This window comes from Hypanus sabinus, chromosome 20 (assembly GCF_030144855.1).
Source record: "Hypanus sabinus isolate sHypSab1 chromosome 20, sHypSab1.hap1, whole genome shotgun sequence".
Classification (NCBI taxonomy): Eukaryota; Metazoa; Chordata; class Chondrichthyes; order Myliobatiformes; family Dasyatidae; genus Hypanus; species Hypanus sabinus.
This window is the reverse complement of record NC_082725.1, coordinates 35,652,501-35,796,679: the sequence shown is the minus strand read 5'-3', so window position 1 is coordinate 35,796,679 and position 144,179 is coordinate 35,652,501.

The window sequence follows — 144,179 nt, the reverse complement described above, 5'->3', positions numbered from 1 at the left end:
TAACCCCAACCTAATCATGGTACAGTGACTAGTTAATCTACATTGTACTGTGGGAGGAAACTAGAGTGCCCAGGGAAAAGCCACACATCCAACGGGGAAGACATATAGAGGCACCTTATTCAGGGTGTGCTGGGATTTACTTCTGAACTCCAAAGCCCCGAGCAGTAATAGCATCTCATTTAGCATTGCACTACCATGGTGCCCATAGTGTCTGCAAAATGTCAGAGTTTTGTGTTTAAAACTGGAGTGGAAGGAACTGTGAAACCATCCTCTTACCTTATTTGTATTGAATTTAGAACAGGAATCGTTCTCAATGAATGAAACCTCAGAGATCCTGAAGTGAGGAAAAAGATCTCCAACTAACCATTAGCAAGGTTGAGATTCATTGTTCTAATCCCATTTTGGTTCCACTATAATGGATATGAGAATATTCAGCTCCAGTCATCACAATACCAATGAACAAGAAATTCTGAGGATGATTGAAGTTCAAAGCAGCACACACAAGATGCTGGAGGAACTCAGCAGGTAAGGCAGCATCAATGAAGATGAAGAAACAGTTGTCATTTTGGGCTGAGATCCTTCATCAGGACTATGTCAAATGTTGAAGCAAATAATAATGGTAAAGGGACTGATCTCATTAATAGTAACTGCGTAGATACATGGGTGTTTATATGTCTATATATGTGATGATATATGTATGTCAAGAGCAGGTAAAATGAGAGAAAAAGACAGATATCAGTACTGATGCTTTCTATAATCAAATAATCTGTCAAAGTTGCCTAACTGTCTGGAGCCGTATAGAATGAGCAGAATCACTATCTAGGAAAACAATTTAATATATCATTAAAAGAGAGGGGAATAGGGAAGAGAAAAGTCAAAGCAAAGATAAGTGGATATTCAAAGCAAGACAAAAAAATTTCTTCTGAAGATCTATTTGTCTAATTAACTTATTCTGACATCCTAGAGAACCTATATAAAATTTTGATCAATAGAATTTAGACCTCTTGGAAACCACTGATACTGAGCTGTTCATTCTGCAGTATTGGATATCAATATCCCCATGTTAATTAGAAACTATTTTGTGTCTTCACAGCTTTATCTGACAGAAGTTGTTGCTGATGAGATACGTCAGGGAGATGACCCCGAAGTGGGACCCAGGAACATATTAGAGGCCTTAATCAAATTCACAAATTACATTCTCTGACTTGGAAGGTGCTGCACTGACCTTCTCTCATGCTTCTTGATCTCTGTGCAATCTTTGACATGATTGTTCACACCAATCCCTTCCATTATCCAGCTCTGCGTTCATCTGATTCTCAAAGAATGCAGCATCTCCATAAACACCACTAAGGAAAAGATCTTCCTTTTTAGGAAAATATTAATTGAGACAGCTTAGCATCGCTACAGACAATTAGGTAGTCGGGTTGGTGATTATAATGCACAGCCATCAACCCTATCTGTTCTTATTTCTTACTTCATACAAAAGTGATCTGCCTATCAATGTTTAATATCGCTAATCCACATTACGGCGAGTGGAGGTATATCACCCATTGGGTCACCCATCTCAGTCATGACAACACGGCCAAAAGGGCCCAACTTAAACCCACCGTCACTGCTGAATGCATGAAAATGAGCCCAAAAGTTACTATCAAATCAAAGCTCCATCTACAAACATGGTCACATTGCATACCATCACCTCCATACACACACACACATCTATAATCTGCAGGGCTGTGAATCAAAGACTGGAAGGTGCAATTAAACTATCACTCATCTGTGACCATCATGGATCCAATAATCGGATACCTTTCCACAATAGAGTTCATTTCTCTGATTTGATGACCCATGTTTGAAATCAGAGTCAGATTTATTATCACTGACACAAGTCATGAATTTTGTTGTTGAAATAGGCTGAAGATTCATCTACCAAACACAAGGAAATCTGCAGATGCTGGAAATTCAAGCAACACTCAAAAATGCTGGTGGAACTAACTGAAAGGAAAGATAGTAAGAGATTTGAAAGAAGGAAAGGGAGGGGGAAATGCAAAATGATAGGAGAAGACCGGAGTGGTTGGGGTGAGGGGGAGAGCTGGAGACGGGAAAGGATCATGGGACAGGAGGCCTAGGGAAAAAGGATCTCCCAGTGGCCACACATTTTAATTCTATGTCCCATTGCCATTCTGATATGTCTATCCAAGGCCTCCTCTACTGTAAAGATGAAGCCACACTCAGGTTGGAGGAACAACATCTTATATACCAGCTAGGTAGCCTCCAACCTGATGGTATGAACATTGACTTCTCTAACTTCCGTTAATGCCCCTCCTCCCCTTCTTACCCCATCCCTGATATATTTAGTATTTCCCCCCTCTTTTTTTTTCTCTCTCTGTCCATCACTCTGCCTGTTCTCCATCTCCCTCTGGTGCTCCCCTCCCCCTTTCTTTCTCCCTAGGCTTCCTGTCCCATGATCCTTTTCCTTCTCCAGCTCTGTATCCCTTTTGCCAATCACCTTTCCAGCTCTCAGCTTCAACCCACCCCCTCTAGTCTTCTCCTATCATTTCACATTTCCCCCTCCCCTCCTACTTTCAAATCTCTTACTATCTTTCCTTTCAGTTAGTCCTGACAAGGGGTCTCGGCCCGAAATGTCAACAGTGCTTCTTCCTGTCGATGCTGCCTGGCCTGCTGTGTTCCACCAGGATTTTGTGTGTGTTGAAGATTCATTTCCCAGTTTTTGATAGTAAATAGTCTATGCAGGTGTGTTATTCAAGTTCTGAAATTCTAACTTTGATATCAATGGATTGAACTTCGGAGGGGAGTATGCATTTAAGGGCACATTTCAAGTTACACATTTCGGGGGGGGGGGGGGTTTCTTGTACCATCCCAGTTTTCAAAATTCTCAAACTTTGATTTCATAATTCAAACAAGAGAAGCTGTAACACTAAGTTCAATAAATCTAGCTGGGTTTGTAGCACAGCCAGTGGGAAATGACCAATGTGTAATCCGGTTAAAGTTGCAAATAGTTCATTAATGCCTTTAAAGAAGGGCAACTTGTCATCTTTAGCTAATCAGAAAGTCATCTAGTTGTAAAAGATAAACTACATGGTAAAACATCCCAAGTAGCTTTATAGGCCTATTAGAATAAAAATATTATAAGGATATTATCAAAATAATAAGATGAAACCAAATAAGAAAGGATGAGCTCTTGATACAAGTCTATGGATGGAATTAAAGGAGAGCAAAGCTATGAAGAGCTCTGTTAGAGTTAAAATCAACAAACAATATTGTAGATTATTCTAAAATTATTCCATCTGTATGGACTGTATACAAGGCAAGTTTTGACTGAACATTGGTATATGTGACAATGATACACCAATTTACTATTCATGTTTTCATGATTACAGGAACCAGTAACATTTCATTTGGAGCTTCTGATGAAATACAAAGCCCTGTTGATAAAGGATTGTGCAAATATAGGATTAACAGACATAGGTTTAATATTTTTTCCTTTATCGGACATTTGGCAATGGAAGTGCAAGAATCATGAAATAGCTGATGGAACTGAAAATTTGGAAGACTGGTTCTTGGCCTTGCTTTAATTTTAAAAACCTGCCAAGGCATAAAATTAACTCACCTATCTACAATTATTGCACACAAGCAATTATAACTTGGCTTTATTTTCATTTAGCTAATCTAATCAAAACTGCTACAGTGAGGCTGCCAAGTAATAATTCAAAAAAAGTTGGTATTTTCCATTTTCCTAACAAACCTGACAGCTTCCCTTGATGCATTGTTTCCATCAATTGCTATTTGCTCAATATGTTGTTCCATCACAGAAAGCAACTCCCATTGATGTTTTCCTTGATTCATTGTGGAGCTGCAGCTTGTTTACATCTAGTGGCTGTCCTTATCAGTCCATTGATTTTATGTTTCTTTTCCAGCATCCTTTAAAATCAGCTTCTCACTTATTTTCAGAATGAAGTGCTTACAATAAAGTTCCAATAAAGTTATGAACTAAGCCTCAAGGGGTGGCTGGTATGGAGAGGGTATGGATCAATTCCTGGAGTTGTCTGCAGTATCAATATCTCACAACGTTTACAGGTGGTGCTGCACTGGGGTCCGAGCTCTGACTGTTGTTCTTGACAGTAATGATCCTGAGTTGGTGTGTCAACTGAGGTTAATTGGGCAGTCATATCGCACTCTGCAGTTTCTAGCTAATATCTCTCTCCCCCTCTCCCCAAATGAATTATGTAAGGACATCAAAAATGTAACCTCCTTAGACTTCTTAATTAATACTTGATATGTAGAAAAGGAAGGATTATTGTATTCTCAAGACAAAATACCATGAATTTATGTAAGATAGAAAATAATATTATTCTCTCATCAAATTATCTATTCAGAAAGGTCATCTGTTAGCAATAAAGAAAGCCAATGAGGTCCAAATGGACTCTATGATTTTACTGTATTCATTTTGAAGCATTTTCTTCATATTATGCACACTGCAATTTTGCAGAGATCTACTTGATTTCAGCCCAAATTAACAGAGATTTTAACAAGGTTAAACACATGCAGTCTTACCACAAGCAATTTTAGTTTGAATGAAAATTTCAATTTACCTTTGCTATTCTATATATCAGCCTGCCAGTCAATGTGTTGATTTCCTTGCATTAAACTATATTAAGCATAGTTGCCAAGAATATTGTCAATAATTAACCAAACCTGTGAAACAGTTTATGAAAAATGCACAATCTTTGAATACTGTAATTACATAATAAGATCTCTCTGTGTGTTGACATGGATGCCAAACACATAATATATTGTAAAGAATATCACAGGACATTTTGGTTGTGATTGTTTAAACTTTTCAAAATTACAATGGTTAGAGAGACCTCACCCCATGTGAAATCGTAAACTTTTCCAAAAATCTCCCCATAGTTTACTTGAAAGATTTTCTGACACTTTTCACAATGCATAAATATTTGTGTTTTAAATGTTCAGAGAACTGATCAACTTCCACAGAATGTCGATTGACTGTGATCAGGTTGACTGAAACATTTATATATGCAATTTGAAACTCAGTGATAAATGTCACCATGCTTCACCCAGTTTTTGATTTCTGAAGTAGCAAAGCTGGCTCTAGCCATTTAAATAATTCTACTTTAATACTTTTTAAATGAGAAGAAATCAGTGAATTTTAAACTAATTGAAGAAGCACTGGTAGCTTGATCTTATTTCAAAATGCTCTGAGTTCCCCTTGTCGCAGTTATATGAAATGTTGTTCAGCAGCCTAGCATTAAAGATGCACAACTATGCATTATTAATTGTTAGATATGTCACACAAATAAGCAGGTTCCAAGTTTGTAATGATATAAGGTTAGAAAGTTCGAAGTAAATTTACCAAATTACATTCAACCCTGAGATTCATTTTCTTGCAGGCATACTCAATAAAGCACTGGAGCATCACATGTCTGCATGCTTAACCCCTTGCTTGACTCTCTTTACATTTATATCTGAGTGGCTAAGCAAAGCTTTAATGCCATATTCAACTTTGCTGACAACACCACTGCCGCAGGCCAAATCAGCATATCAGAGAATGACTGCAAATTTGGCTGAGTGACGCCATAACAACAAACTCTTAATCAATGTCAACAAGACCAAGGAACTGATTGTTGACTTCAGAAGGAGGGAACCAGAAGTCCATGAGCCAGACCTCATAGGAAAGTCAGAGGGGGAAACTTCAAATTCCATGTGTTATTACTGCTCCTAAACCTGGTGGTGTAGGTCCTGAGGCTCCTGTACCTTCTTCCTGATAGCAGCAGTGAGAAGATGGTATGCCCAGGGCGGTGGGGTCCTTGATGATGGATGCTGCTTTCCTGTGACGATGTTTCTTATAGATGTGCTTCATGGTAGGGTGGGTTTTACTCGTGATGCACTCTGCCATACCACTACATTTGTTGGATTTTCCATTCAGGAGCACTGGTGTTTCCAAACCAGGCTGCAATGCAGCCAGTCAATAAACTCTCCACTACAAAGCTATCGAAGTTTTTCAAAGTTTTAGATCTCATGCCGGATTTTCACAATCTCCAAAGAAAGTAAAGGTGCTGCTGTCGCGGTGTTGTCCTTTCATGCTGGGCCCAGGACAGAAGCTCCAAAATGATAACATGGTGAAATTTAAAGTTGCTGAACTTCTCCACCTCTGATCCTCTGTAGAGGACAGGCTCATTTCCTGCTCTTGAAGTCAATAATCAGCTCCTTGGTCCCGCTGACATTGAGTAAGAGGTTGTTGTCATGTGATTTTCGATCTCTCTCCTATTTGCCGACTCGTCACCATCTTTGACTCGGCTGGCAACAGTAGTGTTCTCAACAAACCTGAATATGGCATTGGAGCTGTGCTTAGCCACACAATCATAAATGTAAAGCCAGTAGAGCACAGGCTAATTTATCATTAATTACAATTAGTGATTAATATGAAAAGAAAAAAGTTTGCAATTACTTTATAGGTCAGATTATCCTGAAGTACATTACCACCATTAAAGTACTGCTGAAGTGTGATCTCCGCTATGGTGTAGGAAATTTACCAGCCAATTCATTACAGCATAGTCTCACAAGTTTAAGTGGAGTGGTGACTCATTAATCTGTATCAGTGAGTTGATCGAGGGAGAAGTACTGGCAGGACATTGGGGAGATTATCTTTCCTCTTTATCCTTTACATAAACCTGAGAGTACAGTTGGTGCCTCAGTTTAACATTCCTACTTGAAGGATGGCACTGTAGACTGTGCAGTGCCCCCAAAACATTTGTGCTGGAGTCCTGATGTACTGTAAATTATGTTATCAAGTCTCAAACTGAGATTTGAACTCTCAACCTTCTGACAACTCTAATCAATAGAGTCTCCAAATAATGGATAGTTACAAACAAAAGATTTTTAAAAAGATAATTTACAAATAAAGGTATTAAATAAATCACTTTTTATGTGACAACTTAAAGTTACAGAAGAATTCATAGTATTAGACACGGGAGAGACTCACGTGCTGAAAAACTTGAGCAATGCACAGTCAGGAACTAACCAGACGGGCAGTATCTATGCAGTGAAATAAGCAGTCAACATCTTCAAAGTTCAAAGTAACTTCATTATCAAACTAATATATGTCACCATATACACCCCTGAGATTCGTTTTCTTGAAGGCATTCACTGTGAGTACAAAGAAACACCATAGAATCAATGAAAAACCACACACAAGACAAACAACTAATGTGCAAAGGGCAACAAAATGAGAACGCATAGAAAACAGAATAATAAATAAACAAACAAACAAACAAATAAGTAATAAATATTGTGAACATGAGATGAAGATTCCTTGAAATTGAGTCCATAGGTTGTGCGGAGGTGAGTGAAGTTATCCCCTCTGGTTCAACAGCATGATGGTTGAGGAGCAATAACGATTCCTGAACCTAGTATTATGAGTCATGAGGCTCCTGTACCTCCACCCTGATGGCAGCAGTGAGAGGAGAGTATGGCCTGGATGGTGGGGATCCTTAATGATGGATGCTGATTCCTGAGATAGAGGTGCTCAATGGTGGGGAGAGAATTACCCATGATGGACTGGGCTGTCTCCATTACTTTTTGTAGACTTGTCCAGTCAAAGGCTCTGGTCTTTCCATACCAGGCTGAGGTGCAACCAGTTAATAAGCTCTCCACTTCATATCCAGAGAAGTTTATCAAAGTTTTAGATGACATGACAAACCTTCGCAAACTCTAAATAAGTAGATGTGCTGCCAAGCTTTCTTCATAAAGGCCCAGGCCAGATCCTCTGAAGTGATAACACCAAGAAATTTAAAGTTTCTGACCCATTTCATCTCTGATCCCCGTTGGGGACTGACTCATGGACCTCTGGTTCCCTCCTCCTGTAGTTAATAATCCGCTTTTTTGTCTTGCTAACAATGAGTGGAAGGAAGTTGTTGTGGCACCACTCAGCCACATTTTCAATCAGCCTCCTATAAGCTAATTCCTCACCACCTTTACAATGGCACTGGTGTCGTCAGCAAGCTTAACTTTGGCATTGGAGCTGTACTTAGCAAGTAGAGCAGCTTTGGGCTGAGACGCTTCAACAGAACTGTCTATTTCCCTCCATTGATGCTGCCTGATCTGCTGAGCTCCAGCAGCATTCTATGTGTTTACTTCACAGCGTTAGAGATAATGAAGATGTCAACCAGACTGAAGACCCCAGAATTAAAAGAGATCAGAAACTTGAAAAGAAAATTGGGTATGTACTAGGAAAGAAAGTAGTTAAATATTTTTATTGGATGGAAGTGAAGTGTACAGTGGAATTCCTCAGAGGGGAAAAAGCAGGATCATTATATTTTTAAAAATAAGTTAATGATTTGGACGTGTATACTGGGCACCATTTCTGAATTTGAGGAAGACACAATAATGAGACAAAGTGAATGGTGAGAAAATACTAATAGGCTTCGAGGGGATTTGGATTGATAAAAATTAATGCTGAGAGTGTAAACTGTTAAACCAGGTAGGAAGAACAACAAGAAAAAAACATAAGCAAGAAGGCTTAATTCTACAAGAGGATCAAAAACAATGGTATACAGCATAGGTCATTGGCATGATAGCAGGTAACAAATGAACACATATGGGAATTGACAAGGTGATTTTGAGGAGAGGCTTTCTCCAGCCATTGTATCAAGAACTAGTTATGGAGTAAGGGGTTACCCACTTAAGATGGAAATGAGAAGGAATTTCCTCTCAGAGGATTGTGGCTCTGGATTTTTCTACTGCAGAGAGCTGAGGAGGAAGAAACACCAACTGCATTAAAGGCAGTGAGTCAAGCAGCATGGGGAACAGCAGGATTGAGGCATTGAACCCAAGGTTGGATCATCAATCTCACTGAGTAGCAGGGAAGGCTGAAGGATATGATTGGTCTCTTGTTTCTTCAGATGTCAGAGGTAAGTGTATTATTATACGATCAAGTTCATGTATGCACAGGTGCAGTGAAAAACCAGCTTGTAGCAGCATCACAGGCACACTAAATTCACAAGAAAGACATAAATTAACACATTAAACTATACAAAATTACGCAAGCAAAAAACACAAAAGAACTATAAACTTCTTTTGTTCTGGTGACAGACGATGTGAATAAATTGGCTATATTGTTTATCTATATGGTAATTACTTGAGAAGCTAAAATATTCCTGAAAAATGTAAATTTTAATTCTCTTGTACTGTCAGTGTGAGCTAAAATATAATGGTTTCTAAAGCTGTTTGGCTGTGGTAAGAGGTAACTCATTTTCAGATTTCCATATTGTCTTGCCATGACCCTAATATATGTGAGATATGGCATGGTATGCTTTCCACTGGTGTGTAGGTGTAGGTCTGACAGCATTGAACTCCAACTGGGATTGAGCAGACTAATTTCCCCATCACTCTGAAGGCTGTAGTGGTTGAAAACAGCCTTATTAAGAATAACCAGAGACGAAAGTGACGATAGCCTTGCGAGTGATATTCACACACTTGTACTTAATCCAAAAGTTTCCCAAACTCTTTGAATGACTGAGACTAATTAAATTCAAGTTCTCCCTTTCTTATCTGTGGTGAATGGCAAATCTAAGAAAATTACTACTATTTCCTGTCTTCCAATCCAAACCTTTGTCATAATATATATTACAGATACAAAATCAAACATGTTTATGCCAATTATTACATTAATGAAAAATATTTTCTAGCTCTTGCCATTCTCTTTCCATAATTAAATGTAAATACCTGCCGCTTTCTATGAGTGAGCTCAACTTCCCAGAAATTCAACAGCACATCAATCCAGGAAGCAGATCGATAATTTTGTAGTTGTTTGATTAAAAACAAAATAGTAATCAGAAGAAAGCTTGGACATGAGGAAATCTGCAGATGCTGGAAGTTCAAGCAACACACACAAAATGCTGGTGGAATGCAGCAGGCCGGGCAGCATCTATAGGAAGAAGTACAGACAACGTTTTGGGCCGAGACCCTTCGTCAGGCATGGCTGGGTTTATTGTTGTGTACCCAGGAAAAGTAAAAAAATATTTTGCATCTCATTCATTTCATTCCAATAGTAACTTAAGAGAGTTCAAGGGAAAACAGTAACAGAATGCAGAATAAACTGTTACTGTTACAGAGAAAATGCATTGCAGGAAGACAATAAGGTGGTAGATTATAAGGTGTCAGTGAGACCTCTGTCTTTTTCTTCAATCAATTGAAAAGGTCTTTTAACAACAAGAGCTGTCGAAAAAAGGTAATTAGTGCAGTCCAGGTGGGGACCACTGGTCTCACTACATGAAGCTTGAACACACCTTGTGAACAGTACAATTTTACAAAATCTCCAGCTCAATTGGATCTATCCAGCTGAAAGATATGAGGCGAGATATGAGCATAGAAGTCTAAAGGCCAGGGAACGGCCAAGACCTTCCACCCAGCCCATTGTCTTTTTCTCACTGTGAATTGTGTTCTAAAATCCATGGCTTAATGCTGCACTAAATGTGATTCAAAAATATTTGTAATAAGTAAGTGAAAGAAGACACAAATTCTTACTGTGAGAGAAAGAGCAGGGTAGTAAGGGTAATTAGACTGCACTTTCAAAGAGCTGACACATAAATGTTCAGCAGAATGGATCTTTGTACATAAGGACAAGTTGACAAATTCAGTGCAAAACCAGTTTGCCTAAAGATTATTTTTGTATTATTTTATATTTTCTATCAAATAACTTATAAAATCGCATGGTTTCAAAACAGCCGAAAGACTGCTTAAATTAAGTGAATTCTGAAACAGTATTTTGATAATTTAATGTGCAAATTTAATATATTTTTATTATCTTAAGCAATAACTCCTAAGGTTGCTAAAACTGATTTTTTTTATGATGGAAGTATTGAAAAGTATTTCTTTCAATTTTTCATTGATATTTGGATATTATTCTGACACACCAGATTTGGTCAGAGATGTTAACCAAATTAATTATAAAGGGATAATATGTCAATAAAAAAGCTAAAGGCAGGATTTTAAGAGTGTATTAAATATCAACAACTAGATAATTTACATACAATATTTTTGCATCTATTCCTTCTATATTTGAACAATAAGTAAGGATTATCTTCTCGGGTGAATTGTAACTGCTTTAAATGATCTTCATGAGCTATAATTCACAAGTTTAGATTCCTCAGAGAGTTGTACATTAGAAGGAAAACTCTATTTAGGTTATCATAATTAGTATAACTTATCATACAAGGCAAAGCAAATTTACTACATGGAGGCATTTTGTTTAACAAGATTAGAGCTGAAGACTAAATCTATCTCCATGATTAATAACATCACTTTGTTCAAATTATCTTTTTATTAATTACAAGGATTGTATTGACAAATTAGATTAGTCATAATACACAGCCAAACTTACTTCCTGCTGTTGACATTTCAAGGAGAATTCATTGATTCCATGCTGCTCACAGAGGTCAAAGGGGATAGATTTAACATAATATGATTTGAATGGCATGGGAGTGAAAGAAATTGATGAAACATAACATCTAGCTGAGTGCAAAGATGTTTTTCCCATCTTGCCATTTAGGTTAAAATTCCCCCTGTCATCTATGGGCCTGGCTGGTGACCATTCTGAAGAGATGCTTGATTTCACCGCAACTGTGTGCTCAGAAATGTACTGTGTAGTTAGCAGTCTTGAATCAGATCGTGTGCTACTGTTAAATGTGCCATGTGCAATCATAGTAATTTATAATAAATAGAATAGTCAATGTAATATAGAGTGCACTCAAATCAGCGTGAGTCAATCAGTCAAATGGCCTGGTGGAAGAAGCTGTCCTGGAGCCTGTTGGTCCTGGTTTTTGTGCTGCGGTACCGCTTCCCAGAGAGTAGCAACTGGAATAGATTGTGGTTGGGGTGACTTGGGTCCCCAATGATCCTGCGGTCCTTTTTTACACACCTGTCCTTGTAAATGTCCTGAATCATGGGAAGTTCACAACTACAGATGCACTGGGCTGTCCGCACCACTCTCTGCAGAGCCCTGTGATTAAGGGAGGTACAGTTCCCATACCAGGCAGTGATGCAGCCAGTCAGGATGCTCTCAGTTGTGTTCCTGTAGAAAGTTCTCAGGATTTGGGGGCCCACACCAAACTTCCTCAAACATTCTGAGATGAAAGAGATGCTGTTATGCCTTTTCCACCACACTGCTGGTGTGTACAGTCCACGTGAGGTCCTCAGTGATGAGGATGCCAAGGAACTTGAAGCTGTTCACCCTCTCAACCCCAGATCCATTGATGTCAATAGGGGTTAGCCCTTCTCCATTCCTCCTGTAGTCCACAACCAGCTCTTTTGTTTCTGCAACATTGAGGAAGAGGTGTTTCTTTACACCACTGTGTCAGAGAGATGATTTCTTCCTTGTAGGCCACCTTGTTATTGTTTGAGATTAGGTCAATCAATGTAGTGTCGTCAACAAATTTAATTAGCAGATTAGAGCTGTGGGTGGTGACACAGTCATGGGCATACAGGGAGTAAAGGAGGGGACTCAGTATGCAGCCCTGAGGGGCTCCTGTGTTGAGAGTCAGAGGGGCGGAGGTGAGGGAGTCCACTCTTACCACCTGCCGGTGATTTGACAGTACGTCCAGGATCCAGCTGCACAAGGCAGGGTCAAGGCCAAGGTCTCTGAGCTTCCTGTCGAGCCTGGATGGAATTTTGGTGTTGAATGCTGTACTGTTGTCTAAGAACAGCATTCTCACTTCTGTTACGAAGGATGAACAACTCTGATGGGCAGAAGGGTACAGAGTTGCCCATGTCCCCCTCCCCTGGGAGAATCACAAACTGTTACTGTTACCACACTGCTCATGAGAGAGAATGAGAGAGAGACACAGATAAGAGGAAAGCAAGTTGGAATATCTGCTGCTGATAACACCAGGAGAGAGAGACCATATTATGACTCCTGTAAGACTCACGGCTCCGGAGAGGGCTGTTTACTTGGTACTATTCTGTTCATTAAAATTCCTCAGAGTGGGCTTGTTTGATGGGTTAAGTCATTCAAACCTGATTGACACCTGAGTGGGGATAAAAGTGAAGTCTAGGCTGACACCCCTCAGACACACCAGGAGACACACTAGTGAGCATCAGATACCCACGAGAAAGTGTGGGGCATCAGAGACCGAATGAAGGATCGGTCGATTTTAACTCACAGTGTTTATAGCCAGGCCGGTGGGGGCCGGGGGGTGTGTGTTCACCCTTGCCTGGGTGACAAGTCCACCACGGAAGAACAGTCTAGTTAAAGGACAGAGGGGTCATGCTTGAATGGCCACAACAACACATCGACGGATCAAGATCGTAAAGGGTTTGCAAGACAATAGCTGTCACTGTTTGATCGTCCTCTCTCTGTCTCGCTCTCTCTCCAACAATTAGAACACATTGACCAACAACTACCTCAGCCTGCATGAACTGAACTTTATATTTCCATGTGACAATTCATTATCCCCTAGACAACGATAGAGTTTGTTTATCATTGATTATTATTATACCCACACTTTTAGGTTTAGTATTGCTAACGTGTATTATCTGTATATTTGCATTGATATTGATTTGTATATTTTACTAATAAACACTGTTGAAAATAGTACCACCAGACTCCAACGGATACTTCTGTCTTTGCTGGTAAGACACCCAGTTACGGGGTACGCAACACTTCTAAAGTTCAACAATAAAAATGTGAATGGGAAAAAAGTGAACAATCCTTGCAATAATGTTTTTTTTAAAAAGAGCATGCCGGAGATACTCAGCAAGTCAGGCAGCAGTTGTAGGGAGAGAAAAAACAAATAAAAAACTCAGTTCCAAGATCTTTTTCAGATATTCAGTTGAATGGATCTGAAATGATAACTTTGTTTATCTTGTGAAAGATAATACACAATCTGCTTAATATTCACCAGCAGCTTCTATTTTAATTTCAGAGAGCAACACATCAATACTCATGACCTTCTATAAATGTGCAGTGAAGAATATCCAAACATACTGCATCACTGCATGCTATGGAAAGCGCACTGCAGCGAACAATACAGCTTTACAACGGGTAGTCAAAACTGCCCAACGCATCACTGGCACCAGCCTGTCCAACATCAAGGACACATACACAGATTGGTGGCAGAAAAAGGACAGCAAAATCATGAAGGATCCCACCCACCCTTCTTATGGACTATTCGTCCCAATCCCATCAGGAAGGAGGTTACCTAGTATTCACGCTAGGGCCATCAGGCTCAAAAACATAAACACAAGAAATTTTGCAGGTGCTGGAAATCCAAAGCAGCAGACACAAAATGCTGGAGGAACTCAGCAGGTCTGGGATCATCCATGGAAATGAACGAACAGTCAATGTTTTGGATCACCCTTCTTCAGGACTGATCTTGAGTAGAAGTGGGCAGTGCTGAGTTAGGGAACTATGAGTTTGGTGGCAGTGGATAGGAGCTCTCCAGAGTTGATGAGGTCCGTGATGGTGTTAGAGCCAGTTTTCTGATGGTCCAGAGGGTAGTCCTTTTCATGGGGTAGGTATGAAATGATGTCTGAGAGTTGCCACCTGTCCTCAGCAAGGTAGAGGCCAGTCTGCCACATTACAACAGCTGCCCCTTTGTCTGTAGGTTTGATAGTAAGGTTGGGATTGGTGCAGAGAGAGTGGAGGGCGGTGCATCAGTAAGGTTCAAGGAGATTGAGAGGATTGTTGAAGTTGAGCCAGTAGATGTCTTGTTGGCCATTTGAGATGAAAAGATCCAGGGCAGGCAGAGAACCAGCATGGGTATCTAAGAAGGGGAGGAGGGTTGGCTCTGGGAGAAGGGATCTTTTGTGCAGGATGTGGAATTAATGCCAAAAAAGGTGGGCTTGAAGATGGAGGCAATGGAAGTAGTGCTTGGCATTGTGGTGGGCAAGGGACTCACTGAGGTGTGGGCAAAGGGGGAGAAAGTTAAGCCCTTGCAGAGAACAGGAAGGAAGGTTGGAAGGAATGGTGAGGAGCTGGGATTGAACTGGGGAGGAGAGCTGGAGCTGTCAGAGGAAGGGGGAGGGCAGGGGTGCTCAAAGAAGGTAGGGTGGGAGGACGATAGATGGTCCAAGGAGCCAATAAATGATGGTGGAGTCTGGGAGATCTGGTGTCGGACTCAACGCATTTACTTTCCTCAAGTTGTAAGGTTGATTTACACATCCACCATTTTCACAGCTTTATCATTTCCTCTTAAAGTCATTTTATGTGCAGACACTCCTATACGTAGTTGCAATTTATGTATTTATAATCAATTTATAAACTATCTTACCTATTTATATTGACTGTGATTTTTATTATTGTTTTATTTCTCTAAGTGTGTTTTTTTTCATTTTTTGTCAGATCTGGAGTACCAATTATTTCATTCTCCTTTACACTTCTGTGCTGGTAATGACATTGAACAAACTTGAATTCTGAGATTTGCAGCATCTGCTGTTTTTTACTAATCCACACTAAAATTGGCCCAACATAACAGTTTTGTCATTGAGGGAAATCTACAAACTTCTCCCTTAGTAACGGGCATAAAGGAAAATACTGGAGGCCTAAATCACCCTCATCTGTGCCTATTGCACAAGTTTCTGAGTCTGAACTATAAATAGGGATAGTTAATGGTCACAGGATTGTACTGCACAGAAACAGGCCTTCAGCCCAATTCACCTCTGTGATCAAGAAGCCTTTCTATGCTAATCCTATTTTTCTCTATTTGGCTCATAACCTTTATTCATTTCCTGTCTTCTAATGTACCCATCATCAGGGACTGCTCAAAGACTTTGCCAACAACTTAATTGGAAGAGTGTCCTGTAGAGTTTGATCATAATATTATGTCTTGGGATGATAACTTGGAAATTAAACTGTAAAATACAGACAGAAACAATACCTTCATAAAACAAAATAAACCAATTTACAAAGTAGCTTGTTTATAATTTATTGCTTTCATCCAGAAGAGCACTACAAAAACACAAGAAGCAGGAATAGGCTGCTAACCCACCACCAAGGACATCTTATCCTCTTCAATACTTTCCGTTTCAGCAGGAATCACTCCCAACTCCCTTGTCCACTTGTCTGTTGGGGTCATCTACAGTATCAGGTGCTCCCCAGTGTGGCCTCCTGTATATTGGTGAGACCCAATGTAGGTTGATAGACCAACTCGCTGAGCATCTATGCACTGTCTGCAAGAAAATGCAGAATCTCCCGGTAGCCACCCATTTCAATTTTCCTTCCCATTCTCATTTTGGCATGTCAATCCATGGCCTCCTCTACTACCACAAAGAGACCACACTCAGGCTGGAGGAGCAACACCTTATATTCTAATTGGGTAGCCTCTGACCTGATGGCATGAACATCGATTTCTAAAACTTCTGGCAATTGCCCCCCCTTCACCATTCGCCATTCCTGTTTCGCCCTCTCATTTTATCTCCTTACCTGTCCATCACCTCCTTCTTGTGGCCGTCCCTATTCCCTTTCTTCCATGGTCTTCTATCCTCTCCTATCATTGCTCACCTCTCCTTCAGTCTTTTATCTCTTTCACCAATCAACTTCCCAGCTCTTAATTTCACCCCTCCCCCTCTCTTGGTTTTACTTACCACCTACCACCTTACACTTCTTACTCCTCTCCCCCCCATCTTCTTACTCTGACTTCTCATCTTTCTTTCCAGTCCTGACAAAAGGTCTCAGCCCAAAATGTCAACTGTACTCTTTTCCATAGATGCTGCCTGCCCTGCTGAGTTCCTCCAGCATTTTGTATGTGTTGCAGAATGCCTAATTCTGTTCCTATGTCTTATAGTCTTATAATGAATAACTGAAGGCAAAGCACAATTTGCAGATACACTTCACTATTCTAAGAAGGACACTTCTATTCCAATTCTTTGTTTCGTCTGTGACCGCCAGTTTTCAATTCATCCTAAAACACTTCCTCCAATATCTTGGGGTCTTAATTTATATGCCTTTGCCATCTTGCTTTCTGGAAATCTAAGTGCACTATACCTGTAAGTGCATCTCCAATAAATTATCCAAGACACATCTCAAAGAATTCAAACAAATTGGTCAACTTGCATTAAACAATTTTGGCTCAGTTCGATTATATTCATCTTTCTTATATGATAAAATATTTCCTCTGTAATTATTGACCATACCATCTTGCCAGTAATAAATGTTAAACTAACTGGCCAATGTTTCCTATTCCTTTATTCCTCCTTTTCTGAATAAGTAAGTTGCACAAGTAATTTTCCAATCTTCTTGTACCCTTTCAGAATTTAGTAAATTTTTTCAACCTATGAGTCTTCTATGTTTACAACCAAGCTTGAAAACTTTTGGTTCAGGCATTGAGTTCTGATGATTTGATAGCCTTTAGCCCAATGTGTTTTTCTAACACTTTATCCCTTGAGATCTGAGTATATATAAGTTCCTCCATGTTATTTGAAATTAACGATACGTTTGCATGGAAACATTTTCCTTGTTCTCCACAATAAAGATGGACGCAAAATATTAATTTAATATATTTAAAAATCCAATATTTCCTGCTATTAACTCATCCGCCTTGTCTGTAGAAATTCAGCATTTTGTAACAGCTCTCATCCAATTTATATTTATTTGCATTAATTTTCCGTGAAATTTATTCTCCCTGAATACCCATTAATTCTACTATGCATGTTCCACTAGAGGCCATGCTTTTAGGATGTAAGAGGGAAGCACTATGATGGCTCTCACACCTTCACAAGGACAGCACTTGAAGTCAAGATTGAATCCTGTCTTCTGGAGTTTCAAAGAAGCAGCTCAACCAGCCTGCCCTTTGGTTGCCAGTTTCAACAAATGAAGCAGTCCACATCAGCATTCAGCAGACAACGATTAGACATGACATGAATAATCATGCCACACAAATGCCAAGCAATTAGCCTTGGCTTTTAGTAGCATTACGATCACTCAATCCTCCACCATGTACACTCCTCTCCTGTAACAATCGTGTGTATGTGACCATTCCAAAAATGCAACAAGAAGATTCATATTAGCACCATGGTCAGAGTTTGTGTATCCTGCAACAACTGACTCACCTCATGGCACCCCAAGGCTTCTTCACCGCACACAAAGCAAAAGTAATTTAGCAATTTAGATTCAATGCTCAAGAAGCTTGACATTATCCAGCGCAACCCTGTCTGCCTGAGTACCCCTGCAATCAGTCTCTGCAATATTGACAGAGGGGGACTACAATGAATATCATTTATGAAATGGATGCAATTACTAGGCTGTTTTCTCTGACATTTTGAGTGTATTTTGAAAAAGATATTTGAACAATTTGTTTTTGTGCATCTGCATATCATATAGGGATTTTCATCTGCAGTGTGTCTTCTTTGAGTATAACTCTCTATTGTGTTGCATTTGCAGTCCAATATAACCAAAAGTACTGTGTAGTTGCACTAAGCAATGTAAATTACATTGTACAGAACTATTTCACTGGAAAGTTTTCTGAGTTTTGAACAACGACCAAAAACACATCTTCAAGTTGTTACCTTCATGCAGTTCAATGTAGACCTTTACCTGCTGACACTGATGGATCTAATTGCTCAATAGCCGGGTATTCCATTTAATAAAATTTACAGGATAGAAGCAAGATATTCAGTCCAGCTAGCCTGTGCCAGAATTGATCCAATCCAACCCTTTGACAACAAAACTTCATCATGATGTCTTTCTATCACTTTGAGGTTGGGTAAAATCCACCTCAACCACTCCATATGGCAGCAAGCCTCACATTCTCATTATTTCTCAAGGAAATTTCTTCTAACCACTTTGTTGTCCTTGGATGAGGGTTTATTGAATGACCTGGGGACTTTGATATCTAAGAATTAGTTCTGTTCTTTATTTTACAGCACCTGAGAGAAGGAAAAATCTAGATATAATCTCATTTGAAAGATGGCACTTCCGATGGTGCTGTCATTCCATGAATTATATGTTCAGATATGCTCAGAGTCCTCAACCATTTACATTAGAACCACAGATGTTATCATTGAATTAAGGCTAATGTTGATCTAAATCTAAAATCAATCCAATCTGAATTACAGCTTTTAGCAAATAAGTATTTACTGGCAGTGCTGGTATCATCATCAAAAATTAGCTAAAGTAAAACATTTACTAAGAGTAAATATTTTAAAATACCTAACAAGCTACCACAGTAAAATAGATGGACATTGTTATGCAACACAGAAAATGAAGAACACTGTACCATGAAGCCGATATAGAGAAATTTCCATTTAATTTTAATGAAGCTTATATTCAAAAATGCTATTCATTGCAGATTTATAAAACCTTCAAAGCAATTACCTTCATATGTAAACAATAATGCTCCATGTCATGCATATCTAATATAATGATTGTTATTATTAGCCTGTCATCAGGAAAACATATTTTAATTGCCAAAAGATGTATTACAGTCTATTTAAATTATTACTGACAGATGCTACATTAACCATCTTCTAAGAGACTGATTTCTAAAAAGGGTCCATTTGTCCAGCTAGAATCGTAAGTGACTAATGAAAAGTCAACATTAGGATTCTGAAGTATTTTTCTGAGGCAATTAACTTTCTATCACAATCTGAGGAGTTGAAAGAGTTCTTTCAGAAAGATCTGTTCTTTACAAAAGAAAGTAGACATCTCACACATGAAAGCTTTAATGATATTCTTTTATGAAACAGTTACAGTGGGATTGTAAGGTAATTGGATTACTTTGAGTAAAGATCATATCCCTCTGTGCACTTCCCAGTTAGTTTTTCCTCATTGTATACATTGCTTTTATAAGGCCTATTTAATAGAACCATTTAAAACCTGAAACATCTTTCACAAGATGGTAATCCTTGTTCTTATCAAAAAGTGCTCAGAAGTATTTTTGGTTCAACTGAGACGTCAGATAGTGAGAGGCATTAACAAACAACAGCATCTCTGATTGTGCACCCTCCTCTGTACTGTAATCGATTTCAGTCTAGCTTATGTGTCCTAGTATCTGAAGGGGGTATTTTTATTAGATTGATTATAAGGTATTTTCCAAGGTCAGGACAAGTACTTTCAGATGGAAAGAAGGATGACGTTAATCAAAGTTGTTTCAGCTGAGTAAGAATTTTCCACTGCTACACTCTATTGACATCATTAATTTCTTCCTAAGGATCACTGCTGGCATTTTCAGAGGAATTACTAACACATTTCTTTAGAAAATTGAATCACTGGAACTACCAAGTAACAGGCAGAGAAAGGTGGTAAATTTTCTGGTTGTGTTCTCTCAGGATAGAGCCCAATCAGCAGGGAGTGCAAATGAAACAACCTCAAGGGCACTGATTGCAAATTTTCATCCAAAGAAATGAATGGACAGAAAATTTATGGCTATACTGGATTGTTTACCTGATATGTGTTCCCTCAAGCAAGGCTCTGCACTCGAAGTTTGCTGCTGAAAAATTACCTCTCAGCCCGTTCTCGCCCTCAAGTGTTTTTTGCCACAGACAATTCTTGTAGTCAATATTGCAGGAAACAAATATAGCAACTGCCATTGGTGACATATATTGCAGATGGAATATCATGTGGCTCTGCTCTTACTGAAGTATCTTGCTGTATGTGAGCATAGATCAGAGAATCACACATGGAGATTAGTTCTTTAACTCACAGTACTCAGACTTTTCCACAAAACTTACCACTGGTTGCCTTTGAAAAAAAAAAATCCTCTGTTAAATGCCCAGGTTTTGAATAAATATTTGTGACTTAATCTTATAACCGAAAGAAACATGGTGCAAAGCACCATCAATGCCCAATGTCCCCAGAAAACGTAACTGAATCAGTCACAAGAGTAAATCACAGAATAGGTTCTCTCAAGTGAGTGTGAACGCTTCGACTCCTGAAGTATGCCACTACCTACAAAACACAAGTTATGCTGGTAATAGAATACTATGCACACCACCAGTTACAGGCTCATCACCAGTCTGGATAACTTCAATCACTACTACTCTGAGTTGATTCAACAACCTATAGACTCATGTTCAAGGATTCTTTACAACTCTTATCCGTATTTTTAAATTTGCATCATTTGTCTTCATTTGCATATTGGTTGTCATCAATCTTTGAACATTTATGTATATGTTTTTGAAAAATTCTATTGTATTTCTTGCTTTCCTGTAAATGCTTGCAAGAAAATGTATCTCAAGGTCATATATGGCAACATTCCCATACTTTGATAATAAGTTTGCTTTAAACTCTGAACTTGGAACTCTCCTTTAGCATGAATAACTGTAGCTTCAAAAACACTCAAGAACACCCATCTACGATAGCTCATTAGCACCTCTTGCAACACATTAGACAATCACTTACCCCACTACCCAGGTAGAATGGCAGCGACCTGTCAACTTTCTTTGACAGGGTTCGCAAACTGGCGGCTTTGTTGCTAGAAGGGCGAGAACATCAGAAGCATGGATAGACTATATCTTATAAGTTCCTCTTCAGGTCAGCTGCCTTCTTGACTTGGCAATGCATCATTTTCCTTTATTTGCTGAACATACATGCCAGTGATTTTCCTTGTACCGTACCTCACCATATTTGTGCTCATGATAGTGAACTTGACTTGAGTTGATACTGTGGCTTGACCAAAATTCTACAAAAAAAGAGGATTAAGCTCATGGGCTTTACAGGTGTGTATACAGTATTTAAACACATTTGGATAGTTATTTTAAAGAAATGCATGCTATACCTATTCAACCATACCAAGAAACTCAGTATGCATATTACTTATGGGGGACTTGTAGTCTAGTATGCTTTACCACTGTATACTTCCTGTATCATCGATTAAAAATATTCGATATAATGGTTCAAGAAGGCAGTTCACTACCCTCTTTCCAAATGTATTTAGAAATAAGCATTAAGATTTGAGATTGTCAGCAACCCTCACATCATAAGAAAGAATGTGCAGTGAGATTCATTGAGATTCTGTCCATCACAATACTCAATAAAGTATTAGCCAAAACCCACTTCCACAATATCAAAGTCAAAGTCAAATGTATTGTTATGTGAACAAGTACGTGTATGCACAGAAGCAATGTAATAGCAGCAACATCATAAGCATGGTACATCATATAAGCAGCCTGGCTTTAGTGATTGGCAAGATGTTAAAGTCCATTAGTAAGGATGAAATTTCGGGGTACAGAGGCAAATGATTAAAATAGGCCGAAGTAAGCATGGTTTCTTTAAGGGAAAATATTACCTGATATATCTGATGGAATTCTTTGAGGAAGTAACAGGCAGGATAGACAAAGGAATGTCAGTAGATGTTGCTTACCTTGATTTTCAGAAGGCCTTTGATGAGGTGTTGCACATGATGGAACTAAAAAAGATAAGAGCCAATGCTACTATAGGTAAAATATTAGCATGGATAGAAAATTGGCTGACTGGCAGGAGGCAAAGAGTGGAAATAAAGGGGGCCTCTTTTGATTGGCTGTTGATGACTAGTGGTTCTGTACAACAGTCAGTTTTGGGAGGGCTACTTTTTTTTCCATTGTATGTTAATGATCTGGATGACAGATTTGATGGTTTTGTGCAAGTTTGTGGATGATAGGAAGATAGTGACAGGCAGTGTTCAGGAAACACTGAGAAGGACTTGGGAGAATGAGCATAGAAGTGGAATATAATGTAGGGAAGTGTATGCTCATTGCTCTTTGGTAGAAGGAATAAAAACATAGACTATTTCCTAAATGTGGAGCAAATTCAGAAATCAGAAGAGCAAAGGGACTTGGGAGTCCTCATACAGAATTTCCTACAGGATAACTTGCAGGTTGAGTCGATGGTAAGGAAAGCAAATTCAAGAAGACTAGAAAATAAAAACAAGGATGTAATGCTGAAGCTTAATGAGGCATTGGTCAGACCACATTTGGAGCATTGAGAGCAGTTTTAGAGCTCTTATCTAAGAAAGGATGTGTTGGCTTTGGAGAGGGTCGAGAGGCAGTTCAGGAGAATGATTCCGAGAATGAAAGGCTTAATGTATGAGAAGTGTTTGATGGCTCTGGACCTGTACTTGCTGGAGTTTAGAAGAATGATGGGGGATCCCATTGAAATCTGTCAAATATTGAAAGGCCTAGATACAGTGGATATTGAGACGATGTTTTCATTAGTGAGGGAGTCTAGACACCTCCAAGCCTCAGTATACATGTGCATCCCTTTAGAATAGAGATGAGGAGGAATTTCTTTAGCCATAGAATGGTGAATCTGTGGAATTCATTGTCAAAAGCTGCAGATTTTGATAGGTTCTTGATTAGTAAGGGCATCAAAGGTTATGGGGAGAAAGCAGGTGATTGGGGTTGAGAGCGATAATAAAACAGTCATGAAAAAATTGTGGAGCTGGCTCAATGGGCTGAAAAACCTAATTCTGCTCTTGTGTCTTATTGTCTGATGCTTTCATCATCTCAAAAAAAACATACATTAAACATCAATGTATACAACTCTTTTTACAGAAAACATAATTAAAACAAAATAGAAACAACGTTCTTTTCAATGTAATCCTCATCATATTGGTAAACTGTAGTGATTAAAGTTTTGCTGGTTGGTTCAAGAACTGAATGGTTGAAGGGAAGTAGCTGGTCTTCAAACTAGCTGTGTAGGACTTTAGACTTCCGTACCTCTTGCCTGATGATAGGTAAAAAAAAGATAGGAAGGCCAGACTTTGGTGATCTCTGATGCTAGATTTTGCCTCCTGGGGGCAGCACCTCCTGGGGATACATCCAGTAGTGGGAAGGGATGTGCCTGTGATGTATTTGGCCGAGTCTAATATTCTGTGTAGTTTATATCTTATCCTGCACATTCGAGTTGCAATATTGCAAGCCATGAAGCAACTGGTCAGGATACATTTAACAGATCACCTGGAGAACTTTGTTAGAGTGTTCGATGATAAACCAAACTTCCTTAATTACCTAAGAAACTAAAACTGCCAGTACACTTTCCTTATGATTGCATCTATGTGCTGGGTCTAGGATAGTCACCTTTCTTAACAAACATCTCCAGCTCAAGCTGATCCCACATGGATTCCAATTGAAATCCTGCCTGAAGGAATAAAATGCAATTTTTTTGTTCTTGCATGGGCTGTGATTCAACTTTTTTTCTTATAACCATGTTTCCTTGCTGTTTCATGAAGAGGTAATGATTACACACAGTACTTGTGAATTTTTTCTTGATTGGTATTGAGAGAAATAAAAAAAACATGCAAGTACGAACTAATATGAGAACCATTGGCTTTTATTAACATGATTAAGTTCCAGAAAAGAAGACCATATTAAAATTACTGTGAGAATTATCTGACTTTATTCTTCGATGAAAAAAACTGCTCATTGAAAACAGAATTAGGCCACTTGGCCAATTAAGTCTGTTCTGTCGTTCGATCAGGGCCGATTTATATTCCCTCTTAATCCTATACCCCTGCATTCTCGCTGTAACCTTTGATGCCCTTAATAATCAAGAATCTATCAGACTTCACTTTAAATATACTCAATGACTTAGCCTCCACGGCCATCTGTGATTAAATGAGCTAGTCATTCATAACTAAGATATGTAACTTTTTTCCTGTGTTCGATGTGAGTGCATATGGAAAGCCTAATTATGATTGCCCATCCTTATTTTCACCTATAAAGATGCATCTCCATCATTATCCTTGAGTTCTTTTCAAAGTGCTGCAAGAAGGTAACATTTCTCTTAGTTTTCTGACGTACTATGAAAATATTGGAAGGGGTTTGTGGAAACAGAAGGTGAATCACTTGTTACAAAATATTTAGCCGCAGACCTGCTTGTACCCTTTGTTTTACGTTAAGGATCTACCTTCTGGTTAGACATGAGCCTCAAGTTATCTGGAACTGAGAAAAAATAATTGGAATGAAGCTAGGGATCTCAGGCTGAGATACATCATTGGCTATAGCCGAGGAATGTTTGCTCTGATGTGGGGTCTTCAATACTGAGTGTATGGACTTTAGTGTAGCCTGATTTCCTTTTGTTCTGTAGTAGATGTGGCAAGACTGTGGAGCTCTGATCTAATCCATTATTTGTGGAAGTGCTTAGCTCTATTTGGAACATGTTGCCTCCTTAGTTCTCAGCACCCATCTGATCCTGTGCCATGTCTCCATTATATTGGTACCAGATGTTCAGCTACACCTGATCTCCTCTTTTACCTTGATGAAACCAGGTTTGGTTTGTTGACCTTACAAAGGGATGTGCCAGGATTGCAACCCATCCTGTTTATTATTGTCCTCGGAACCCTATTGTTTCCTGGTGCTCAGTTGCTAGATTGGTTCTGATGTAGATCCACTCAGTATAACAATAGTGCTGAATAATGTGATGAGCAGAGACCCAGATCTGACAATGTTGACTAAGTGGTTGCCACTCCTGGAAATAATCAACTAGACAGGTATACTGTTGAAGACGAAGTCACGTTGTCCTGGGCAACACCGACAAACACTTGATGATGCTGGTGCATTATACTTGAGTCCTGGGTTTGTGAAATTGACTCTATAGGTTACATTAAGATGCCTGAATTCTTTCAAATTTGTGTTTCATATTCTGTATTTTTCACTCATTTTCTCTTTTTTTGTGTTTGAATGATTTGGGTTCTCTTTTAGCATGTGGGGGTTTGAGTTTTTCTTTGAACAGGTTCTATTTTTTTGTTCAATATCAGTCTCTGGGAAGATAAATCTCAGGGTTGTATAATTCATACATGCTTTAATGATAAATGTACTTTGAAATGTAAGATTCTCAAGCTGTATCTCTCATCATCTCACTTATGTAGTCTAGTATTTCCTTGAGAACATGGCCGGCTTAGTTAATGATGTACTCACTCACCTAAAGTCTGTGCCATCAGTTTTGACTTGCAATTTGTTCAGTAGTGTTGAGAATTAATCTGCTAGCTGAGAGAGAATGTTTTTGATAATCAGCAGTGGTTGCATTTGCTGCCACAAGAGAGATGCGTGGTATTCCCTGCTGACGGCATACTACCATGCCTTACTCCAGTGGGCTTGTTAGTCCTGTGGGACTAAGCATATCTTGGCATCAAGATGGGGAGAATTTAACATCCTCAGTCAACAGTCTATTTCAATATCCCTGGATGAGATAGGAAATACTGAATAGTTAAATGCACAAACTTTCTACTACATTGTAATCTTGGTGAGGGGAAAGAGGAGGGGTCAGAGAGTAGATTAAGAGGCAGACCTTCCTAGTGTTGAGCTAGGCTACAATAGTAGAGTGGTTAAATTATTGGATTAGCACAGACATAATTCAGAGACATGAATTTTATTCACACCACAACAGATGGTGAATGTAGATTCAAGCAATTTAATATATAACTTATTTTTAAATAGCTATTCTCAGTAATGGTAACCATGGAAATGCACGGGTGCACCAAATTGCTTATGATAGGAAATTTACCAACGTAATCCTTAAAATGACTCTACCACCAAAGCATGGAGAATGCAGAAGCATTTGAAGATGGAGAACTTGGAACTCTTGCCTGAGTTTATAGACATCCCAATCAATAAAGTGGACAAAAGAACAGTTCTCGATAGGATGGGGTGGGAGAGAGATTGATGGAGTCTGATGTGGAACCTTTGCAGCAGATGTGACCTTCCCCACAATGTTCCCATCTGCCACTGTGTATATGTGAGATGAGATCCAGAAGATGTGTGTCAGGTCTGCTCCATTCTGCCCAAATTCTTTAACTGGAAGCTGCTACCCACACAAAAGCAAATTGCTGGATGAACTCAATGGGTCAAGCAGCATCTGTGGAGGTGTTCTCCACACTCTGGTTATTCAGGGAAATCTGATGGCTCAGTTTTGCATCTGTTACATATTAGTTCCATAGCAACTTCGGGACAATTGCCCCTCTCAAAATAGAAGATCATCTAGGTTTGAACCCCTGTCACAACACCTATGCTTCATCTTCTTGTAATTTAAACTATTGTTGGTGGGGTATAAGAAAACTATCTATTGGATTTATTGTTTTCACCCATTAATCTTGCAAAAGTGTGACGCATTTTGCAAATAGAAAGAAAATCTTCGGGGTCTTTACAATGCAAATTAGACTCTGCATGCTATATTCAAACGGTTAAGTAGCACAGCTAGTAAACATCTGCTTTGATTACCTTGCCTGGTTTGCATCAACATCAATGAAAGGAAGAAAACATTAAGAGCTGTGCAATGCTGCTTGGAACTAGTAGGTAGTCAAAACATACTTCTGTTTTTAATAATAAGTGAAAGGAAAAATCCAACAGGGATCATTTATAAACTGAATATGATAAATAGCAAACCTTGCATGGTTTAAATCATGTATTTGCTCAAGGGACTGTGGAGGGCAGCATTTATCATTTATCCCTACTTGACCTTGATGAGGTGGTTTCTTGGTTTCCTTGAACTGCTGCAACCTACATGAAATGCACAGACAATACAATGAAAAAGTCTGTTCCAGAATTCCGATCCAGCAACAGAGAAGAAACTATGAGAAATATTTAGACCTGGCTGATTTGTTATGTGGACTAGATAATAGTGATAACAATGTTCGCATGCCCCTGTCAAATCAGTACACCAGTCCTATTAATCTGTGGTTCTTTGTCATCCCTAAGGTATTTGGTATATGCCCAAGGGATCTATGAAAGCTAGCCTTCAAATTAAAATAGGCTTTTTGGATCTTTGACAATAGACAATAGACGATAGACAATCGGTGCAGGAGAATTCAGCCCCTCAAGCCAGCACCGCCATTCACTGTGATCATGGCTGATCATCCACAATCAGTACCCCATATCCCTTGACTCTGCTATCTTTAAGAGCTCTATCTAACTCTTTTGTGAATGCATCCAGAGAATTGGCCTCCACTGCCTTCTGAGGCAGAGCATTCCATAGATCCACAACTCTCTGGGTGAAAAAGTTTTTTCTCAACTCTGTTCTAAATGGCCTACCCCTTATTCTTAAACTGTGGACTCTGGCTCTGGACTCCTCCAACACTGGGAGCATGTTTCCTGCCTTTAGCATGTCCAATCCCTTAATATTCTTATATGTTTCAATCAGATCACCTCTCATTCTTCTAAATTCCAGTGTATACAAGCCCAGTCACTACAATCTTTCAACATATGACAGTCCCGCCATCCCAGGAATTACCTCGTGAACCTATGCTGCACTCCCTCATTAAGTAAGAATGTCCTTCCTCAAATTTGGAGACCAAAACTTCACACAATACTCCAGGTGTGGTCTCACCAGGACCCTGTACAACTGCAGAGGACTTCTGTTCCTATACTCATCTCCCCTTGTTATGAAGGCCAAAATGTCATTAGCTTTCTTCACTGCCTGCTGTACTTGCATGCTTACTTTCAGTGACTGATGAACAAGGACAGCTAGATCTCATTGTACTACCCCTTTGAATGGAGATATGAAGATCAAACTGAAACTGAATATCTCACTTTCTGAAACAATCCAATAATTTACTCAGTTTTGAAACCTTGCATTCTTTGTATGCACTTCTGAACCCTAATGTGACTATCCTTGAAGAGTGAAGAATGAAACTAGGTTTTGCCCTTCACTGAATGAGAAAGAAGCTGAGAGAGCATTTGCTGAGAGCCATACTAGGTGAAAACAGGTCAACTCCCATGAGTCGCCTGGCAACTTAGTCCCATTTACTCACATTTAGACCATAGACCTCTAAATTATTCATGTCCATGAAGTTCTCTTGACAGATTTTAAATTTTGCTAATGCACTTGTTTCAAAAACTATTTCTGATTTATGTCAGTTTATTCTAAATATGCACTGCCCTTGCATGAAGAAGCTGCCCCTGATGTCCCTTTTAAATCTCTCACTTCTGACCTTAAACCAATTTGCTCTCCCTCCCTGGGAAAAAGGCTGTCTTTTTACCTTGTCTATGCTTCTTATGATCTTATATGCCCCTATCAGATCACTTGTTGTTACCCTTCATAACAGAATCAGAACCAGATTTATATCACTGACTTAGGTTATGAGATGTGTTACTTTGCAGCAGCAGTACAGTGCAATACATAAAAATTAATACAAACTGCAATAAAAGATATAAAAAATAAATAAAATATACAAAAAGAGAGCAACCTAGTGAGGTAGTGTTCATGGGTTCACGGACAATTCAGAAATCTTATGGTGGTGATGGTGGAGCGGGAAAAGCTGTTCCTAAAATGCTGAGTGTGTATCTTCAGTTTCCTATATCTCTTGTGGAGTAAGGAGAAGGGAGTATTCTTTCGATGTTGATGGTGATTTATGAGGAATGCTTCCTTCCTGAGGTATTGCTTTTTGAAGATGCCCTCAATGGTGAGGAAATTATTGCCTGTGCTGGAGCTAGCTGAGCTTACAACCCTCTTCAGCTTTTTTCCTATCCTTGGCATTCGCACCTCCAAACCGGATGGTGATGCAACCAGTCAGATGCAATCAGAACCAGGAAATACAATATCACTAGCTGTTAAACCTTTTTTTTATGTGGATGTAGCCCATCAGTAGAGTGAAAGCCTTGCTTGAATGAAGATCTAGATCTGATTCACACCTGAACTACACAAGGTTTTAATGTGCAGAAATAAAATATTGGAGATGTTGGAAGCATTTCTGGAGGTCAGGAAACATCTGAGGAAAGGTCACCAACTGAAATACTGATTTTATTGCCCTGTTCACAGATGCTGCTTGAGGTGCTGTAAGTTCTTTTTAAAGACTTATGACAAATGCTGGAAGTTTCTCTGAGATATGGGCAAAATAAAAACTGTTTACTTCAACAAGAAATCTAATGTTGGCAGAGCAGTCAATAGATTTCCAAAGCAACTGACCTGTCTTTTAGAGATCAGCAAATGGACAGAGATTCAGATGGTAGCTGTGGAGGGTCATTAATATTACACTGAGTTGGCACAAAGGAATAAATGCTCAGCAGTGCTTCTGCAATGCTAATAGTAAATGTAGATGTATGTGTAAGAGGATTGGTTGAACATTAATAATCAATTGGGCACTTTTATGTCATCAGGGTGGAAATTTGTCCTGTGTTGTAGTGTGCTAAATGATACGCAGGCACATCTTCCACACCTGAGTTCAATCTGTAAATGCTACCACATTGTGTGTTTAGCTCACAAAGCAGAAAACTCATTAGCTTCAAGCACTCATTTCAACCCACTGCTTCCCCACTCCAATGCTCCTTTCAGTGGCAGAATAGAAGTAATTGGAACATTTAAATGTTATGTCCTCAGGAGATGCGAAATGCAGAGCAATGGGTTACCTTCCAAGTAGAGTCACTATGGCTGTGTGGGAAGCTCCAGCAGTCAGCTTTCACATGACTGTATCCCTCAAATGACAATGAGATAAGTGGGCAATCCATCTACTTGGCTCATGTTGGGTTGAGAGATAAATGTCAGCATTTGCTGAATCCTGAAAGCATGCTTCCTTGTATTATTAGAACCTTCAGCTTTCCTCACAAAAAAATTATGGCACAGCTGGAAATAATTCAAGAATCTGAAATTTCACGAATATGACTCAGCAGCAAAGAACATAGCTGATAGTAGTAATTTGCTGACTGCGACTTTCACCCTGTGCCATCAAAAAGTACAATTCAAAATCTATGACATCCTTTTGGAAAATTTGAGCAAGCTTCTCTTGATAGGATTTCTCTTCTTTTTCATTCAAATCTCTTTATGGTTGTGAAAGACTAATTAGGTTTACATTTGTGATCAATTCAAACTGGATTATATTTTGGAGTAGGTGATATAACAAGTTGGTAACACTAGGCAGAGGAAGAGGCATCACAATGTTGACCTAGCACATACCTGCTGGGCACTGAGTGACACAATAGTAAAGGCTCTTCTAGGGAATATCAGACTGGAACTAACATTAGAACATGCAAATGCCACCACCAGCCTCTTTGTCAAGCTGGATTGTGGATGATCACTGTATGCATCTGATATGTTGTGGCCAGCTTCTTCAGTGACAAGCTAGTAACACAATAGCTTTATCAATTAAGGACAAAAAGTGCTGGCAGCCCTTGACAGGAGAGACAGCAGCTGTGATGTAGAAGCAGGTTTAGCATTTCAGGTAGGTAGCCTTTTATCATATGTTAATTTATCCGAGCCTTCAGAGGTTTTTGTTTTGTTTACATCACATTTCATCAACTCCTGTTCCTTTGATTTATTTTACTTTACAATCGTTGACAATTATTGGGCTAGATTACAGGGGCCTGGAAGGATGAACTCCAGCTTCATCCAGGCGGCTTGGCAACATCACTCTAAGTCACTATGAAATCTTTGCATAAAGAAAATATGTCCCCTGAATAAGACTGACTCCAACATCACAGGAAAATGATTACCTCTTAACTTCTCCTTGAAATGTTCTAGCCTGCTGGTCAGAGGTGCTGCAGATGCTAGCTACACGCAAGATCCTGGAGGAACTCAGCAGGTCAGACAGTATCTATGGAAGGAAATGGACAGTCAACATTTCATTTCTGTCAACAGGTCAAGACCCTTCATCTGGACTGAATGATAGAGCTAGTGTAAAGAGTTGAAGGGACCGAATGGAGCAAGACCTAGCAAGGGATAGGTGGATCCAAGGGAGAAGGAGTGATAGGCAGAATGAGGAAGGAAGAAGAGATTAGCCACAGAGGCTCGGAGGTGAAAGGAACAAAGGGATGAAGATGATGGAAGCTACTTGGAGAGAAATATGGAGTATGGGGTCAAGTAAGGGAGATGAGGTTAGCAGATAGAGATAGTGAGGGAAGAGAGCCAGTGTTGGGCAGAAGGAATTCTTCGAAGAAGGAATAGAAACAGTTCTTCCTTCAAGCACCCCGACCATTTCTCTCCATAGATCCTGCCTGGCCTGTTTTTTTTTTCATAAGTGTACAAAACTTTCTTCAAATACAAAAGACATACAAAGGATCATCATCATTATTTTGTGCCATGTCATAAGCAATCATCGTCTGCATCTTGATTGTTCTTGGCAAATTTTTCTACAGATGTAGTTTGCATTACCTTCTTCTGGACAGTGTCTTCACAAGACGGGTGGCCCTAGCTTTATCAATAGACTTCAGAGTTTATCTGCCCAGCGTCAGCAGTCACATAACCAGGACTTGTGATATGCACCATCTGCTCATATAACCATACACCACTAGTTCCCATGGTTTCATGTGACCCTGATCAGTGGGCTAAGGAGGTGCTACCCTTTGCCCAAAGATAACCTGTAGGCTAGCAGAGGGAAGAAATGCTTTACTCTTTCTTTGGCAGAGATATACCTCCAATCCGCCACTCAATACAAAAGTCAGGGGTGACAATACAGTTACTGAATTCAAATTAAAATATTGTTATTAGTATCTATAATACACTCAGTTCTCTGGGGTTCATAGAAATTCCCTACTGAACCCATATTGTTTGCATGCTCCCTCTCTCTGGACATCCTGGCCTGAATGTAGCCCCCCAAAAAAGGGCAGAGCTCTCGACAGCCCATTGCCTAGATTACTGTTAGGTCATTTTCGCCAGGCCCAAAGCTATCCTACCAGGGCATCCTCCAAGCGACCTGACCTCAAACCGCCCCCCCCCTCCCTTACTGGGTGCCCATAAACCAAGCATATGGTGCTGAAGTGCAACCAGAACTTGAGTAGCGCCCCCTTCAGCTATCCAAACAGGGGTCTGCAGCCTCTCACATAGACATGGTACATTGACTCATCCTATCCACGGAAAGGACAGGTGAATCACTAAGTTCCTTCAGCATCTTGTCTGTTGCAGCCAGCTGCCCAGATCAGTTGCAATTATGGATCTGCAATAAAATCTGACTGTGTTTAAGTATTCTTGGTCACTGGTACTTAGAACCATAGGGTATTGCTACCCATTGCTCACTACAGAGTTATCGTGTTTACTCATCTTCTGAAATGCCATGCTAGACTCTAACCTACTTGATCTTCCTGGATTCACTTTTCCCACACAGCCAACCATGAGCGCCATGGTAGTGTAGCGGTTAGTACAACGCTATTATAGATCAGGGTGTCAGAATTCGGAGTTCAATTCCAAAGAAATCTTTAAGACGTTTGTATGTTCTTCCTGTGAGCTTGTGTGCTCCGGTTTCCTCCCACAGTCCAAAGACATACCAGTTAGTAGGTTAATGATCACCATAGATTGTCCTCTGAATAGGCTAGGGTTAAAAAGGTGGGTTGATGTGTGGTGTGGCTTGTGGACTGGAAGGGCCTGACCCATGCTGTATCTCCAAGTAAAAAATAAATACGGTAAGTAAGCTACTTCTGCCATTACAACCTGCAGATTGCCAGAAACAAGCACAAGTGGTGAAGAGTGACTGATTTCCACTGCCCTGCTGCTGTGTTTTGTGGGCGCATGAAGCATGGACAGAACAAGGAAGTTGTTCCTCTCCAATTCAACGTGATTTTAATGCCTAAAGATCCAAGTCATTTGCACAATGTTAATAGTATTTCCCATTAAGAGGAATTCAATAACAAAGCTATAACGCTGTAGCAGTGTGCAACAGAAATTTTCTGCTAATTTATGATGCAATGCAAAAAGCTGGTGATGGTATATGCATAATTTTCAATGCGGTTTTATGTTCTTAGCTTTCATGTTACTACAGTACTGAAGTACATCCTTAATATTCCACTTTCAAGTTCTGTTGCACATCTATCACCCAGTTTGTGAGTGCAAGTGAATATATTATTCAAGCTATTTATTTGCACTTAGAGACTGAAAGAAGACATTGGATGTAAATAATCATTCCAAAACTACCGAACAGTGTAATAACTTTCAAAAATTAAAATAACTCACTTTTAAACACATTATGAGCACAATTAAGTTTACCGTTTTGATTCTCACATGCAGTCTTCAGAAAGCTGACAAAATTCACTGAAAGGACAACGCTCGCTTGTTGATTCATTATGTATGCCATTTGCATTTCCATTAACTGGAGTGATTACATTGCTTGTCTTTTTAGAGATCTTGAGCCATAATTTGAAGAACTCAGTTTTTCTACCTGGATACGTCATGTTGCTTTTAATTTGTGCTCCAGAACATCTCACAATCTCCATTCGAAAATGTTGGAAGCAAACTAAAAACAAAGGCAATTACCATCTGCAATCAGTATTTCATCTTCAACTCTTTAAGTGGAATAGATTAACCCATGAAAACCTAGTTCCATTATTGGTATGAATATGATCATATCTTTCTAACTATAAGTGATTTCTTTTTAGCATTGATGATACCTTCACAATATGGGTATCATGGTTTTTATGTTAGCTTGTGTTGGATATACAATATCCAGAGTCATGATGATTGTTGATAAATTCAGTCTTTCAGCATAGCAGGAAAAATGGTCTTAGGTACAAGATGTTTATTGTTAGTCTTAAACTAATGGTCCTTACCAATCTTCCTGAGAAACAATACTGTCCAAGTTCAGGAAGCCTATTGTTGACTTAACTGAGATTGCAATTCGAAGAAACAACATTGTCTATGTTAACCTAAAGCTCCAGCTATCCTACCTGATCAACGCAGTTGTGAAAACATTACATGCAAATAGGACGGCCACTTGATGACTGGTGAAAAAGGATATAAATATTAGAAGGGAGTAAGGGTGGGGCAGAGTTGCAGAGATGAATATATATACATAGAATCCATTCTTCAGTCTCAACCCAGGATGAATCTCCTCACATTCACTGCCTTCAGATTCAGACTCAGATTCAGAATTTTTTGTCACATGTACATCAAAACATATAGTGAAATGCGTTGTTCTGTGTTAACAACCAACAAATCCAAGGACTGTTGAGGGCAGCTCGCAAGTATTGCTAAATATTCTGGCACCAACATAACATGCTTGCAATGTTCAACACAACAATAGAACACACCTTATGGAACACAGTGCACATCACTGAGTTGTAGCTGAAAGAAAATCACAGTTGGGATAAACATTGTATTAAAAAGACAAGCGGGAATGCAAAGGGGGTGGGGTGACTGTGTTAGTAAAAGATTAAATCAAATGTTTAGGAAGAGAAGACATAGAATCGAAAATTGCAGAATCCTTCAGGGTAGAGTTAAGAAACTGCAAGGGGACGATGATGCAACAATGAACAAGAGAAAATCTGCAACTGCTGGAAATCAAAACGACACACACAAAATGCTGGAGGAACTCAGCAGGCCAGGCAACATCAATGGAATAAAGAATAGTTGACGTTTCGGGCTGAGACCCTTCGACAGGACAGTACTTTTTTTCCATAGATGCTGCCTGATCTGCAGAGTTCCTGCAGTATTTTGCATATGATGTACCCACGGCTGACAAGGGAGGTCAAAGACAGCAGAAAAGGAACAGGTAGGACATATACTATTGCAAAAATTAGTGGGACATTAGAGGATTGGGAAGCACTTAACGATGAAGAGAAGACACATAAAAAAGCAATAAAGAGCAAAAAGATGAAATACGAAGGTAAGCTAGCCAATAAAATAAAGAGGATACCAAATGTTTTTTTCAGATATATTGTAGGAAAAATAAAAGAGAGGTGAGAATGGATAGGACTGCTGGTAATGAGGGACAAAGAAATTTCAGACAGATGTAATAAATATTTTGTGTAAGTCTTCACTGTGGAAGGTTCTATCAGCATGCCAGAAATTCGGAAGTGTTAGGTGGCAGAAGTGAGAACAGTTGCTATTACAAAGGAGAAGGTGCTTCGGAAGCTGAAAATTCTGAAAGTAGCTAAGTCAGCTAGATGAGATGGATTCAGGGTTGTGAAAGAGTTAGCTGAACAGACTGTAGGAGCATTGGTAATGATCTTTCAAGAAACACTAAATTCTGGATTGCTTCAGGAGGACTAGAAAATTGTGAATATCACTCTACAGGAGGGAGGCAGAAGACAGGAAATTATAGGCCAATTAGCCTGACTTCACTAGGTGGGAAAATGTTGGAGTCTATTATTAAGGATGAGGGTACAGGGTATTTGAATGCACAAGATGAAAAAGGTCAAAGTTAGCATAATAAATCTTGAAAATAAATCTTGCCCTACACATCTTGGAATTCTTTAAGAAAATGACAAGCAAGGTAGACAAAGAAGAGTCAATCAAAATTGTATGCTTAAATTTCCAGAAGGCCTTTGACAAGACGCTACACTTGAGGCTGCTTAACAAGATATAAGCCCATGGTATTACAGGAAAGATACTAGCATGGATAGAAGATTGGCTCACTGGCAAGAAGCAAAGAGTGGGAATAAAGGGGACATTTTATGCTTGGCTGCCAGTGAATATTGGTGCTCCGTAGGGGTAGGTATTGGGACCATTTCTTTTCACATTGTATGTCAATAATTTGGGTGACAAAATTGATAGCTTTGTGCCCAGGCTTGCAGATGCTTCAGAGGTAGATGGAAAGGCAGGTAGTGTTGATGAAACAAGGTGCATAGAGAAGGATTTAAACAGATTGGGAGAATGGGAAAAGACAGATGGGAATCGTATCATCATGCACTTTCATAGAAAGAATAAAAGTGTAGAGTATTGTATAAACAGCAAGAAAACTTAAAGATCAGAGGTGCAAAGGGACTTGGAAGTCCTTGTGCAGGATTCTCTAAAGGTTAACTTGCAGGATGAATTGGTGGTAAGGAAGGCAAATTCAATGTTAACATTCATTTCCAGAGGACTAGAATAGAAAATCAGGGATGTAATGCTGAGGCTTTATAAGGCATTGGCCAGACAGCACTTGGAGTAACGTGAATACATTTGGGCCCCTTATCTAAGAAAGAACATTTTGGCATTGAAAAGGGTCCAGAGGAAGTTCACTAGAAAGATTGTGGGGATGAAAGGGTTATTGCATGAGGAGTATTTGAGCCTGTACTTGTTGGAATATAGAAGAACTATGATTGAAGGGGGATCCACCATTCAAAATGATGACTTCAGGAAAGAGTAATTTGGTCTTTGCCTGAAAGCTTAAAACAGTATAATCTCCTTAGAGTGAGGGTTCTGATAGACACCTATAAAATTTAGGTCCTGGCTTAAGTTTAGCGATCTGGAATGGGTATACTGAATGCCGTCAAATACTTATTCACCACATGGATGAGGGCTCAGTGGAATTCATCGCCACAGATAGCTCTGGAGGCCAAGTTATTGGGCATATTTAAAGCAGAGTTTGATAGGTTCTTGATAAGTAATGGTGTTAAAGGTTACAGGAAGAAGGCAGGAGAATGGGGTTCAGAGGGATAATAAATCAGACTTGATTGAATGCCAGAGAAGACACAATGGACCATTTGGCCTAGTTTTGCTCCTATATCTTATGGTGTTATTTTTGTTTTATCTGTATACCCTTCAGCCTTGAAACCATGTTAAATTCTCATTGAAAATGTGGACTATGTCTAATTGTCTCACCTGTGGTAGATACACCTCATCTGAAATTCTATTCCCAAGATTCACAGCCCTCCCTTCCTCCCCACCTGTATTTCTGCCAGCTTCTATTTCTACTCATAGCCCTTTACAAACTACCACTTGTGTGGTCATATTACCTCCTTGGGGTTTTTTGTCCATGTTTTCAATGAAGCACTTGGCAGTGCTGTTGTATGTTACTGGTGTTGCATTAAGTCAAATTACTGAGAAATCAAAATCACAGAGCGATATGAAGATTCATAAACATAGGTAAGTAAAGCAAGATCTTGTAAGCATAAAGTGAAGCCACTAGAGAGACTTGCTGGGGAAAAAGGCTAATGGTGAGGCCAGGTTTAAAATGCTAACATAGACAGATGTCTGAAATGCTGAAACAGCTAAAGAGGGCAGGCTGGTGCTGAATACCAACTCCGTAGTTTTCTCCATGGTAACAGATTAGGAATTGGTTTCAGCGATATTGCCAGCATCTGTCAAAAACAGCAATACCAATGAGAACCGGATTGTTGACAATGTGATTAGCATTAATATCATGACTATGAGAGGAAAACATATTGTTCAGTACCTTTGGTTATTTCAGAGCAAAATTTTGGCGTAAACTGAAGTAATCATAGGTTCTTATATTTACGAACTGAAGAGTAATGTGATGCCTTTCTGAGCTATGGGTGCAATCAGCAGTTTAACATTTGTTTGGTCCCACAGTGAGGCTCAACTGGATTGGCTCTGGATAGCTTTTGAGATCTTTTCCTTTATAATACATACTTTCTGCCCAGTAATACGAAGTATGGATTAATGCCTACATCATTATTAGTGACCATTAGGGTGTGTGTTGGCTTCATGTAAACAACTGAACTAATTATTCTTAATCGCTAGCTTGAATCATTGATAAAGGATTATGATTCTGTCCCCACAAACACTCAAGTCTTGCAGAGAATGCAATCACAAAGACGGCAAGCCAGCGGCTATACTTCATCAGGAGCCTGCGGAGATCTGGTATGTCACCAATGACTCTGGTTGCATCACTGCCTGCTGCAAAGGCTCCAATGCACAGAATCGAAAGAAGCAGCAGAGAGTTGTAGACTCAGCTGGCTCCACCATGGACAAAAGCATCATCAAGGACACCTTCGGAAGGTGGTGCCTCAGAAAGCTGACACCCACCATGAAGAACTCTCAACATCCGGGACACGCCCTCTTCTCATTGCTACCGTCAGGGAGGAGGTGCAAGGGTCTGAAGACCCACTCTCAATGCTTTAGGAACAATTCTTCCTGCCTGCCATCTGAACAATCCCTGATGACATGAACACAATCTCACTATTCTTCTTCCACTGATTATGTATTTACTTTTATTGTAACTTGCACTGAATGTTTGTGTCTTACCAGAAAACAACAAATTTTATGACATATGTCAATGATAATAAATCTAATTATGATTCTAGTATGTCATAAAATGCTAAATAAGGGATGTCAAAATTATCAGCATAAATGCTTAGAGTCATTCAATCCAGGTAGGAAGGTGTCATGAATGTTCATGCATAGAAATTCATCTCTAATACATAATAGTGCCATGTATAAGGGCCGTAATTCTACTGATCTCTTGAAATCCATATTGAACTAACTATTAAATGGAAGATAGCAAGTCACCCACCTGATTGTACGCTTTCTCAGAAGCAAAGGAGATCAGATGGTACACAAGAGATCCTGCAGATGTTGGATATCCGAGTAACACACACAAAGTGCTGGAAGAACTCAACAGGTCAGGCAACATCTATGAGGAGGAACAAACAGTCGTTGTTTCAGACCAACACCCTTCAAGTCAAGTCTGTTGTCATTTAATGATATAGATCTATGCTGTCAAATGAGATGTTGTTTCTTTGGACCAGCATGTAAAGCACAGTAGTACACATAACACACATATAAAATAATCAGGAGGAATCAGCACTCAGATCAGAAGATCAAGTAATAGCACAACATGGCTGCTGATTTAGTATTACTCCTACAGACCAATTTATTGCCAAATGGTCTTGAACGTAATGTGGTATAAAATGCCTATGTGTCTGATTCTCTCAACACTACCAATTGAGCTGTTACACCAAACATATAAATACTGAAATCCAGAAATACTGCTGATTAAATTGAGAATCCATGTCATTGTAATGTCAGGGGAAAATGAGAGCAAAATGCTCTGGAAAATTATGTAAATAGTATTCATCTTTCTTTCAATCTCTATGCATAAAACCTACATAGAACATAGAACATAGAATAGTACAGCTCATTATAGGCCCTTCGGCCCACAATGTTGTGCCAACCCTCAAACCCTGCCTCCCTTATAACCACACACCTTAAATTCCTCCATATACCTGTCTAGTAGTCTCTTAAAACTTCTCTAGTGTATCTGCCTCCACCACTGACTCAGTTAGTGCATTCAACGCACCAACCACTCTCTGAGTGGAAAACCTTCCTCTAATATCCCCCTTGAACTTCCCTCCCCTTACCTTAACGCCATGTCCTCTTGTACTGAGCAGTGGTGCCCTGGGGAAGAGGCGCTGGCTGTCCACTCTGTCTATTCCTCTTAATATTTTGTACACCTCTATCATGTCTCCTCTCATCCTCCTTCTCTCCAAAGAGTAAAGCCCTAGCTCCCTTAATCTCTGATCATAATCTCTCATCATTACAAGCAAATTAATCACACAGAACAACACACACAAAATGCTGGTGGAACACAGCAGGCCAAGCAGCATCTATAAGGAGAAGCACTGTCGACGTTTCGGGCCGAGACCTTTCATCAGGACTAACTGAAAGGAAAGATAGTAAGAGATTTGAAAGTAGTGGGGAGAGGGGGAAATGTGAAATGATAGGAGAAGACCGGAGGGGGTGGGATGAAGCTAAGAGCTGGAAAGGTGATTGGCGAAAGTGATACAGAGCTGGAGGAGGGAAAGGATCATGGGACGGGAGGCCTCAGGAGAAAGAAAAGGGGAGGGGGGGAAGCACCAGAGGGAGATGGAGAACAGGCAGAGTGATGCGCAGAGAGAGAGAGAGAGAGAGAGAGAGAGAGAGAAAGAGAGAGAGAAAACAAATAAACAACTAAATATGTCAGGGATGGGGTAAGAAGGAGAGGAGGGGCATTAACGGAAGTTAGAGAAGTCAATGTTCACGCCATCAGGTTGGAGGCTACCCAGCCGGTATATAAGGTGTTGTTCCTCCAACCTGAGTTTAGATTCATTTTGACAGTAGAGGAGGCCATGGATAGACATATCAGAATGGGAATGGGATGTGGAATTAAAATGCGTGGCCACTGGGAGATCCTGCTTTCTCTGGCAGGCCGAGCGTAGGTGTTCAGTGAAACGGTCTCCCAGTCTGCGTCGGGTCTCACCAATATATAAAAGGCCACACCAGGAGAACCGGACGCAGTATACCACACCAGCCGACTCACAGGTGAAGTGTTGCCTCACCTGGAAGGACTGTCTGGGGCCCTGAATGGTGGTGAGGGAGGAAGTGTAAGGGCAGGTGTAGCACTTGTTCCACTTACAAGGATAACTGCCAGGAGGGAGATCGGTGGGAAGGAATGGGGGGGGACGAGTGGACAAGGGAGTCGCATAGGGAGCGATCCCTGTGGAAAGCAGAAAGGAGGGGGGAGAGAAAGATGTGCTGGGTAATGGGATTTCATTAGAGGTGGCAGAAATTACGAAGAATTATATGTTGGACCTGGAGGCTGGTGGGCTGGTAGGTGAGGACAAGGGGAACTCTATCCCAAGTGGGGTGGCAGGCGGATGGGGTAAGGGCAGATGTGCGGGAAATGGGAGAGATGCTTTTGAGAGCAAAGTTATGGTGGAAGAAGGGAAGCCCCTTTGTTTAAAAAAGGAAGACATTTCCTTTGTCATGGAATGAAAACCCTCATCCTGAGAGTAGATGCGGCAGAGATGAAGGAATTGTGAGAAGGGGATAGCATTTTTGCAAGACACAGTGTGGGAAGAGGAATAGTCCAGGTAGCTGTGAGAGTCTGTAGGCTTATAGCAGATATCAGTAGATAATCCGGCTCCAGAGATGGAGACAGAAAGATCAAGAAAGGAGAGGGATGTGTCGGAAATGGATCAGGTAAATTTGAGGGCAGGGTGAAAGTTGGAGGCAAAGCCAATGAAGTCAACGAGCTCAACATGTGTGCAAGAGGCAGTGCCAATGCAATCATCGATGTAGCAATGGAAAAGAGGGGGACGGATACCCGTATAGACTTGGAACATGGACTGTTCCACAAAGCCAACAAAAAGACAGGCATAAATGGGACCCATACAGGTTCCCATGGCTATACGCTTGGTCTGGAGGAAGTGGGAGGAGCCAAAGGAGAAATTATTGAGAGTAAGAACTAATTCCGCTAGATGGAGGAGAGTGTAATCACACAGAACTTCATTCACTGAGTGAGTCAACAAAAGCATCCTTCACATATGTGTCCTCTCACTATGCACATGGAAAAATTCACAGTTGATACATATAGATTGGATTTGATACTATCTTTAATAGTTTTGGCTCTTCCTGCATGAGAATACCACAGGGTAATTTTAGCTCAAGAACCTGTAAATTGTTATTACACTGACCACTCATTTCCCTGTTGTTTATACTGTGCCACTTGTACATGTCATCAACATCAATAAAATTATTTCTGGCAGGAAAGTTTAGCAAGTAATAAGGATGTGGTGTCATAAATAATAGCAAATAAATGATTCATATCATCTTGCCTAGTGCCACACAAATAGAAGAGAAATTGTTCTTGCAGATTAACAGTTGGAGGTACTGCCTTTGTAAATTTTACCTGCATGTGTTTGTAATATCCTAAACAATTCAAATATTAACCTAACATATTTAACTTTTATGCATCATGCAGATCCAATCTATCAGTATCAACTATATGGATTATTCCAGGTACACAGTGAGAGGGCACAGATATGAAGACTATTTTTTCAAGGTTGTGACATATTTCTGAGGTTAAAATTATATTATAACTACTTTAAAGGTGGTGTATGCCTTGATACATGACATGCTTGATCCAAGATACAATATATATTCTTCAAATCATACAAGTCAACACAGTCAGTATGTTCCAAGTACTTTATACTTTGCAAGAATGTAATGAGTCTCGTGTAGCAATATTGTGTTCTAACCATACACTAAGATACTTATAACTGAGACTCACAAGTCAGGTCTGTGATAAAATACTCTCCACCGAGCTGTTTATTTGCAGCTGGAAGACCATTCATCAAACTCTATCAAAATAAGTATGCTGAATAATCTTCTATAAAAGGAGCAACGACAGTTCTTCAAAGATGCGTTAACTCAATAAGAGCTTATCTGTGTTTGTCATGGACAGATAGGAGCCCGCTTGATTGCCACCTTAAACATTTCCGGACTCTGGCTCTGTCATAGCTGTACAGTGGAATACTATATGCTGACTATAGCTTTCTAACACACTTCTTTTTCCATTTGGATGGAAAAGGGCAGAACACAGTCACTGGCATGCTCCACTCTGAATTGCCCACCATCCTGCCTTGGAAATACAGTATATTGTCATTTCTCCATCACCTCTGGTATTCCAAATTCAATAAACCATCAGAGTACTTTTCTACTATAGCAGTTCAAAAAGCCACTACCTTCTCAAGGATAACAAGGATGGTTGAAAAATGTTTGTCATTTTTGTAATACCCATAATTGAAGCATAAATTAAGTAATACAGTCTCCAGCAAAATCCACTCAGCCACTTGGTAATAATCATTTTTATGCAGGTTTGACATTTTTCAAATTCCAACACTATCTGTTCAGGATTGACCGACAGCATCCCATGCAAATATACCTTATCCATGACACAGTTTTTGTTAGCTGTCAAAATTTTCAAGCAATTATATTTTTTCTCTAAACATCTCTGACATTAAATAATAGTTTAAAGCATTTGAAGAATTTAAAAGCGAACCTATCTATTAAAAGTGAAAAATTAATAAGATAATAAAAGTGGAGTGCTAAATATATTAACCAGACAAATCAAATAAACATTTAAAAAATTAAAAACTGTGAAGTTTTGAAAACTTGTTTCTCTTGCTTATACACATTCCTCTTTATTAAAAGATGTATTACCCTGCACTGCAAAAGGTCTAACCTCATTCCAGGTCAGTGGTGGAAAGCGTGAACTGTTTCAAGCTTCTGGACATCAACATGTCAAAGCAGCTTCTCTGGGCCCCACATATTGATGTAATCACTATGTAGACATATCACCAGCTATACTTCATTAGGAATTCGAGGAGTTTTGATATGATACCAAAGACTCTCGCAAATTTCTACAGATGTACTATGGCAAATATTCTGACTGGTTGAATCTCCACTAGGTACGAATGGCTCAATATGCAAGGTCAAAAGAGGCTGCAGTGGGTTGTAGACTTAGCCATTTCCATCACGGGCATTAAGACTGCCTGTTATCAAGGACATCTTCAAAAGGTGTTTCATCATTAAGGACACTCATAATCCATTACTACCATTAGGCAGGAGGTGCAGAAGCCTGAAGACCCATACTCAATGTTTTAGGAATAATTTCTCCCCCTCTGTCAGCAGATTTCTGAATGGTCTATAAACTCATAAACACTACCTCACTATAGGATCAGTAGATGTAGAATTCTTGTGGGTAGAGTTAAGAAAATGCAAGGGTAAAAAGACCCCAATGGAAGTTATATACAGTCCTCTGAACAGTAGCTAGAAGTGGGATACAAATTACAATGAGAGATTAAAAAAACATATCAGAAGGGCATTGTTATGATAATCATGGGGGATTTCAATTTGCAGCTGGATTGGGAAACTCAGGTGGTGTGGTGCCCAAGAGGGGGAATTTGTAGAATGTCTACGGGATGGGTTTTCAGAGTTGCTTGTGGTTGAGGCCAACAGGGGAAAAGCAATTCTGGATTGGGCATTGAGCAATAAACCAGATTTGATTAGAGAGCTTAAGGTGAACCCTGAGGAAGCAGTGATCAAAATACGATAACATTCACCCCGCAGTTTGAGAGGGAGAAGATAAAATCAGATGTATTAGTATTGCAGTGGACTAAAAGAAATTACAGGGGCATGAGTGAGACGCTGGCAAAAATTGATTGGAAAGTGACACTAGCAGGGATGATGGCAGAATTGAAATGGCTGGAGTTTCTGAGCTAAATTCAGAAGGTATAGAATTGATGCATCTCAAAGGTTAAAAGGGAGAATGAGGCAATCATTGCTGACAGGGAAAGTCAAAGACAGCATAAAAGGAAAAGAGACCACATATAATTAGTGGGAAGTTACAGGATAGGGAGGCTTATAAGAACCAACAGAAGACAACTAAAAAGCCGTAAGTAGAGAAAAAAATGAATATAAAAGAAAGTTAGCCAATAAAATAAAATTGGATACCAAAACGTTTCCTGATATATAAAGAGTAACAGACAGGTGAGTGTGGATTCTGGACCGCTGGAAAATAACACTGAAGTAGTAATGGGGGACAGAGAAATGGTGAATGAACCAACTTAATATTTTGTGTTCATCTTTACTATGGAACACACTAGTACTATGTCAGAAATTCAAGATTGTCAGAGGGCAATAGTGAGTGTAAGTGCTATTACTGAGAAGAAGGTGCTTGGACAGCTGAAAGGTCAAAAGGTAGATAAGTCACCAGGATGAGAAGGACTATACTCCAGAGTTCTGAAAGAAGTAGCTAAAGAAATTGTGGAGGCATTAGTAGTGATCTTTCAAGAATCACTAGATTCTGTAATGGTTCCAGAAGACTGGAAAATTGCAAATGTGTCTCCAATCCTCAAGAAGGGAGGGAGGGAGAAGAAATGAAATTATAGACCAGTCAGCTGACTTCAGTGGTTGGAAAGATGTTGGAGTCTATTATCAAGGCTGTGGGTTCGGGGTACTTGGAGGCACATGATAGAATAGGCCAGAGTCAGCATGGTTTCCTCAATGGGAAATGTTATCTGATAAATCTGTTGAAAACCTTTGAGGAAATAACAGGAAAGATAGACAAAGGAGAGTCAATGGATGTTGGATGCTATTTATTTGGATTTTCAGAAGGCCTTTCATAAGGTGCCACACATGAGGCTGTTTAACAAGATTAGAGTCCATGGTATTACATGTAAGATACTAGCATGGATAGAAAATTGGCTGACTGGCAGGAGGCAAAGAGTGGGAATAAAGGGGTCTCTTTAGGGTTGAAGTTTGTGATTAGTTGTGTTCTGTGGGGGAAGGTGTTGGGTCTGTTTCTTTTCACATTATATGTTGATGATTTAGATTGCAGAATTGATAACTTTGTGGCCATGATTGGAGATGATACAAAGATCAGTGGGGGCAGGTAGAGTTGAGGCATGGCGGAGCAGACAATAGGCCGAATGGCCTAATTCTTCCTATATCTCATGGTGTCATTCCTCTTTTGAACTGGATACTTTTTTTTTAATTTTTGCTATTAGAACTTGTGATGATTTGTTATGCATGTGCAATACTGCTGCCACAAAGCAATACATACCAACAAACCTGATTCTAATTTTGGTTGAGATTCAATGAGGAGATCCCAGCACACATATGGGTCATTAAAAGGTATCAGCATTCCATTTCTATATTTGGTGGAGCCACATAGTGAAATCAAACCCATAAAAGGTAATAACGAAATTAAGAATTTCTTCACAGAAACATAAAGATAAACGTGAAACAGGATGTAATTTGAAGGGAGGTTGTGAATTCGATTTTATTTTGGCAGATTATGTTCAATACAATTAACATTAAAACTTGTAAACTATATGCTTATTCCACTTATTCACTCATAGTGGGCGCTTTTGACAGGGCCAGCATTTGTTACTCGTCCCTAATGTCCCTTGAGTAGATAGTTTGCAAAATCCTTTGTGAAGCACTATAGTTCTTGTGGAGTACTTCCATGGTGTTGTAAAAAATGGAATCCTCACAACACTAAAGGAAAATCAATAAACATCTATGTGAGAGTGGAAGGGAACAACATGGAACGGAATCCTACGCTGTTGTTTTTCTCATTCATTTGCTGACACCACCCTTTCACGTAAGTCAGGCATATTAAAAGGGATACCCGTGAATCCTTAGAAGCCTGTTGGCATCACTCACTGGAGATGCTGTCTGTGGTGGAAGAGGGAGGCGTACATATGTGAGACAGATCAGCTGGTTGCATGATGTCACAGCAGCAATTTTGCACTCAGTGTCAGCAAGGCAAAGGAATTGATCGTGGACTTCAGTAAGGGGAAGTCAGGGGAACACACGCCAGACCTGATTGAGGGGTCAGCAGTGGAAAGGGTGAGCAGCTTCAAGTTCCCGGGTGCCGACATTCCTAAGAATCTATCCTGGGCCCAACATAGCAGTGCAATAATGAAGAAGGCATGCCAGTGGCACGTTTCATGAGGAATTTCATGATATTGGGTATATCAGCAAAGGCACTAGCAGCTTTCTACAGACAAATGCTGGAGAGCATTCTGAGTGGTTGCGTTGCTACCCAGTGTTGAGGCTCTAAAACACAAGACTGAAAGAGACTACAGGGGTTTGTAGATTCAGTCATCTCCATCATGGTCACAAGCTTCCCCTCCAGAATCAGATTTATTATCACCAGCATGTGACATGAAATTTGTTAACTTAGCAGCAGCAGTTCAATGCAATGCATAATATAGAAGAGAAAGAATAATAAATAAGATAAAAATAATAATAATAATAATAATAATAATAACAAGTAAGTAAATCAATTACATATATGAATAGATTTAAAATACGCACAAAAAGACAGAAATACTGCGTATTAAAAATGTAAGGTAGTGTCCAAGGGTTCAATGTCCATTTAGGAATTGGATGGCAGAGGGGAAGAAGCTGTTCCTGAATCACTGAGTGTGTGTCTTCAGGCTTCTATATCTCCTGTCTGATGGTAACAGTGAGAAAAGGGTATGCTCTGGGTGCTGGAGGTCCTCAATAATGAAAGCTACCTTTCTGAGACACTGCTCACTGAAGAATGTTACGAACCCCGTAACTGGGTCACTTACCAGCAAAGATAGAGAGGTCCGTTGAAGTCTGATGGTACTATTTTTAACAGTATTTATTAGTAAAAATACACAAAAATAATGTCAATGCAAATATACAGATAATATACGTCGTCAATACTAAATCTAGAAGTGCGGGTATAATAATAATCAATAAGAAATAAGCTCTATCATTGTCTAGGGGATAATGTATTGTCCGATGGAAATATAAAAGTCACTCAGTTCATGCAGGCTGCAGCCTTTGGGGACCGCTGGGTTTGCAATGGTTGGAGAGAGAGAGAGTTTTGGGAGGAAAACTTGCCAGCTTTCCTTTTATGATTTTGATCCGTCGGGAGTCCCATTGGTGTGGCCGTTCACTCGTGGCCTCTCCTTTAGCTAAATCCGTTCTTCCGTGATGAGGCTGCCACCCTGTCAAGGGAAGACGCACACAATCCCTCACCGGCATTCGCTATAAAACGCTGTCACTGGATTTCCAGCGTTTCTCCTGATGTGTCTGAAGGGGTTGTTCCCCAGACCCTCTTTTATCCTTACTCACAGGGTCTCAGATGTCAATCAGGTTGGGATGATGCAATCCCTCAACCAGACCACTCTGGTTGTCCCCTGAGGGGCTTCAATGAATAGTACAGTATTCAATACACAATTCCATCTCCAAGAGACAATAGCCATTATCAATGGTTTTGTTTCACTGAGGCCAGGACACATTCCAAACCTTGTGGATTCTCTCTCATTTCCTGGATCCCAAACCTGAATTAATAGCGATCTTGCGATTCTCAAAAAGGAGGGGGCGACTTTGTACCCTTCGGCCCCTCAGAGTTGCGGCACATTTGTAACAAGTTGTCCTGGGTACTTTGTAGGCTAGTGACCAAGATAGAGCTGACTAGGTTTACAACGTTCTGCAGTTTCTTTTAGTCCTGTACAATAGGCCCTTCATACCAGACAGTGATGCTCTCCATGATACAACTATAGAATTTTTGAGTGTATCTATTGACATGACATATCTCTCCAAACTCCTAATGAAGTATAGCCACTGTCATGCCTTCTTTCTAAATACAACGATATGTTGAGACCAGGTTAGATCCCGAGAGATCTTGACACCCAGGAACTTGAAACTGCTCACTCTCTCCACTTCTGATCTATCCATGAGGATTGGCATGTGTTCCTTCATTTTACCCTTTCTGAAGTCCAAAATCAGCTCTTTCGTCTTACTGACATTGAGTGCCAGGTTGTTGCTGCGGCACCACTCCACTAGTTGACTCAAAGACATCTTCAAAAGACAGTGCTTCAAGAAGGCAGCATCCGTAAAGTCATGAATCTTCACCATTTGAGACATGTCCTACTCTCATTACCATCATCGGGAAGGAGGTACAGGAGCCTGAAGACACACACTCGATGTTTTAGGAACAGCTTCTTTTCCTGAGTTTTCTTAATAATCCATGAGCCATGAACATTACCTTACCATTCATTTATTCTAATTTTTTTTGTAACTTACATTTTCATGCATCCTGCACTGTACTACTGTCACAAAGTAACAAAATTTCACAATATACAGTTCTGTGCAAAAGTCTTAAGCAAATATATATAGCTAGGGTGCCTAAGAATTTTACACAATACTGTAGTAAGTTTATGTATTGCACTGTACTAATGCAGTACAAAAACAAATGACATGACATATGTGAGCAATGATAAACCTGATTCTGATATGTGTCTGTATTGTGAACTGAAAGGAGGAAAGCAGCAGGGAGAGGAACCATGGTTGGGAAAATGGGAAGGGAAAGGGGAAGGAGTGGGAAGCACCAAAGAAACATTCTGTAATGATCTTTAGACCAATTTTTTGGAATCAAATTACCTTGCCTGGTACCAGGGCATCTACGCCATATCCCGCCCGGGCACTCCTTCTACTCCACCTGTCCCACAGCAGTCCTGCAGTGCTCCACCCTCGCCATTCCCAACATCTTTTGCTCCTTCCAGATTTACAACCTCCTTCTCCTCTCCACGTTGGCAAGTGCAGTACTGCACAGAAGTGTTAGGCACCCTGGCTACATACATATGCTGAAGACTTTTGCACATATGCCTGAGACCTTTGTACATCAGTGATAATAAACCTGATTCAGAATCTGTTTCTGATTCTGAAAATGTAAGCTGGTTCTCGGGAAGAAGGCAGCTGCTTTATATTCAATCATGCTGAGTTTTTTGATTTCCATTGGAGTTATACTCATTCACTGGAGTCTTTTTCCTGATATTCCTGATTGTGCCTTATTGAAAATGGTGAGAAGGATGGCAATGAGGACTTTACTCACCATGACGCATATCATTCTGCATACTGAGCTTCAATTATCATTATCCTGGGGAGGCCATAATATGCAGTATGGTCTCCCCTGGATAATGGTACTTGGAGATCAGCTGATGCTTAGAACTTTGAATTTTAGTAAGGGCTAGCTGAGCTCATTTTTTAAGTCTCACTGCACATCCCCATGTGCTTTTTCATTATCTGAGGAATTATCAGTGAAATTGAGCATGGTCCAACCAGCAGTGAACATTCCTGATTTACTCTGTATTAGATGAAAGATTCTGAATGAAAGAGCTGAAGAAGTCAGGGCCAGAAAGCTGCCCGCACAAACACTTGCAGTGATGTCCTACAGCTCGGATAATTGGCATCTAGCGATTGCAATCATCCTTCATTGTGCAGTGCTTAACTCCAGTCACTGAAGATATTTCCCCTGATTCTTATTGTCTCCAATTTTACTTGAGCTTCTCAATGTTACACTCATTCAAAGACTGGCTGGATGTCAAGAGCAATCATTCTTAATTGTCTCTTTGAAATTCAGCGCATGTCCATGTTTGGACCAAGGCGATAGTCAGGACTGGAGCAGAATAAACTTCGCAGAATCAAAAATAGCACTTATGAGTGGGTTACCACATTGAAGGCACTTTGATGCATTATCCATCACTTAGCTGATGAACAAGAATAATAAGAGCTGAGTGGATTGGGTTTGATCTTAATTTTTGACTTTCCTGTGTAATGTTTCACTTAATCAGGTGGATGGCCAGTGCTGTAGCAGTAGCAGAGCAGCTTGACCAGAAATGTGACTAATTCCAAACACAAGAGTGCAGCAAGTCTGCCAAAACTGCAATGTGCACTACAGGCTTTGCTATATCTAGTGTACACAACATTGAAGGAATGAATCATATTGGTGGAAGATGAGCTTCTACAGCATTGAACATCTTAGGATATAGCCAAGATGGACACTGACAAATTCTTGCAAATATATAATCATTGACGTTGACAGTACAATACTACAAACCTTGATCTGATTTCTTGGTTGGATGATTGCTTATATTAGCTTTGTTGCTGCCACTGTTCATCACACCTACCAACCTGTGTTTAGCGTCACCTTAAGGCATAATGGATCTTTCTATAAATGCTAACAGAATTTCACAAAGATCTAATTAGGACACTAGTTTTCCTCAGGAAGGGAAGTTATCACTGGTACTTGACCTGGTCTACACAGGCCTCATTCACGCTGCATAATTGAATTGTCCTGGTACACTGTTTAGTTATGAAATTAGTCACTCAGGAGAAGATCCAATTATTTCCTGAGAATGATTAGAGAATATGGATTAGCAGTAAATTGCCTTTGTCAGCTGACACTCTGAAAAAAACATTGAAAAATATATAATGAGTTACTGATACTTACTGTATATTGGTAACAGTTTTTGTAACGTCCCTGTTCAGCTTCTTTGGATCTGAACACCTGCAGATTGTTTGGAAGAAATGCATTTTGACATAAAATCCAGTTCTGATACATTTGTGGGCAAATGAAAAATAGATTCCCATCAGATTTTGTTTAGAATACAGAACAATCCAATAAGTTTTCTGAAGCACAATGCTGAATTAAACCAAATCTCTTCTGCTTGAACATTTTTTTAAAACTTTATTTATTTTACTTAGTGATACAGCATGGAGTAGGCCCTTCCAGCCCCTCTAAGTTGCTGCCCCCGGCAACCCTCGTGTGGAGACACATATGTATTCTCTGCCCATTGGAGCCAAGAGTTTGTTTTCTGTCTGTGTTGTAGTTTGTGCTGCTTTTGTTATGCTAAGCTATCATGTGGGTTGGGGTGTGGTTGAAGCAAATAAGTACAGTTACGTATTCTCATTTTGATTCATTTAGTTTGATCTAGTAGAGAGTAAGAAGGCCAGGTCAGAGTTCAATTCTGGTGTTCTCTGTAAGGAGTCGTTACGTCCTCCCCATTGAATGTGTGGATTTTCCTTTGGGTGCTCCAGTTTCCTCCTACAGTCCAAAGACATACTACTTGGTAGGTTAATTGGTCTTCGTAAATTGTCCCGTGTTTGGGCTAGGGTTAAGTCGGGGTGTAGTGGTTGCCTGAAAAGCAATCAAAACCACTGAGAGACAAAGCCAGGGTAATCTACACAGTGTGACACACTTCCAAATAAGTAATTTCAAAGTCAAAAAAGATATGTTTGATCCTTTACCATGAAGCCAACAAAGAAGAATAATCTTGTAGCGATAAAATCTAATGAGATTAAAAGAGTGATATAGCGATCTTAGCGTTCAAATAGCCTGTATTCTAATTAGCAATATAACTAAGAGATACCAAGTGTAATTAGTTAAACTTGCTTCACTGTTTCACTAACTAGATCATTAATTGAACCATTATTGGACTGTTTACATGCACTAACTTTGCTAATTGGAATGCTAATTACACTTAGTATCACTTAGTTATATTGCTGGATTCATGCATCTATCACAATCTCTTAAACATCTCTATCATATCTGTTCTTAAAACTCCCTCACAGCAGCCCATTACAAGCACCCACGATGTCTGCATAAATAAAATGCACCACACATCTCCTTTAAACTTTCCAGCCTGTACCTTAAATGCACGTTCTCTAGCACTTCAGAACCAGAATCAGGTTTATCATCACCGGCACATGACATGAAATTTGTTAACTTAGCAGCAGCAGTTCAATGCAATACATAATCTACCAGAGAGAGAGAGAGAGAGAGAGAGAAATAATAAATAAAATAAAACATTATAAATAAACAAGTAAACCAATTATGTATATTGAATAGATTATTTAAAAAATGTGCAAAAACACAAAGACTGTATATTAAAAAAAGTGAGGCAGTGTCCAAAGCTTCAAAGTCCATTTAGGAATTGGATGGCAGAGGGGAAGAAGCTGTTCCTGAATCGCTGAGTGTGTACCTTCAGGCTTCTGCACCTCCTACCTGATGGTAACAGTGAGAAAAATGTATGCCCTGGGTGCTGGAGGTCCTCAATAATGGACGCTACCTTTCTGAGACACCACTCCCTGAAGATGTCCTGGGTACTTTGTAGGCTAGTACCCAGAATGGAACTGACTAGATTTACAACCTTCTGTGCTTCTTTTGGTTCTGTGCAGTAGCACCTCCATACCATACAGTGATGCAGTCTACCCTGGGAAAATTGTTTTGACTGCCTAGCACACACCTTAGATTTTAGCCCTCTAATATTAGACTCCCCTACCTGGGAGAAAACACTGACCATGCAGATTATGTACTACCCTCATGATTTTGAATCAGAGAATCTTAACATCTTTGCAAAGAAGATTGACATGGTCCAGCTTTGATTTAATGGGTTCTGAGGTAACCAATAATGCTTTTGTTGGAATATCAGACTCCCACAGATGGGGCAGGAGATATCTGATAAGGTAATTTGTGATTTAGTGTCCTGTTTCCAGAACTTATCCAGTGATGCTGTGAGCTCTTGATGCAAGGGAAGAAAGTTTAGATGAAAAATACGCCAATTAATTTAGATTTTGGATTCTTTTTCTGATGGTTTTATTCATCGATTTAAGTATCAACATAGAGTATATTTCTTAGTATGAAAGTTGGATGATATAAAATAGGTTAAATATCAATATTTTGATTATAAAATTGCTTTTTAAAATAATTCTTGAGTGCTTGTGATGTGTGAAACATTGAAAATTCCTGCAACTACAGAGCCAAGGACATATCTTTGCTGAGTGTCAAATATTTTCTAGGCATTATCTGTTTCACCCCAGATGTCCTATTTGTTCACCACTGACTATTGCTTCTGGTCTTATTGCATAGATTCAAGTTGAGTGCTTTTTCCACTGTCACCATTAACATTGTTTGGTAGCTGGACAGATGATCCTACTATTCTTTTGTGTAATTGTGATTACTTGGGGATTCTCCTGACAGTTAGGTCACTCATTTGTCCATGGTGCAGAACTCTTTTAAGTCCTTGGTCCTGTTTACTCCCTTTCCCCCAGGGCTCTACTATTGTTCTAGTATAGCGAGCATGGTGACATCTGATGATCCGAAACAGTTTAAATCCTTTTTTCAATGCCAGTTGTTTTGCTACATATTGCTTCTGCATCGATTCTCTCTCTTCACCTTGAAAACATTTAGTTCAGATAACTTCCTCTTGTAATTTTAGGACTACGAACAAAAGTCCTTCAATGCCATGCACAAAGTTACAAGCATATAATACGTGTACCTACCACTTGTGCTAGTTCACTGCACAGATGAACTTTACACTTCAATGTTAGAGACTCCTTTAATATCCTATCACTTAAGCAAGTTTAATGGCTTGGCTATAGTTCTCACATAATATAATTCATAAACAAGACTTGTGTTAGGACCTGCATTATTCATAGATTTATCATTATAGAAAAGAGAACAGTTTATCAATTTTTTAAAAAAAGCATGTTAAACAAGGCTCTTAAGGAAATTGGAAACTCAATAACAAAGAGTTCAATTCACTTATCATCCTTTCCTATCCATTCCAAAGCTTGTTCATCTCCAACTGTGAAAGGTACATGACGTGAACAACAAGCAGAAGCAAAATAGTTGTCAATGCAGGAGCGGTAAAACTTGTAGAGTAATAATAGCATAGAAAAAAACAATTACTGCTGAAAAACCATTTATCATTCCTATTTTCTACTGCTGTGGAGTTAGCACATTCTCCCTGCACTGGATGGGTTATGTCGGGTGCTCCGGTTTGCTTCCACAACCCAAAAATGTGCAGGTGCTATGTTAATTGTCCATTATAAATTACCCTAATTGTGTAGAAGTGTGGCAGAAATCAGGTTGATGGAACTCAAGGGAAAATAAAAAGGGTTAACAACAACACACATAAAATGCTGGTGGAACACAGCAGGCTAGGCAGCATCTATAGGGAGAAGCGCTGTCGACATTTCGGGCCGAGACCTTTCGTCAGGACTAACCAAAAGGAAAGATAGTAAGAGACTTGAAAGTAGTGGGGGGAGGGGGAAATGCGAATAAAAAGGGTTAAGACAGGATTACTATTTTCCATGGGTGCTTTGTTTCTGACATGGACTCAGAGGGCCAAAACACCCTCCTCAATGCTACATTTCTCTATTACTCTAAGCAAAGGCCATCCAATTTGTATTTGGCTTAAAAATGAAGACAATTACTAGCTTTTCTTTCACATTCTCTATCACTCCGGCGGTAGATTAACTAGTATCTTCTAAATCATACACTCCATTCAAATCTGATGATTTGTGGAAATGCTCAACTATTAATTATTTATTACACAAATAAGATGATATTGACTCAGTTTTGGTAAACAACAAATAAATAACCAAGATCATGTAACGGTGCATATAAATCAGTAGTTCCATGAAACCGCTTACTATTTCAAAGGGAAATGCGATCCGTGGCAAGTACTACTTAGGAAGACATCAAGATTGCAAAAAGGTCTCTTGGTCCATCATGACAAATTCATCTAGAGCACACTCATTTTCTCCACCTAGAGTTTGTTCTTCATTTCTTATAGGAGCACTCTTTTTTTTCATATTTGAGAACTTTGATTTACTGTCTTTGAAATAAAACTCATGGGAGGTTTCCGGTGACGTCATCGTTGAGAATGGCAGCTTAAGTCACTAGCTCCTCCGGAAAAACACATATTAAGCCCCGTTAACCCGTCAAATATAATATTTTTTGAAAAATATTTGAACTGAAAAGAGAGACAAGAATGGGGAAAAGAAATGGAAATAAAAAAAGTGACACAGCGGAACCTGCGGCCGAGAGGAGTGCAGCGAGTGGCTCTCCGACCCAACCGAGGCAGCTGCTGGGCCTCATTCAGATGAAGCGGCGAATACGTTCGAAATCCTGAAAGAGATAAGAGAGTTCCAGAAAGAAATAGAGCAGCAGCTCTGTGATATTAAGGCAGAGCTCGCTAGCGTTAATCAAAAAATAGCGGTGGCAGAGAATCGAATTGAGAAGGTGGAACATCGCATTCAAAACGTGGAATGGATACTGAGCAAGACAATAAAAATTATACATCACCAAAAAGGTAAACTGCTTGACCTGGAGGGAAGATCACGGTGGAAAAATATCAGAATCTACAACGTTCCCGGAGGAGCGGAGGGCTCGTCTATGACGGAATTTGTCAGAGAGTTACTGTGGGATGCATTAGATCTTCCCCTGGCTATGAAGTTGGAAGTCAAAAGAGCCCACCGCGTGTTAGTCCCAAAACATACCCAGGATAGAAAGCCACACTCAATAATAATTAAATTCCTTCGGTACAGCACCAAGGCGGAGATTCTACGAAGGGCCTGGGGTAAGAAGAGAGTGTTTTTAGATGATAAATTAATATATTTTGACCAAGATTACCACCCCCCCGCGATCCTCCAGAAATGCAAAGAATACTCTGAAGTAAAGCGAGTACTAAAGCAAAATAAGATTAGATTTCAAACTCCGTACCCTGCTAAACTTCGGGTGTTTTATGACAACGGGACACAGTTGCACCAGACAGTGGAAGAGGCAACTACAGACATGAAGGATAGAGGGTTGCCCGTCAGCATGACCAAAACGAAGGAAAACCTGACTCAGGAATTATCCTACTCCGCTTGAGAAATAATGCAAGAATCAAGAAGGCAGGAGACGGGAGGAGGCCGAGAGAAATATATCAGGAAGAGACCGGGAGTTTCCCAAAGACAGTCCTCACCCCCTTCAGAAGAGCAGAAGAGCCATAAGGTTTGGCTAACTTTAAAAATGTTGAGAAGCTAAAAGGAAGCAAAAGTACATGGTGATATACCTATCTCGAGAAATACTTATTATAATGTGGATTTTATATTACTTAGTTATTATTCTTTATTTGCTCACTTACTCCTTTTTCCCCACCAAAATGTGTGTGTATGTATATATATGTGTGTGTGTGTGTGTGTGTGTGTGTGTGTATATATAGGAGGAGTACACAGGGAAATCTTTTCTGTGTAATGGATTTGATCACTGACTTTTATGAATACTGCAATGGGGGCCCTTAACTCACAAGTTCCTACTAGTTATCCCCCAAAGCTAGACATTTCCTCTAGCTCAACGCAGGGTCATCTACTAGAGACTTCAGCCTTGGAATCACATGTTCGTTGCCATTTTTGTTATTATTTATGTTTCTTGGTTCTTATTTGTTCAGGGAGTAGATCGATTAAGTTTTATTCTAATTTCAATGATACATTGACAGATAAATACAGATGGCTAAGGACAAGGTAAAATTAATTTTGTTTAAAGTAAATGGGCTATTAAATCCAATCAAATGGAAGAGAATTTTATCCAAAATGAAAAAAGAATAAGCCCATGTAGTATATTTACAGGAAACTCATTTAAGTGTTAATGAGCATAAAAAACTAAAGAGAATGGGCTTCACTAATCTGTTTTTCTCCTCATATAAATCAGGACATAGGAGAGGAGTTGCTAATCTTATCTCAAGTAAGTTAAATTTTGAAAAAGTATTTGAAATGGGAGATAAAGAGGACAGATATATTCTGGTAAGGGGGAATATAGACGGCAATTCAGTTACTCTATTGAATATATATGCACCCCTGGTAAGTGATATTGGTTCCTTTCAGAAAATTACTGATATTATGGTAACGGAAACAGAAGATCTCCTGATATGTGGGGGAGACTTAAATTTACAATTACAAACAAACTTAGACTCTTCCAATAGAAAAACCTATGAAACAATATCTTTACATAAGAAAGTTAATACACTTTTTGAGGATGTTGGTTTAATTGATATATGGAGGGACCTTTTCCCTGACAGAAGGGATCTCACTCATTATTTTGCTTCCCATTCTGTATATACAAGAATAGACTATTTCATAACATTTGGAAAAGACAAAGACAAAATAAACACCTGTGGAATTGGAACAATAGATGTAAGTGACCACGCACCTATATATTTATCTGTTGATTTTGACCTACAACAAACAAATACTATTTGGAAACTAAATTCGAGTCTACTCAATGATCCATACTTTAAGGAACAAATTAAAAAAGAAATTTGTCTCTACTTAGAATTTAATGATAATGGAGAGGTTTCGCCTCCCATTTTATGGGATACTCTGAAGGCGGTCTTAAGAGGGAAAATTATAGCGGTATCTTCATGTAAGAAAAACATAAGGAATAAAACATTCGAGGAATTACAAAGTAGGCTGAAGGAACTAGAGAAAAAACACAAATTGAATTTGACACAGGATACATTAGGGGAAATTAAAAAAATTAGGAATGAAATAAATAATTTGGCTACTCAAGAAATCAGGAAAAACAATGTTTCTGAAAGAGAGACATTATGAAAGTGGATCAAAATCTATGAAAATACTGGCATGGAAATTGAGAAAAAAGATAGCAGAAAATTCAGTTCATAGAATTAGGGACCCAAGAATTTGGAAAGAGGTGAAATCATTGGACAAAGTCAGCATGGATTTGTGAAAGGAAAATCATGTCTGACGAATCTTATAGAATTTTTTGAGGATGTAACTAGTAGAGTGGATAGGGGAGAGCCAGTGGATGTGGTATATTTAGATTTTCAAAAGGCTTTTGACAAGGTCCCACACAGGAGATTAGTGTGCAAACTTAAAGCACACAGTATTGGGGGTATGGTATTGATGTGGATAGAGAATTGGTTGGCAGACAGGAAGCAAAAAGTGGCAGTAAATAGGACCTTTTCAGAATGGCAGGCAGTGACTTGAGGGGTACCGCAAGGCTCAGTTTTGGGACCCCAGTTGTTTACAATATATTTTAACGATTTAGACGAGGGAATTAAATGCGGCATCTCCAAGTTTGTGGATGACACGAAGCTGGGCGGCGGTGTTAGCTGTGAGGAGGATGCTAAGAGGATGCAGGGAGACTTGGATGGGTTAGGTAAGTTAGGATAATAATATGTTGGAATTCTTCATTAAGTTGGAAGCAATAGTGATAATCATGGACACTGAAAAAGCATTTGATTTGGTTAATTGGAACTATTAGCTCAATACATCAGACAAAATGAAAATATCTGGGGAATTACTATTAAAGCGACAGAGCATAAATTGGCTTGTTATGTGGATGACATTTTGATCTACCTAGGGCAATCAACATACTCTTTACCTAAATTGATGCAATCCTTTGAACAATATGGTCAATTATCAGGATACAAAATCAACATAGATAAAACCCAATTACTTTCATATTACTATAGCCCACCAAGAGAAATTGAAAGTCGATACCCCTGGGCATGGCACACAGAACCTTTCAAATATTTGGGCATCATTATGCGAAAAGGCTTGGCAAAATTATCCGAATGTAATTATCAGCCTTTATATAAAAAAGTTAAGGAAGATGTGGCAAGATGGAACCTGATTTCTTTTTTCAGTCTCAGTTCAAGGATTGAGTCTATTAAAATGAATATACTGCCCAGACTGTTATATCTCTTTCAGACCCTACCAATAGAGATTAATCAAAATCAATTCAATGAATGGAACAAGATGCGATCAAGGTATATTTGGCAGGGTAAAAGTCCTAGAGTTTGTCTCAAAACTTTGCAGTTAGCAAAGGAAAAGGGGGGATGGGGCCTACCTTCTCTTAGAGATTATTATTTTGCAGCACAGTTGAGAGCTGTGATATGTTGGTATAACCCATCATATGACGCTCAATGGAAAAACATTGAGGAGCGGGTACTTCCCATCCCCATACAAGCAATTTTGGCTGACAACAACCTACAAAGGTACATAAATATTATTGATAACCCATGGGTGAAATTGACTCTTAAAATATGGAAACCTACTATAAAAGAATATAATCTAGAGGGAGATATTGCAATTCTTAAATGGTGTGCATATGATTCGGATTTTACACCAAATAAATTAGATGCTAGATTTAAGGACTGGACAGCTAAGGTAATAACAGTTCTTTGCAACATAATGAAAGAAGGAACACTGTTCAGTTTTGAATTGCTTAAAGAGAAACACTTATTAGAAAAACAAGATTTTTATCGGTATTTACAGATGCGGTAATATGTTAATAAGACGCTTAAAAACGTAACCAAGGTAAATACATATGATATTTATATTAAAAACGTAACCAAGGCAAGTGATAGAGCTCTTTGGAAAAGTATATAATTCAGATAATGGTAGTAGAATCATTTCAAGCATGTATAAGGGGTTGTCAAATCTTAAAACACATTTGACTTCATACATTAAAACAAAATGGGAGAAGGAAGGAGGGATAATTATATCTGAGGAAGAATGGACAACAATATGGAGATATCAATGGAAGTGTACCAATTCACAGAAATGGAGGGAGTTTGGATGGAAAAACTTGTTAAGATATTTTATTATACCCTCTCAGAAATCCCATTATGATAGTAACCTCCCTGTTTGCTGCAGAAATTGTGGAAATCAAAATGCAAATCATTACCATATTTTTTGGGACTGTCCTGTTATCAAAAACTATTGGAGGGGGATACACAATGCCCCACAAGATATCTTTAAATGTGAAATACCCTTGGAGATTAAGACCTCATATTTTGGATATATACCTCAAGAATGGTTGAAAAGAGATAAATATTTACTCTAATATAGTAAAGAGTAAATTCTTTACTCTGTAAATTCCTTATACAGAGAAAGCACGAGGAACCAGGGGTATCATGTTGGAGTGCAATATTTTGATAAGCCTTCAAAAAATGGAATTTTTTTTTTACAGTAGGAGAATAAGTCTGGAAATTATTACATTAAAATATGATTTGATCTAAAATTCCCAGAGAGCGTATTTCTTCTAATAAGAAGATATGGTAGACAGCCAACAAGCAATGGACTTCTGGCCAGCATGATTCTCCAATTCTGTGAGGAGTAACTAAGATTTGAAAGGTCCTTATTATGCTTAAGGCCTGGTGAATTTTCAAGAAGATTAGAAAGACACCAAACAAGTACAATCTTCTATATACAATCATTCTATGTAATATGGGATATAGGACAGAACAGCACAGAAACAGGCTTTTCAGTCCATGAAGTCTGCAACATCTTCCTGCACATTGTCTATATTCTTTCATTCCTCACTTATTTCTCAATGTTGCTTAAAAGCTATTATTGTCTCTGTCTCCACCATGTTCCAGGCACCCACAACTCTGAGTAAAAAATAACCTTCCTTCTGTGTAAAAAAAAAGCAAACCTCCTTTAATCTGTCCCCTTCTCACCTTAAAGATCTGTCGTCTTGTATTTAACTTTTCCATTCTTCTAAACAGTCAATGAGCAGATTATATTCATGTTTTCCCTCATGGTGAACCTTCCAGAATGTGGTTACAATCAGCAATGTCAAAACACGACTCTCACATGAATAACACACAAAAAACCTATTTCCCTTGTTATTTTTCTTTACTAAATAATAATAAAATGGTCTTCCATTTTGATCATGGTCAATTTTAAAGCAAGTTCTTGTCTGTTCATTAAGAATTATCAGAACAGTTACAGCATATGACAAAAATTTTGGTCTTGCTTTCTGTATTTTTCTTTCAGTGTTCCAGTGTCAACTTTCATTATTCAGCATGTTTAGAGATCTGGTTCCTGGCTACAGAACACATTTAATAATTTTTGACAATGTGTGCAGAGTCTCCTATTGATTTCTTACTAGTATTTTATTTCATTGATCTCCTCCATTGCCTTTATTCAATTGTTCAGCTAGCTCTGTCGGATGGCCTTCAAATGATTCCACCCCTGTCGAGCAGCTCTTGTTCTCTGAATCAGTTTTTCTCCACAATTCTACTTCTTTAGCTCAGGTTGTCCCTTTGAAATAATCCCTCCCTTTTATGGATACCCCCAATTTCTGACTGTTAACACTCTAGTCCTAATCACTGCATGTGCTTTCCTCACCTCACCACTGTATAGTTCCTGGATACAGTTCCCTCTTCTAAAGGCATATCCAAAGCTACTTCGGGCCTTTGCTCAGCTTTGTCTTCCTCTTTTCTTCCTTTACAATCTCTGGACAATCCATTCTTTTGGCCCAGTTTATGGTTAATTCTCAGTCTCATGCACACATGTTCAGAATCAGATCAGATTTAATATACTAGCATATGTGGTGAAATTTGTTAACTTTATGGCAGTAGAAATACATGATAAATAAATACCTAGAAAAAAATGAGTTGCAGTGAATTATGTGTGTGTGTGTGTGTGTGTGTGTGTGTGTGTGTGTGTGTGTGTGTGTGTGTGTGTATGTGTGTGTGTGTGTGTGTGTGTGTTTTAAATAGTTAACTAGGTAGTGCAAAGACACCGAAATAAGAAAAATGGTGAGGTAGTGTTCATGGGTCCAATGCCCATTTAGAAATGGCAGAGGGGAAAACCTGTTACTGAATTACTGAGTGTGTACTTTCAGGCTTCTGTACCTCCTTCCCGATGGTAACAGTGTGAAGAGATCATGTCCTGGGTGCTGGGTGGTGAGCATCCTTAATGATGGACATAGCCTTCCTAAGGCACTGCTCCTCGAAAATACACACACGAACTTTTGGTGGAACGCAGCAGGCCAGACAGAACGAAGGGTCTCGGTCCGAAATGTCAACAATACTTCTTTTCATAGATGCTGCCTGGTCTGCTGCGTTCCACCAGCATTTTGTGTGTGTGTGTGTTGCTTAAATTTCCAGCATCTCGTGTTTGCCCTCCTTGAGGATAACCACGGAGGCTAGTACCCATGATAGAGGTGACTAATGTTGCAAGTTTCCACAACTTATTTTGATCTTGTGTGGCAGCCACCCCGTCCACCATCCCCAACCAGACGTTGACGTAGCCAGCCAGAATGCTCTCCATGGTACAGATGCAGCATGATCATCTGTTTGTTGAGTATCCTGGGATACCTCTTATCACTTTAAGGGAGTTGCAGAGGTAGATTTTCACACTTCAACAGGACATTAAACCTTCACGCAATAAAAATTGTGCAGGTTCTATAAGCAGTGTGTAATCTACATCAAACAATTTCTACCTTGTAACAAAATAAAAATCAATTACGAATAATGCATCTTGTCACCTTACTCATGTATGTCTTAATAAAAACAATATTAAACTTATATATCAAAGCATATGAACTAATATTGTATTTCAGAAGCTTGTTTCCAAATTTATTTACAAGCAGTTTTGTGCAAATGTTATTATTGATAGTATGTTAGCACAATGTAGCTTCTTTATATATACATCTATAATTCATCTCTAGCTATTATCTCTTATTACTAACATATAAATTCATATTACCATTGTCTTGATTGTAGAAAAAAAAAACCGGTGTAACTTGAGGTGAATGTGCCTGGACACATAAAGCTGCATGAAATATGGAATAATTAACATGGTCTGTCAGAGATGAAAGCTCACAAAGAAATCACTGGCAAAATCAAAAATAATGCATCTTCTGACAAAGAATAAGAGAGCCAGAAGAAGCAATGGACAGAGGAAATTGTGATTAAACTTCCCGAAATTTATCCAACCAGAATTGGCATCACTTAGACACAGACAATAAAATATTCATCATGCATCCCTCTATCTTGAAAGCTCTAATTGTTAACCATGAAGTGTAGGAGACATGTTACTTATAGCCCAAATCATGAGAAGAATGATAGGTGCCTACCCTGAAGCACATTAATCAATAGGCTGAGTGTTTACAAAAGCCTGGCAGTTTCCACAGACATTTTATTTGCTGGCAACTCACAACACATCAGTTTATCAATTTCTTTCTCAGCTCTTGTTACAGTGAGATATAAACTCATGCATAAGTGGGTTGCTGGTCTCCAAAGCACTATGTTGTATAGGAAGCTCAGTACGACTGAACAGACAGGGCCATCAAAGAACATGACATAGGAGCATAAGAAATATGAGCTGGAACAGATCACACATCCCTTTGAGCCTGATCGTGGCTAGTTTTCAACCACAGTACAATTTTCCAGCATTATCTTCATAATCCTTAATTTTCATAATCTTGTCAGAAAATGCCAAAAGTTCTCCCCCCTGCATGAAGAATTTTCATCTCATCTCATCTGAAATAGGACTAATTTTATTTCTGAAACTATATGCCTTGGTCCTTGGCAACTCCATGAGGTGAAATACCTTACTGGAACTATTCTCCCGAATCCTGTAAGAATTTTGTTAGCTTCAATATGATCTTATCTTGTTCTTCTAAACTCTAGTAAACTCTATCTCAATTCATTCAATCTTCATAAGACAAACATGCCATCCCAGGAACCTGCCCAATGAATATTCATAATATTTCATCTTTGGACAGTACATTTTTTCTTAAGTAAGAAAACAAAATTTGTACACAGTTCTTCTGGTACAGTATATACAATTACAATTACATGTACATCTTCTTTTAATCAGTCCCTTTCATTATAGTAGTTAACCTAAATTTGTACTCCTAATTGCTTGCTCCATCTGCATTGAGATGCAATTGGTTCAGAGAAATCTTTCTGCCAGAAAGCTTTGGGCATCACCCTTCCCCTTTGTTGGGAGCTGAATCTAGTACCTTCTTTTCAGCTGGAGTTTGCGAAACCATAATGTCCTGAATACCTTATAAGTGGATTACCTTAACTAACCCTCACATTGCCTTAATCAGCACTGGCCATATCAGTATAATCCCAGGATTTATATATATTTTGGAAGCTGGGATAATGGGGGACTTCTATGAACATGCAATTCCAGTGTGGAAGTTTCTTTGATATCATTAAAGGAAATCGGCAATCACTGCATCAATTGAAGGCCATATCCAGCCACTACCTGTGAAAATATGGCAGTTTCTTTAAAAAAAAATCAAGTACTGGCTAATTTCTGCAAGGACATTAGGGCTTCAACCTTCATCACGGCATTTTCTAATGCACAGAATTGGGGCAAATTGTAAATCTTTTGCCCTATAATGTTATGGTTATTAATAAACAAGGCTTAGATTTCTTTACAAGATCATATAAAATTTCACTAGAGTTGGACTACGTTTGATGTTGAGGTAGCACTAAGTCTCCAGGCATGGCAGAGACTTACCCTAAAGAAATCAATCTGAAGCAAGTGTTAGTTTTCTTATTCCAACATGGTTGGAGGAGTGACGGAACATCCTGAGTGCCACTTCAGTTTTTTTTAATGTAGTTCCTGAAAACTTAGCTCCAAACCTAAAATTCAGCAATGTTCTTTCATACCATGTGCACTTAAGGCAATTTTACAGCCAGGAACAAGTTTGAATAATAAATGAAGTATCATGGATTTTTCCAGTTGATTACTGGATTTATTTCTAAATAGGACTTTAAACTAAATAGGTGAAAGGCTCCAAGAATAATACATTTAGTAAATAAAGCGGTGGCACAAGTTAGAGGGGAAAAGTTGTAACAATATGTGACAACTTGAACATTGAAGAGTTCATCTCAAGAGCAAGGCCTTTCCCCCACAATGTCTGGGCCAAATACAATGCCAAACCAAGTTAACTCTTTTCAGCCCGTACATGATCCAATTCCCTCCATTCCCTGCACATTTATGTGTCAATGGAACAATGCCCTAAAAACCACTATTGTGCCAGCTTCTACCACTTCCCCTTCTGGCCTTTTCCAGACACATACTAATCTCTCTGTAAAACAATCTTCCCCTGCACACCTCCTTTAGCTTATGTCCATCTAAGCTTAAATGCATGGTCCTCTAGAACGTGACAGGTCTGACAGGGGAAAAGGTTCTAACTGTGTACCTGATCTATACCTCTCATCAGCTTACAAACTTCTATGAGATATCCCCTCAGCCTCAGATGCTGTAGTGAAAACAAGTTTGTCTAGTCTCTCTTGATATTGCATGCCCTTTAACCCAGGTAGTATCCTGGTAAACCTCATATATGTACATTTTCCAAAGCTTCCATATCCTTTCTGTAATGGAGCAACCAGAATTGCACATAATACTCAAAGTGGGGCCTATAACATAAGTTTCATTTAGCTGCAAACTAAGTTCCAGACTTTTGTACTTAATGCCCTGACCAATGAAGGCAAGAATGTTTTAGCAAGTGTAAACAAAACTATGCAACACATAGTAAATACGGATTTAATGGTGGTTAAAATGGAAGAAAATTAAGGTTTGACCAAGAAACTATGAAAATAAGATAAGAGGCAGACATTCAGACAGTTGGTCCAAAATGCTCAGCAGGAATTTACCAAATTATAAAGAGGAAATCTGTGATAAAGTGATTAAACAGGGACAATATTAAATTGAACAGTAATAAGTAATGATGGTAGACCCTAGGCCCGGGATCCATCAGTGAAAGCTTCTTAAATGCAGGAGTAAAATAGATTTTCAGAGAGAATTTAGAAACATAGAAAACCTACAGCACAATACAGGCCCTTCGGCCCAAAAAGCTGAGCCGATCATGTTTCGAAGGGATTGTCTACATCTGAACCGGAGGGGTACTAACATTCTTGCAGGAGTATTTGCCAGTGCTGCTCGGGGGGGTTTAAACTAGATGTGCAGGGAGCAGGGATCCAGATCCAGAGGGTTGGTCAGAAGGTGCATGGGGTTAAATGTGTACAAGGTTTGGGTGATCTTGAGAAGGTCATCAAAATTCAGGGTGCAATTTGCCCGATGGAAGTTCAAGGAGCTGGGTTAGGTACAGTAGAAAGTGTTTTAAGCAAAGAGAGGAGGAATGGGCTAAGAATTCTATACTTGAATGCGCGTAGTGTCAGAAATAAGACAGATGAGCTTGAAGCTCAGATGAAAATGGGGAACTACGATATTGTTGGGATAACAGAGACATGGCTGCAAGGGGATCAGGCCTGGGAATTGAGTGTACCAGGGTATACATGCTATCGTAGAGACAGAAATATGGGAAGAGGGGGTGGGGTGGCCCTGTTGGTGAGGAATGAGATTCAGTCCTTAGCAAGAGGTGACATGGGAACAGGGGAAGTAGAGTCTGTGTGGATTGAGCTGAGGAACAGTAAGGGTAAAAAGACCCTAATGGGTGTTGTGTACAGGCCACCAAACAGTAGCGTGGATATTGGGTACAAGTTGATTAGGGAGTTAACATTGGCATGTGCTAAAGGTAATGCAGTCGTTATGGGAGATTTCAACATGCAGGTGGACTGGGAGAATCAGGTAGGTGCTGGACCCCAGGATAGGGAGTTTGTGGAGTGTCTAAGGGATGTATTTTTGGAACAGCTTGTGCTTGAGCCAACCAGGAACGAGGCTATTTTGGACTTGGTGATGTGTAATGCACAGGAATTGATAAGTGATCTTGAAGTAAAGGAGCCATTAGGAAGTAGTGATCATAACATGATAAGTTTTTATCTACAATTTGAGAGGGATAGGGGCAGATCCAAGGTGTCAGTGTTGCAATTAAATAAAGGAGACTACGGAGCCATGAGGGAAGAGCTGGCCAAAGTTAAATGGGCGGATGCCCTGGCAGGAAAGACAGTGGATCAGCAGTGGCAGATATTCTTGGGCATAATACAAAAGATGCAAATGCAGTTCATTCCAATGAGAAGGAAGGATTCAAAGAGGGGGAAGGGGCCACAGTGGTTGACAAAGGAAGTCAGAGATTGTATAGCATTAAAGAAAAAGAAGTATGACAGGGCTAAGATGAGTGTGAATACAGATGATTGGGAAAGTTTTAAGGAACAGCAGATCTTAACTAAAAAAGCAATACGGAGAGAAAAAATCAGGTATGAGCTCAGTCTAGCCAGGAATATAAAAGGGGATAGCAAAAGCTTTTTTAGCTATGTGAAGAGAAAGAAGATAGTTAAGAACAATGTTGGCCCTTTGAAGAATGAATTGGGAGAAATTGTTATGGGAAACAGGGAAATGGCAACAGAATTTAATGCATACTTTAGATCTGTCTTCACCAGGGAGGACACAAGCAATCTCCCAGATGTATGGATGGGCCAGGGTCATAAGATATCAGAGGAATTGAGACAGATTGACATTAGGAAAGAAACTGTGATGAGTAGACTGGTAGGACTGAAGGCTAAAAAATCCCCGGGTCCAGATGGTCTGCATCCGAGGGTTCTAAAAGAGGTGGCTCAGGAAATTGCGGATGCATTGGTAATCATTTTCCAATGTTCCTTAGATTCAGGATCAGTTCCTGAAGATTGGAGAGTGGCTAATGTTGACCCACTTTTCAAGAAGGGAGGGAAGGAGAAAACGGAGAACTATCGCCCTGTTAGCCTAACGTCAGTCGTGGGGAAGATGCTTGAGTCCATTATTAAGGACGAAATAGTGGCACATCTAGATGGCAGAAATAGGATTAGACCGAGCCAGCATGGATTTACCAAGGGCAAATCATGCTTGACTAATCTGTTGGAGTTTTTTGAGGGTGTAACAAGGATGTTAGACGAGGGTAAGCCAGTAGATGTTGTGTACCTAGATTTTCAGAAGGCATTCGATAAGGTGCCACATAGGAGATTGGTGAGTAAAATCAGAGCTCATGGCATTGGGGGTAGGGTTTCAACATGGATAGAAAACTGGTTGGCAGATAGAAAGCAAAGGGTAGCAGTGAATGGGTGTTTCTCAGACTGGCTGGAGGTGACTAGTGGGGTACCACAGGGCCCTGTATTGGGACCACAGCTCTTTACGATTTATGTCAATGATTTAGATGAGGGCATTGAAAACTATATCAGCAAGTTTGCTGACGATACTAAATTGGGTGGCAGTGTGACATGCGAAGAGGACGTTAGGAGAATACAGGGAGACTTGGATAGACTGAGTGAGTGGGCAGATACTTGGCAGATGTCATTCAATGTGAATAAATGTGAAGTTATCCACTTTGGAAGCTGGAACAAGAGGGCAGAGTATTGTCTGAACAGTGTCGAGTTAGGTAAGGGAGAAATGCAAAGAGACCTAGGAGTCCTAGTTCACCAGTCAATGAAGGTGAATGAGCAAGTGCAACAGGCAGTGAAGAGGGCAAATGGAATGTTGGCCTTTGTTACAAGGGGAATTGAATACAAGAGCAAGGATGTTCTTTTGCATTTGTACAGGGCCCTGGTGAGACCACACCTGGAATATTGTGTACAGTTTTGGTCTCCAGGTTTAAGGAGAGACATTCTGGCAATTGAGGAAGTGCAGCGTAGATTCACTAGGTTGATTCCTGGGATGGCAGGGCTGTCTTACTCAGAGAGATTGGAGAGATTGGGCTTGTACACGCTGGAATTGAGGAGATTGAGAGGGGATCTGATTGAAACGTTTAAGATAATTAAAGGATTTGATAGGATTGAGGCAGGAAATATGTTCCAGATGTTGGGAGAGTCCAGTACCAGAGGGCATGGATTGAGAATAAGAGGTCAGTTATTTAAAACAGAGTTGAGGAAGAGCTTCTTCTCCCAGAGAGTTGTGGAGGTGTGGAATGCACTGCCTCGGAAGACGGTGGAGGCCAATTCTCTGGATGCTTTCAAGAAGGAGCTGGATAGATATCTGATGGATAGGGGAATCAAGGGATATGGGGACAAGGCAGGGACTGAGTATTGATAGTGAATGATCAGCCATGATCTCAGAATGGCGGTGCAGACTCGAGGGGCCGAATGGTCTACTTCTGCACCTATTGTCTATTGTCTATTGTCTATTACCTTAGAAATTACCTAGGGTTATCCATAGCCTTCTATTTTTCTAATCTCTATGTACCTGTCCAGGAGTCTCTTAAAATACCCTATCATATCTGCCTCTACCACCATTGCTGGCAGCCTATTCCACACACTCACTACTCTTGGTGTTAAAAACTTACCCCTGACCCCTCCTCTGTACCTACTTCCAAGCACTTTAAAACTGTGCCCTGTTGTACTAGCCATTTCAGCCCTGGGGAAAAATACCTCCGACTATCCACACAATCAATGCCTCTCATCATCTTATACACCTCTATCAGGTAACATCTCATCCTCCGTCACTCCAAGGAAAAAAGGCTGAGTTCACTCAACCTATTCTTATAAGGCATGCCTCTCAATCCAGGCAACATCTTTGCAGATCTCCTCTGCACCCTTTCTATGGTTTCCTCACCCTTCCTGTAGAGAGACAACCGGAACTGAGCACAGTACTCCAAGTGGGGTCTGACCACAGTCCTATATTGCTGCAAATTACCTCGGTTCCTAAACTCAATCCCATAACTGATGAAGGCTAATGTACCGTAGGCTTTCTTAACCACAGAGTCAACCTGCGTAGTAACTTTGAGTGTCCTATGGACTCAGATCCCAAGATCCCTCTGATCCTCCATACTGCAAAGGGTCTTACTATTAGTACTACATTCTGCCATCATATTTGACCTACCAAAATGAACCACCTCACACTTAACTGGGTTGAATGCCATCTGCCACTTCTCAGCCCAATCTTGCATCCTATCAATGGCCCGCTGTAACCTCTGACAGCCCTCCACACTATCTACAACACTCCCAACCTTTGCGCCATCAGCAAACTTACTAACCCATCCCTCCACTTCCTTATACAGATCATTTATAAAAATCACAAAGAATAGGGGTCCCAGAACAAAGTCCTAAGGCACATCACTGGTCACCAGACTCCATGCAGAACATGACCTGTCTACAACCACTCTTTGCCCTTAGGATCCACAAAGCAACATTCCCCTTAGATCCCATGCCTCCTTACTTTCTTAATAATCCTTGCATGGGGTACCTTATCAAAAGCCTTGCTGAAATCCATATACACTACATCTACTGTTCTACCTTCATCAATGTGTTTAGTCACATCCTCAAAAAATTCAGTCAGGTGTGTAATATCAAAAGAAGTGGCAAAAGTTTATATGGGGACACAGGAGACTGCTGATGCTCAAATATGGAGCAACAAACAAGATGCTAGATGAACTCAACATTCGGAAAAGCATCTATGAAGGGAAATGGACAGTGGATGCTTCCAGTCCAGACCCTTCATCTAGACTGATGAATGTTGGGGGATAGCCAGAATTAACAGTGAGCGGAAGTGGTGGGATATAAGCTGGCAACTGTTAGATGATCCTGATTAGGAGGGGTGGTGGAGGAAGAAAAGAAATAGTGTTATGTCCATTTCTTTCCACAGATACTGCCCAAACCACTGAGTCACTCCAGTATATTTTTTCAGATACATAGAAGGTCAGGGAGAGTGAAAAATGGACAGTTGACCATTTGTCTGTCGATCCTGGAAAAGTAATAATGGGGAAAAGGGAAATGGTGGGGGAGCTAAGTGAGTGCTTTCCATTAGTCTCACAGTGGAAGACACCAGTAACATGTTAGAAATTCATGAGAGTCAGGGGGCAGAGGTAAGCATATTGGCCATTGCTAAGGAGAAGGTGATGGGGAAGCTGAAAGACCGGATGGGAAATAAATCACCCGAAGCAGATGGTCTGCATCCCAGAGTTTTGAAAGAGGTAGTTGAAGAGATTGTGAAAGCATTATTAGTGATCTTTCAAGAATCACTGAAGTCAAGAATAGTCTCAGAGACTGGAAAATTGCAAATGTAACACCACTGTTTCAGCGGAGTGAGAGGCAAAGAGAGGAAATTACAGGCTGGTTAGGCTGACCTCAGTAGTTAGTCAGATTTTAGTGTCTATTATAAAGGATGACATCTCAAAGTTCTTGGAAGTATTTGATTAAAAAGGGCAAAATTATTACAATTTCATTAAGGAGAGATTTTGCCTTTTTAAATCTGTTAGTCTTTTGACAAGATACCAAACAGGTTTGATTACTGAGAGTCAGTGGATGTTGTTTACTTGGATTTTCAGGCTTTTGATGAAGTGCCACACACAAGGATGCCAAACAAGACTAGGGCTCATGGTGTTAGAGGCAAGGTACTAGAACGATAGAAAATTAGCTGACTATCAGAAGTCAGGAAGTGAGAATAACTGCATCCTTTCAACTTGGCTGCCGATGGCTCGTGGACTTCCAGAGGGGTCTGTATTGAGATTGCTTTTTGCTTTAAGGATCTGGATGAAAGAACTGATAACATTGTGGGCAACAGTGGGGGAAAGGTAGTGTCACAGAGGCATGGAATTTGCAGAAGGCCTGGGACAGGTTGGGAGAATGGGTAACGGGTGGCAGATGGAATATTTCATAGGAAATTGAGTTTATGCTCTTTGGTAGAAATAATAAAGGCTGCACCTATGGCAGAAATTACTTGGTTTTTGATTGGTATGTGATGGATATTCACTATCCTGGGCAGATGATCGCATGTTTGCTAATCCTGCTTTCTAACTACAGCTGCCATGTTTAAGATCAAAACCAGATGTAATTAAAATACCAACTATACCACCTTGTTTAATTACAGGTTGTAAATTAGTCTTCTGTTCTTAAAATGAAAATAGCAAGCAGTTATCATCTTGAAGTTATAAAAACACTTCCTATAGAATAGCTTTGAAGACCCTCTGTCCATGAAGATGCAAATGCTAGTCATTGCTTCTGCTTTAGTATTGCTCAAGGTGTAGTATGAGACAATGGATCACTTAATTTGGGTTGTTTCAAACAGACAAGCTGATTCTTAAGCTGCTTAGTTCAAGGAGGCTTGCAGAACAGATGAATAATATAATTTAGCATATCAATAACAAATGCCTTTTTTATAGTTGAGTTGTCTGTGCAAATGGAAGTTAGTTTTACAGCATTAATTGTGAACTGTGAACAATAAGCTGAGATCTATGTCTCCAAAAGTGCTTTTAGAAAGTTTGTGTTAAAGGATATTTGAGGAAGTAGCATATATGTATGAAGACACCCAAGTGGTAGAAAAGGATATAAATGTAGAGACTGTAAAGGCTTTTCAGGAATGGAGTGTGGAACGTCAGAAATGATTGAAGAAACATGGGGTGAATCCATTCCTCCAGCTTTGGTTTCTGCAACAAACAATTCATTGTCTGCCTCATGCTATGTCTTACTAATTTATAGAAATGGTACCCATGTTTTAAAAATCATTTCTCTTTTGTGGTTTAGAAATGGTTTATGTTTAAGAAATACTATAGGTTTTAGAAATGTTCTGTGTTTAGAAATGGATTTTAATCTGGAAATGTGTTATAATGTTTCAAGATGCAAGATAATGATTCAATAATTCAAGATAAGATAGCAATCTTCTGTATAAATTTAGAAGTGTTTAAGATAGAAATGCACTAAGGTTTAAATATGTTTTATGAGTGTTGCTTGTTTTTAAATGAGTATCACTAGAAATAAATGAACTGTGTTTTAAATTTTGTTTATAGCTGGTAGTGCTTTCTCCTAGGCAAAATACACAAAATGCTGAAAGAACTCAGCAGAGCAGGCAACATCTATGGAAATGAATAAACAGTCAATGTTTCTAACCAAGAATCTTTTTTGGGACTAATAAATTTAAAAAGAAGGTAGGCAGAGGAGAAGGAAGACAAGCTGGAAGGTGATAGGTAAAGCCAGGAGGGTGGGAAACATAAAGGGCTGGAGAAGAAGGAATCTTGTAGCAGAGGGGTGCTGACCATGGGAGAAGGGGAAGAAGGAAGGACACTAGAGGGAGGTAATAGGCAGGTGAGGAGAAGAGGTAAGAGGCCAGACCAGGGAATGGAAGAATTGGGAAGGGAGAGGAAAAAATATTACCAATAGGGGAAATAGATGTTCATGCCATTAGGATGGATGCTACCTAGATGGGATATGAGGTGTTGTTTTTTGTGGTATCTTCTCCTTGCTCAAATAATGGTTAATGTCAGCTAAACATGCTGAGAAGAATTAATAGGAAAGTAAACTGGCTTTTGAAGACTGGGCAATTACAATATAGTTTCCTTTGATCAGCAAGACTAAGGACGTAATTATTGACTTCAAGAAGTGAAAACCAGAACCTATGAGCCAGTCTTCTTCAGGAGATCAGAGGTGGATAGGGTCAGCAACTTAACATTCCTTGATATTACCATTTCAGGGGAGCTGTTCTGGGTCCAGCATGTTAGTGACATTACAAAGAAAGCATGGCAGGTCTTCTATTTTTTAGAAGTTTGCAAAGATTTGACACATCATCTGAAACTCTGACTATCTTCTATAGTTATGCTGGAGAGAATATTGACTGGTTGCATCATGGCTGCTATGCAAAAGTAATGGATCTGGCTCAGTCTATCGTGGGTAAAGCCCTCCCCATCATTGAGCACATCTACATGGAGCACTGCTGCAGGAAATTACCATTCATCATCAAGGACCCCCACCATCTAAGCCATGGTCTCTGCTCAATGCTGCCATCAGGACAAAGAAACAGCAGCATCAGAAGCTGCATCACAATGGTCAGGAGTAGTTATTACCCCCCAGCCATCCAGTTCTTGAACCAAAAAGGATGACTTTACTTACCCCATCATTGAATTGTCCCCACAACCAATGGACTCACTTTCAAGGACCCTTCACTCATGTTCTCAATATTTATTGCTTACTTATTTGTTATCATTTTTTCTCTTTATTTTTGTATTTGCACAGTTTGTTGGGGTTTTTTTTGGCACATTTCTTGGTGTCTGTCCTGTTCTGTGTGGTCTTTTATTGATTCTGCTGGTGCTTCTTGTATTTACACTGATTGCCCACAGGAAAATGAATCACTATATATATAGATAAATAGATAGATAGATAGATAGATATTAATAATAAATTTATTTTGAACTTTGACTTTGCACTTGCTTGAGTTTAGAACTTTGCAGTCAGTAGACTCAATACCATCACAGGTAAAGGGGATTAAGTGTCACAGGAAAAAGAAAGAAAAAATTAGGTTAAACTATCAGCCATGTTTAAAAAATTCCAGATAATGTGAAATTAATATTTTTCAGCACTCTTCCCGATCGTGAAGTGTGCAATTATCCCTGAGATAACCAATAGATTAATTTCAAATAACATGGTGGAACATCTAAAATTCCCAAATACATGGGACAAAATATTAAAGAAATTCTTAGAAACTAAAGGGAAACAGATTTCTAGGTCCTGTCAATCCACACTACATGTTCTTAAAGGAAAAGATTGCAGAGATAGCAGACATATTGGATGAAAGATTTCATTGTTTCAGGAAGGTTCCAGAACATTGGAAAACAACAAATGTGACTCTCTTGTTGGAGGCAAAAGGAGAACAGAAGACAGGGAGAGGGGAATATAAGCCAACTAGTTTAACATTTGCTGTTGGCAAGATGATAGAGTCAATAATCAAAGAGCAAATAACGTATCACATAGGAAAGCTAATATAATCAAACTGAATAAATATGATTTTATGAAAGATATTATTTTCTTGAATTCTTTGAAGGTAAGAGAAGCAAAGTTAGTAGAGACAGAGTAGGCAGATGCATTGTACTTACAGTAGATTTCCAGAAAGCATTTAACAAGTTGTCACATAAGAGGATGGTGTATTCATTAAGATCCCAAGGTTCTGTTGGAAGTCCACTTGCATGGATTGAAAACTGGCTGTCACACAGAAAGCCAAGAGATGGGATAAATGGGCCCTGTTCAGTCTTGAGGGATTTAACTAGGAATTACCCCAGAAACAGGTTCCTTGCCCTAAGTTGTTTACTATTTGCAACAATGTTCTGGAAGAGGGAACAATCTGCAAGGTTTCCAAGATCGTTGATGATACCAAAATAAGTAGAAGGGCATCTTGTGATGAGAACAATGTGTTCCACAATGGGATAGGTTGGGTAATTGAGTTTAATGTGAAGAGTGAGGTCATGCATTTCAATAAGAGTGCAGATTACTATTTGAATTGAGAGAGGCTGCAAATGAGTGAAACACAGAAGGATCTAGGTTTACCTATGCATAAATCATAAACTGTCAGCAGCAATACAGTAATACAGGAAGCAAATGGCATAGCAGCCTTTATTGCAAAGGGGTTGTGGTTTAAAATTAGAGAGCTTTTGCTATAGATGCCCTGGTTATTGGTGAAGCCATATGTGGAAGACTGTACCTTTAGTGACATATATTGAAAATGATATTGTTGCATTGGAGTTAATTCAAAGGAGATATATCATGTTAAGACTTGGCATGAGAGGGTTGTTTTATTGTGTAAAGCAGAATAGTTTAGTGGTACACCTTGCATTTAAGAAAAGTGAGGTGACAATATTCAAACATAACAGGTTATAAGGAGGATTGACAGAGTAGATATTGTGAGATTTTTACTGCAGATAGAGTCATGAATAACTGGACAAAGCTACAAAATAACAGGCCATTCTATTAAAACTGGGCTGTGTAGGAATCAGCAGTTCAGGCAGTATTTATGGAGAGGGATAAACACTCTATGCTTCCAGCCAACCTGATCAGAGGTCCGAATGAAGGATTACAGCCCAAAACATCAATTGTTTATTATTGTCCTCCAGAAATGCGGTTCCTCCAGCACTTTGTGTGTGTTCCTCAAGATTTCCAGCATCTGCAGAATCTCTTTTGATCATGCTGTGTGGGCATATTTTCTCACAGTGGGTAATGAATTTCTGGAATCACCTGTCACAAAGAATGACAGAAGCCAGATTTTGAAAATGCACTTAAGGGAGAGATAAATATTTAAAAATTTAAGGAATTGTGGTTATGGCACAGAAGAGGAGTTGAGACCAGTATCTGTCAGCCATGTTTGTATTGAATGGCTGTTCAGACTCTACTGATCCAAGTGACCTATTTTTGTTCCTATTTTGTTATATTCTAGTGCTTTTGTACTTAAACATTAAGCACTGCTCCATAATCCTTCAACACCATCCTTAAATATCTTTCTTACACTTTTAAACTGAGCTCCGTTTGTCATTACTGATGTCCAGAGGTTACTAAACTGAAGTGCAGACTCCCAGACCATTGTTCAAGAGACATGTGATTCAGTATCATATGACTATCTTCACAGCTCACAATTTAACTCAGTTCTGAGTTCCCAATGTGTTGTTCCAAATGTAGACCAACAATGCACCTTGAGATGATTACACCAGGCCAAGTTTGCTTTGAAAGTTCAGAATGAATTTGAGTTGGCCATTAAATCTAAATATACATCGGTAATTTGTCTATTCTGAGGATTCTAACACATTATGCTTGCCCCAGCTTCCTTGCAGTTATTGTTTGTTCTTTCAGTCCAGGAATTTTCACAGAATGTTTACTCCACATGTTGATAGGCATTGGCATGGTGTTATTTCCTTATATCAGGTTCAAGGTAAAAAACAATATTTTCAAAGGCTGTTGGTTGGTTCTGTCCTCATAGTTCAATCTTGTATTCCAAGCTGACAGTTTATGTTTTTTTTTGTACATCAAAATTTAAAATTGCAGATCTACCAAGAAGACTTTTAAAGTAGATTCCTGACACAATTTCATCAGTTCTTGCCTCCAGCAGATGGATCTTCCAGTCTTATCAAAATGAATTCACTGTACAAGATGCCATCTTTCTGATTAAACTATGGCCCTGTCAACTTGTGACATTTTGTGTGAAAGGTCTCGTGGTAACTTCTCAAAGAAGAGTTAGAAGTCCAAGCCAATATTTATCACCTGATTAATATTATTGAAACATACTGTACATATAACCCCCTGGGAATAGTCACTGTTCAAATCGGCTGTCAAGCTTCCCAATGCTACAGCCATGACTACACTTCAAAAACCTTTCATTGGCTATAAGGTGGTTTGGAACTCTCTGAAGCAATTAGTGTCACAACTGGTTCTTCCTTTGTTCATTCACCTTTGAATCGCTACCTCTGATTCAGCACCCCCTGGAGACTGGTATCTCATAAATATCACACTTTTCCTTTGGGCTTTTGAATCTAGCTCTGGGACAAATGACAGTCCTTGCTGTTTACCACTACTGGTAGTAAGGATAATCAAGTGATCATGCTATGTTTAAAGCACTGAGCAAATTAATGAGAATATCTGATCAGAAAATTAGCGAAGTCTAACAAGTGGAAGTTTGAATAGAACACAAGTGGAAGGCAGGTTAAAAAGATGTGGGAAAGCAGGAACAGCAAGACAGGTGTCTAAAGAACCCTCTTATGTGTAAACTTAACTGTTGAAATATTACCAACTAGAGAAAGAACTTTGAGTAAATAATTAATAGATGCTGCGAGCTGAGCTTCTACAAGCAGACAATTCTAGTGAAAAAAGAAAAATAATCCTGTCAGATGTGAGATTCGCAAAGGAATAGTTGGCTTCTGAGCGAAGTGTGATGAATATACAATTCCTTTGGATTCTCCTTTGACCCAGAAGCCGGCATTAAATAGGGTCAAACTGGGATAATGATTAGTGAATTCTTCATTGTCTGAGTTTCACCCACTGCAGCTTAAACAGAATAATAACAGATGCCTTGGGTTCAAACAGATTCTTGTTGATTTTACACAAAGTTGCTGCAGTCACCAGGGAGATGCACTAAAAAAAATCAGTGTGTCTGGTTTGTTTGATTTGGAGAAAAGATATCTGACTATTAACAGTGCAGAATAAAGTAGATACAATAGATACTAGAATTAATTAATTTTAAGGATTAAGCAGCATTTATACTCATCTTCATTTAGGAGTAACTCAAGTTCAAGTTGAAGTTCATCGTCATGATTATGCATAGCTAGGGTATAGATGCCACAAAAATTTGCTTTTTGCAGCAGCAGTACAGTGCATTACAAACATGACAAACATAAATTACATTAATTTAAGAATAACATGAATAAATCATAACTTACTACAAAATAAACAAGAATAGATATAATGACATTAGTTCAAGCAGAAACAAAATATAGTCTGAGATAGAATTAGAGGTTTTCAGGTTGGCTCAGAAAGCTGGTAGCAGTGATGATGAAGTTATTGTTGCACCTTAAGTTGTGGGTCTTCATAGTCTGGTAGCTGCTGCCCGATAGCACCAGTGAGAAGAGGACACCTCTGAACCAGCTGACCTACCTCCCTCATATGTGCCTCCTCATCACCATCTGTGGTTCTGACAACAACTCTTGCCTCATCAGCAAGTTTGCAATTGACTTTGCAGCTATGTTTAGTCAAACAATTGTGGGAATAGAGAGAGTATAGCATTGGGCTAAGCACACAGCACCGAGGAGCACATGTTGATGCTCTGTGAGGAGGACATGGGCTTTCTGATCCATACTGATTAATCTAGTTGCACAGAGAGGTACAGAAGCCTCGGTCTTGAAGCTTGCTGATAAAGTTGATGGTGTTGAATGCCAAGCTGTTGTCAATGAACATACATGATCTGACCAGATGGTTGTCTAGGTGGTCCAGAGCAGAATGGAGAGCTGAAGTGATCATGTTTTCCTCAGCCATATTGTGGCAATGGGTGAAATGAAGCAAGTCTAGGACCTTATGGAGACAGCTGTTGGTTTGAGCCATAACCAACCTCTCAACCTCTCTTACTATGATGAAACTAAGCACTACCAGATGGTAGACATTGAGGCAGGTCATAAGGATTCACAATGATTCAATTGACACTGTTATTGTATTTAGAAATCTATTGATGAACTTTTGAATCATCTTTTTTTGCTGTCATTTCAACGTTCAAAGTAAATATATTATCCAAGTGTGTACATGTGTCAGGGGTACACAGTTTTCAGCAATGATGAGCATCTAATTGAAAATGTCTGCTGCAAGCTAAAAACACCTACTCACCAGTATTTTGTCTCAGCTCCAGGTCTGGCTGGATGTAACCATTAACATTGATAGTCATACAATGTTTTCACACCATGATATTTTAGCGAAATTGAAGACGCAGCAAATAATGCACTTCTCAACTGTAAAGCTTTTGGGTTGAAGGCACTTTGGATGTGAAAGGGGCCCATGACTACACGTAAGCAGATCCACAAATATTGGCCAGAAAAAATGAAAAAAAATTCATGTGTCTGGTATGAAATGCTGAATGTCTTCAGCATATCAATTATGATTTAATGTGATGTTCATTCCCTTCCAGTAATGGCCACATTGTGAAGCTCTGCTTCCTTCTACAATCAGAATTCAATTTCTCTGTTTCATCATGTCCACCCTCAATAGTATCAATCACACCTGCTTCCATGACCACATCTCTTAGCAAAGGCTGTCCATCCAGGGAAGTGTTTCGAGAATTTTATTTTTTATATTGTATGCTTGCAATATCTTTAAATCTACATGGTTCCACCTGCAGACTTTTTTGATGAGTCCAGTTGGTGTATTTTTTTGAATAGTTAAGAAATCATCAGAGTCAAATGATAAGATTACATTACGGTTATAAAGCATCTTTTCATAAGCTGTTCAATTAAATTAAACCCGACAGTTGCACTCCTGAAGTATCCTGTGATAGTTTGGAAAGTATAGAGGAAAGCCATCCATTTCTGCCATATCCAACTGTGTCTTTCCATTAGACACAGTAGGAATGCAAAAAGCCAAAGAAGCAACATCCTGCACCCTGTGTAGAGTGTAGAGGTTAAGGGTAGAAACTCTCTGTGATGGTTGAGCCCCACCTGACAACATCTGCCCCTAGCCAAAGGCTATGGTCACCTCATCAGGTAACTAACAAGTGCACCCTGGTGTATGATGCAAGCGACATCTGGTTTGCCAGTGGCTTCCAGGAGAGTCTGGATGGCAACCGAGAAAGGTTAGCAATGCTGGAGAGACAACTGACCTCCAGGAAAGACTGACACGGGCACACAAGGTTAGCAACTTGTGTGCAGCAATCACAAGAGGGCACCATACAAGCTGCAGATGAACTGCATACATAATACCCCCGGAGTCCCCCGGGAGTGGTTTAGGATGGGAGACTCAATAGGATGGACATAACGGCAGCGGCCAGGAAAACAATAACGAGAAGGCTCTAGCCAACACGGATCGGGGAGGCATTCATTGTGAAGTGCCGGTGTGGCAATATCTGCAGAAACATCAAAGGCCTCAAGGTACACCAAATTCGGTCCAGCTCTAGAACAAAGGTGAACATCTCTCTGTACCTGAGCTGCCCCAGAGAGTGACCCTTCTGCCACACTAATCTGTTCATCAAAGCACAGAGAGGATCAGATGGTCCAGATCATCAGACAATGTATCTTGGGAGCAATTTGATGATGACCTGGATTGCATCTTGGAAACTACATTGGCAGGACCTGTCTACTGGGAAAGAAAAGAGGCTCTCACAACTATCGTGTACAATTTTGCTGAAGAGCAATATAGGTCAATGAAGAAGAACAAGGATCTTAAACTATCATGGCAACCAAACAGAAGGGAAAAGGAGAATTGCCACCTGAGAAGCAAAATAAAGATCCTGAACAAACAATTCAAAAACAGTTCACCTGATAAAAAAGGTGTCAAAGATCTAACTGTGGGAGCAGTTGTGCAAGCTCAGGAGGGTGGAGCAGCTGTGAAAGCAAAGAAGGGAAAAAGAGAGAAGGAGTGTGCAGTTGGTTAAAACTCATTCAGGTTCAGCAGGGCTCTTCTCAGCCAGCAAAATTCAGGCATCCTAACCAGCTTAAACAGCGATCCCTGTAGGAATAAGGGACTAGAATTCTACCCAAAAGTCCCCCAACCAATAACCCAAACAAGTAAGCTGAATAAGGCAGAGATCACGTGGCAAGAGGTTTGGGATATCATCAAGAGAGCAAAGTCATTTGCCACCTCAGGACCACATGGTATACCCTACAAGGTATATAAGAAATGCCCAAAACTTGTCCGGAAGTTGTGGAAGATAATCAAGAAGTTTGGACCAAAGGCTCTATCCCAACAAGCTGGAAATTGACTGAAGACTGCTTTCTTCCCAAAGAAGATTTATCTACAATTACCCAGTTAAGGGCAATCTCCCTCCTTCGCTTGGGGTGCAAGTTACTCTCAGTGCTCATAAAAAGGCGGACATCTTACTTAATGGAGAACTACTATTTCAGCACACTCATCCAGAAAGATGGCATCCCAGGTTTTTCTGGGTGCCTTGAATACACCTCAATAATCAGCCAATTGATTCATGAAGCCAGAGAGAAGAAAGGCAACCTATCAGTGCCTGGTTAGACCTAGCCGACACCTATGGATCAATTCCACACGTTCTTATCCGTGTTGGTCTGGATCACAACCACATCCTGCCAGTAACGAGAGACGTAATCACCAGCCACCTGGGAGGATTCAAGCTACGCTTCACTTCAGCCCACTTTACAACCAGGTGGCAAGACTTCCAAAAAGGAATTCTAACCAGCTGTATCATCTTCCCCCATCTCATTTGTCATGGGTATGAACCTCCTCAAATTAGTAGCAGCAAACGTAACCCGAGGCCCAGTGTTCATGGATGATATCACTATAACCACTGTGACCCCTGTCTAAGCAAGATGGGTATTGGAAACCCTAGACATTGTAGCTACCTGAGCTAGGATGACCTCCAAGGCCAGGAAGTACGCATGCATGGTGATCAAAAAGGGCAAGGTTACTAGCAAGTTTAATCTTCAAGTACAGAGAGAAGTCAGTCCATCCATGGAGGACAACACAGTAAAGCATCTTGGGAAGTGCTTTAATGCAGCAATACCAGACAGAGCTAGCAGCACTGACACTGTAAATCAGGCTGAAGATAGACAAAATGGGACTCCCTGGTAAATTTAAGACATGGTTGCACCAACATGGTCTTCTAATCAGGCTGCTCTGGCTTTTCACGATGTACCAGTTCCCCAAGACTGCTGTAGAATGCATCGAGGGAGGGCCACGTCAGTCATCTCAAAAAGACTTAAATCCATTCTGCTGCAAATTGCCATAACATGGGAGCTGAGACTCGATGTGGGGAGGAAGCTGCAGTTTCCAGAGGTGGTGCAAACTACACTCTGACCAGACATCGTACTGTGGTCCTCCAAAGATAAAAAAAAATCATCCTGGTGAAATTCACTGTACCATGGGAGGAAGGATGTGAGGAAGCTCCTGAAAGGAAGCCCCTGAAGCTCCAGTTCTTAGTCCAGAAGTGCAGGGTCAAAGGATGGCAGACGTGGCTATTCCCAGTAGAGATTGGCAGCACAGTGTTCCTGAAAAAGTTAGCATGGAGGTTGCTCCCTGTGCTGGGCCTTGATAAAAAGGGCAAAAGCCAAGCAGCTCACAGAATGGGGGAAGAAACAGAAAGGGCCTGTTGCTGGAAATGGAGTAGGTGAGAGGAGTTGAACTGGAAGTCAGAAGTAGATGGTCAATAACTTGGCCACCACTGCTGACCCCCCAGCTGGAGAGTGTAGTGGTGAAGGGCAGAAACACTCAATGAAGGTTGGGCATCACCTGATGACATCTGCCCCTAGCCAAAGGCTACGTTTACCTCATCGGGTAACTGACGATAGCATCCTTGTGTTTGAGGCAAGCTGTCAAAGACTCCTGCTGTTTTCAAATGGAGAACAAGAAATCGCAAAATTATGTGGCTTATTGTCATTGGTACTAATGGCACTCAGTCATTTTCTGAGAATATCTTTCTCAGATAAGTATACAGTACCCATGGAAAGTATTCACCCTCCCAGAAGTTTTTATGTTTTATTGTTATACAATATTGAATCAAAATGGATTTAATTACAAACGTTTGTAGTTTTTTTTTGACCCTGATCAACAGAAAATGAACCTTTCATGCCAAAGTGAAAACGGATCTCTACAAAGTGATCTAAATTAATTACAAATATAAAACACAAAATAATTGATTGCATAAGTTTTCATCCCTTCAAGTCAGTATTTAGCAGATGCACCTTTGGCAGCAATTATAGCCTTGAGTCTGTGTGGATAGGTCTCTATCAGCTTTGCACATCTGGACACTGCAATTTTTCTCCATTATTCTTTACAAAGCTGCTCAAATCCTGTCAGATTGAATGGGGATCGCGAATGAACAGCCTGTTTCAAGCCCAGCCACAAATTCTCAATTGGATTGAGATCTGGACTCTGATTTGTTGACCTCAAGACATTAACTTCAATGTTTTTAAGCCATTCCTGTGTAGCTTTAGCTTTATGCTTGAGGTCATTAGATTGCATCAGTTTTTCCTCCAGGATTTCCCTAAACTTTGCAGCATTCATTTTACCTTTTACATTCACAAGCTTTCCAGGGCCTGTTGCAGTGAAGCATCCCTGCAGCATAATACGTCCACCACCGTGCTTCACAGTAGAGATGGTGTGGTTTTGCTGATGTGTAGTGTTTGGATTATGCCAAATATTACAATTCATCTGATGCCCACACAGCTCAATTTTGGTTTAATCAGACCATAAAACCTTCTTCCAGCTGACTTCAGGGTCTCCCACATGCCTTCTAACAAACTCTAGCCAAGATTTCAAGTGAGTTTTTTTCAACAGTGGCTTTCTCTTCACCACTCTCCCATAAATTTGCGACTGGTGAAGCATCCAGGCAACAGTTGTTGTATGCACAGTCTCACCCATCTCAGACACTGAAGCTTGTAACTCCTCCAGAGTTGTTATAGGTCTCTTGGTGGCCTCACTCACTAGTCCCCTTCTTGCACAGTCACTCAGTTTTTGAGGATGGCCATCTACAGGCAGATTTACAGCTGTGCCATACATACACAGTATGTAGATAAGCCAACTAGAGAAGAGGCTGTACTTGATCTGGTATTGAGAAATGAACCTGGTCAGGTGTCAGATCTCTCAGTGGGAGAGCATTTTGGAGATACAGATCCTAATTCTATCTCCTTTACAATAGCACTGGAGAGAGATAAGAAAAGACAAATTTAAGAAGTGTTTAATTGGAGCAAGGTGAATTATGAGGCTATCAGGCAGGAAATTGGAAGCATATGTTCTCAAGGAAATGTATGGAATAAATGTGGCAAATGTTCAGGGAATATTTGTGTGGAGTTCTGCATAGGTACATTCCAATGAGACAGGGAAGTTATGGTAGAGTACAGGAACCATGGTGTAAAAAGGATGTAATAAATCTAGTCAAGAAGAAAAGAAAAGAGAACTAAGTAATGTTAGTGATCTAGAAGATTATAAGGCTAACAGGAAGGAGTTTAAGAAGGAAATTAGGAGAGCCAGAATGGGCCATGAGAAGGCTGTGGCGGGCAGGATTAAGGAAAACCCCAATGCATTCTACAAGTTTGTGAAGTGCAAGAGAAAAATACATGAACAAATAGGACCTATTAAGTATAATAGTAGGAAAGTGTGTATGGAACTAGAAGAAATAGCAGAGGTACTTAATGAATACTTTGCATCAGTATTCACTATGGAAAATGGTTGCCGGGACCGAATGAGATGTACTCCAGGCTACTGTGGGAGGCGAGGGAGGAGATTGCTGACCATCTGGCGATGATCTTTGCATCATCAATAGGGTCTGGAGAGGTTCTGAGGATTGGAGGGTTGCGAATGTTGTTCCGTTATTCAAGAAAGGGAGTAGAGTTTGCCCAGGAAATTATAGACCAGTGAGTCTTGCCTCAATGGTTGGTAATTTGATGGAGAAGATCCTGAGAGGCATGATTTATGAACATTTGGAGTGGTATAATATTATTAGAAATAGTCAGCATGGCTTTGTCAAGGGCAGGTCATGTGTTACAAGCCTGATTGAATTTTTTGAGGATGTGACTGAACACATTGATGAAGGAAGAGCAGTAGATGTAGTGCATATGGATTTCAGAAAAGCATTTGATAATTATCCCATGCAAGGCTTATTGAGAAAGTAAGGAGGCATGGGATCCAAGGGGACATTGCTTTGTGGATCCAGAACTGGCTTGCCCACAGAAGGCAAAGAGTGGTTGTAGACGGGTTATATTCTGCATGGAGGTAGGTCACCAGTGGAGTGCCTCAGGGATCTGCGACTTTCCTCAATCTTTTAACTCCCAAACTCCGATCTTCACTCTCCACTGATTCTCAACTAGCAGTATTATAAAGAAACTGCTGGCAATGACCTTTTAACTTTAGGCATCAGATAAAACTTCATCTTTCAACTAAACTGCGTCATAACATTAAACCATGTAGTGGCATAAATTCAACATTGCAAATCCAACCACGAACTGCCCCTCCTCACAGGGAGGGGTCCTTCTTTTATACCCTGTAAAAAAAAAACCTGTCACATGACCTCTACTGACAGGAAAATGATGTCACTCCACCATCACAAGACCATTACCTCAAGTCCAGTATAGCTTCAACCCCAGTCACGTGACAAGGGTACCACTGTCACGTGTCATGGGTACGTAACACATAATATGATTAGGAATAGTCAGCATGGCTTTGTGAAAGGCAGGTTGTGCCTTATGAGCCTGATTGAATTTTGTGAGGATGTGACTAAACACATTGATGATGATAGAGCAGTAGATGTAGTGTATATAGATTTCAGCAATAAACCCATTCAAGGCTTATTGAGAAAGTAAGGAGGCATGGGATCCAAGGGGACATTGTTTTGTGGATCCTGAACTGACTTGCCCACAGAAGGCAAAGAGTGATTGTAGACAGGTCATATTCTGCATGGAGTTCGGTCACCAGTGGTATGCCTGAGGGATCTGTTCTGGGACCCCTACTCTTCGTGATTTTTATAAATGACCTGGATGAGGAACTGAGGGTTAGTACGTTTGCTGATGACACAAAGGTTGGAGGTGTTGTGGATAGTGTGGAGGGCTCTCGGAGGTTATAGCAGGACATTGATAAGATGCAAATCTGGGCTGAGAAGTGGCAGATGGAGTTCAACCTAGATAAGCGTGAAGTGGTTCATTTTGGTAGGTCAAATATGATGGCAGAATATAGCATTAATGGTAAGATGCTTGGCAGTATGGTGGATCAGTGGGATCTTGGGGTTCATATGATGTTCAAAGCAGCTGCACAGGTTGACTCTGTGGTTAAGAAGGCGTACGGTGTATTGGCCTTCATCAATCGTGAAATTGAATTTAGGAGCTGAGAGGTAATGTTGCAGCTCATCAGGCAGTCCCCGGGTTACGTAGGAATTCCGTTCTTGAGTCCGTCTTTAAGTCAGATTTGTATGTAAGTCAGAACAAGTACATCTGGTATTATTTAGTGTCAGTTAGTCAGAAGTTTGTCTTAGTATATAGTATATATTTTACTTTTCTATGCATATAAAACACTTAAGAAACGTATGTATTTCAATAATTAAACCACTGAATTGCTTAGTAATAATTGTAGCTTTCATCGGGGCAGGGCCTTTCACATGCTCCATTATTCTCCCTTTATCCGTTACCCTTCAAAATTGTTCCGATTGTCGACCGACTGTAGCCTAATGATTTTCCAATGACGGATGGTGTTTCACCTCTTTCCAAATGCTTTATTATTTCCATTTTATTTTCAATCGCGATCGCTTCCCATCAAGGGAACAGAAACACTGCAGGCAGCAGATCCTGAGCTCTGCCAGCTCCTAAGATTCGCTGGGTCCTCAGGACCTCCGTACTGAATTCCCTGGTTCTGCACTGAGACAGGTTAAATGGGACAAGTGGGGGCTGTGCTGGGTTTGGGTACTTGATCCTCCACAATATTCCCCGTGGGGATTTAAACTGGAGGTGGCAGTGTTTTTTCTCATGAGGTTGAGTTGCGAGCTCGACATCAACCTGGCACGGTAGTGGTCTGTCACTAGATCGAACTCAAGAACCTCCATTCTCCAGCCTGGCGCTGACCTCATTGTGCGACCAGCTGACCGGAACGGGGGAGGGGAGTGTCAGGATGCATCTTAGTAAGAAAAATTTAAGCCGAATACAAAGTTAAACACTCAACACAGTGTCAACGGCAATGACTTAAAATGGCGAATGTCGTCGCAATCTGACTTAAAGTGGTGGACGGCATTCTCCTTCCTCAGTTTATGAGTACGAGCTATCCATAAGTCGGATGTTCATAACTCGGGGACTACCTGTATAGGACCCTGGTCAGACCCCACTTAGAGCACTGTGTTCAGTTCTGGTTGCCTCACTGCAGGAAGGATGGGGAAGCCATAGAAAGGGTGCAGAGGAGATTTACAAGGATGTTGCCTGGATTGGGGAGCATGCCTTATGAGAATAAGTTGAGTGAACTCAGCCTTTTCTCCTTGGAACAATGAAAGATGAGAGGTGACCTGATAGAGGTGTATAAGATGATGAGAGGCGTTGATCATGTGGATAGTCAGAGGCTTTTTCCCGGGGCTGAAATGGTTGCCACAAGAGGAAACATGTTTAAGGTCCTGGGGAGTAAGTACAGAGGAGATGTCAGGGGTAAGTTTTTTATTCAGAGTGTTGAGTGCATGGAATGGGCTGCCAGCAGTGGTGGTGGAGGTGGATACGATAGTGTCTTTTAAGAGACTTTTGGATAAGTACATGGAGCTTAGAAGAACAGAGGGCCATGTGTAAGCCTAGTAATTTCTAAGGTAGGGACATGTTTGGCATAACTTTGTGGGCTGAAGAGCCTATATTGTGCTGTAGATTTTCTATGTTTCTATGATTTCTCAGCACCTCAGTCAACTGCTTTTACTGGGAACAAAATTAGCGTCCACCCTGGAGAGATTTGAATAGAGTTTTTTTAAGAGAAACATTTTTTTCTTTCCTCTTCAAGTGATGCTTCATCCTTTCTTAGGGATTACTTTGTACCATCATAATTCCAGAATAAATGTTTTCATGCTATTCTATGCTAATGTTGTTAACTTCCTGCTCATGGATCGAGTTCACTAATATAAAGAAATGGAGCTAGATGGAACATGATTACTCAGGAAAACACTGAAGGGCTTGGGTAATTTGTCACATCAGTCTGAGCATCTTACCCACATGGTTTTGAAATGGCAGGCAAAAATTCCTTTACCTTTATGTCACATAATTGTGGATCAGATGACTAAGAGAGAAATCTGCTAAACCTGATTCATAAGGCTTCTAGTTTGCAGTGTGGAAAATTAAAATGCCAACATTCAAGTGATATTCAGTGATGAATATTTAGGTAGAATATTACTGTGTCTGTCAAATTTACTTGTATTGTCAAAGGATTGGTTTGTTAGAAAATATCAGAGAGCACAAGAAAGATGTGTCAGAGCCCTGGGTTTCGAAGAAAAAAGGAAATGTTCTCAGTGGAAAAAGTAGGTTGCAAAGATGCAGAGTTTTGTTTTTCAAATTTAAAATGATTTCTCATCAAGCAGGAACTTAAGGGCAGGAGCTCGAACCAACATAATTCAGGACAAAGGGAAAATTAAAGGATTCTTCCAACAAAGGAATAAATTCCTGTCTTTGAGTTGCTATATACGAGGGGTGATTGATAAGTTTGTGGCCTAAGATAGAAGGAGTCAAGTTTAGAAAGCCTAGCACATTTATTTTTCAACATAGTCCCCTTCTACATTTACACACTTAGTCCAGTGGTCGTGAACCTCCAGAAAGTGTCCACAGATGGGTGATTGATAATTTTGTGGCCTAAGATAGAAGGAGATGAGTTATACATCTCTCATTACAGGCACATGCAGGTCAACTCTTTGAGTGATTATGCAGAAAATTTGATGTTAATAACTCATCTCCTACCTTAGGCCACAAACTTATCAATCACCACTAATGAGTTATTAACTTCAAACTTTCTGCATAATCAGTCAAAGAGTTGACCTGCATGTGCATGTAACGAGAGCCTTCTACCCCAGGCCACGAACTTATCAATCACCCATGTTGTGGACACTTTCTGGAGGTCCAAGATCCGTATGCTCCATGACCGCTGGACTAAGTGTGTAAATGTAGGAGGGGACTATGTTGAAAAATAAATATGCTAGGTTTTCTAAAATTGACTCCTTCTACCTTAAGCCATGAACTTGTCAATCACCCCTCATAAACAATTCGCTCATTTTTTTGAAAAGGAGCCTTTTCTCTCATAATAAGGATAGAAACTGACTTCTGGTGTTGGCCCCATTTAATTCAGGAATGGTGAATGTTTATGTGTTAATAGTTTAACTTAAATTGCCCTTGTTACATATCCTATTAATAAAGGTAATATTTGGTATTAGCTTTTAAAAGCTTACCAGTTTGCTATATCGTTCTTTCCTCTGAAATGAATGCAGCCCCATTTCAAACAATTAGTTAATGTCAGAAACTTACAAAAGCAAAATGGTGTTCATGTAGAAATTCCAAATTATAAATTGCACATGGTGAAAATGCTTAGCCCGTCAGGCAACATGTGTTGGATGGAAACAGAATTAATAGACCAGGCATGTAACCTTTCATCACTGTACTGGGTGCCCAAGTTATTTAAATTAGAAATGAAATTATATATAAGGGAAGCAAGGCTATAGAAGTAAATGTAAGAGGTAGCTTGGCAGATGCATAAATGAATTATTATTCTCTAAGCAATGTGAGTTGAAATATATTTTATAATAATGCTACAGTTCTTCGGATGCCTGAATGAGTTTGTCTCAGATAAAACATAGAAATCAACAGAGCTTAGAGAAACTGGATGGTGAGTTTATGAAAAACAAAATCAGTGAGCATAAGGAACATAAATAATTTTCATTCTTCACCCAAACCAACTTTTTTTATACGGGAAATGAAGGAATTTCCAATACAAGGGAATAAAGAACATCCTTGTGTTGGGGGTCACCCTAGGTTAGTAAAGGGGTCCAGAAGAGACCCTATGAACTGTGCTGCTATTGAGAGACAGAGAGGGAGGCGTCCAGCGCAATGAGCAAGAGAGAGAGACAGAAACTGCTCGAAAGAATGATGTTATGGTTCCTCTGCTGATTGTTTACCTTTCTCCGAGGTCACTTGCCTGCTTGTAGAGAGTCTGCAGAAAGCGGTGGGTGGAGCAGGTTGATGGACAGTTGGTGTCCAACATGTGGAGATAAAAAGCAAATCCGCTGGGCCACAGACGGACACACCAAGACACACCACGAGACACACACAGTGTTGGACACTGAACGAGCTTTGTGCACCCATGTGAAGGTGGAGTTTTGGAGGATCGATTCAGGGAAATTGATCAGTGGCTCACAATGTGAAAAGGTGCAACCGTTGGGGAATTATCTGTGTGTCCATCCTTGCCTGAGTGATAATTCCACCACTGAAGAACAGTTGTACATGCTATTGTCATAGTCGGTGACTACAACAGGATTTCGGAGGACAATGGGAAGTTCGACAGCAACAGCTCACCACTCACCTCTCTCTCTCTCTCTCTCTCCAACGTTACAAGTACCACAAACTGAACAGAACTCTCTTCATCATCGTAAGACTGTACCCATTTACCCTTAGGTTTGAAAGAGCCTAGTTTTGTTCCTATTTCCACACACACACACACACACACACACACACACACACACACACACACACACACACACACACACACACACACACACACACACACACACACACACACACACACACACACACACACACACACACGCACATATATATATATATACCTTTGCTAACCTGTTCTATAAAAACAGATATCTGGCTCTGTTTACACACAGAGACCTACGGAAATGCCTGAAGAACTTGGGGATTGTAAAAAGCATCAGAAAGTATTCCAGACTGTGATGAATTTTATTTATATCAAATTTGAACATGCTAGGTAACATCAGCAAAAGGGCAATAGCTAAGACTGCTGGGGTCTGATGGTCACAGAGAGAAAAGATGGGATTTTCAGAATTTCGGAATATGATCCTCAAATGCAATTAACATTCCAGTGTAATAAAAATGGAATCAGGCTATTGCCATATAACCAGTGGCCCCAATTAAAATCAAGAAGAAATGTGGTACAAGATCCTCAGAAGACAAATAAAACAACCGTAATGCTATGTAATAAAATAGAAACTGAATTGAAACAATCTTAATAAAGCATTGGTGCGTCACTAATCAAAGCTAATCCTTTGCTGCCTTATTTAACACCACTAACTCCTCTCATGTTGTTCTGCATCTGATTTTGAATGTAAAATGATGACCAATTTACCCTGAAAAGACTTCAGAGGCCAAGTGGGACAGGATCAGAAACTGAATAACACCGGCTTTAACCCATTATCACAGCAGCAGATTCAAGATAAACTACTTTCCCGCAATCATCAAGTTCTTGCACCAACTGGCACAACCTGAACCCAACCTCAGCAACAGATTAATGTGGACCACTGTACAGGACACTATGGATGCGCTTCAAAAGTTGTTTTTCAGGTAAGAATTTGAGTTTCCAGTCCCAGCAGCCTTAACTGTAGAGGAGAGGAGCCAGCTGCGTTTTTAAAAGTTGTATGTAGGTATAAAATGGAAGCAGGCTCCAGCAGAGTGGTTATGTTTGAGCTGCAAGCGCCAAGGTTGCGTATGAGTGCTGAGACTTCAGTTCAAGAGGCATTGGTGAGACAAGACTGAGCTGTGGGATCAGAGGAGGTTTGTCTCAAAATTACCCTCTCTATTTGAGTAGCTGAGATGGCAGTGAGGGCAGTACCATGCTCCTCCTGATGGGTGTAGCAGAACAGGGAGATGGCCAGTCTTTCTGAGTACTACACCTGCAGGAAGTGCACCAGGCTGCTGCTCCTGGCTGACTGCAGTAAGAAATTGGAGCTAAATGTTCATAGGATAAGAATAGAATGAGGTGGAGGATAAACGTGTGGCTGAGGGATTGGGGCAGGGGGCAGGGATTCAGATTTCTGGATCATTGGGACCTTTTTTTGGAGCAGGCATGACCTATACAAAAAGGACAGGTTGCCCTTGAATCCAAAGGAGACCAATATCCTGGCTGGGAGGTTTGCTAAGGCTATTAGGGACAGTTTCAACTAGAATTCTGGGGGGTGGTAACTGAACTAAAGAGATAGAGGAAGGGGCGGTTGCCTGACAAATAGAGAAAGCTTGTAGGCAGTGTGAGAGGGAGGATAGGCAGGTGGGAGAGAAGGGATGCACTCAGACTGATGGTTTGAGATATGTCTGTTTTAATGCAAGGAGTATCGTGAATAAAGCAGATGAGCTTAGAGTGTGGATCAATACTTGGAGCGATGATGTTGTGGTCATTACAAAGACTTGGATGGCTCAGGGACAAGAATGGCTACTTAGAGTGCCAGGCTTTAGGTGTTTCAGAAAGGATAGGGAGGGAGACAAAAGAGGTGGGGGCATGGCACTGCTGACCAGAATGGCTGATCATGACTGCAGAAAAGGAGGAGGTCATGGACGGATTGTCTACGTAGTCTCCGTGGGTGGAAGTTAGAAACAGGAAAGGGTCAAAAACTCTACTGGGTGTTGTTATAGACCACCCAATAGTAACATTGACATCGAGGAGCAGATCGGGAGACAGATTCTGGAAAGGTGTAATAATAACAGGGTTGTTGTGGTGGGAGATTTTAATTTCCCAAGTATCAACTGGGATCTCCCTAGAGCAAGGGGTTTAGATGGGGTGGAGTTTGTTAGGTGTGCTCAGGAAGGTTTCCTGATACAATACATAGATAAGTCTACAAGGGGAAAGGCTGTCCCTGATCTGGTATTGGGAAATGAACCTGGTCAGGTGTCAGGTCTCTCAGTGGGAGACCATTTTGGAGATAGTGATCACAATTCTACCTCCTTTACCACAGCATTGGAGAGGCATAGAACTAGGCAAGTTAAGAAAGTGTTTAATTGGAGGAAGGGGGAATATGATGTTATCAGGCAGGAACTTGGAAGCATGAATTGGGAACAGATGTTCTCAGGGAAGTGTACGACAGAAATGTGGCAAATGTTCAGGGGATATTTGCATGGTGTTCTGCATAGGTACGTTCCAATGAGAGAGGGAAAGGAAGATAGGGTACAGGAACCATGGTGTACAAAGGCAGTTAAACACCTAGTCAAGAAGAAAAGAAAAGCTTACAAAAGATTCAAAAAACTAGGTAATGACAGAGATGTAGAAAGTTATAAGGCTAGCAAGAAGGAGCTTAAGAATGAAGCTAGGAGAGCCAGAAGGAGCCATTAGAAGGCCTTGGTGGATAGGATTAAGGAAAACCCCAAGGCTTTCTACAAGCATGTGACGAGCAAGAGGATAAGACATGAAAGAATAGGACCAATCAAGAGCGTCAATGGAGAAGTGTGTATAGAACCAGAGGAGGTACTTAATGAGTACATTGCTTCAGTATTCGCTACAGAAAAGGACCCAGGCGACTGAAAAGATTGAGCATGTAGACATTCAGAAAGAGGATGTGCTGGAGCTTTTGGAAAGCATCAAGTTGGATAAGTGATTGAACTGGATGACATATACCCCAGGCTGCTGTGGAAAGTAAGGGAGGAGATTGCTGAGATTCTGGACTGATCTTTGCAACATGAATTGGGACAGGAGAGGTTCTGGAGGATTGAGGGGTTGCAGATGTTGTTCCCTTATTCAAGAAAGGGAGTAGAGATAGCCCAGGAAATTATAGATCAGTGAGTCTTATCTTCACTGGTTGGTAAGTTGATAGAGAAGATCCTGAGAGGCAGGATTTATGAATATTTGGAGAGGCATAATATGATTTGGAAGAGTCAGCATGTGAAAGGCTGGTCGTGCCTTACGAGCCTGATTGAATTTTTTGCAGATGTGACTAAACACATTGATGAAGGTAGAGCAGTAGGTGTAGTGTATATGGATTTCAACAAGGCTTCCCACACAAGGCTTATTGAGAAAGCAGGAAGGCATGGGATCCAAGGGGACATTGCTTTGTGGATCCAGAACTGGCTTGCACACAGAAGGCAAAGAGTGGTTGTTGATGGGTCATATTCTGCATGGAGGTTGGTGTCCAGTGGTGTGCCTCAGGGTTCTTTTCAGACACCCCTTCTCTTTGTGATTTTTTTATAAATAACCTGGATGAGGAAGTAGAGGGATGGGTTAGTAAATTTGCTGATGACTTAAAGGGTGGGGGTGTTATGGATATTGTAGAGGGCTATCAGATTTTACAGCGGAACATTGATAGGATGCAAAACTGAGCTGAGAAGTGGCAGATAGAGTTCCTCCCAGATGTGTGAGGTGGTTCATTTTGGAAGGTCAAATATGATAGCAGAATATAGTATTAATGGTAAGACTCTTGGCAGTGTAAAGGATCAGAGGGATCTTGGGGTCCAAGTCCATAGGACACTTAAAGCTGCTGCGTAGGTTGACTCTGTGATTAAGAAGGCATATGGTGTATTTGCCTTCATTAACTGAGGGATGAGTTCAAATGACGAGAGATAATGTTGCAGCTAATATAGGACCCTAATCAGACCCCATTTGGAGTACTGTGCTCAGTTCTGGTCACCTCCCAACTGTAAGGATGTGGAAAATATAGAAAGAGTGCAGAAGAGATTTATAAGGACATGGCCTGGATTGTGGAGCATGCCTCATGAGAATAAATGAGTGAACTTAGCCTTTTCTCCTTGGAGTGACAGAGGATGAGGGTGACCTGAAAGAGATGTATAAGATGATGAGAGGCATTGATCATGTGGATAGTCAGAGGGTTTTTCCTAGGACTGAAATGGCTAACATGAGAGAGCACATTTTTAACATGCTTGGAAGTAGGTACAGAGGAGATGTCAGTTTTTTATGCAGAGAGCGGTGAGTGTGTAGAATGGGTGGCCGGTGACGATGGTGGAGGTGGATACAATAGTCTTTTAAGAGACTCCTGTATAGGTACATGGAGCTTAGAAAAATAGAGGGCCATAGGTAACCTTGAGTAATTTCTAAAGTAAATACATGATCGGCACAGCATCGTGTGCTGAAGGGCCTATATTGTGCTGTAGGTTTTCTATGTTTCTCAACATTTCGAGGATCATCCTGGATGCAGATAGTGTGAGCAGACAGACAGTACAGGATTTCTCTGTGGCTATTTCTCTCAGCAATGTAAAACTCTTTTGGTATTGTTGGGGGATGTTGACTAATCAGGGTACAGCAGCAGCAGCCAAATCAGTGACACCGTTACCGGCTCGGAGTGTCAGTGGGAAAGGGTAAGATCAGGCAGAGGAATGATGATTGGAGACTCGGTGGTCAAGGAGACAGAGTGGAGATGTGTTACCTCTTGACTGTAAGGTTTAAGGATATCTTGGAGAAGTTGCAAAATGTTCTTAAGGGAGAGGGTAAGCAGCCAGATGCTGTGGTACACATTGGAACCAATGATATGGCTTAAAAAGGACAAGAAACCCTGCACAGTGCAGTTTAGGATTTAGGAAAGAGTCTGAAAAGCAGAACCTTTCAGAAAGTAATTTCTGGATTACTCCCAGTACCGCGTGCTAGTTAGAACAGAAACTGAATGATAGAACAGATGAATGTGGGGCTGAGAAGCTGGTGCATGGCAGCAGAGTTTCGGGTTCATTAATCAAAAGAAATTCTTCTGCGAGAGGTTGACCTACACAAGAGGGATGGTTGCATCTTAACTGGAGGGGGACCAATCTCATGGCTGTGAGTTTCACTTGTCCTTCTTGGGAGGATTAAATTGCTTTGGCAGGGAAGTGGGAACCAGGGCACCAGGTCAGAAAGTGGTAAATGTCATGACAAGTAAGTCCATAAGGAAGAATAGCAGGAGCAATGTAAAAGACAAAGTGAGGTGGATGAGCTGAATGCATTTATTTTAATGCTAGCAGTTTTAAAGGTAACTTACAGGTAATGATAATGAACATAGTGCATAGATCAGTACATGGAATTCTAACATTATCATCTTGACAAGAGATTTGGTTGCACGTGGGACAAGACTGGTGGATTAATATTCCAGGGCTTTGATTCTTCTGAAATGAAAGAGACAAAGCAAAAGTTGGAGGGCTGGAGTCATGCTCTTAATCAGGGACAATATCACAGCTAAACTCAGTGAGGACATAATGGAGGGCTCATCCTTTGGGTGTATATGGGCAGAACTCAAAAATAAGAAAGATGCAATCACTCTGATGAGATTATGATACAGAATCCCCCCTCCCTCCCCACCCCCCCAGTAGCCACCAATATGTTGGAGAACAGATATTCAGGCAGATTAGGGAAAGGAGAAAAACAACAGAGTTGCTGTTACAGCTGATTGAAGTAACTTCAGCTTCCGCCATATAACTGGTATCTCCTTAGTGCAAGAAACTTAGATGGGGCAGAATTCATTAGGTACATCCAAGGGAGTTTTCTAATTCAATATGTAGTTAATCCAATAAGATAAGTTGCTATACTACATCTGGTGTTGAGAAAGGAGCCTGTCTAGATGATTCACAACTCAGTGGTAGAACAATGAGGGAACAAGAGCCACAATTCCTTAAGTTTTAAGATGGCTCTAAGTAAAGAGAATAAGTATGGACCTTGCAAGAGAGTATTAAATTGGAGAAGGGCTTCATTACAAGAACATTAAGTAAGAATTAGGGAGAGTTAATTGAGAAAAGCTGCTTTGGGCCAAGTCCACATCTGACATGTGGAGGGTATTTAAAAACCAGCTATACAGGATAGAGGAGAGATGCATCCCAGGAAGAAGAAAGGACACTGATGTCAATGTAGCCGGACCTTGGATTATGAGAGAGGTGGTGAATTTAGTTGAGAAGGAAAAGTGCATGTAAGAATTAGGAATCATAAACCAAGTTGAGCCCTTGAAGATTATAAAGAAGCTAGAAATGAAGTCAAGAAGGGAATCAGCAAAATCAAGGGTGGACTTAAACTCTGTGGCAAGTAGGTTTGAAGTGAATCGCTAGTCATTCTATGCATACATTGAGAACAAGAAAACAACTAGAAAAGGATAGGACCATTCAAGGATAAAGAAGGGAAGATGTACTTGGAGGTGAAGGACAGGGTATGGTTCTAAATGAGTACTTTGCCTCTATGTTTACCAAGGATTAGGATATACAGGATAGTGAGATCAGTATGGAGCATATTTAATTGCTTGAAAATTCTGTGACAAAGGAAAAGGTAGTGTTGAGTTTTTTAAAGAACATTAAGGTGCATACCTCCCCAGGGACTGATGCAATATACCTCAGTCTGTCACGATCCAGTCCATGGATTCCTCATTCCAGTTATTTCTTTTACTCTGTGTTCCACTGGGCGCCTTGATTAAGACCTGATCTTCATTTCGAACCGACAGTTTGAAAGGATCCAGGGACAGCTATTCAGTGCTGGACTGTTACCAGAAATTCGTCACTGGAAGACAGTCATCTCACCGTAGCCACCGTGGCTATGCTAATCCCAGGACCTCCGAGGCTCGTGGACTTCGGTTGCCTCGGTGCCTGTGGCTGCTTAGCGAATTCAGTCATTTTTGTGTCCAGCTGAGTTGCAAGCTGTTTTTCTGCTGCTCTGAGTAAGGTACGAATCCTGTCATTTTCGTAGCCAACTGAGACTGCTGGCCATCTACTGCCACTCCGAGCAAAAATATGTATGGACTGTCGTTGTGTGGTTTTGTCTCCTCATTGTCCAGGTCCTTTCCAGCTGAGTAGGTCTGGCCATTTGCCACTACTCCAAGTTGGGTATTCTGTCTCCTCATTGCCCAAGTCCAGTCCAAGTCCAAGCTCATGGTCCGAGTTCTAAGTCCAAGTCAAGATCCAAGTTCCAAGTCCAAGTCGAGTCCAAGTCCAGGTTTCTAGTCCAAGTCGAGTCCAAGGCAAGATGAAATCTAGGTTCCTTGTTCATCCTAGTCCAGGTTTTACTGGTTATCCAATGTTTACATCCATGTTGACATTTTGTCCTCACTCCCTGGCCTTCCTAGTAACTATCAATAAACCCAGTTCAGTTTATGTTACCTCTGTGTCTGTGTCCTGCACTTGTTCTGCTCCCAATGCCCCTGTGTAACACAGTCAGGTTACTAAGAGTGTCAAGAGATGAAATTACTGGGACCTTGATCAAGATTTGTATGTCCTCTCTAGCCACAGATGAGGTCTCAGCGGTCTGGCAAGATGTTCCATTGCTCAAGGAAGGAAATAGTGTTAATCCTAAAACTATAGATCAGTGAGTCTCACATAAGTGGTAGGGGAGCTGTTGGAAAGGTTTCTGAGGGATAGGACTTATGAGCATTTGGAAAACTGAGGCTTAATTAGGGATGGTCCGCATAGCTTTGAGCAAGAGAAGTCACGTCTTATAAATCAGATTGTGCTTTTCACACCATTCTCTGTAATCGCTAGTCTGTAATACTTACACCACTCCATCAGGCACAAACAATAATTCCGCAGTCAAAGTTACTTAAATTACATTTCTTCCCTATTCTGATGTTTGGTCTGAACAACTGACTATGCATTGTGCATTGTCTTACTGCCACATGATTAGTTAATTAGATGTTTGCAAAAACAAGTGTACTTAATAAAGTGGCCACTGAGTTTTATGTGGATGGATGGATTAGTAAGGTTACAGATACCACAATGTTTGCTGGAGTTGTGATGAGGGTAGGAGATTGTTAAAGGATACAGTGTGATATAGATCAAATGCCGCTATCAGCCGAGAAATGGCTGATGGTGTTTAATCCAGCCAAATTTAAGTTAGTGTGCTTTGGGAAATCAAATGTAAAGGTTAATAGTGAGACCCTTAAAACTGTACAGAAGGATCTTGGGGTTCAAGTACATAAATTCCTGCAGCTTTATAAAGCTCTGTTTATGGGCATATCTAGAGTATTGCATTCATTTTTATTACCCTATAAAGTACTCTCTAAAGTGCCAAGGAATTAGCCTGGTGAATCTCCTTTGTAATGACTCCAATGCTACTCTATCTTTTTGTTTAGGGAAAGGACCAAAACTGTACACAATACTCCAGATGTGGCCTTAGCAACAACCTGTACAATGTAACAAAATCTCCATATTTTAAATACCAAGCTCTTTGCAATGTAGGTTAAATACCGTTTGCTACTTCTGGACCTGCTCACTAGCTTTTTGTCATTCATGCACTCATCCCTCTGTACTTCACTCATTCGCAATTTTGAATGCATCCTTGCATGAAGCTCAAAGCCTCTTTACTGCCTGAGTACCATACAGGAACTTCCTTTAAAGTTGAATTCTCTTCCCATCAGTGATCATGTTAAAATATATCTGCTTTACTATCTTAAATAAAATTACCTTGGCATATTCCAATCACAGGAAAGAGCTACTTGAATCTTCCATAGCAATTGTCCTTTCTTAGAAAGACAATTTTTAGTGCATTTTGCATATTCATACTCACTTCAGTGAGCTGTTTTCTTCACTCATCTGCTGTTCTTCAAGGTATGATTATTGTTGCAGAATTTAGATATAATCCTACCCTCTCTGGAACATTACACTTTAGTTAGAAGCTCTGCAATGAATAATAGAATTCAAATCTGTTTCTTGTCTAGTAAGTGGTAAGTTGGATTGTGGTATTTTGTGTGCTTTAATTACTCTCAGTTTGTTCCATTTTATTACATAATTATATTTTTCAATTTAATTTAACATTGCTCAGTCTTTTAAAGCGAAGACAAAATCAAACAAGTTGACATAAAGTTCCGACATGATCTTTGAATATTGTTGGCATATAGGAAGATCAATATGGTTTGGAAATTTGTCTAGAATTAAGAAATTAATTGGTTACTTAATTTTAAAAATTGATTTGATCAGGGGGATTAGTCTTAATTCCGGGTGCAATAGACTTATTAAAAGAGCAATTATTTCGAACTTATTTTTCCTGCTGTTTATCACTGTATGTACATGTTTGTCACAAGTCTAGTTGTGAAGTAGTAATTTGCATATACATGAAATTTAAACATAAAAGCAAGATCAAAAGAAGTTATATTAATTTCATTAAATTCTGTAATGCTTAAGAGGTTATCACAGCTCATTGATGGTCCTTATCATACCTGCAAAGCCCAAAATAGACATAAGTAGTAAGGGAGAGCCAAATTTCTATGATGGCTGCTCAAGGCATTAACATCTGAGTGGAGTGACTCCAGAGGGAACTTGCATTTTTAAATACTTATCACATTCCAAATCAGTTCAAAGTTGCTGAATAATGGAGTCACTGAAATTCTGTAATCAAATACAAGAAATGATCTCACAAGAAATAAGGATGGGCAGTGAGGCTGATTGATCATGCGTTACTGATGGCAGAAGCAGCTTGAGGTGCTCAGTGTATGGGTTGACCACAGTCTTGTGCAATGTGGTAATAACTTTTTCTGAATTATTCTGTGCACTCAGAGTCTCAATAGGTATGATCTTCATCATGCAACAATTCCAAAATAAATGGCATACATGTCTTGACTCCCTCAATCAAGATGCACTGTTGAGCACCCTTCTTAAATTTGGCTACCAGCAGACATCTGTCTCCATTTTAACAATCTCAACCACAACACATGGGTTTCTAATCTCATACATGTGTTGGACTCCCTCATTTGAGCTGAACTGTGGAACATCCTTCTTAAAGCTGGCTGGCAGCCGATTCTATTACCGTTTTATAGCCATCAAATGCAGGCTGTCAAGCTCTGATCTTAGCCAAGGAGCACACAACAAACTCAATCTCCTTGTGAAATTATGTCAAACAAGACTGCTACATTATTGGCACAACCCTTTTATCATACTGCATAGATCCCACATTCAACAATCTTCTTGCTGGAGTGGCACTAATCTTCAAATCAAATGGGAGATTAATCTACATACATTGCTTTACTCTAGAAGTTAATTCAGCCCAATGGCAGTCATTATATTGTAGTGTGCAGATGGTGTGCGCATCTGCACATATTTGTAGGCCACTCTCTCTGTCACTGTCAACTCTTGCACTGAGGAGTGCAAAAGAATAGTCCTTACACTATTGGGAAGGGTTTAAACTAGATTTGCAGGGGGTTGGGAACCAGAGTGCCAGAGCAGATAGTGAAGTGGGAGTGAAAATAAATGATGTTAAAATTTCATGCAAAGTCAGAAATAGAAGGGTTGTGTGTGGTGGTAATAAAGTTCTGAGGTGTATCTATTTCAATGCGAGGAGTTTTGTGGGGAAGGCAGATGAGCTGAGGGCATGGATTGACACATGGAATTATGACATTGTAGCCATTAGTGAAACTTGGCTACAGGAGGGGCAGGACTGGCAGCTCAATGTTCCAGGGTTCCGATGTTTCAAACGTGATAGAGGCAGAGGGATGAAGGGGGGGGGGGGGGTGGTGGCATTGCTAGTCAGGGAAAATGTTACAGCAGTTCTCAGGCAGGACAAATTAGAGGGCTTGTCTACCAAGGCCATATGGGTGGAGCTGAGAAACAGGAAAGGTGTGACCACATTAATGGGACCACCAATAGTCAGCGAGAATTGGAGGAGCAAATCTGCAGAGAGACAGCAGACAACTGCAGGAAACATGAAGTTGTGATAAAAGGGGATTTTAATTTTCCACATATTGTTTGGGACTCCCATACTGTTAAAGGTCTAGACGAGTTAGAGTTTGAAAAATGTGTTCAGAAAAGTTTTCCAAATCAATATATAGAGGTACCAACTAGAGAGGATGCCATATTAGATCTCCTATTAGGAAACGAGTTAGGACAAGTTACGGAAGTGTGTGTAGGGGAACACTTTGGTTCCAGTGCTCATAACGTCATTAGTTTCAACTTGATAATGGATAAAGATAGATCTGGTCCTTGGGTTGAGGTTCTAAACTGGAAAAAGGCCAAATTTGAAGAAATGAGAAAGGATCTAAAAAGCGTGGATTGGGATAGGTTGTTCTCTGGCAAGGATATGATTGGTAAGCAAGAGACCTTCAAAGGAGAAATTTTGAGATTGCAGAGTTTGTATGTTCCTGTCAGGATTAAAGGCAAAGTGAAGAATAATAAGGTACCTTGGTTTTGAGGGACATTGGAAATCTGATAAAGAAGATGTATGACAGGTATAGACAACAAGGAGCAAATAAGGTGCTTGAGGAAAATAAAAAGTGCAAGAAAATACTTAAGAAAGAAATTAGGAGGGTTAAAAGAAGACATGAGGTTGCCTTGGCAGTCAAGGCAATGGATAATTCTAAGAGCTTCTACCAATATATTAAGAGCAAAAGGATAGTAAGGGATAGAATTGGTCCTCTTGAAGATCAGAGTGGACGGCTATGTATGGAACCAAAAGAAATGGGGGAGATCTTAAATGGGTTTTTTTGCATCTGTATATATGAAAAAAACTGGCAAGGAGTCTATGGAAATACGGAAAACAAGTAGTGAGGTCATGGAACCTATACAGATTAAAGAAGAGGAGGTGCTTGCTGTCTTGAGGCAAATCAGAGTAGATAAATTCCCAGGACCTGCCAAGGTATTCCCTCGGACCTTGAAGGAGACTAGTGTTGAAATTGCAGAGGCCCTGGCAGATACATCTAAAATGTCGGTATGTACGGGTGAGGTGCTAGAGAACTGGAGGATAGCTCATGTAGTTCCATTGTTTAAAAAAGGCTCTAAAAGTAATCTGGGAAATTATAGGCCGGTAAATTTGATGGCAGTACTAGGTAAGTTTTTGGAAGGAGTACTAAGAGATAGGACCTACAATTATTTGGATAGACAGGGATTTATTAGGGAGAGTCAAATTGGCTTTGTGCCTGGTAGGTCATGTTTAACAAAATCTATTAGAGTTTTTCGAGGAGGTTACCAGGAAAGTGGATGAAGGGAAGGCAGTTGTCTACATGGACTTCAGAAAGGCCTTTCACAAGGTCCCACATGGGAAGTTAGTTAGGAAGATTCAGTCGCTAGGTATACATGGTGAGGTAGTAAATTGGATTAGACATTGGCTCAATGGGAGAAGCCAGAGAGTGGTAGTGGAGGATTGATTCTCTGAGTGGAGGCCTGTGACTAGTGATGTGCCACAGGGATCAGTGCTGGGTCCATTGTTATTTGTCAGCTACACCAATGATCTGGATGATAATATGGTAAATTGGATCAGCAAATTTGCTGATGATACAAAGATTGGAGGTGTAGTGGAAAATGAGGAAGGGTTTCAAAGCTTGCAGAGGGATTTGGACCAACTGGAAAAATGGGCTGAAAAATGGCAGATGGAGTTTAATGCAGACAAGTGTGAGGTATTGCACTTTGGAAGGACAAACCAAGGTAAAACATGCAAGGTAAATGGTAGGACACTGAGGAATGCAGTAAAACAGAGGATTCTGGGAATACAGATACATAATTCCCTAAAAAGAGGAGTCACGGGTAGATAGGCTCTCATAAAGAGAGCCTTTATAAATCAAAGTATAGAGTATAAGAGTTGGAATGTTATGGTGAGGTTGTATAAGGCTTTGGTGAGGCCGAATTTGGAGTATTGTGTGCAGATTAGGTCACCTAATTACAGGAAGGATATTAATAAGTTTGAAAGAGTGCAGAGACGATTTACAAGGATGTTGCCAGGACTTGAGAAACTGAGTTACAGGGAAAAGTTGAATAGGTTAGGACTTTATTCCCTGGAGTGTAGAACAATGAGGGGAGATTGGAGATTTGATAGAGGTGGATAAAATTATGATCGGTATAGATAGAGTGAATGCAAGCAGACTTTTTCCACTGAGGATAGGGGAGAAATAAACCAGAGGACATGGGTTAAGGGAGACGGGGGAAAGGTTTAAAGGGAACTTTAGGGGGTGAATGCGGGCTCACTTTTAACACTTAAGAAAAACCTGGACAGGTACATGGATGAGAGGTGCATGGAGAGATATGGGCCAGGTCTAGGTCAGAGGGACTAGGCAGAAAAATGGTTCAGCACAGCTAAGGAGGGCCAAAAGGCCTGTTTCTGTGCTGTAATGTCCTATCGTTCTATGGTTCTACACCTATTGTATGCACTATCCTCTGCCAACTTGTTCCCTCTCCTCACTACTTTTCAACAATAGGTATTTGAAATGAGATCCATAAAATATGAACCCCTTCCTATATCTGAGAAGTCATGTATCATCGAAGTCAGACATCGATGAGAAAATTAGTCATCACTTCAAAGGCACAAGTTCAGCCTTTGACCGATTGTGGAAAATTGTGCTCGATGATCTCAAGGCCTGGAGCATAGTGCATAGATCATGGTCTACTGGGTTGCAGTGATCAATTCTGAATCCTTCTAATACATGGGCACCTAATAAAATACCACTTTGAGAAAGATATAACCCCTTCACAAAATCTGCCAAATTCACAAGCACCAACATCAGGAAGAAAGAAGGCTGCAAGTGGCACAGCTAAGGATTTTTCAGAGAGAAGGCATTTTACTACTTGGGGTAAAGAGAGGCCAGACTGTGCAGGCATGTGACGTCAGCCAGTAGAACGGCAAAAGTTTAAAAAGAGAAGACCACCATATCCAGTGGGGGGTGGAGTGAGAGGCACCAGAGTGACAGGACTTTAGCTCAAACGGGCTTGGGTGGTAACAGGACGAGGAAAGGTAGGGTTACCTGTGTTAATTGTGGCAAGGTGGTTTATGTGTGTGGCGCTGGTTGTTTGGTGCTCGATGTCAGATGTGGAAGGTCCTGGAGTCTCCCAGCCTCCCGGACGGCCATATCTGCACCTGGTGTCAAGCTGCAGCTCCAAAGGGACCACATTAGGGAACTGGAGTTGCAGCTTGATGACCTTTGTCTGGTCAGGGAGAGCGAGGAGGTGATACAAAGGAGTTATAGGCAGGTGGTCACACCAGGGCCACGGGAGACAGACAAGTGGGTAACAGTCAGGAGAGGGAAGGGGAAGAATCAGGTACTAGAGAGTACTTCTGTGGCTGACCTCCTAAACAATAAGTACTCCTGTTTGAGTATTGTTGTGGGGGACAGCCTACCTGCAGGGAAGCAACAGTGTCCGTGCCTCTGGCACAGAGCCCGGCCCTGTGGCTCAAAAGGGAAGAGGAAGGCAGTAGTGATAGAGGACTCTATTGTTAGAGGGTAATTCTGTGGACGCAGGAAAGAAACTCGGATGGTACTTTGCCTCCCAGGTGCCGGGGTCCGGGATGTTTCAGATCACGTCCACAATATCCTGCAGAACAGCCAGAGGTTGTGATACATATTGGTACCAATGACATAGGTAGGAAAATGGAAGAGGTCCTGAAAACAGACCACAGGGACTTAAGAAGGAAGTTGAAAAGCAGGACCGCAAAGGTAGCAAGCTCGGGATTACTGCCTGTGCCACGTGACAGTGAGGATAGGAATAGAATGAGGTGGAGGATAAATGTGTGGCTGAGGGATTGGAGCAAAGAGAAGGGATTCATCTGTCTGGATCATTCGGACCTCTTTTGGGTCAGGTGTGACCTGTACAAAAAGGACGGGTTGCATTTGAATCCCTGGAGACCAATATCCTGGTGTGGAGTTTTGCTAAGGCTACTGGGGAGAGTTTAAACTAGAATTGTTAGGGGGTAGGAACTGAACTGAAGAGACTGGGGAAGAGGTGGTTGGCTCACAAATAGAGAAAGCTTGGACACGGTGTGCAAGGGAGGATAGGCAGGTGAAAGAGACCGGACTCGCTCAGACCAACAGTTAGAGATGCGTCTATTTTAACGCAAGGAGTATTGTGAACAAAGCAGATCAGCTTAGAGTGTGGATCAGTACTTGGAGTTATGATGTGGTGGCCATTACAGAGACCTCGATTACTCAGGGGCAGGAATGGTTACTTCAAATGCTGGGTTTTAAATGTTTCAGAAAGGAAAGAGAGGGAGGCAAATGAGGTGAGTGCGTGGCACTGTTGATCAGAGATAGTGTCATGGCTGCAGAGAAGGTGGAGGTCCTGGAGGGTTTCTCTACTGAGTCTCTGTGAGTGGAGGTTAGGAACAGGAAGGAATCAATAACTCTACTGGGTGTTTTTTATAGACCACCCAATAGTAACAGGGATATCGAGGAACAGATAAGGAAACAGATCCTGGAAAATTGTAATAATAAGAGTTGTCATGGTGAGAGATTTTAATTTACAAAATATTGATTGGCATCTCCCCCCAGAGCAAGGGGTTTAGATGGGGTGGAGTTTGTTAGATGTGTTCAAGAAGGTTTCTTGACACAATATGTAGATAAGCCTACAACAAAAGAGAATATACTTGATTTAGTATTGGGAAATGAACTTGGTCAGGTGTCAGCATTTCGGAGATAATGATCATACTTCTAACTACCATAGCAGTGGAGAGAGATAGGAACAGATAAGTTAGAAAAACATTTAATTGGAGTAAGGGGACTTATGAGACTATCAGGCAGGAAATTGGAAGGTGAAAATGGGAACAGATGTTCTCAGGGAAAGGTGCAGAAGAAATGTGACAAATGTTCAGGGGAAATTTGTGTGAAGTTCTGCATAGGTATGTTCCAATGAGGCAGGGAAGTTATGGTAGGGTACAGGAACTGTGGTGGACAAAGGCTGTAATAAATCTGGTCAAGAAGAAAAGAAAAGCTTATAAAAGGTTCAGAGAGGTAGGTAATGTTAGAAGTCTAGAAGATTATAAGGCTAACAGGAAGGAGCTTGAGAAGGAAATTAGGAGAGCCAGAAAGGGCCATGAGAAGACCTTAGCGGGCAGGATTAAGGAAAACACCACAGCATTCTACAAGTATGTAAAAAGCAAGAGGATGAGATGTGAAAGAATAGGACCTATCTAGTGTGACAGTGAGAAAGTGTGTATGGAACCAAAGGAAATAGCAGAGGTACTTAATGAATAATTTACTTCAGTATTCTCTATGGAAAAGGATCTTGGAAATTGTAGTGATGACTTGCAGTGGACTGAAGAGCATGTAGATATTAAGAAAGAGGATGTGCTGGAGCTTTTGGATAAGTTGGATAAGTCACCAGGACCAGATGAGGTGTACCCCAGGCTGCTCTGAGAGGTGAGGGAGGAGATTGCTGAGCATCTGACGATGATCTTTGCATCATCAATGGGGACGGGAGAGGTTCTGGAGGATTGGAGGGTTGCGGATGTTATTCAAGAAAGGGAGTAGAGATAGCCCAAGAAATTATAGACCAGTGAGTCTTACTTCAGTGGTTGGTAAGTTGTTGGAGAAGATCCTGAGAGGCAGGATTTATGAACATTTGGAGAGATATAATGTGATTAGGAATAGTCAGCATGGTTTTGTCAAGGGCAGGTCCTGCCTTATGAGCCTGATTCAATTTTTTGAGGATGTGACTAAACACATTGATGAAGTTAGAGCAGTAGATGTAATATATATGGATTTTAGCAAGTTTTATTGAGAAAGTAAGGAGGCATGGGATCCAAGGTGACATTGCTTTGTGGATCCAGAACTAGCTTGCCCACAGAAGGCAAAGAGTGATTGTAGACTGGTCATATTATGCATGGAAGAGACCTGTGATGTGCCTCAGGGATCTGTTCTGAGACCCTTTCTCTTAGTGATTTTTATAAATGACCTGGATGAGGAAATGGAGAGATGGGTTAGTAAGTTTGCTGATGACACAAAGGTTGGGGGCATTGTGCATAGTGTGGAGGGCCGTCAGAGGTTACAGCGAGACATTGATACGATGCAAAACTGGGCTGAGAAGTGGCAGATGGAGTTCAACCCAGATAAGTGTGAAGTGCTTCATTTTGGTAGGTCAAATATGATAGCAGAATATAGTATTAATGGTAAGACTCTTGGCAGTGTGGAGGATCAGAGGGATCTTGGGGTCTGAGTCCATAGGATGCTAAAAACAGTTGCATAGGTGGATGCTATGCTTAAGAAGTCAAACAGTGTATTGGCCTTCATCAATCGTGGAACTGAATTAGGAGCCGAGAGGTAATGTTACAGCTGTATAGGACACTGGTCAGACTCTACTTGGAGAATTGTGCTCAGTTATAGTCGCCTCACTACAGGAAGAATCTGGAAACCATAGAAAGGGTGCAGAGGAGATTTACAAGGATGGTGCCTGGATTGGGAAGCATGCCTTATTAAAACAGGTTGAGTGAACTTGGCCTTTTCTTCTTGGAGTGATGGTGGATGAAAGGTGACCTGATAGAGGTGTATAAGATAATGAGAGATATTGATTGTGTGGATAGTCATGAGCTTTTTTCCAGGACTGAAATGGCTGCCACAAGCAGGAACAGGTTTAAGGTACGGAGGAGATGTTGGGGTAAGTTTTTTACTCAGAGAGTGGTGAGTGTGTGGAATGTTCTGCCAGCAACAATGGTGGAGTCGGATACAATAGGGTCTTTTAAGAGACTTTTAGATAGGTACATGGAGCTTAGAAAAATAGAGGGCTATGGGTAACCCCAGTAATTTCTAAGGTAGGGACATTGTCAGCACAACTTTGTGGGCTGAAGTGTCTGCATTATGCTGTTGCTATTCTATGTTTCTATCAGTGCCCTCTCCGATCCTGGTATCCAAGGTAATGAGAGCCAAATTATGTTCAGCCAGCTCTGCTGGGTAGGCAAGTCACATATAAGCTCAGCTAAATGCATGAAACAGATATTCTGCACTGAGCTGAGTCTTGCCAACTGATCACTGGGGGATTAGAGTTAAGGATTCAAGGGTGGGAACTGGAGTCAAAGGGCTGAGGATATGGCAGTTGGTTCACAAGTGGATGGAGTGTGTACTGAGACTGTGAGGAAGAATAGGGAGATGACAGGGCAAAATTGTAGTCAGTGGGATGAGGGTAACTGAGGGCCTAAATTGAAAATGGTGATGAATACAGGACTGAAGGTGTTATATTTGAATGCACGCTGTATATGGAATAAGATGGATAATCTTGTAGTGCATTTAGAGATTGGCAAGTGTGACGTTGTGGGCATCACTGAGTCATGGCTGAGAGAAGATCATAGTTGGGAGCTTAATATCCAAGGATACACATTGTACCAAAAGGACAATCAGATAGGCAGAGGGAGTGGGGTGGCTCTGTCAGTACAAAGATGAAATCAAATCTTTAGAAAGAGGTGACATAGGATTGGAATATGTACAATTATTATGGGTAGAATTAAAAGAACTGTGAGGCAAAAAGACACTGATGGGAGTTACATTTAGGCCTCTAAACAAATTGCAATGGGAGATTGAAAAGTCATGCAAAAGGGACGGTGTTCTGATAGCTGAGGGAGATTTAACTATGCAGGTAGATTTAGAAAACCAGGTGGTGATGGATCCCAAGAGAGGGAATTTATAAGATGCCTACAAAATGGCTTTTAGAGTACCTTATAGTTGAGCCCACTTGTAGAAAGGCAATTCTGAAATGGGTGTTATGTAATGAACCAGTTTTGACTAGGTCAAACAAATTTTTGACCATTTCCTTTAGCTCAGATAAAGGAACCCTTAGAAGGAAATGATCATAATATGATAGACTAACACGAGGAAATCTGCAGATGCTGGAAATTCAAGCAACACACACAAAATGCTGGTGGAACGCAGCAGGCCAGGCAGCATCTATAGGGAGAAACGCTGTCGACATTTCGGGCTGAGACCCTTCGTCAGGACTAACTGAAAGGAAAGATAATAAGAGATTTGAAAGTAGGAGGGGAAGAGGAAAATGCGAAATTATAGGAGAAAACCGGAGGGGGTGGGGTGAAGCTGAAAGCCAGACAGGTGATTAGCAAAAGGGATACAGAGCTAGAGAAGGGAAAGGATCATGGGACGGGAGGCCTAGGGAGAAAGAAAGAGGGAGGGGAGCACCAGAGGGAGATGGAGAACAGACAGATAATATGATAAAATTTACCCTGCATTTTGATACTAAGAAGCTAAAGTCAGATGTATCAAAACTACAGCAGAGTAAAGGGAATTACAGAGGCATAAGATAGGAGTTCGCCAAAGTTGATTGGAAGGGGACACTGGCAGGGATGACAGCAGAACAGCAATGGCTGGAGTTTTTGGGAGTAATTCAGAAGGCTTGGGATAGATACATCCCAAAGATGAAGAGGTATTCTAAAGGAAGGATGACACCCCATGGCTGATGAGGGAAGTCAAAGACAGCATAAAAGCAAAAGAGAGGGCATTTAATATAGCAAAAATTTAGTGAGAAGTTAGAGGATTGGGAAACTTTCAAAAACTTTCAGCAGAAGACAACTAAAATGCTATAAGAACAGAAAAGATGAAATATGAAGGTAATCTAGTTAATAATATAAAAGAGGATACAGAAATTTTCTTTCAGATAATTAAAGAGAAAAAGAGAAGCAAAAGTAGATAACATACCACTGGAAAGTGATGCTGGAAAGATAGTAGTGACGAATCAACTTATTAAGTATTTTGTGTCAGCCTTCATCGTGGAAGACAGCAGAGGCATGCCAGAAATTCAGAAGTGTCAAGGGGAAGAAGCGAGTGCAATTGCTATAAGTACATGGGAAGCTAAAAGGACTGAAGGTGGATAAGTCACCTGGATCTGTTGGTCTACACACCAGGCTTCCAAAAGAGGTAGCTGAAGAGATTGTGGGGGCATTAGTAATGATCTTTCAAGAATCACTGTAGTCTGGAATGGTTCCAAAGGACTGAATTTTTTCAACTATCACTCTACACTTTCAGAAGGAAGGGATGCCAAAGGGGTATTAGGAGGCATGATAAAATAGACCAAGTTAGCATGGTTAATGGGAAATTTTGCCTGACAAACCAGTTGAAATTCTTTGAGGAAATAAAAGGTTAGACAAAGGAGAGTCAGTGGATTGATGGGATTGAAGGCTTTGTGGTCATGTTTGCTGCCCCAAAAATAGGTGGAGGAGCAGGCAGTTTTGAAGAAGCAGAAGGTTGATAGAAGACCTGTACAGAATCAGTGAATGGGCCAAGAAGTGATGACGGAATATAGTATGGGAAAGTGTATGGTCGTGCACCTTTATAGAAAGTAATAAAGACAAAGACTTTATCTAAACAAGGAGAAAATTCAAAAATCCTCCTGCAGGATTCCCTAATGGCAAACATGCAGGCTGAGTCAATGGTAAGGAAGGAAAATGCAATGTTAGCATTCATTTCTGAAGGACCTAGAATATAAAAGCAAGGATGTTATACTAAGGCTTTATAAGACATTAGTCAGACTGCACTTGGAGTATTTTGAGAAGTTTTGGGCCTCATATCTAAGAAAAGAAGTGCTGGCTTGCAGAGGGTCTGGAAGAGTTTCATGTGAATAATCTCAGGAATGGAAGTGTTAATGTACAAGGATGATTTTATGGTCTCCACTCACTGGAGTTTAGAAGAATGAGGGGGGATCTCATCAAAACCTATCAAATATTGATAGGTCTAGATAGAGTGGATGTGGGGATAATGTTTCCTATAGTGGGCGAGACTTGGACCAGAGGCCACAGCCTCAGAATAGAAGGATATCTGTTTAGAAGAAAGATGAGGAGGAATTTCTTTAACCAGGGGTAGTGAATGTCTTGGTTTGAGCAATAATTCAAAGCATCTTTTTATTGTTTGCACCTTTCTACTCCGTGCCCCTGGCTTTTACCATGATAACAATGTGTTATTCTTACAAAATAATTATAAAAGAAAATAATTACTTCAAAATCTTGCTGATTTGTGTTATTAAAATCTTTCATATAGGATGTAATTTGCTGTATTTGATAGCTCTTAGTCTGTTCTATGGTTTATGGCATTTCATTGAGTCAAATGGGATATCACACCGTCATATCTCCTCTTAAATTTAAATTGCGTCAAAGCCATTGATGTTATGCTAATTATTACTGGCCCAGGTCTGAGAAAGATTTCATACAAACAGCAACGCAAGTAAAAATTTCCTACCTTCACAAGAGGAACATAATTGATATACCTGTTATTTATCCCACTGAGTCAAAAAATATAAGAGATACAGACGTAATTTTGAAAGGTTATTTGGATTGCATTGAAGCTTGAAATCATTGAACAGAGATCAGCTCCAAGATAATGATTGAATTACAATAAGAAGACTATTATTAGCAGGTCACAGTTAAACTTACCAAGGAGAGTACTCTCGATTTTCATGATTTGAAGATTATAAAATACAAGTATATTACATATGAAAAAAGAATTCAACTGAACTTCTGAACAATCATAATTCATGAGCCCCAGTGGGATGACTAAGCTAAAAAGGTCCTTCGTAACCAATGAAGCATAATAATGATTCATTCTTGACAACAAAATTATCCTTCATGCTTAGATATTAAAAGAAAGCTCATCCTACCTAGATAGCTTTGTTGTTAAGAAATATGGAGAGAACTTATTGATTATAATTAGAGTGAAACTCTTCACCTTTTATTGATCATGTAAATAATCAGAGCAAAGATGCTAAATGAGTATGGGTCATGTTACTAATAAGTGACTATCGATACTGCATCATCAGATTTTCATTCATAATGGACTTCAAAGATTTTTCTACAATACAATTACAAAGCAGAAACTTTAAACGGACATTTTTATTGTTGCTATGGAATCTAACAATCCAGTCACAGGTTAATCAAAACAAAGTTACAGAGTATTAGGGTAATACAGCATGGAAGCAGGCCTCTGATCTCCCATGTGCATGTCAAATAAGATGCTCAACTAAGTAACAACCATGTGCTAGTATTTGGCCCTTCTAACTCTAAACCTTTCCTATACATGTAATTGTCCAAATGTTTATTAAATGTTATTTTGAATGCCTCAACCACTTCCACAGGCAGCTCACTCCACAGACAAAGCATCTCCTGAACGAAGAAATTGCCCTTCCGGGCCTTTTAAATGCATTTTTCTCCTTCAACATACACCCTCTGTCCTTTGATTCCATGCTCCTTGTGACTGTATACAACTCTTTAAGCTGACCCCTCATTTTTCTGTGTTTCAAGGAATAAAAATCTAGCCTACCCAACCTCTTCCTATTGTTCAGGCCCTCAAGTCCTGGCAACTTTTACATAAATCTTCTTTTCCCTCTTTTCAGTTTAATGATGTCCTTTCTGTAACAGGGGAATCAAAGCTCCACACAATTCTCAATGTGCAGCCTCATGAATGTTGGTTTCAACTGCAACCTAACTCCTTTACTCAAAGCCATGATTGTCGAAGGCTAACACGCCAAATGCCTTCTTCACCCCCTATTGATCTGTGATGCCACTTTCATGGAACTGTGTATTTGTGGACCTACGCCCCACTGATCTACAACACTCCCAGAGTTGTACGACTTACTGTGAAACTCATACCCTTATATGTCTTCCCAAATAGCAATTCTTCACACTGATCTGAATTAATTGCCATTTACCATTTCTTCTCCCGCTTACCTAGCTGAACAAAGTGCCCCTCTAATTTTTAATAACCTTCTTTACCAGCTAAAATACCACCTATTTTGGTGCCATCTATAAGTATATTCACCATGCCTTGTCCATTTTCATCCACATCATTATCTGAATGATGACCAACAATGAGCCCAGCTCCACTCCATGTAGCACACCTCCTGACGTGAGCCTCCAGTCAGAAAAGCAAGCTTCTACTATCACCCTCTGGTTCCTGCTATCATCCATTATGCATCCACTTATTAACCGTAGCTCTCCCTGGAGCCCATGTGATCTGACCATGCCGACTAGCCTTCCTTGGAAGACCATGTAAAGGCCTTACTAAAGACAGTGCCAACAATGCCCACCGTCTTGTCCTCATCAATTTTTGTGGCTGCTTCTTCAAACATACTGCTTTCCTCACGAGATATCCATGAGGAGTGGCCAGCTGTGTAAACTTAATTAACTCTATGCAATATCAAAGACAGCTGAAAGCTGGATTCAGCAAAGGCAATGATAGCGGACAAATTTCCTGCTGTAATATTAAGATCAGTACTCCAGTGCTATCCACATCTGAGCAAGCTGCTTCAGGACACTTTCGCCTGCCTAACAACATGGAAAAATGTCTGCACAAAACACAAGAGATCTAATATGTCCATGGGGCAGCACAGCAGTATAATGGTTAGCATAATACTTTACAGTACCAGCGACTCCGGTTCAATTCCTACTGCTGCTGTAAGGAGTTTGCGTTCTCCCTCTGACCGCGTGCGTTGCTCCAGGTGCTCCAGTTTCCTTCCGCAGTCCAAAGACGTACCAGTTGGTAGGTAAGTGATCATTGTAAATTGTCCTGTGATTAGGCTAAGATTAAATTGGGGGATAGCTGGGTGGCGTGGTTTGATGGGTCTATTCCATATGTATTTAATAAATAAATAATTAAACTTATTACCGCACAATCAGACTTCTCTCATTCATTGGAAGGTTTTGTTGACACATCTTCCAGCAGTATTTACTTTGTCAAAACCTACTTCCCCTCTGTAGGCCCTAGAAGGACACAAATCAGGACCTCAGTGCTGGTTTGTTTCAAATATGGATTAAACTGAATTCTGGAGGTGAGGTAACAATGAATGTGCATTGGTACCAAATCAACAAAACTGAAATCCGTACACATCAAGGGGAAATTATTGCCATGGTTAGAGCCATATCTTACACAAAGGAAGATGGTTATTTCTTCTGAAGGTTAATTATCCCTTGCCTAGGACATCATCAAGTGATTCAAGATTGGGCAATGTTATTTCCAGTCACAAGTGTAAAGGGGAACAAAATAATTGTTACTTCAGACCCAATGCAGCACAAAGAGAAACATAATATGATAAAGAACACGATAATAAAACACAATGAATATAACATAGCTTATATGCGCTGATTGTATGTCCATAAAGAGATAATGGGCACAAAGGTGTTTATGCATAAGGTGGTGGACAAGAAATGATAAAGTAATGCTGCTGGAGAGTGTAGAGGGTGGTTTAATGGGTGGAGGTGTTGCTCAGCTCTTCAGATCATTGTGTAAGGCCTAACCATTTTCAACTGCTTACATCAAGGATTTTTTCATCTATGAAGAGGTCAGAAACTGTAAAGTTTGTGTTGGGAAATGTAGAGGAGGCTTGACCCAAAAGCAGAGCAGCAGAAATTATTTTTCAATGGAAGATATTTTACTAATACACTGTAAAATAAGAAGTCACAGAACAAGGAAGTACAGATACTTAACATGGCACAGTAACACAAAAACCAAAGTCTAGGAACAACTGATTGTGACTTGTTGGTTCAGTAAGTGAACAAAGGCTGAGGAAGAGATCTGGATTTAAATTTGCTGCAGGTCATGAATTGAAAACAAGTGGCAGATGTTCCTTTCAGCTGCGTGGGTACTGGACAATATCTGCTGTGCAGGCCTAACAGTTTTCTAATGAAAACATTGCTTCATTTTCATTTGTAGAAGTACTAAGCAACTAAACTAGTTCATGCCTGTGACAACATTCAAGCATGAACTGATAAGTGATGTATAACATTCTCAACACAAATGCGCCAGGCATGAATCACCTCCAACAAATAACCTTTGACAAAATGCTGGAGAAACTCAACCTGTCAGGCAAAATCTATGGAGGGAAATAGACAGTCAATTTTTGATGCTATCTTAGACATGCATTTGCATTGTCGTCGGTGGTTTTCTCAACAATGACATCCTCGGTGCTGGTAGTAATCAGAAACACAATGGAACCAGAGCTGAAGAGGATGGGTAACCTCTTCCTAGCACCTTCAAAGCTAGACTCACGAAAGCATTTTGAACATCTATTAGATTTACATCATGGGTGTAATGGAATATTCTCCATTTTTCTGCAAGAGTGCAACTTCAACAACACCCAAACACTTGATGCTACAGAGGATAAGAAATCCTAATTCATTGAAATCACAGCCACAGTTTTAAACCTACATTCCCACTCTCATTGAATATCATGAATCAAGATGCATGGAAAGTCCACAAGTTGCGGGCCCCCTCTCTAGATCACAAAACATCCAATCACAGCTAGTTTCTCATCACACGGTCTGAAGATGAGAACCATTCCACTCAACTAGACTACAGCAGAACAACTGTTCAATTATAAGCATTCTGCTACCTTTTCAAGGCAAGTAGGGACAAGTGTTAAGCTCCCTGGAAAATGAATAAACAAATATAAAAATAATGATGCAAAAGGTAGCACAAAGCCCTTCTGCATTTCTGCAATAATATTTTTATGGGACTATTTTAACAGGTTCTTCTTTGTGCACCTACAAAATCTACTGATGCACGGATGGTGTGAGGTTCTGATAATGAGAATAACTTGTTGCCTCAGGGCTCTGGAAGAGTGGCAGGGGTGAGAATTCAAATGTTAGAAAATCAGCAGAAAATATAATAATATATCAGGAATGCTGATTTGACATATGTGTGAGGGTGTTTGAGATTCAACTGACTATACATACATTTTGCACTTTGAACTTCACTTCAGATCCCAGAATTTTTCCTAAATTGCAAGTTTTATACAACTCTTTGAACAAACAAGTCATACTCAATTGTTTAAAAAAAAGACTTGATCAATGCCCTGTCTGAAGGATGTTTGCATGATATTCATTCTTGAACAGTTCACCACTTATCTATTATATTTCAGAGTTGCCAGAGGATTGGCTCCTTGTAGATAAGGATTATTACTTGGTTTCTATTCCTGTCCCTGCTGCTGAAATGGTAACTGAGCCCTTTCACAGTGAAAGCTGTGGCTCCAGCAGCTTTGTGTCATTTGCATTCATGAGGTTCACACAGAATATATAACTCCACACTGGCCAAACAAGTACTGTCAAAACCCTGGGTTCATTCCAGTTCGATAAACAGATCTATCATTCCCACTTGCAAATTAATTTAAACCACTCCCAATACCTCTAGCAAAACTAGCTCCCACAAGGACATTGCTTCCACTCAGATTCAAGTGCATCCTGTCACTTTTGTACAGGTCACACCTGCCCCAGAAGAGATCCCAGTGATTCAGAAATCTGAAGCTCTGCCCCCTGCTCTAATTCTTCAGCCATTCTATTCCAATCCTCACTGTCAGGTGGAGGAGATTACCACCCTTGAGGTCCTGCTTCTCAACTTCCTTTCTAACTCGCTGTATTCTGTTTTTAGGACCTCCTTCATTTTCCTATCTATGTTGTTGGTACCAATATGTACCATGACTTCTGGCTGCTCACCCTCCCTCTTCAGGATATTGTGGACATGTTCAGAAATATCATAAACCCTGGCACCTGAGAACTACCATCTGTGTTTCTTTCTCACATTCACAGAATCACCTATCTGTTCCCCTAACTATAGAGTCCTCTATTTCTGCTGTCATCCTCTTTATTTCCCAGACTCAGTGCCAGAGGCTTGGCTGCTGTTGCTTCCCCCAGCTAGGTTGTTTACCCCCACCCACCACAGTATTCAAAATGTACTTATTGTTGAAGGGACAGCCAAAGGGTACTCTTCACTACCCGACTTTTTTCCTTCCCTCTCTTGATAGTCACCCATTTATCTGTCTCCTATAGCCTTGGGGTGATTACCTCCATGTAGCTCCTGTCAATCACCTCTTCATTTTCCCTAACAAGCCAAAGGTCATCAAGCTGCAGCTCCAGTTCCTTAACTCGGTCTCTAAGGAGCTGCACCTCGATGCATCTGGTGCAGATGTGGCCATCGAAAAGAACTGGAAGTCTTCTGGAAATCACACACCTGACACCCAGAACAGAACACTGGCCCTGCAAACATACCCCACTATTCTTTCAAAACTAAATTAAGAAAAAGAAATAAGAATTAAGCTTACCTGCTTACCTTGCCTCCAACTGTCTTCACCAAAGCCTTTTGAGCCAAAGCCTTACCACTCTGATTATGACTGCTTCAGTAGACGGTACCTCTCTTTTATGGTGTCTGGGTTTTACAAGCTCTGCTCCAGACCTGTGTAGGAATGCCTCTATTGTGTCTGTGCCACTGCGCTATCAAAGACTCTCACTGAAACTTGGCTGTTTTTTCATGCTCCATTCCAGACCTGTGCAAGAATGTTTCTACTGCATCTGTGCCACTGTCCAATCACAACTGGGAACCGGTACGATAACGCTGAGGATGAGCCGGCAGGTTTACAGATAGATGATGGGTGTAATATGAATGTAAGAAAGCACAAGTCAATGATTGTGGACAAATACAGACAGGGCAAGGAGTTAAAAATTGTACCACTGAGGCAAAGTTCAAAAGGGTGAAGAAAGCAGGACTGAAGTTTGTGCATATAAATGCATGCAGTATTTGGAATAAGGTGATGAACTCATGGCGCAATTAGAGATTGGTGGGTATGATATTGTGGGCATCACTAAGTTACAGCTGAAAGCAGGTCATAGTCGGGAGCTCAATATCAAAGGATATACTATGTATCAAAAGGACAGGCAGGAAGGCATAGGTGGTGGTGTGGCTCTGTTGGTAGAAATTACATCTTTAGAAATAGGTGACATAGGGTCAGAGAATGTCAAATCATTGTGGGTGGAGGTAAGAAACTGCATGTGAAAAAAACTGTTATGGGAATCATATACAAGCATTCAAACAGTAGCCAAGATGTGGGTTGAGATTGCAAAGGGAGCTGGAAAGGGCATGTAATAAAGGTAATGTTACAATTGTAATGGGGGACTTAAATACAAAAGGGGATTGGAAAAATCAGACTGGTGTTGGATTGCAAGAGAGCAAATTTGTTGAATGCCTATGAGATGGCTTTTTAGAGCAGCTTGTGCTTGAGCCTGCTGAGAGAAAGGCTATCTTAGGTTCCGTATTGTACAATAATCCAGATTTTATTAGGGAGCTGAAGGAACACTTAGGAGGCAGAAATCATAATATGATTGAATTCATACTCCAATTTGAGTGGGTGAGCCTGTGAGTGTCAGGGAGTAGAAGTGAGTGCTATTACTATGACACAGAAAAAATTGCTAGGCAAACTAAAAGGTCGTATGATAAGTATGTTACCTGGTCTAGATGGACTACATCCCGGAGTTCAGAAAGAGTTTGCTGAAGAGATAGCAGATGCATTGGTTATGATCTTGTTTCTCGCATGGTTCCAGAAAACTGGAAAATTACAAATATCACTCCATTCTTTAAGAAAGGAGGAAGTCAAAAGAAGGGAAATTATAGGCCAGTTAGCCTGACCTCAGTAGTTGGAAAAGTGTTGGATTATTAAGGATGAGGTTTTGGGGTACTTGGAGACTAATGATAAAATATGTCAAAGTCAGCATAGTTTTTGTAAAGGTAAAATCTTGCCTGACAAACCTGTTAAGAGTTCTTTGAGGAAGTAACAAGCAGGGTGGACAAAGGAGAGGCAGTGAATGTCATTTATTTGGATTTTCAGAAGGCATTTGATAAGGTGCCACACATGAGGCTGTTTAAAATAATAAATTCTCCTGGCATTATAGGAAAGAAACTGTCATGGATAGAGGAATAGCTGACAGGCAGGAGGTAGCGAGTGGGAATAAAGGGGGCCCTTTCTGGTTGGCTGTCAGTGACTAGTGATGTTCCACAGGGATCAGTACTGGGACCACTACTTCTCACAAAGATTTAAATAATGGAATTGATGGTTTTGTTGCAAAGTTGGAATAAAGTGTAGAGAAATATATGAGGATGCATTTTGGTAAAAGGAACAAAGTGCGGACTGTCATTTAAATGGGGAGACAATTCAAGATCAGAGGTGCAAAGGGACTGAGGAGTCCTTGTGCAAGATTCCCAGAAGGTTAATTTACAGGTTGAGTCTGAAGTAAAGAAGGTAAATGCAATGATGGCATTCATTTAAAGGGGTGTAGTATATTCAGAACTAGAAGATAATGCCAAGGCTTTATAACACAGTAGTCAGGCCGCACTTGGAGTATTGTCAACAGTTTTGGTCACCGTATGTCAGAAAGGATGTGTTGTCATTGGAAAGAGTCCAGAGAAGGTTCATGAGGATGATTCTGGAAATGAAGGAATTAATATATGAGAAGCGTTTGATAGATTTTGGGCCTGTACTTACTGGAACTTAGAAGAATGCGGGAGATCTCATTGAAAGCTACTGGAAGTTGAAAAGATGAGACAGGGTGGATGGGGAGAGGATGTTTCCTATGGTCCAGAACTAAAAGGCACTGCCTCAAAACTGAGGGGATGACCCTTTATAACAGATGTAAGGAGGATTTTTTTTTAAGCCAGAAAGTAGTGAATGCTGTACCACAGACAGCTGTGGAGGCCAAGACTGTGGGTATATTTAAAGCGGAATGTAATAGTTGCCTGATTGGTCAGGGCATCAACGGTTATGACGAGAAGGCAGATGTATTGGGTTCAGTGGGATCCAGGATCAGCCGAGATGGAATGGTGGAGCAGACTCAATGGGCTATGTCCCCCTATGTCTTATGGTCTTATGATCTCTGGTGATGACCCTTCTAATTAAATACAACACTCATTCCACAACAGCTGGGGAACTAGATAGCATTGGAAAGAAAACATGAGACAGAATAGAACATTAGAGATCATGAATTCCCAACAAACTGCTAATCAAGGAAATTCTGCAATTGTGGTCACCTTATCAAAGCATTAATTGTTTACAAGACAAGCTTTTGTTAAAAGTACCTTCTGACCATTAGCTGATAATACAGAGATGGTCTGTAGAGTCAATGTTGATGTAAAGTCAATGCAGAGGCTGCATTAATTTGCCCTTTACACTGCCAATTCACTTGATGTTCTACCTCATAAGAAATAGCGTGAATAGCTATTTAATGGTATCTATTGAGTGTAGGTATCATGATGCTTCGGAAGGCTGGGCAGGTGTATGAGGTCATCATTGGAGAGAAGATGCAAATGAATGACATTAACTATCGAGAGGAATGAGGAGTTTTCCTGGGCAAGAGAGAAATGATGAAGTAGGATAAATGTGGTTAATTGCACAAGCAAAGGCTCAAGAAACATCATCTACATTATCCCATTTTATGCCCACTGTATCTAACAGGGCATTTTTTTTCTTTGGCTTGAAAAGACTCCCTGTATACTTGTCAAAGCTGTAAATTGTTTAAATAAAAAAAACAGCAATTGCAAGATGCTGCTGGACAGAAACAGCACCGAGTACTGCATGTCCACCTCAGTTGTGTATTGCCGGAGAGCGATGGATTTTCGCAGCAAGGGCTTGTTGAGTACTGTGTCATTGCCTGCTACAGCCACCTCAGGAGGAAGGTGTTAGAGGTGGAGCGTGGTCCTAAGTATGGTGAAAATGATTGTTAAGGACAGTTTTCTTGTAGTCAGAAGACCCTGCAATTCTAGTTCATTGGTTCATTGGCAAGACCAATGGCAGGAGAGATGTATGACCTCAATTGTTGCATGCCTCAGGCTGTCATGCCATAATGTTATCTGTTGCAGCCATCTAGGAGAGGAAGCATCAGAGGCAGTGTGGGAGAAAGCAGTGGCGCTGGAGTCCATGCTGGGTCAGGGGCTGGACTCCAGTGTTTGCTTGGTGGAATTAAAGCAGGATTGCATTCACCTGCAACTGTACTAGCGTGTGATGAGGAACTGCTGTGTACTTGCTCTTGCAGAAACATGGCTCCAGGACAACATCCCACACACCATCACTCTTCGGGCCATGCTGCTCAGGGACTTGAGCAATAAGTATTATTCCTTCTTCTTTGTTGATAGGGCATGTGCATTCGTAACTATATATGCTACGTGTTGTGTTCTGTGTGTGACTGTATGTACTGTGTTTTGTACCTTGGTCCCAGAGGAACATTGCTTCATTTAGCTGTTACATATGCATGGTTGAATGAAAGTTAATCTTGAACTTCAATTAAAATCCGTATTATAAATAGTTGGCTGACAATTTATTTCCATCACATATCAATTTTAACTCAGGTTACAAAGTACCACTCAGCTCAATTATCACAAATATGCATAGCTTTTTTTTTGATCCATGACTTTCTTCTGACCTTTTAGAAGCTGCATCATTATAATAGAGAAAGAGATGAAAACTGGGTCACCAGTGATTTTACAGATGATAGAAGACTTGAGCAATATGCATCAAATCCTCTACTTTGATAATAGTTTTACCATATACTATCCTGAGATTCATTTTTGTAGGCATTCACAGTAGAACAAAGAAATACAATAGAATCAATGAAAAAAAAACACACACAGACAAAGGCTGTCAAATAACCAAAAGAAGACAAACTGTGCAAATATTAATAAAGAATACAAGATGAAGATGTGTGAATAGATATTTAAATAGATGGAGGAATAGACAAGGAGACAAATAAATAAATATGAACATGAGTTGTAGAGTCCTTGAAAAAGAGTCAATGAGTTGCAGAATCAGTTCTGTGATGAGGTGAGAGGTTATCCACACTGGTCCGAGACCCAGTGAATAGAGGGTGAGTAAAGGGTGAATAGAGGGTGAATAGCAGTCTTGTCTCGGGTGGGGAACATTCATCAGGAAGCTGAGTGTCTGTGTTAGTAGATATGCAATTACATATTGACAAATGCTATACACATTTGCAGAACCAAACACTTGCAAAATACCTGATGGAAATAAATCTCTTTTATATCACAGTAGGTCTGTGATACTCTGCTGGCTCTCCCCCAACTATATTGTGTTAAAGTTCTGTTCTAAGCCCATGAGACAACAGAACGTATTACTTGTGCGGACCAAACCATTCACGTATAGCTAGAGATGCACCAACTCCACTTCCAACAGATAATCAGAACAATCATGGAATTAAAGTCAAAATCAGAATATTTTATTGCCAGAATGCGAAACATACCAGAACTAATTGTGGTTTGGTGCCAAGCATAAAACACAAGACAACACTATAACAACAGCAACCAACAATTTACAAAATAATAGCCATGAGCAATTAACAATTAGCAGAACAGTCACATCCTCAAACATCAATAATCAAGCAAATATATGTGAACCTATCTAAAGATTAGATCATTATCAACAGAAGGATAGCAGGAAAGACCATTTAATGAATGTTGTGCAGGGATTGTTAGGTTCAGCTTTGTTGAGAAACTAGATAGCTACAGGAAAGAAGTTTTGGAGGTGACATGTGCAACAGGTCTGATGGACTTGTCATGTCTCCCTGATGGCAATTTGGTAAATAGGTGACTGCTGGTTTGGGTGGAGTCAGCAGTAGTTTTTTCAGCTCTTTTCTTTGCTCTGGTGATGAACAGGTCTTTTAATGTTGGTAACTGACAGCTAATGATCTTCTCTGTTGAGTGGACCACTTACTGCAACTTGGAACTAGAGAGGGAGGAAGTGGCAGGAAACTAAGCAGTGATAGAGATGGTCACAATACTCCATGCTGACTGAGTAAGAATTCACCAAAATACACCGTGAAATACTAAGTTACTTAAGCCCACATAGAAAGACCAATCACAGTTAGGCTTTCCTAGTGATGAGCGTAACATGCTTATACCACTTCAATGTATTAATAAAGGTAGTCCCCAGGAACTTGAATGACTTGACAACAGGCACAGTGTGAGCATTCATTTCCAAGGGAAGGACAGGTAGGGGGTTGCCGGCACAGGCCAATACTCATTTTCACAGTTTTAATGGCATTAAGCTCCAAATTGTTAAGAGCACGTCATGCTACAAGACAGGCTACCTCTCTTTGATAGCAGGTCATATCATTATTAGAGATGAGACCAACGACAATCTAGTCATCTGCAAACCTTAGGATTTTAATGAATTTGTCTGTGGAGGTATAGTCATTTGTACGAAGTGACAACAGGAGGGGTGAAAGAACACAGCTCTGGGGAGAATCTGTGCTTATAGCAACTGGATTGGATTCCTGTCAGGAAAATCATAATCCACTGACAGTTACTTTAGGGTTCAGCTAGCTGGATGTTGAAGGCAGAGCTAAAATACACATACAAGATCCTCACATACAGTAGGTGTTGGGAGAGTCCAAATGTTGAAGAATATAATGAAGACACAAGTTAACTGCATCTTCAACTGAGCGATTATAAGCAAACTGTAGTAGGTCAAAAAGAGGATCAGTAATGGACTTAAAGGTAGGCCAACATCAGACGTTCAAAGGGCTTCATAGCTACTGAAGTCAGAAGTCCAAGGATCTTGTCCTTCTTGGGAAATGGAAAGATTGTGGCAACTTTAAATCAGTCTGCAACCCTGCATAATTGCAGAGAGGTGTTAAAAAGCTCAGTGAAGACATGCCTGGCTGATCCCTCACAGTACCTTAGATTACCAGGTGAGAGACACCATCAGGGCCTGAAGCTTTCCTAATAGTTTGTGAACATCTTCTTGCTTCACAGAAAGTACAGGGTGGGATGGGGGGAGGGGGGAAAGGGGTGGAGTTTGAAGAAGGTGAATGGAACTGGTGTGAGTGGGGATGGTGACTTTGGGGTGTTTGTGAAAGGGATGGCGTAATGGGATTAGCAAATTAGGATCAGAGGAAGTGAGAAGGAATAGATGTTGACTGTTCTTATCAAGCCAGCAATAAAACTGATGGAGCTGATGGGCAAAGGTAGGGGAGGAAGAGATCTGAGAGCACTTCTGTTTGAAATTGCTAAGACTTTGCAGGAAACTCCAGACTGCCTGGCAATTGTTGGTGAAGTCTGTCTCTAGATGATCCTTGTGGCTTTAACCATTTTCTGAGTTTTAATAAACTGCTATCTTGCAGAGTTATATTCCTTTCTGTTTACAGACCTGTAGGCATAATCTTTTTCCAATCTGAGAATCCTCAACCCCTTGGTAAACGATGTCTTTTCATTGTTATAGCTCACATTAAGAGATAAGGAGGAATTTCTTTGGTCAGAGGGAGGTGAATCTGTGGAATTCATTGCCACAGGTGGCTGTGGAAGCCAAGTCATTGGGTATAATTTAAGGCAGAGGTTGATAGATTATTGATTACTCAGGGCATGAAGCGATACTGGGAGAAGGCAGAAGATTAGGGCTGTAAGGGAAAATGGATCGGCCATGATGAAATGGTGGAACAGACTTGATGGGCCAAATGGCCTAATTCTGCTTTTATATCTTCTGGCTTATTTAGAAAGACATGCATCTTCTATGGAAGATGTTACTGTGTCAGCATATTCATCTATACTGCCCCACCAGTATTCCATGGCCTTCCAATCCGTGATGCCTAAGCAGCCTTCCAACAGTCTCAGGAGTCCACTGCTGTTTGATGGTCCTGGTTGGTTTAGATTGCTGCAGTTTTTGTTTAATGCTGGGGAAAAGCATGGTCGAGGGGTGCTTGAGGAAAATGGTGGAATGTCCTTTTAATCTTGGGATGATCTTCTCTGTAACTACCTTGAGGAGTGAAGATCAACATTTTCCATGGAAGAATTAATTCCAATTCCAAATGTAGAGATGGATTTTTTTTGAAGCGTGAGATTCAGCTTATTTTCACATATAAAGGCGGCCAGAAGCTATCAATGCCACTTCAATTTTGTTTTCTTTTTCTCACCACTTTTAAAGCCAGTCACAGAGATGTACTTTGAAATGTTGTTTAGTGACATTAAAAAAGAGTGGGATGCTGACAATTCAAGGGGAAGTCATTCTGCCTGAGGCATGACCTGCTCACAAACCTGCTCTCATTCTAAGTGATAGTATGGAAACATAAAGGCTGGAGTTAAAAGAAGCCTTAAAAATGTTCCAGAAATTTCACGTCATCTTAATCCCCTGCTGAAAACATTTACAGGGAAAGAACTTGCAGCTGACTCTGGTCAGTAGGTAACCTAGCAGAATATTTACTCAGGCATAAAATGGCTCAGCTTTCTCTCAGCTTGTTTATTTTATTGGCATTACTTCATAGAAAATTTTCTCAGTGCTTTGCCAACACTACTCTTTTAATCAATTCCACCCAATAAAAGAATTAACCTCTTTCTTTAATTTATTTGCTATCGGTAGTTCCACTCTGTGTACATACTTACTGTTAAGATCCTCCGCAATAACACATTTCAAAAGCAGTTGAAAGTGCAGGTAAGATCTTGGGACATTTTTAGAATATTAAAACATTAAAGGTACTTCTTTCATCTCTGAAACCAACAATGAAAACATAACAAATCTTTTGTGCTGTAGTCTCTGCCTTAGATCTGAAATGCAAAAGTTTGCAATGTGCAGATTAGCAACTTGACTTATAACAGGATATGAATACCCACCACATCCTCCTATCCCTTCAAAATGCCAAAAATAAATACATAAATGAAGGGGAAATTACATCAAGCCATCATTCAAATTGATTTGCACATAAATTAAATAAAATAAATCAAAATGCTAGGCACTGAATCAAAACAATACTAAAACATGACTTGTTTGCAATTAGAACACATGAAGTTAATCGTGCATCTTTCAGACAACAGCAGGCAGAAGGCCAATGGCAACAGATTAAGTCAACATTATAAATAAGACATGATCAAAGACACAATAGGGTTGTGGAGAATCCAAGAAGGCCATTAAGTCTTCTCTATGTTTGTGCAGACGTTTTATCAGAACAATCAAGTTACTTTCATAGCACTACTTCCTCCTCACTGTCCTCAATTTTCTTAAAATATTTAAGCATGTTTGCTTTCAAAGCAGTACTATCTTCACCTTGTGTGCTCTATAGCAAAACATTCCCATTTACGTCAAATCTCTGAACACAGTCCTGCATTTTCACTTCTTACCGTTTTCTGACAGTTCTAAATTTATTCATTTAGAAACATTTCTTTCTTCTTCATTTTATGAATATATTTGATAATTTCAAAACAAGATTCCATAAAATGACCTTTTAACATTTTCTTGTGAAGAGCAGATAAGCAAGTATATGAAGTAACTCAACATTTTCACTTATCTGATATTAGAAAATCCATTCCTATAATAGATTGCCCCAAAGTCTGCACACTTGTGGTTTATACATGACTATGTTCAAATCTGCTTATCCGCTTTTTCCAGTAATTTGAGGTTGCAATTACAAAACTGCAGAAGGATTGTGTTACTAATTCCTCATATTACCTGTATTAAAATAGCAGGAAAGATCAAGCAAGAAGTTTTACAAAAATTATCTACAAGAATGTTACCTGGACTAGGCAGGGGTGAGACTTGAGTTATCAGGAGATATTAGATAGTCTTAGTCTGTTTTATTCTGGGACGAAGAAAGCCAAGAGTAGACATGATACAGGCATATAAGATTGCATGGTAATGCAAAATTTAGAGGCACATAAAATTTGGACAGTTCCGTAGCGTAGTGGTTAGTAGACCTGTTAGCCTGTCATCAGTGGTTGGGAAATTGTTGGAATCAATTATTAGGAATGAGATTACGGAGTACCTGGAGGCACATGTCAAGATAGGCCAAAGCCAGCATGGTTTTCTGAAAGGAAAATCCTGCCTGACTAATGTACTGCAATTGTTTGAGGAAATTACAAGCAAGGTAAACACAGAAGATGCAGTAGATGTGGTGTACATGAAGCTTCAGAGGGCCTTTGACAAGGTGCCACACATGAGGTTGCTTAACAAGATAAGAGCTCATGGAATTACAGTGGAGTTACTAGCATGGGTGGAACATTGGCTGATCGGCAGAAAACAGAGAGCGGAAATAAAGGGATCCTATTCTGGCTAGCTGCCGGTTATCAGTGGAGTTCCACAGGGGTTGGTGTTGGGACCGCTGCTTTTTATAATATATGTCAATGATGTGGACTATGGGGTTAATGGATTTTGGCTAAATTTGAGAATGATACAAAGATAGGTGGAGGAGAGGGTAGTGTTGAGAGCCTGCAGAGAGACTTAGATAATTTAGGGGAATGGGCAAAGAAGTGGCAAATGAAATACAATGTTCAAAAGTGTATGGTCATGCACTTTGGTGGAAGAAATTAATGGGCAGACTATTATTTAGTTGGGGAGAGAATTCAAAATGCAGAGATGCAAAGGGACCTGGGAGTCTTAAAGATTAACCTCCATGTTGAGTCAGTGGTGAAGAAGGCGAATGCAATGTTTGCCTTCATTTCTAGAGGAATAGAATATAAGAGCAGAGATGAGATGTTGAGGTTCTATAAGGCACTCGTGAGACATGGAGTATTGTGTGCAGTTTTGGGCTCCGTATTTTAGAAAGTATATAATGACATTCGAGTGGGTTCAGAGAAGATTCACAAGAATAATTCCAGGAACGAAAGGGTTACTGTATGAGGAACGTCTGGTAGCTCTTGGACTGTATTCCCTGCAGTTCAGGAGAATGAAGGGGGGAAAGCTCATAGAAACATTCCGAATGTTAAAAGGCCTGAACAGATTTGATATGGCAAAGTTATTTTGCATGGTAGGGGAGTCCAGGACAAGAGGGAACGACTTCAGGATTGAAGGATGTCCATTTAGAACTGAGATGTGGAGAAATTAGTCAGAGGGTGGTAAATCTGTGGAATTTTTTGCCACGAGCAGCTGTAGAGGCCAAGTCATTGTGTGCATTTAAGGCAGGGATAGATGGGTTCTTGATTAGCCAGGGCATCAAAGGGTAGGGGGAGAAGGCAGAGGATTGGGGAATGACTGGAAGAATTGGATCAGCCCATGATTGAATGGCGGAGCAGATTCAATGGGCCAAATGGCCTACTTCTGCTTCTATATCTTATGGTCTTATGGTTAGCATAACGTGTTACACAACAGGTGACCTGGGTTCAAATTTCACCACACGTTCTCCCCATGACCATGTGTGTTTCCTTCAGGTTTTCCTGTTTCCTAATTGGTCACTGTAAATTGTCCTGTGATTAGTCCAGCATTAAATTGGGGGATGGCTGGGTGGTGAGGCTTGAAGGGAAGGAAGGGCCTACTCTGAGTTGAATTTCAATAAATAAATAAGTAAGTAAGAAATATAGATGGAGTAATTGCCAGTGTCTGTTTTTTTATGGTAGGGGAGTCAAAACTAGATCACTGGGTAAATTTTTCATACAATGAGTAGTTGGCATCTGGAATTAGCAGCTGATTGGAGGAGGTGGAGGCAGAATAGACAAAGGAGTGTTATTGGATGTTGTTTATTTGTATTTTTATAAAGCCTTTGACAGAATGCTGCACATGAGGCTGCTAAACAAGATAGGTGTTGCAGAAAAGGTACCAGCATGGACAGAAGATTGGCTGATTGGCAGAAGGCAAAGAATGGGAACCAAAGAGGCCTTCTCTGGTTGGCTGCTGGACGTTGGTGGTGTTTCCATGTTTTGGTGTCGGCTCTACTATGTTTTACTTGACATATCAGGAATCTGGATAATGGAATTGATGTCTTTGTAGCCAAGTTTATGGATAATACAAATATAGGTGTTGGGGCAGGTGGTGTTGAGTAAGCTGTGAGTCGGCAAAAGGACTTGAATGGTTTGTGAGTATGGGCAAAGAAATGGTAGATGGGATACAGTGTAGGGAAGCGTACAGTCAGACACTTTGATCGGAGGAATCATAGACTTTTCTATATGGAGAGAGAATTCAGAAATTGAAGGTGTAAAGTGTCTTGGGAGTTCTAATGCAAGTTTCTCTGAGGGTTAACATGCAAGCTGAGTTGGTAGTAAGGAAAGTAAGTGCAAATTTAGCATTCATTTTGAGGGGACTAAAATATAAAAGCAAGGACGTAGTCCTGAGGCTTGGTCAGGCCGTATTGGAAGCAATCTTGACCCTCTGTCTAAGGAAGGATATGCTGGCATTGGAGAGAATGCAGAAGAATTTCACAAGAATCATCCCAGGAAGGAAAGGTAAACCTTAACACATACAAAGAGCTTTTGATGTCTCTGGGCTTGCACTTGATGAGGTTCAGAAGGATGAGTTGGGGGGTTGGTGGGGGTGTCTTATTGTGACCTAATTAACATTGGTAGCCCAAGAGAGAATGGACTTGGAGATGACTTTTCCAGTAGTTGGAGAGCCTAGGACCAGAACCACAGCCTCAGAATAAAAGGATGTCCTTCTAAAACTGTAATAAGGAGCAATTTATTTTGCCAGAGAGTAATGAACCTATGGAATTTATAGCTGCCGATATCTGCGGGGACCAAGTCATTGAGTATTTTTAAAGCAGAGCTTGATAGATAGTTGATCAGTCAGGGTGTCACAGATTACAGGGAGAATGCAGGAGAGAGAATAATAAGTCAACCACGATTGACTAGCAAAGCAGACACAATTGGGGAAATGTCCTAATTCTGCTTCTGTGGCTTATGTTCCCACGTGCAGAACAACATTAAAGAGGCATCAATATGCATCCTTGAATGAGTAGGTGGGAACGAGATATGGAATTAATGCAATCAAATGGGATTAGTATACAGTGGATAGACGTAATATTCAGTGGGCCGAAGTGCCTGTTTCTATGCTGTACAGCTCTGTGACTCTGTAGAACGTCCAGCAAATAAAGAAATGGGAATACCTTGAAGTTAGTTACACTATTTTCAGCTATTAGACAACAGCATTCCTTTCAGCAGTGTCTTCTATTCGGAGTGAATTTATCGATTCCTGGAACTATCTATTTACATACCCATTGGAGTAAGTCTTGCTACAAAATTCGGTGCTAAATGAATTTAACTAGCTAAGCTGTGCCAGGCAGCAAGCTATATGAAAACAAGTGGGAAAATAAATCGAAGATGATGTTGATAGGGTTCATTGAGGAGGAGAGTGAGGAGGATTGTGTTGACCAGAGCTTTAGCACGGTTCAATTGAAGTCAATGGTCCATTTCTCTACTGTACATTATAAGTAAGCCAATATAACTAAATACATTCTACAAATTTAAAAAGGCCATTTCAGTCTACACTCTTCAGCATCCAACCGGACTGCAATCCAGCAAGTAATGTACAGTGCTGGGTCATTCACTTTACTTAAATAAAAGCTCATCAAATTCTTTAATAATTTGCTCTTTTAGAGACAGAGAGGGGGCACAAGATAAATGGATAGATGGATGCTTTATTGATCCCAAAGGAAATTACAGTAAAACCGTAGCATTATAAGTGCACAGATATAAATATTAGAACAGAAGTAGAAAGAATAAAAATAAGTTACCACAAACAGTCTAGCAGGAGGGGGTCAACACTCCCCCATCTATAGGTTGACTCATTATAGAGCCTAATGGCCGAGGGTAAGAATGACCTCATAAAGTGTTCTTTTGAAAGGTGCAGTTGTCTTAGTCTATTAGTAATAGTGCTGTTCTGTTCAGCCAAATTGGCACGCAGAAGGTGAGAAACATTGTCCAGAATTGCCAGGATTTTCCGTAGGGTCCTTTATTCTACTGCAGTCTCTAGTGTGTCCAATTTGTCTCCAATAACAGAGCCAGCCTTTCTAATCAGTTTATTGAGCCTGCTGGCATCACTGGTGTTGATGCCATTGCCCTAGCACACCACCAGCTAGAAGATTGTACTGGTGACAATAGACTGGTAGAATGTGTGAAGGAGAGGCCTGCATACTCCAAAAGACCTCAGTCTTCTCAGGAAGTAGAGGCGACTCTGGCTCTTCTTGAACTCAGACTCTGTGTTGGTGCTTCATTCAGATCTGTCATCAAAGTGCACATCCACGTCCTCACTATCAACAGTCACAGGGAGCAGTGCAGGCTTAGTCTTCCATAAGTCTATCACCATCTCCTTTGTCTTACTAATGTTGAGCTGCAGATGGTTCAGCTTGAACTATTTGACCAAGTCCTCCACCAGGGCCCTGTAGTCATCCTCCTGTCCTCCATTTATACACCCAACTGTTGCTGAATCATCAGAAAATGTCTGCAGATGACATGAATCAGTGTTGTATCTAAAGTCTGAGGAACACAGGGTAAACAAGAAGGAAGCCAGAACAGCCTCCTGAGGGGCCCCCGTGCTCGTATTGCTATGTCTGACACACAACTCTGAAGCCATACAAGCTGTGGTCTGCTCGTCAAGTAATCCATTATCCGGGGTACAAAAGAAGAGCCAATCTACATTGAATGGAGCTTTACCCTCAACAATGAGGGCTGTGTGGTATTGAAGGCACTCGAGAAATCAAAAAACATGAACCTCACCCACTGCACTGCTTATCCAAATAGGAGTAGGCTCTGTTCAGCAGTTAGATGACAGCATCATCGACTCCAATGTGCTCCTGGTAAGCAAACTGCAGGGGATGGAGGGCAGATCTGACTAGGGGTCAGAGGTGAGCTGGGACCAGCCTCTCTAGAGTCTTCATGCTGTGTGAAGTCTGGGCCACTGGACGGTAGACATTCAAGGTTTTTGGTTGGCCCTTCTTGGGTACTGGGACCGCACATGATGTTTTCCACACAGTTGGCAGCCTTTCCAGACTGAGACTCAGTTTGAAAATGCACTGGGGAACTCCAGCACCCTCCTTCAGGACCATGGAGTTCACACCATCCGGTCCCAATGCTTTGCCATGTCTGAGTTTCCCCAGAACCCTTCTCACCTGCTCAGTAGTGAAGTTGAGTCCATGATGACTGGGGAGTTGATGGAAGGTGGGGGCTGTGCGAGTGGAAGTGAAAGTGTCAGCCAAATCATTCAGTTCAAGATCTATTATAGGTAGGCAACAAGTACTGCCTTTGCCAGAAGTATATACATGAACATTTTGACAAACAAAGGCTCAAATGAAATGCCAATTTCCACTCACAGCTGCTCACAGTGTTGTTCCTTTAAATTCAAGGATTCAAAGCACATTTATTAGCAAAGAATGTATAAATTATACACCTTGAAATTTGCCTGCTTACAGGCAGCCACAAAGCAAACAACACAAATAACCAATTTTTTTAGAAAGACCAAAAACCACTGCACAGAGAAAGCAAGAGAAAGAAAACACAAATCATGCAAAGAATAGAAGCAAACCAACAGCATTCCAACAACTTCAGCATTCCAGACTGTGTCCCATATCTGCTTATGGAGAAGCCTGGGTAGGCCCAAACCTCATCCCAGTTCATCACACCAGTGGGGCAAAAACGCACTGCAGCTGGATCAGTTCACAACCTTGGTGCCACAGAGAGAGGAATGAACATTTGCGAGAGAGCGAGCGAATTCAGCCCAACCTTTGGCTCCGTTCCCAACACATGGGCTTCCAGACTACCTGTGCCGGCATTTAAATTATCCTAGTGCCTCACTCAAGGACCCATACACTGGCACCATGATACGCTTGGGCCACCCAGCCCAAAGCAATTCTCAAACTCAGAAAATCGGCTTGGTGCTTGAAGCGATCCAACCTCGCACCCAGGTTAGATGAACAAGGCATCGAAACTCTTACACAGTAACTCCCCTCCAAATCGCTCACTCCACCTCTAGTGGTGGTACCATCAACTCTGTTCACAGCCCCAGTTTGAATACATTGCGCCATGCAATACCCCGGCGCAATTCTTCCCCCAAATCAGCCTCGTTTCCACCTGCCTCCACTCTGTCTGAGGCCATAGTCCACCAAAACTTGCTTCAAAAACATATTATAAGTAATGTTTTTAGTTTGAATCCCTTGCCTTTCGATCTGCTAGTAAGATGTCACATGATTTTGGTAGCACTATCTTAAATCAATAAAGTTATCCTACCTTCATCATCCTTCCCACATGCTCTCTTGAGTATTTACAGCTACAAGTGTTACGTCCGTAGCCCCCTCCTTTGTGAGAATCGCCAGATCACTGTTGGGTTGAGTCAAACGGGAGGCCCAAGACATGAGGGGGAGACGTGCAGGATGTCACGTTTCTCCCCCCCCCACCCCCCATAGCGATGTAAAGCTACGGGACATGGCCATTGTCTCTTGGAGACAGATTTGTGGATTGAGATGCTCTGCTACGTGAATGCCCTTGGGCAAAGTGGGCTGGTTGAGGGAGAGATTGCATCACCCCCAACCTGATTGACATCTATGACCCTGCGAGTCAGAATGAAAGAGGGGCTGTAGGAACAGCCCCTCAGATGCACAGAAGAAACGCTAGCAATCCCATAATAGCGGGAAGCCATTTGAATGAAGCCACATGTGTTCAGTTCCCTTGCCTGGGAGCTGGTGGCTGGTATCACGGAAAACGACTTGGAACTAACAACGGGGAACCAACTTCCCCGACTGAACGGATTGGCCTCATAAAAGACCCGGGCAAGTTTAAAACCATCTCTCTTAAACCCAAAGAGCTGCAGCTTGAAAGGACAGTGACTTTTATCTTTCCATCGGACAATACAATATCCCCTAGACAAACGATAGAGCTATTGCTTATTGATGATTATTATTATACCCACATTTTTAGATTGAGTATTGATGACGTATATTATCTGTATGTTTGCATTAATCTTCTTTTTGTGCCCTTTATCAATAAATACTTTTAAAAATAGTACCATCAGACTTCAACGGACCTCTCTATCTTTGCTGGTAAGTGATCCAGTTACGGGAATTTTGTAACACAAGTAATTTACTTCTTTTAGGCATCCATTATACAGGATATAGTATCATCTGAATTTGCAATTGGCAATATGTCTTATTTTATTTTATAATTGGTGACATATTAATAAAAGAATCCATCAGTTCAAAAATTAAAGATTCTTGCTAGAGTAATAAATTAAGTATTTACTTGTAGTCTGAGAACTGTGCAAATTGCTGAAATATTTGCATGATTATGACATCACAAAATGGCTCAGAAGTGTACCAAATGCTAACAAGATGCTTTCTGATAAATCATATTATTGCTAATGGCAAGTCACAAGGATTGTTTTATCATAATAGGAGGTGTTGCCAACAAACTGTAATGAGAAACACTTTGCTGTAAGTTTGCCTATTGCAGAAACTATACGCACTGTGGAAGATTTCCTTTTGTTATGGATGATAAGTGAAAGACGTAATTGTTTCCACTAGAATCTTTTTCTCAGCTTAAATATTGAAAATGTATTCTTTCTCATGCTGATAATGAAATGTTCCTTTTATATTCACTTCCTTTATGCATCATATAATTCTCACTGTGAAGAAGGAATTGATCTTCATAAATGATTACTGCTGCTGCCCTTTCTTATGTCTGCAAGCAATGCCCCATCACACTATTTTAATGAAAGAGTTGCTGCCCTGGAAATTGCAGTTGTGTTGGTACCATTTAATGCAGTTCTATTAAAAAATCCGTTTTCTACTTTGTCAGTCAAGCCCAAATGCAAACAATTTGAAATAAATACATAAAGTATTTGTACATCATGAACAATAATTTCTAACCTGTAGGGAGGGCTACAGGAGTTTACTCATGTGAATGAACATCTTTTCAAACATATATCCATAAAAAAGGGAATTATAAGTAGTACTCTTATGGCTTGGAAACACATTACAAAACATTTTCACAATAAAATGATCCACCATTGGTTACTACCCTTTTAAAGCCAATTACTGTCTAAAGGGGATGGGTAATAATGTGTGTTTTGAAATTTATAGACTGATGATAAATTTAAGTATAGCTCAGTGAAAGCACGATGTTATTGATAATGGAAACCAGCCTTGGTTTCCTTAAAGGTAAGTTAAGAGAATATTTTAAAATGAATGTGTAATATTTGGAATGTTCACCAAGTTAAAAGAATGATCCTTAATGGAAACAAAGTGTTGCAATGAATGAGGCAAACCCAAGTGCAGGAAACAGGCACAGAGATTTAGTTATGATGCAGATGCGGGCGTGAGCGTTGAATGGCAGACAGGAGGGAGAGCAAAAAGGCAGGAGACAGGGAGACTTTATCTTGACATGGAGAGACGGAGTTTCACAGATAAATCGCGGTACTGAAGCAAAACTTACGACACATCATCCTAAGCAGCCGGGAAGCGTTAATTATTACACTGGCAAAGCCAACAATCTGGCAACAAGTGGGAGCAAAGCCGGTGTTCTTACGCTGCAGGTCTTGATGAAAACCAGGTGTGCTGTCATCAAAGGGAATTAGGAGAAGATGGGGAATTAATGGCCAGGACTGTGACACAAAAAGCACAAAGAGAATAGAGTTGAAACAGTGGTGTCAAGAAAACAACCTCTTCATCACTGTCACAAAAACAAAGCAGCTGGTTATGGATTACAGGAGGAATGGAGACAGGTTAACCCTTATTCACAGCAATGGATCTGGGGTTGAGAGGGTGAACAGCTTTAAGTTTCTCTGCATACACATCATCAAGAATCGCACGTGGTCTGTACATACCAGGTCTGTGATGAAAAAAGCACAACAGAGCCTCTTTCACCTCAGATGGTTGAAGAAGTTCGGTATGGGCCCCCAAACCCTTGAACTTTCTACAGTGGCACAATTGAGAGCATCCTGACTGGCTGCATCACTGCCTGGAATGGGAACTGTACTTTCCTCAATCGCAGGACACCACAGAGAGTGGTATGGACAGCACAGCACATCTGTAGATGTGAACTTCCCACTATTCAGGACATTTACAAAGATAAATGTGTAAAAGTGCCCCAAAGGATCACTGGTGACCCGAGTCACCCCAACTACAAACTGTTCCAGCTGCTACCATCAGGGAAACAGTACCGCAGCATAAAAGCCAGGACCAACAGCTCCAGGACAGCTTCTTCCACCAGGCCATCAGATTGAATAATTCATGCTGACACAACTATGTTTCTATATTATATTGACTATGCTGTTGTACATACTATTTACTATAAATTACTATAAATTGCACATTGCACATTTAGACGGAGACATAACATTAAGATTTTGACTCCTCATGTGTACGAAGGATGTAAAGTAATAAAGTCAATTCAATTCAATACCTTCTAGTCATAGGTGTCATTCTTCAGAGTTCTAATGGAAATAATGGCACCTAGAGGTTTATAGATCAGTCATTGTTATGACTTTCCTCACAGACAAAGCCAAGTAATTGAAGGCTTCTTTGTTCACCATTTGTTGAAATCAAACTCATATCTCAATCTTCATTCAAGGGATGATATTATACTTTACTGCTTTACCTAATGTTTGCATATATTTGGCCCAATTTTACTATTGAAGTAACTATCTTTCCAGCTAAAGTGAAGGAGATACACACAGAAAGAGTTGAAGGAGCTCAGCAGGTCAGGGAGCATCTATGGAAAGGAATATACAGTCAATATTCTGCCTGAGACCTCAGGCCAGATGAATGGTTTCGGCCTGAAATATCAACTGTTCATTCCTTTCTGCAGACGTTTCCTGACCTGCTTAGTTCCTCCAGCGTTTTGTATGTGTTACTCTGGATTTTCAGCATCTGCTGATCTTTTGTATTTGTGACAATGAAGTGGATATTCCCAGTTAGATGTGATGAACAATTTCCTGACATCATTGATTACAGTAAAATGGAAGTAATGCATATTTAATAAAGAACAGGCAAGCTACTTTGCAGATTTCTGGTCAAGACTGAAAATGAATATCCATTTCTCTCAGTTTACTTCAAACTTCATCTCATAGATCCTAAACTAGCAAGAATGATTAATACAATCTTGCTGACGGGACATTAAAATTGTTTCTGATTTTCTTAATTCAGCATTATATAGCACTACTCAATTTCATCAGAACACACTTGCATTCATAGCTAGGTTCAACTATGTGATGTTCACATTAAATTCCCAAGATTAAATTTATTCAGCAATGCTAGTAGTTTGCAACTGATCAGTGATATTAAAGATAGTAACACTCATTCTTTCAGTCTACAGTTGGATTGGTATGGCATGAAGAAGCCATGGCATAAAGGTCCTTTTTTGGTCAGGAAGTCATCTGCAATATAAAAATAGCTCAGCCCACCACCACCATCTTTGGCTGTATTAACATGTCCATTTTAATTTAATTTACAATCCAGAAGAATGATTGTCCTTGAATGTAATTGCTCTATCATTCATTTTCAGATGCTAAACTCTGGATCATATTCTTCAACTTTTTTTTTACTCCTCTATCTCTCTCCTTCTGTAGGACACATCTAGAAGACCACTAATTATTAATTTACCGGTTATCTCCCCAAGTAAGATTTTAAGTGATTCAGTGACTACTTTTATCTGATAATGTCTGTATTAAGGCATAAAAGTTTTCCTATATTGCAGGCATTCTATAAATATAATTGTTCTTATGGGATTGTGATTTACCCTACATGATTAATTATTGAATATGTTATATTTTAAGCATGTTACACATTGTATCAAATGAATTGCTGCCTATATTTATACATTATATGCTTCAGAAGAATTGTTGCCTTCATCCCAGATTCAATTAGCTTATTGTCATATATACCAGAATGCAATGAAATTCATTGCTCTCATGAACCTCACAGAGTAAACAGTATATACAATAATAATAAATACAACAATAAATACAACAATGAGTGCAAAGCAGCAATATCACCAGAAACAATCCAACATATTCCAGGATCTGTAGCAATATAATACAATCTGATTACTTACACAGCACCACCAAGTAGCAAACATCATTCACCAAAATCTTGCTTTAAAATACTAAACTCATAAAAAAAAATCATACCTTACTATAAACACAAGCCTGATCTAGTTTTAGAGTCAAAATACCACAAATTATCTTATGACCTTTCTGTGATTACAGATAGGATAATCCGTAACAACCAGCTGAATATAATAATACAGTATAAACAAACAACAAAAACTTACTTAATAGATCTAGCCATTCCAAACTCACATCACTTACAGAAATCAGTAAGTGAAAAACACCAGAAATATGCTAAATTAAAAAAGAAAATTGAAAGACTTTGGAAAACGAACACATTAAACATTGTCCTGATAGAAATATCTACAACTGTTATCATCCTGAAGGCACTACATAGTAGCATTAAACAATTAGACTAGATCATCACCAGAATAGTCTAAAAGTTCCTAGCAATTGAGAAATTAGCATGTTTGGATATGCACGCACCTCAGGATTACCAGCCTGAGCTGAGAAGAAATAAAAAATAATAATAATATCCCAATGAGGGGTTTTCTGTCCCCCATCAGGAGCATCCCCTGGAGGCATTTGGGGAAAGCTCTGCAGATATGCAGGGTAGATGGGAAATAAAATATAGCCCACGGACCAAAACAGAAACAAATCCAGGCACATCTGTTCACAGATTTGGCTTTGCTCTAGTCATCATCAGTTCTCCATGTTAGGGGTGGCTGAAACCAATACCTTGCTGTAGCTATGAAAAAACAATATACTTTCTTTTTAGAGATGTTTACAGAATAGAGAAATACAATCGCTGTCGAGGGATCTCACTGGAACTAGTGCTGGACATGACAGTAAACAAACCGCTCATGGTGCTCCGTTGAGTAGGCGGGCAGGCACCGGGAAACCTAATAAAGATTCTGCCAGCATTCAAAGTAGCCCACTAACACCACAGGCTGTGGTTGCTGCAAGTATTTCTCCACTTACAACTGAGACCACCCAAGCAGTTATGAGACCAAAGAGACGCATGAAATGGTCAATAGAAATAAATACATTCATAATGCACTTATATTACTGAGTAACAGAACTTGAGACCGATATGACAGCAAACTTCATCAACAGTTTTTAGCACAATATCCTTACTTGAAAGCAAATGCACAACGAGTAGCAGATCAACATAGAATGATAGTAAAAGTAACTTAATCCCTATAGACATGTTAAACCAAATAAAACATGTTGTGTAACAGCTAGAAGGAAATCAACCTAAAGACCACAACAATGCTACGCAAGAAAATAATGAAGATGCAACCCAAGTGAAGCACTGATGAAAATACAATTATATCAACTACTTCACAACCAGACAGTAAAAGCAGCAACACAGATGTAACAGCCTTCACAGATGCTGTTGATGAGGTTGAGCTTACAAAGTTATCCTGATAATTAACACTATACTCACTGAATACATGAGTATTGGCCCAACAAAAGGACCCTACAATACAAAATACAATACGTTGTCAACAATTTCAAAAATCTCTAATATTCTCAACAATATTATATTACCACAACATATAGGAAAACTTGAGACATTTAAAGAACTACACACAGTAACATAGTATGCAGCATTAACAGCAGTGCAGTACAATGGTTCTACAATAGAGGCACTCATTCATAGAAACCCAAAATGGAGTAATGAAATTAGAACACTGAAGTGGCAGAAGAAATTAAGAAACAAAATTGAAACCCTAAGAGTCTACATAATGGAGTATAAAATGGATAAGCTGAGCAAGAAAGCTAAGACAAAAGCTAAGGAAATATAAGGTCCATACAAGATATGATCAACCTAACAAAAGCTTTATAAAATTTACAGGTACACTAAAACGAAAGCTTAGTGCATACAAAGCCAGATGAAGTAGATACATGAAATGCGCCAGACAAAGAAAACAGATTTATCAGTTCAGAGACAATGAAAAAGGTTTATACAAAACATTGAATCTAAATTTAACGTGCCAAAATGTCACAAACCCTAGCACAGAATTACCAACAAGCACAGGAGTAATGAACTTTTGGTCTAATACCTGGTCAAGAACAATGACACACGATCATGAAGCAAGTTGGATCAGGAAGGAAAAGGAATGCACTCACACAATTGAAAAAACACAAGAACCTGAAATTATAATGGATATGCTAAAAGAGGTTATAAAACATACCCACAACTGGAAAAGCATTGGCAGTGATAATATTCATAACTATTGGTTTAAAAAATTTACAGGCCTCTATCCATACCTATCAATCATATTGACAAAGGTACTGAAAAAATGCCTGAATTTGCGACAGGTAAAACATAACTCTTACCTAGAGAAGTGGTAAATGAACTATCAAAATAACATAATATTGCTTGTTTACAAACTAAATATAAAATTGAATTTTATACTTATCATCTCACAACTAGTTCACCACTGACTTAAATAACCAGAAGGATTCCATAAGGGTATGAAAGGAGGTAAAGAACAGCTGATAGTAGATTTTGTAATTCTAAATCAAGCTCAACCAGACAAGAAAAACCTTTCATGTTGTTAAATTGACAACCAAAAGGCATTTGATTCTGTCCCACACATGTTTAATAGCAGTTCTTAATATATATAAACTACACCCAATACAATCCTTCGACGTCTCATGAAGCATTGGCGTACTATAATCACCCCATCTATTAGCAACCAAAAAAGAACAACCACTATTAATCAAAATAAACCGAGGCATTTTCCAACGCAACTCTCTAAGCCCATTATGTTTTTGACTAGCTTTAAACCCAATCTGTAATTTACTGAATTGGTTGAAAATTGGGTATCAAATCAGAAACAACAAAATCAGTAAGACCTTAATACACCTTCTATATATGGATGATTTGAAATTATGTGCTCCTTCATCAGTTAAGCAAAAGCAACTAATTCAAATAGTAGAGCTATTTTAGAAATATATAAACATGAATTTTATAAGTGCAGGATAAGTGCAGAACATTAAACATAAAGAAAGGTACAATGGAGCTAATGAAATTAAAAGCAGAACAGCGGGATACAATACAACCGCAGGATGAATATGAAACATATAAGTATCTGGGATATCAACAAGCAAAAAAATATAGATCATAGTGTGATAAAGGGAAAACTTTCAACAGAATTTACTTTATGGCTTAAGAAAATCTGCCAAACAGAGCTCAATAGTAAAAATATAACAAAGGTAATAAACTCTTCCACTATACCCATGTTAATGTATTCTTTTAGCATAACATGTTGGTCAGAAACCATTCTGGAAAACTTAAAAAGAAAGATAAAGAACTGAAATGACAAATTTTTGAAAACACCATGTACACTCGAACACACCTCGGACAGAAAGAAGAGGAATAACAGACATTAAAAGTTTACACAACTGTCAGATAAAACTTCTGAGGAAATATTTTCATCAACAAAAACAGAATTAACCAGCTCACATGAGCGTATGCAATTCTGATAAGAAATACACATCATTAAATTAAAATAAAAGCACAACCCAGAAAATGAAGCCATTGCTACCATAGAAGAAAAAGTTAACCAATAGAAGAGCATAATGCTTAATGGAAGACTTCCCCAAGATCTCAGCAGATTGGATGTTGACAAGTAAGCATCGAGTGCCTGGCTCAGAGTTGGAGACCTCTTCCCAGAAACAGAGCGGTCCCTTGTGGCGATACAGGATCGGGTGACGACCACACAAAAAAATTTTATCAAAAATTACTAATAAAATGCCAACAAATTCAGGATGATAAATCCAAAAAATAACAAAAGCAACCAGCAACAATCTAACACATTACAGGATCTTGCCGCAGTTTAACTCAATCTGATGACTTACACAGACACAATTAAGTGGTAAAAACCTCGCTTTAAAATTCTAACTAATAAAAAAAAACATACTTTACTATAAAGCCTCTTCCAGTTTAAGAATCAGAGTCACACAGATTTTATTATGATCAATTAGTTACTACAGGTAGGACAATCCATAATAATCACCCAAATATAATAATACAGGATAAACAAGCATGAATAACTTACTTAATAGATATAGTCATTCCAAACACACATAACATGCAGAAATCAATAAGTGAAGAACACCAGTAATATGCTTAATTAAAAGAAGAAATTGAAAGACTTTGAAACATGAATGGGGTATACTTTGTCCCGATAGTAATATCCACAACAGGTATCATCCCGAAGTCACTACACAATAGCATTAAACAATTAAGGCTACACAGCAATAGCTATGTAAGTCTCCCGAAAGCCACATTAGTAACACCACTAGAATAGTTTGTAAATTCCTAGCAATTGATAAATGAGTGTGCTTGTCTATGATGGCACCTCAGGCTTTCCCAGCTTCAGCTGGTATTTTTATAAAACTTAGATACCCTGAGAAGTGATGAATTTAATCAAGAAGAGAAAAGGAAAAGTATGTAAACTTTCAGAAGTCAGGATAAAACAAGCACATGAGGGGCATAAAGAAGCCAGAAAAGAACTAAAGAAGAGAATTAGAAAAGCCAGGAGAGGCCATGAGAGTCCTTGGCAAGTAGGGTTTAGGTATGCTGTTAATCCCAAGGAATTATATCCCTGCATCAACAGCAAGAGGAGACTAGAGAAACACAAAGATAAAGGTGGGAACATTTGCTTGGTTATGGAGAATGTGAGTGAGGTACTTAATAAGTACTGTTCTTCCGTATTTAGCAAGGAAAAGCACATAGAGGAACAGGAGACCAGTGTAGAGTGTATAAATATTTTAGAGTGTTTAGAGGTCAAGGAGGATGAAATGTTGGGACTCCTAATGAGTATGAAGGTGATTAAGTCCCCAGCGCCTGATGGGATTTATCCAGGTTATTGAAGAAGGGGAGAGACAAAAGAGTTGGGGCCTTGACCAGTATTTTTGTGTCCTCTCTAGCCACAGGCAAGGCCCCAGAGGACTGGCAAGTGGCTAATGTCATAGCTGTATTTAAGAAGGGAACAAAGGAAAATCCTGGGAATTATAGATCAGTGAATCTCACATCAATTGTAAGGAAATTGCTGGAGAAAGTTCTTATAGCTAGGAGGAAACCCATGGCCTAATTAAGGAGGGCCTGGATGGCTTTGTGTGGTGCAGATTGTATCATACCAACTTGATTGTGATTTTTGACAGCGTGACAAAGGAGATTGTTGAGTTTGGGGCAGTGGATGTTGCCTACACGGATTTCAGTAAAGCATTTGACAAAGTCCCTCGCTGGGGGCTATCCTGAAGATTAAGAGGTATGGGGTCCGTGGTGAATTGGCAGTTTGGATTCAGAACTGGCTTGCGGATAAAAGACGAAGGATAGTGGTTGAAGTGACTTATTCATGCTGGAGGTCTGTAGTTAGCAGTGTTCCACAGGAATCTATCTAATACCAAAGGGCAAGCATTGAAGGTGAGAGAGGTAGGTTCAAGGGAGATGTGAGGGGTAAGATTTTTACTCAGAGAGTCATAGATGCCTGGAATGCACTGTCTGTTATGGTGGTAGAGGCAAACACATTAGATAGGAACATGGATGTGAGGACGATCGAGGGATATAGACACAGTGAAGGTAGAAGGGATCAATGTTTGGCGGTTTTTAATTTGCCTTTTAGCTGGTCCAGCACAACATTGTGGGCTGAATGGCCCATTCCTGTGCTGTACCTCTCTATATTCTATGTTCTATATAATAATAAAAATTTTTATCATGCTCTTTAATATCTGGATACTGTATATGTTTCATTAGTTTAATTTTGTTTACAGTTAAAGTGAATATACAATGAATGAAATAATTACAAGTTTATGTACAGTGATATGATATGCATTGCAGATGTTTCTCAGAGAAACTGGCTTACAGACCGTTTTTATGAATACCATAACCCAAAGTTTAGCTATATATAAATTAAACAGAAAACACTATTCTTTTTTACTCTGTTACCTTTTCAGAAGGAATTTTTAAATTTTTCTAGCTCAAAGGTTCTAAACGAAGAAGTATATACTATGTAACAAAGACTGCACTTTAAGATTAATTTAGATCAGACTGGCCAAAAAATCTGTCTGTTTCCATCAAGGTTA